Here is a 144179-nt window from a genome sequence, read left to right on the forward strand (position 1 = left end):
TAAAAGCTTTTATTTTCCTTTTACGCCCTGAAGAAGATATCACAGGTTCATCAAGTTCGCCGAAATTATCCATCCTCGATCACTTTTAGTCAGCTTTGACGAAACTCCTCTCAGCTAGCGCGTCTTTTCAAAGTGAAAGTAGCCTTGTCACCTGACCTGAATACAGCGCGCTGATTCGCTAAAATGGATTTATCGACTTCTGTTAAAAAAAAACAAGGGCGCTTGTCGGCTTTTGCAGTAAAACGTGAACTCGCGATGCCTTGAAAGTTTTTATTTGTATTTTTTATAATTGTTTTTTTTAAAGTGCCGTTTATCGGTTTTTGCAAATGAACTCTTCGTATATACTGTTTTTTGTTGTTGTTTCCCCAAAACACCTAAAAGCCATTTCACACTTGCCATACTCCAGCAGGGTGAACGCACTGACCAAGCAAAACAACATTTGTGGCAGTGTGAAATGACCATAATGCTGTATGTTGCTTCATTAAACTTGGTTTGCTATAATACATCTATTCAGAAGTGCATCAGTGTGAATCATAATCCCCCCCCCCCCCCTATGCTATATATCCATAAAGTGATGTTGTCATAGTATTCTTTCAGTGGTTAACTAACTCATTAAGGAGTCTCTTGCTCCCACCTACAGGCATAACAATGTAACCTGCAACATTTTTTTGTTTTGTTTTTTTGAAAAAAGAAAAAAAAATTGCATATGATTTCCAATTAATTATTGGAAGTGGGTTGGTTAAGGACCTGATTAGCTGATGCATTACAATGCTTGATTCGGGTTCAATAGAGGAGCATGTGATTAGTTGAGAAATTGTGCATAGTTAATGATAGCTCTTAAATATTTAAATACAGTGTGTTGAATGCCTACTAAGACTTGCATAATGTTTTGACCCTGGATGCTTACAGAAGGATAATCTTTCATTTATGTGCCAGAAATATCATAAGCATTCAGAATTTTGTTGGTTCATGCTGAACTGGTGTTGATAAATGTACTCTTTATATTAATAAGTCAATTTATATCGTCACTGTTTTTAAGTTACATTGTCTGGAGAGTTTTCCAGTTTTTCACTGTCCAAATGTTGTTTGTATTCTATTTATTATGAAGGGGCAAATTATAATCTCGATAATGAAAACATTTACATGTGTGGAAATTTAATTTATTTACATAAAGTTTGAGTAAACTGGAATATATTCTATGAAACATGTTTAAGTTTATTTAATTGAATATTTTAATGTTTTCAAATATATTTGCATTTATAGAAATCTAATATATGGACATATATTGCAAATTAATACATTTACATAGTATGATATCTAAATGTATTTACATATAAAGGAAATACATATATGTAAATATTTACGATACAAATATATTTAATATGTGAAAAATATTTAAAAAAAACGTCCAAAATCAAATATTTAAATATATATTTCAAAATATATTTACATATACTGTACAGTGTTTCCCCTACCATTATTTTAAGTTAATTTTATTTAATTTAATTTTCTCTATAGCGCCAGACCACAAAAGAAGTCATTCAAAGTTACTTTCCCTATAGAACAGGTTCTTTTATTAAACAAACTAAATAGCCTTGTGTTATTTATCTTATTTACACGACGGCGTGTCATTTCTGTCTCGTTACATGGTAGCGCTCTCTGTATCGCGCGCACAGCGGAGTTCTGCCCCGGTTCACACACACACACACACACACACACACAAACGTAAGCGCACACACCAGTGAGCACACTCCCACTCGTATTTGTAGATATTAAGCCGCAAAACGTCTATTTAAATATGACTTCTGCGTGTCTCTGTGTTAATGTATGGCGCAGACGCGCGGGTTTGTTTACTCATACAGAAGCGCGCAAGGCTTGCGGTGATATTAACGTCTGTCGTCTCACTAAATGAGGACATAAATACATGAACAACATCTCCAGAACTGCTCTGACAGTCACTTCATGAGAATTCGAGCGTTTCATTTGAGAAAAACTATCCTCATTATATCACATAAACAGAAATGCAAAGGTATTCACGGCAACCCGTCAAAATAAAAGTTCGGTTTCACTTGAAGACATTGGGCACAACGTAATAAGCTACTACTACTAAAACTATTAAAACCTTATCTTTAAGGAATAATCATACAATGTGTTCAATGTTATTATCAATATTAAATCCCCTTTATTTTTATGTGGGGAAAAAAACGGAACACAAAACCACGTGATCTGTGACGTCCAAAGCTTCGTTTTCGCACACAACCACGTGACTGCTTCGTATTCTGTTTCAAATAACGCGAACCACTTGCGCAGTTTGAAGTGTCACTCACTTCTTTGATAAGAATGAATCAATATACGAATAAATATATGCATGTGTAGTTTTGTGCATGTTCATTTTGTATTAATTCCCGCTTCACAATCACTTCAGCTGACCATTCTGATAATCTTCTTTTATTTTGATCATTTATGCATATCATATATTCTTGCCTATTTTTTCCACAAATTTATTCACTCATTTATTCATATATTGTGTAAAACAATGACTGACATGTAAAAGATTAATTTATATAGCGTTAATACTTTCTTTGTTTTATTTTCATAGCACAAACTGATTTATTATCTGAAACAATCCAAAAATGGCTGGGTCGTCTGGGACACAAAGGCAGCTATTTCCACCTTTTGACCACAAGATGTCGTTAGTGTGCATCGTTTTGAAAAGCTTCGAGTAATGAACCTTTTTACGATACAGTTGAGGGGAAGCCTTGGTGCTTCGCAAAGCTTAATTTTTACATCACTACAAAACGGGCAAAACATCCCTCGGCCGCAGTCCATGTTCGGTCACCATAAACTTTATTTACGGCATTTACTCCACAACCACAAGACGAATTTACCGCGCTCACCAACAACACCACCTTTCACCGCGTCACTTCCGGTGTGTGGTACATTCCCTTTCCGTGAAGAATCTGTCATTGTAAATTTGTTTCGGGACTGGTAAAAGTGTTTTGCGTCTTGTTAATTTGTTTTCTAAAATGTAAATTTGTTTCGTCCTTGGTAAAAGTGTTTTTTCCATGTAATTGTGTTTTATGATAGGTAAAAATGTTTTCCAAAATGTAAATTTGTCTCGAGCTTCATAAAAGTGTTTCACACTTTGTAATGTTGTTTTGCACTTCCCGGCCACCGTACTATTGATTCCACAGATCCGTTTAGTTTTGTACAGGTATGTAAGCATTAGCATATAGCTAAATTCATTGTTAGCTTTAACTCTGCCCTTATGAAACCATTAACCATGTTTTTACAAAAAAAAAAAAAAAAAAAAAGCTATAGTTAAACCATCATAACCACAAATTAACCATGGTTTTAGTACACTAACAATGGTAGTAAAACTGCAGTTATACAAATGGTAATCAATACGCCAGAAAAAAACATGGTTACACTTTTACTATAGTAAAACCATGGTTAATTTTCATAAAGGTGTGTCCGAATATGCAAAATTCCCTACTACAGTTGATGAAAAACTGTACATATTTCTACAACTGCCACAAAGTCCACCCTTTCCATAGCAAGGGATTATGGGTAAAATAATGTTGGTTGAATCTCAAGCAATTTTCTCTTTGGAATGTCAAGCTGTGCTGAATCATACACAATAAGACCAGGTAAAGTGTTTATGAAAGTAAACAGAGTTTTTCAAATTTGATTTCCTGTTGATTTTAAATACATTTTACCTTGCTGAAGGGCATTCTGGGATAGGTCTCCCTCAACAATACACTTAGGTATGTCCTGGTAAGGTAAATACCAAGAAAGAATATGTTCTCGCTCCGCTGCTAAACCACTATCAGACGTTTGCAATTTTCCCACCAGGGTTTTGGCTCCCTGAGGGTACCTGCGAAACTGACTGAAAGGGGAAGATAGGACCTTAGATGGACTAGAGCTGTCAATCATCCAGCCCAACCAATCAGTTCTCACTGATTAAATTCTGATCACCACCCAGTCACTTCCTGTGACTACACATTCCCACTCCGAGTTTCTGTTTAGCTCCAACCATCTCTCAAAAATTCAATGCTGAGAGCTATTTGTGAGTGTGAATCATGTTAATTCTCCCTGAATTAAAATTTTTAACACCAATTAGCATAGCAGAACTAGCCTCTAGCAGTCTGTTTATGTCCGTATCCTACACCGCTAATTAACATAGCTGACAGGTTTTTTTTTTTTATTATTAACCAAGCTGTCAGAGGCAACTCCATCAAAGCACGAGTCAATAAAACTGTTATCCAAATTATGTAAAGATATTCTTGTTCTACAAGATTTTAGTGATGTTCCTCTTCCACTTGATCCATTGCGGACGAAATAAGCTGCTACATTATCGTAACTCAATTTTGACTTATTTGCTCCTTGCTTGGAGAGCAGGTTGGCCAACTGATATTCAATCTTGCTAATCAAATTGGCACAATCAAATCTTTCCCTTTTATGGCCATCTAGAACAACCTCAGGCTTGTTGTTTTTGTATGATAAGAAATAAAATGAACAAGAAGAAACTGCTCTGGAGGCGACAAAATATGATGGAAATTGGGTAATTTTGTCTTGTGAACAAAAAAAATTAACTTGCCTTGTTGACTCATTTACTGTTGGCTCCATCAATCATATTTCACTGTTTTTCCACGCTGAAATGTTCATTAAATAGTTCACAGAGTTCATTAAATCACTTTTATATGTTTATGCGATAAGGTTGTTCTTTATTGTGAATATGGTCACGGCTAAAGGACATTGCTAACTATGCCACTAAAAAGTTTCTGAAACCACTTTAGTTCTGACTTTAGTTTAAAAATACCCATAATAAAAATAGTAAATGCATTTTGCATTAGTCAAATTAAGTGTAATTCGCTAATTAACAGAGGCTTTGTTTCAAAATATATCTAAGGCAGCATGATTTATACATTTAATCAAAATTTATCGTCCTCCATCTTGAACGCATTTTTTCCTCAGTGTTTGTTGCAGTGCATTATGGGGCCTTCTATGCAAATAACACTTGCAATGATGCCTTAGAAGGTATCTTATACTTAATCACTTACCTCCTAAGCCAAATCACAAATTATGCCAGTACAGTATTCTGTTAGCATGTTGCTAAGCTAACATTGGGATACTCTAAACATTAAAAAAAAAAAAAAATTATATATATATATATATATATATATGTGCTTTATACAATACAGATTGTGTCAAAGCAACTTTACAATATTACGCCGGTTTCACACTGTTAACAGATTACAGCATTCACACCGCACGCAGAGGCGTAGCAGCACGTAGCAGGAGCAGAGCAGGAGCGGCAGTGAGTCTGTTTTTGCTGCGCTGCTTACACTGAATTAAAGCCATGGTGTATTGATCCTGATCAAAATTGACCTGACTAACATGAAAAATAACAAATTTCACCATAAAATCATGTAAGTGAGGTGTTTCGTGTTTCACACTCCCCATATGAAAAAATAAAATGCATGAAAACATCACTTCAACGAGTTTTCCCCAAACTTCAAAGGTCTGTTAAATTAATAAAACTAGAGGCATTTGTTAGCTTTAAGATTACTTTTTCAATTCAATTATTCAATCCAATTACACTTTATTGTTGGAATTCTTTCCAAAATTGGTCTTGCATCTTACAGCATGTACTGTCTCACCTCAATTCACATCGATCACATGGCACACAGTGTTCGAAGGAGAACATAGCTTCTGCGCTGCCTCCGCACTGCTTGCGCATCCAGTGTGAAACAGGCATTAAATAGTGAAAATAGTGTGTTCAACAACACAATTGAAACAACACAGCAAAAATAGCACAGCATAACAACGAAAACAAGTCGCAATACAACATAATTAGCACAGCACAACAATGGAAACAAGCCATATGACCCTGCAGCCCAAGACTGGTTACCCACTGAAGCTAAGCAGGGTTGAGCCTGGTCAGTACCTGGATGGGAGACCTCCTGGGAAAACTAGGTTGCTGCTGGAAGAGGTGTTAGTGAGACGAGCAGGGGGTGCTCACCCTGCAGTCTGTGTGGTTCTTAATGCCCCACTATAGTGACTATACTGTCAAAAAAATAAATAAAAAGCAACGTCTTTCGGATGAGACGTTAAACTGAGGTCCTGACTCTCTGTGGTCATTAAAAATTCCAGGATGCCCTTCGAAAAAGAGTAGGGGTATAACCCCTTGCATCCTGGCCAAATTCGCCCATCTGGCCTCTGACCATCACGGCCTCCTAATCATCCCCATACACTGATTGGCTGCATCACTGTCTCCTCTCCACCAATAAGCTGGTGTGTGGTGGGCGTTCTGGCGCAATATGGCTGCCGTCGCATCATCCTGCACATTGGTGGTGGATGAGGAGACTCCCACCTTCCATGTAAAGCACTTTGAGTACCCAGAAAAGCACTATATAAATGTAACAAATTATTATTATTATTATTATTATTATAATTAAGCCACAACACAACGGAAACAAGCCACAGCACAACGAAATTAGCACAGTACAACAATGGAACAAGCCGCAATACAACATAATTAGCATGGCACAACAATGGAAACAAGCCACAAATATAGCACAACAATACGAAATTAGTCCCATGCATTGTGTTGTGGAGATTTTTTTGTTGTGTTGTGGCACTACTGTTTCCATTGTGTTGTGGGCAACCGTACAAGAGGACAATAGTAAACACTCAATTTTGCTACAGTATTTCTGTCATTTTAGATGCTTTTTTGTGTTGTAGTGCATTGTGGGGCCTTCTTAGGAATGGATACTGCCAAAAATGGTAAACAAAGTTATATTTGCCTTTTGTAATAGTCAGGCCACTTTTTTAGTAAACTAAGGTTAATAGTTGGCCACAACTGAAGGTCTTTAGCAATCCAGAAAAGGTGAACTATAAACTTCTCATGACTCAAACTAATTACCTGAAGTTTGAAATGGTTTCAGCTGTTTAACAATCTCCAGTCAAGAGCATTAGTGATCTAGAGTGGACTTCTAGGATGGAGTGGATCTGAGGGCCGATCTTGACTACACCCTTCAGAAGGACCTGCGGTTCCCCAGGGTCTCTGGTGGCAGCTGGTAATTGCATCGGCCAAGCTGTCTCCTGCTTGACCCGTCTTTCCTCTTCTCTCATTTTTCCCTCCTCCGTCTCTCCCTCAGCCCGACATGTTGATTTGTTTGCTCGTTATTTTTAGGCAACGTATCTGATGGCAGCGACTGCGCCATTCATCAGTGTCTCTGAACTCCATCGTTTTATCATCTGTACCCAGCATCCTTCTCTCCGAGGTTCATCCCTTTCTACTTCCATCATGCCGATTCTTGTGTTGTTTTTCCTCGCAGTTGGGCAAGAGGTTTAGATCATTTCATAAAGAACTTTTCCGGTGGGAAATGCAAGGAGTTATTCGTTTTCAGATTGCTTATACCAATACAGGCAAGGACCGCAGACTCTCGCTGTCTGTCTCTCTTCCCTGATGCATATGAAAGGTTAAAACCTGTTAATGACTGCATGGTGCCAATGGGAGAGTGCAGGATTGTGGGTAAAGGTCAGGACTGCATACAAGCTGAGCATAAGAAATGCAGGCTCTCTAGAGGTAAATGTTACTTTCTGTACTGCACACACAAGTAAACGCCTTCACAAATACTTGATACATATTCTAGCCGTCTCGGTTTCTGCTTTGGAAGTCTTGTACTTAATTGTTAGGAAATGAATAAATAAGTGGCTGTCTGGTAATGTGCTGATGTCGACACAACTGAATTTCTATAGTCGGGTGGGGCTTCAACTACACTAGCATTGTCCAATTTCTAAATGATTCATTATTTTGAGTTAAAAAAAGACTCAACTGGTAGAAGCAAATGAATGAATTGATAGGACTGGTTCACCAAACCAGCGTGAACAATTCATTTACAAATCTGACTGAATGAATTTGCATTACCTTGTCAAACCAACAATTGTTTCTTCCAGTCAAGTCCAAAAAAGATGGCTTTTCTAAAAATGGCAGACAAAGAGTAAAGCTTATCGCAGTAGATTTTCCGATTCCCTTTCATGCCGTTCAGCGTATATTTAGCCAACAAAATCGCTTTACATCAAAATCCTGCACAGTGTGGGGCCGTAGCATTTGACTACAGTTGAAACACTGCGGAAGAAAAACATGATGAGAAAAAAGCACCTGCCAGGTTTCACAGCTGGAGTGGTGCATGCTGGGATTGCTAAACTTGGAAACGAAGAGGCCATGCAGTTTATCTGATATATGAATCATTAACTAATTACTGAATTATTCAAAAATGAACCACACTACCTCTACCACACAACGCCTTGGACATGACATGAAGCTCGTTAAAAAAAACAATTAGCTTCTTTTAAGTAGAGATAACATTTTTGATTTGGTGTGACAGCTACTGTGAAAGCGTGGTAATCGTATGCTAACCGGAGCAAATGCTAAACCGCATTATTTACAGCATGACGTGATGGACAGATGGGCGCCTCGGTGGGTTCCACCTTTGTGTCACTGCGGCTGATAGCGAATCAGAGCATTTCAGAGAGCGTTTGATGATGTGGAGCTCGGCTGGAATTAGTCATATAAGGCTGAGGGATCAATGCGTCTCTTTGAATCAGGTTGATGGACTACAAAGAAAGAAGGGGAAAAGCCAGCGAAACTCTTAAAGTTAGAAGGTTGTTACTCTCGAGTCACCATTTAGAGAAAACTTTGAAGAGCAAAGTAAAAAGCCATCAAGGTCAAGACTGATGTGAAGCTAATGTTACCATCACAGTTTTTCTAGCACTATGGGAATATGAGGTATTTACCAAAAGGAGAGAAAAAACACAATCTGTAATATCTCAGTTGTTTCTCCTAGACTGATGTATCTTGAGATGGAGAGCAAATTGAGACTTTTGAGAATCTTGTGTTTCTCATATTTTTCTTCTAAGAAAAAAAGTCTCAATCTCAATGCCTTCAATCAAAAGTAAGAGATCTCAGTATAAACTCAAACTCACAAATGTTTCAAACAAAATGAACATGAAACATAACTGAGAACAAGGAGACAATATATATACAGTGCTGTGAAAATGTTTTTGCCCCCTTCCTGTTTTTTTTTGCATATTTGTCACACTTAAAAGATTCAGATCATCAAACAAATTTTAATATCACACAAAGATAATGCAAGTAAATACAAAATGCAGTTTTTAAATGCAGTTCAGACCTACCTGGCCCTATGCAAAAAAATTAATTTCCCCCTCCTGTTAAATCATGAAAGAACTGTGATTAACCACATTATTTTAGAAAGCTGAGTTAAATTTCACTAGCCAAACCCAGGCCTGATTACTGCCAGACCTGTTGAATCAAGAAATCACTTAAATAGAACCTGTCTGACAAAGTGAAGCATGCTTAAAGAGCAACACATCATGCCGCGATCTTAAGAAATTCATAAACAGATGAGAAACAAAATAGTTGACATGTATCAGTCTGGAAAGGGTTATAAAGCCATTTCTATGGCTTTGGGATTCCAGCGAGCCACGGTCAGAGCCATTATCCACAAATGGAGAAAACATAGAACAGTGGTGAACCTTCTCCCCTTACGGAACAAAAATATATGGGAATATACTGCAAAATATAATGCAATATATTACATAATACATTTCCATATATTGGAAACTAGAGTTTATATTTTCAATATACAACAATAAATGCATTGACAATATATGACTACCTTATTGATATATACAAATATATTTAGAAATGAAGACAAAGATAAATATAATATTCATAATGTTTGATCCTTTATTGAATATATACTGTGCATACATGTTCCCATATAAATGTGAATGTATGTACACACATATATACACATTCACGGAGTTAAAGCAGATTTCTAGTTTCCAGCATGCTTTGCTTCTCACTGTTAAAGGAGAGCAAACATTTTTAAATTAATTTTATGTTGTGTGTTTTTGCTCAATATTAATATAGGGGGAGATCTGTTAGTGTTTAATGTTGTATTATTCTCAAATTTAAAAGGGTTTCTGGTAGGTGTAAGTTTGTGGGGTCACCATTGTGCAAAAGAGTAGAGCCTGTGGTCAGGATGACGATTGGCCAAACACCATTCAATTATATTAAACCCTCCAGTGTGGCTGAATTAAAACAATTCTGCAAAGAAGAGTAGGCCAAAATTCCTCCACAGCGATGTGAAAGACTCATTTTCAGTTATCGCAAATGCTTGATTGCAGTTGTTGCTGCCAAGGGTGGCACAACCAGTTATTAGATTTAGGGGGCAATTACTTTTTCACGCAGGTTTGAACAGCTTTTTTTCCCTTAATAAATCAAATCATCATTTCAAAACTGCATTTTGTATTTACTCGGGTTATCTTTGTATAATATTAAAATTTGTTTGATTATCTGAATCTTTAAGTGTGACAAATATGTAAAAAAACACCACTGTATACATATGTATATCTCGTCATATCGTCCACCCCAAAAACTTATATAGTTTTTGTCAGTATTTATTTAAAAACATCATGTTATGCAGAATATAAGATGTTAAATATTTAATTGATGAGTTGTCAATACTATATATAACAAAACAACATCGATTTTACCGCAAAATTCAACATATTAACAAATATGTGTTTCGCTGCCTGGAATCCGTTTGTTTCTTTGAATTGCAGCAATCCATTAGCTTCTCTTTTCTGTAGCTTTCAAAGCCTGTAAATATATACCTCATATTTCTTGTCAAATCTATTAGTGCAGTCAATTGCAAAGCTCTTTCTCGTTTTAGATGTGTTTTCTGTCACAACATTCACGCTGAAAACCAATGCTGCCATTCAGTCTTTTTGCCACTCAGTGGGCGGAACCGCAGCCACTCCAGCTGATGGTGACGTCACATGCATACCCTCTATAGTTTCTCCAAGACATGAATGAGATGAAATTGAGACCAAATTGAGGCATGTCTTATCAGATTTGTCTGTCCCAGTTATCAAAAGTGAACTGCAAATGTGTTTATTTTTTAAGATCAAATGCTTATTTCCAAAGATCTATTTAAGACTTAAGTGAAATGTAATGGAGAACTCAATTAAGACTCCTGAGCTGTGAACAAAATGTTCCTCTGACAACACCTATGGGGTGGAATCAGATGAAATCTCAACTGTTTCTTCAAGAAAACCATGAGATTATCCCCTGGTTTCCCCTGGTTTTTTTTTTTTTTTTTTTTTACAGTGTAGTCCCAGACTAAAATGTAAGTCTGAGCTGTTTCAACTGAAATAAATTTGCTCTGACTGATCTTAAAATATATCAGTGCCTTTATTTTGTCTCAAAATGCACACCTGTTTATCAGATATTCTTGCCAAGCAAAAGATCTCAAACTTAGATGCCAAAGTCAAAATGTTTATTTTCCAAAAACCAATGAATACTTACATGAAACATAACTGAGAACTCAATTAAAACTCCTGAGCTATGAAAGAACAACCTTTGAGAAATAAAAATATCCTCTAGGTAAATGCCTACTGGAAAGCAAAATCAGAAATGCAATCTCAGTTGTTTCTCCAAGCCAGCAAAGATATTACCAAATTGAGACATTTGCTTAAGCTACCCGCTTATCAGAAGAGCAGAAGAGATCTGAATATTTCAAAACAAGATGCCAAAGTGTACAACCAAACATCATACAGTAGATCTCTGTGTGAACTCAAACATCTCTCATCAAATTCTGCAAAGAATTTATTATCTTGGCTATGCTATTCACATTCATTTTATAACTCAGTAGTCCAATTTTGACGTCTTCAAGCAAATCTGAGAAACATCTGAGATTAGGTTGATAATTAATTAACACTGAAAGAGCAACTTTTGAGCAACATAGTAAAATACCCCTTTGAAATGACTTTGAATAATGGGCCTTTACTTTACTACAGAGCTTATCAACATTCAGACAATCACATTAGAGCTGAGGTGATTCCACAGACACAGCGCTAGCTGAATAAGTACATCTCGCAGCCCAAATTCTGGCCTGAAATATGATGACCTGGAAGCATTAGATTTCATAGGGATTTGTATCGCTATGAGCTTGCATTAAAGATACCCTTCATACAGCTGTTCCCGGGAAAAGAAGCTGTCATGCAGATTTTTCTGCAAGCGGCTTTGAGTGGACAAACAGAAGATGCTGCCTGCTCTGTGGAAAGTCTCTGTAGGGGGGAAAAAAAAGGTGCAAACCTGCAAGTGTGGAAGAACAAAACATGTTATTTTAATGAGTCCAACAGAACTGTTCCCAATTGTAGATGTATGGCTGGCATTGAGGAAAGATTGTTTATAGTTTGAGACCTATAGTACACTCAGAAATGCCTTTGAGATCTCATTGGGTTTTATTACCGTAGGGGCAAAGACCTGACTGCATAACCAAGAACTGTGATGTACGGGAGGTTGAAAAGATTGAGCACTACATTTTTTTCTGAGGCTCAAGGATTATTCAAAGTCAACGTGCCATTACAAGGGTATCTGTCCTTGACTGTTAGAGACTTCGGGTAAAGGAAATACTCTGTCAGAGCCCCTAATGCTAAGCTATGAAACTTCTTACTCTACAACAAACCATTAAAACAGCATAAACTTAATTTCCATAATGTAAGCTAGGGATCTGAGGCTCCAGCAACCACCCAAAATCCCCTCAAAACTAGATAATAACAAGCTAAAAATACATTAGCATCATCACTGCATGCTTTTGAAAATACAGTATTATTTATTAACAAACATCAGAAAAAAAAGTCAGGTGGAGAGTGTTCCTACGCATTGATGAAAGCGTATGAAAATAAATAATTTATATAGTCTAATGCGCTGATTCAGATGAATCATTCAAAGCAAAAACAGAGACATTGTCTTTAAAGTAACTGAAAATGTATACACACACAAATACACAAATGGTCACATATATATATATATATATATATATATATATATATATATATATGGTCAAACTACAAGCATGTAATTGTTAAAAATTGCACATATATGTGACCCTGGACGACAAAACCAGTCTTAAGTGTCAATTTTTCGAAATTGAGATTAATACATCATCTGAAAGCTGAATAAATAAGCTTTCTGTTGATGTATGGTTTGTTTGTTGACAATATTTGTTTTGATACATTTACAGTAAGAAATTTACTAAATATCTTCATGGAACATGATCTTTACTTAATATCCTAATGATTTTTGGCATAAAAGAAAAATTGATAATTTTGACCCATTCAATGTATTTTTGGCTATTGCTACAAATATACCCCAGCGACTTAAGACTGGTTTTGTGGTCCAGGGTCACATATAATATTTTTATTAATATATCATATTAAATGTATTATATACATTATTATGCATTATTGTCATTATTAATTTAATTATATACATTTTTATATAATTTTAAGTATGTTGTTGGCTAGATAACGACGTAAAATTTAGACAAAGTACACATATTTTAACTTAAGGAATGTTTATCAATCCACGTATTCAAAAGAGCTATTTCTATACAACAAGATGCTTTGGTCATCCCTTCAAAGTTGACGTGTTTTTTTTAGCCATTTTGTGGCTGGTCATGCACAAATGAAAGCAGCGTATTCATCTGTAGCACAAGAAAATACAAAGCCTGTCAATCGAGCTAAATCGACAGAGCACGGTGGATTCTGCAAGATGACTGAATCGAATTTGTGTGACTGCATGAGCTGCTGAAGCTTTTCAAAGTCACATGTAGGAAAAAGGAAGGAATGGTGGTCATTTGAAAGACCCTGTAAGAGAACATGCAGTTATGTCCTTGTCTATAATAAAAACCTTCTTTGTAACATTGCCGGAAAAAAAGGAACGTGCAAAAGTCAGAGAAACAAAGTTTAGTGACAGAAATGTAAATAAGTGTGAGTACAGTATGTCAAATTCTTAGATTCCAACTTTTTCACTGAACTTCTCAAAAGCGCAGAGTGAAGATCAATATTAAACATTCTCGAATGCGTTTCAAAGACACGCTTCCATTCTTATCAAAATAAATGTTATCTTTTAACTATAAATAAACTCACTGCAGGGCATTTCTAGACAATCTTTGGCTTTCACACGTCAGTCTTGCGAGAACAGCACAAAGTGCAATATAGGTTGCGTTTAAATAAATCAAAGCATGCTTCTATACTTTTCGTCTGGGATGTGGCATCCAAAAAATAAACCTGAAACAATGCAGACAGAGTGAGAAACTTGGCAAAAGAAGAAAAGAATATAATAGACAGATTATATGCACACCACTCACCTCATCCCATGGGTGCGACTGAATGATCTCGTTTTCGGGAGTTTAAACATTTCAAATGAAAGAAAACATGCCTCACTTTCGGTGTTTTTATTCCTGAGAGTAAAAGCAAAAGATTTCTCGCCTTGCTTTAAAAAAGTAAATGGTTTTTCTGTGAAGATATTGAGCAATTTCGAGTTGATAAAGTAGGTATGAGTCATTCATTGAAAACACAAGCCTGGTTGGTGTTGGATTAAGATTAAGAGATTACAGATATAGCAACAAATAAACAAAAACAGAGGTCATACTCAAAACATACTTAAAAGCGATGGAACTCAACCATCATTTAAAGTTCTGCTTTTTTTTTCTTTCTTTTTTTGTACTAACAAACTGCATGGAAACATATCTGGTTGGAACGAAGAACTAGTGTTTCTTCATCAGAAGTGAATTTGAGGAATTTAGCATTACATCACTTGCTCACCAATGGATCCTCTGCAGTAAACTGGATCCATCAGAACGAAAGTCCAAACAGCTGATAAAAACATCACAATAATCTACAAGTAATCCACACGACTCCAATCCATCAATTAACATCTTGTGAAGTGAAAAGATACGTGTTCGTAAGGAACATTTTGTCTGAATCTGGAGAGAAATTCATCTGTTCTGATGAAGAATCAAACTCATCTACATCTTGGATGGCCTGACGAAGAGTAAATTTTCATTTTTTTGGTGAACTATTCCTTTAAATTGGGCTGGATGGTCTAAAATGGCCCATTGGAATTCCACTATAAAACTTCACCTTTATACTGTATATGAAAAGTAGAGAAAATGAACACTCATACCAGCACACAATCAATTTTTCCAATTTTCTATGATGGTAATGGAAAAAGCGTTCTGGGACCAATTTATCATAGGGGGCAGCAGAGAACAGAAGGCATCATTTTCTCCTTAATTTCCTTACTGAACACACATAAACCATAAACAAAAGTGATTTCTTGGGGAACAGACCCTTCAACTCTCTTAAATATTTGATGAGCCCAGTAAGAACAGAAAAAAAGGGAAAACTTTGCCACTTGTTATCTAGAAATCAATTTATTCACAGCAGAAATATTATAGATTTTCTGCATTATATTTTCTAAAAGAACAAAGCTAGGACACAATTTTCTCATGAGAAAATCTGCAAGCATTACAGGTTCAATACTGAACAGATACCGCTATATTCTTTAACAACATACACAAATACGTTGCTGTTAGCTCTCAGATTTGACTATAGTGGTAACTTGTTTCCTCAGAGTGACAAGCAAAAACAGAGAAAAAGTTGAGAGATAAAGTTTCAAATAACTAAATTCACAGTGTGAGATATAAAGTCATTATATAAACTCCCAGACAGATTGGGACATAAAGTCAGAATTGTGAGACATTGACAAAATTGTTAGATATGAAGCCACAAATATGAGGGAAAAAGTTGCTATTATGAGAAAATGTACAATTTGGCACAAGAGCTTGATGAATGTCATGCAAAACAGATTTTACAATCTTGGCTTTAATGACCCTAACTGCAGGGGAAATGTGGTTTGCTCATTTTCATAAGGTTGTCTAATGCTGCTGGTCTGCAATTTGAAATTCCCTATTGGGCCGTGTTATTGCTTTTAATTGGCTAATTCATTTACACTAATTCACTTACACTAGCGTGGTGTTCTGTAAAGTCTGCACACATTTATATGACCGCACACACATTCAGAGTTGAGTGAAGCCCTACGTCGAGACTCCACAGCGACTCTCCTGAGGGCATTTTTACCCAAGAGTTAATTATACGTACACTCGTGGGCTGAATGTTAAACAGCGCTGAATGAATTCTTTCTTGGCTGGAGTGTTTGGTTTGTATTGGCAATCCATCTAAAATGGTGCATGTTTAAAATCAATAAGTCCCAGTAAACCCATACACGACTGCCCCATCATGTTAAAACGGACGTCCAGTGGATTACTATGGAGAGTCAGCCATGTGTCAAACTTGTCAGCTTAGCTTAGCATTTTGCTGTGAAGAATCAATAAAGCAAACCACAAAGGAAGGGTGTTTTAACAATGTACTTTGTTAACTCGTACTGTACAAGCAAAAATTTGCATGCTATTTTTTTTTTCAAAAACACAAGCGCCTCAGTTTCAATATAGCATCATTGTCATAATTTCCATTTTATGACTCATTACAGAATCGTCCGCGACAGTCTTGTGTTTGCGAGATGCTTTTTTTGCTCGTAAATCCTCAACTGGTCTGTTCGGGGAGGGCAGTTTAATATCATCCTATTGTTGGAAGGTTTTAAAGAGCTCTATGTGTGGTAGCCTTTCAGCTAAGCAGATTACACTAATTGGTTCTGGTAGCATTGATGCTTAAACTTAATGAATGTCAAAACTTAGCCTGATTCATTTCAACTTAAACCCCTGAGGATTGGCGCCCATAATTCAGGATGTTGTTGCAATGCTATGAATTAGGGTTTAAGCTTACTTAACTCTTCATTAGCTTAGATGTTTAATCTGAAAAATAAGAAAAAAAGAAATCTGTATCTCCTGCTAGAAAATGCTGGTGCAGTTGTGTTTTGGAACATTTTGGCTGGTTTCTAATAGGTCTAAACTTGTCATTAGCAGGTTTTTGGAACATTATATCTGTTAGCAAGCTAGTTAACATTTAAGCTAGCTAAAAATCATGATTCAAATTACAGCTACTAGCTTAAAATGGATTTTCCATCAGGGTATTACCCAACGCTACCATATGCTAAGCTGCTGCACTGAACATGATGCTAGTAACTCCAAAGTTATCATGGGCTTGATTCCCAGGGAATACACATATGGATAAAATATACACTATGAATGCATTTTAGGTCACAACTGTTGGATAAAACCAGCTACCAAACGAATGAATCTAATTGTTCATTTCCTGCAGTACTAAGAGATTATAATTTCATTTTATACTAAATTAAAAATGGGTCTGCAGATCCAAATTTCCTTCTGTGACAACACAACCCTTGTGACAAAGTACAAGTACTTATGGAAAATTTCAGTGTGAACATAATCTAATGTACTTGTAGATGTAATGTACTTTGAAAGAAAAACTTTTAGATTGACATTGAAATAGTAAATTTTATTTATTTTAATTTCATTAATATATCTGCAAGTACAATTTTTAAAATACTTTTTAAAATACTCCAAGTGCACATTCAACACAATTAGGCTCACATCTTTTTCAAAAGGGTGCCTATACAGTATGTTTATTATGTTACAGATCACATCTCAGATACCTGTTTCTAGGTTTTTCCCCTGGTGAAAAATGGTTTGTCTAGCCTAGTACCATCTGTCTGCTATTAGACCAATGCTGGGGGTATCACTGCTGACGAAAGCTGTATAAGTTGACAGCCATACAAACTGTTTGGGGCTCTCTAAGGTGAAGAGAATTATGGGATATACTAACACATCTAGCATGGCATTTCAACAAGACACACGTTAAAGGAACATGGATCAAAGACAGTCCATGACAAATACACAAGATATACTTGACTGCTCCCTGAGGTAAATAAAATTTTACGGTGTAAATGTTAAATAACATTTAACATTCAAGACTTCTTGATCGGCTGCGGTGACATGCAGCTAATCAGAAATGTTACAATTTTTTATATCTTGCACTGCTGTAATCTGTTATTATAGCGCCATTGCTGACAGTTACCACCTCGCCTCATTAAATTAGACGTCATTCAGTTCTAACCCTCAACACATCTAATTTAACCAAAGCTGCCTCAGTTTTTCGTCAACGCTCTTTGCCTTGAGTGTGAAGATTAGCTTAGCTGACAGTCAGTGACAGCTTTTGTCAGTTTTTTTAAATTCTTAAGCTGCTTGACAGGTACTATTCCTGCAGTGTCCTTGGTTGAGTTCCTGTGCTAATCATAAAACCAGCCTTCTCATTATTCTCTGCCTTTCAACACATGTATATAAGTGTGATGGAAGACGCTTGCTCATGCTCATCTATAATGCTGCCACAGTACATATGGAAACGGCAATATTTTGATCACTTTTGTGCTGTTTGAAAAGCGCATGGCTCACCTCAGATACTCTGGAGTTGGTTCCAGCAGCAATAGTCCAGGTGCAGCTTAATGGCGAAGGGAGGGGGCATCTGAAGCTGTAGATGGTTTGTTTTCCTCTCCACCCACTTGAATGGATGCAATAGCCTGGAAGATAATGGTCACACGATGGTGGACATTGTACAAATTGTCTGGAAATGGATTTGTCAAGCTTCAACAGAACAGTACGCATCTTAAATAAACACAAGATTAATCCAAGTTTCAAATGTGGTCAAAACCAAAGCTTGAGGCAATTATCATCTACTACTTACCAAGCTACAAACAAAAAACTAAACTTCAATACAAATATTAAGGTCAAAACCAAAGCTCGATACAACTCTTATCGACTTCTTAAAGGAGTACTACTCTCTGAGGTCCACTTATAATATTATCAAGAACTTTACATCAAAAAACATAAATTTAGGATTAATAGGCTATATTCTGTCCTGTTTTGACCCCCATCATCAGAACGCTGTGTTTGAATAGACGTGGCGGATTGTAGACTAGGAAGTAAACGCCCTCTGCTTTGACTGGCTTTTGTTATTTGCCGCTCCTGTCATTTACCTACTACGTGCATGAATCTATAGGCGGGGCTAAACAGACAGCAACGTAGAAGCAGGAGTTGATCTTTTATGAGGAGATGGTGTTTAGCCACACTATTACGTCATAAAGTGGCACATTCCACAACCTGTCGTTTTGGCAGACTGGCTTCAGTATAAGCTGCTTTTAGACTAATGAGAAAGTTTTGAGTTCTGAAACTTATAGAATTGTTTTTATAGCACAATGGCCTCTTATATATCAAAAGATAAAGGGAAGTTCGATAGTTTGAACCGCGATACCATTCGGTACTGAAATTTAAAAAAAAAAACTAAAAAGTTAGTTTCCCACACTGTGATTAGTTACAATGATCATTGCTTCACGCTCTTCACCGAGCACTCACACAGAAACACACAGAAGCATTTGAAAGCCGCGTCTTTCAGCGGATCAGTCTATGTGCAATATATTAGGGATCCGCTGACAGTGACGGATCAGCTGATAGATGCGGCTTGCAAACGCACTTGTGTGTTTCTGTGTGAGCGCTCAGTGAAGAGCATGATAATCACAGTCATATCTGTTGAGTGTGTGGACACAATAACCAATCAGCACTGTTTACGAATCTGCTCAACAGCGCTCAAATATTAGCGGTAAACGGATGTTTTTTAAAACTTCAGTACTGAATGGTATCGCGGTCGGTACTTTTGACAACACTACTCAGTTCATGACCCCTTTAACTCAAAACTACAAACAAAAACAACCTGAAGAAAGTTTGCCAATTGTATTCCCATATATCTTAATGGCTGCTGCCCAGCTACATCATTTTTTTCCCCAGAGGTATGTGGTTTGAAACCTTCCATTTATATGTAGTGCATTATTTATTTATTTGTTATTTCCAAATTGGCATGCATTCTGCCCCCACAATGCTGTAGTTACACCATCCACCTGCAGGGGCAAACAAACCCATGCTAACCAGGGAAATCTCTGTTACGCAAGTTAAAGCAGCGAAGAGATTCTGTGAACACTTGGGAATCCATCAAGTCCTGATTTATTTCTTCATCCCTTTATTCCTGAAGAAGAATCATGACTTAAAAGCTGTTTTTATTAGCATAAAAAGGTTTGCTATTGTAAGAGAGCCATTGTAGTAAAATTGGATGTCACCTACTAACAATAACTGCTATTATCCCCAAAGCGCTGTCTGGGTATTTTGGCTCCTCATTCTGACATTTTTCTCCTGACTAATGCTTTGCCTTTTAAACAAGGAAATGATGGTATGCCTTGAGCCCTTTATTTATTAAGCTCTCAAACCTTAAATGCACTTCTTTCTTGTCGTATCAAACTGTCTCTGACCGAGACTAAGTCAAATCTAAATGAGAGGGTTGACACGGTCTATTGAACACTGCAATTTAGCCTTAACAAAAGCCGTCTTAGCAAAAGTGAATCATTCGTGATAACAACTACGATTGGAAATCTTGTTAAAGTCCTCTTCTTGATACCAAACACCAGCCAATGGTCACAGTCCTGTCTTGGTGATCAAGTGTGACTCTTAAACTTGCATTCGAATCCTCTGACTGTGGTTGTAAACGTGTGATAAATTTTCTCCATGTTATCTTTTAGCCACACAAAGGTGCATCCAGTCCAGAGATGGCTTCATTTGCGTCTGGGCAAAATAAGCATATCTCTATTATGCAGGAGAAGGTCTCCAGCATAATGTTGGAACCAGAAAAATCTTGTTCCCAGAATATACCACTGTAATTTGGAAAGTCTGGACAAAGGCATAACCCCATTTCTTAGAGGAAAATAGCCTTAAACGCAAGCAAGGGTGCTATGTTCTCTCTTTGTCATAGTCATTCTGTTACAGAAAGCTGTCTTTAACCTGTTTGCTCAGGGCAGAGGGAGAGCTGAGATAGGAGGTGGGAAAGAGGATAATTAAACTGTGAAGGGTTAGAAACCAGAGATAGAGTTAGAGTCATCAATGAAAAGACCTTATTACACCTTTTGGGTTATTATTAAAGTAGAGGAATACAGGCTGTGATGGTGGTGACCAACCTTGAGCTACTCAGCAAGACTGCATTTTTGGAAACCATGCATGACTTATCAGTAAGCTCATATTATGCAGGCCCTAAAGCCCTTCCATCTTGAAGAAACATAAATGTTTTCCGAAACTCATTTTACTTCCATAATCTGTTGTGTTCCCGAGGGAAACAATGTTCAATGAGGAAAAATAAATAAATAAATACTGTAGGTCAGAACTTGATTTTATCTTTTTAGGTTATATTCCATCTAGGTTAAGGTATCTGGTCTTGCAGGGTTGTGCTGTTTGCAAAAAGTTAAGTTTGCAAGTTATAGCAAATTATTATCTTATAGTGAAACAAAGACATTTGCAATAACATTAACTTGAGAATACAATCACAGGATGTGTACTGCAAGAAGAGTGCACATCTCACATACAGAAAACAAATAAAAAGAGTTGACCTTTCAAATGTGGTCAAAACCAAAAGGTCAGGAAAATTGTGAACTATAAGAAACAGGAAGGTCTATAACACAGTAGACAAAATACAAAGATGATGGCGATCATTACTATGGTTATTTCTGTCATTCATTGTCTCTCAAGAATCCACTACAACCTGATTTTACATGGTCATAGGGTTAATGAGAACCATCAGGCCAATTGAAGTTGACCTAATTTCTTTGTTCACCGTTCTTGTCCTTCTTTTTCAGTGTATCGCTAAGCTCCTTCTAGGTCAGAAAGCTAGTGTGCTCAAGTACAGTAATCCTACTAAATGGTTTATTATGGTTCTCACTAGCAGTCCATTAAAGAGCGATTACAAAAGGACAGGAAAATGTGAATGCCAACGAGCCAGAATCAATCAAGACCCAGCGTACAACTCCAATAATAAAGCCTCAAATCCTCATGAAAATTCATAGCTTTGGGTAAGACGTAGCAAGAGTATTGTTAACTAATGCGCTAGCCATCCCAGCGCTGTTTGCTCACATATCCCATTGCGTCTAACGAGAAGCAAAAAAGCATGATTGAATTAATTTCTGCAATCTTTTCTCTCTTCGAGGCCATGGTCCATATGTTTAGCCATTTATGGTTGGGGCTAGGAACAGTGAAGTGGGGCTCTTGAGTTGCAAAGCACCATTCGGCCCTCCTACACAGCTGTCAGGGTTGCCAGTGCCGGTTTTGACGCAGGTCATCCGTTCCTCTCAGCATGCTTGGCCTGCTGCCAGAGTATATCGGCTGTCCTCACTATCGAAGTGCACAATCTCACTAGCATTCATCTGCCACCATCACTTTGGCTGCCTGGAGGTCAAACCGAGTGCAATGCAAGCTGTATGGAAAAGAAACAATGTCCAAATGTCACTATGGTAACCTTGTTTCATTAGTGCCTTTAGAAAGTTGCCTGATGTCTATTAATTGCATGTTGTCACACCTGAGGCAGGTCTTGGTATTTGAACATTATACATTCATGTGAATACACCCATAATGCACTACTCATTAAATACATTTTAAACAGCACCCTGTGGTGGCATTTCTTTTAGTCAAGTAATGCACTTCTGTCCATCTATCTACAGTATCTATCTATCTATCTGTGAGTCTATTTGTCTGACTATCCCCATCCATCTGTCCATCCATCCATCCATCCATCTGTTGGTATGACAATCCATTAATCTATCCATTCATTCATCTGTCTGTTTGTCTATTTATTTATCCATCCATCCATCCATGCTAAAAAGTTTCCATATTGAAGAATATGGATTCCAGTTTGCCCTTTTGTTCACAGAGAATGTGAAACATTTCAAAAGCAGACATGGTAATAATGTCATGCTATGTACTCCAGCATTGGCTTTCAATATCTGAAAGGGAGAGAGAGAGAGAGAGAGAGAGATTTTAAAGCTTTGTTGTGTAAAAAAAAAAAAAAAAAGTCAGCTCTGTCTGTACTAGCATGTCAGTATTATGCACTCTTGGGGTTTGAATCTATTAAAATGGATTTGGGAATCATGATCCAATCAAACGAGGCAAAGCTCATGAATGAACACTGGTTTCAGGATTTTATAATGGCACACACTATAGCCCTAATTAGCACACAGGTTGACAATCTATTTGAATGGCACATTGATCCCCATTAAGGGATATGGAAATTCCCAACATTACTTTCCATTCCAACTAGCCTCTAGATACTCATATATATACCATAAAAATGTGTGCTTTATAAGGCCCAATTTGTGACATAATAAGAATAGCAGAAAACATCATTATCCGACACTCTACCAGATGGAAATGTCTCTGGAACCATGGTTCACAAACATGCTTGCACATATTGCATGGAAAAAATAATTAAAATCAATTAATTAAATTAAAATCACTCACCATTCGCTTGTCTTTTTGAGAAAAGTAAGAACAATAATTAGCGTTAAAGACTACTCTGCTTTGTAGACAGCAGGTGGGAATTAAATTAGAATCGTGTAGCTGTGGAGATCTAAAAATTGATCGGCGCCCACCGCCAACTGTGAGACATAAATACAAGCTTAGCAGAAAAAATACACAGCCATCAGGCCCAAAAGAGGAATATAGACTGTAATCTGGAACTTGCAACTGTGGCGTTTCTAGTCCCTGAGGTGGCACATTTTCCCTGAGTAGCTCATCCTCGGCAAACAGGAAAGACACACTCAGCTGACCCCAATATCTGAGAACCGCTGCCCGTCCAGCAGGTCAGCCACACAGACGGCGAGTAGGAGGGGGCAAAGGTCACAGAGGAGATACAGTGCACGGAATTCAGTGCACCATCTAACCTCAGTTAAAAAATATATCAGGCTTCATCATATCTTTGTCTTCAAACCAGCAGAAACTACTGAAAATAAATGCGGGTGGGATTTTATTCATTGAGAATGGATTGGATAGTGAAAAGTGAGCGTGTTACATAACAGATAGAGTTTTAGCGACCCAGTCTCAACTATTTCATGAGGTGCCAATTTAGTATTTTCGATTTCATACAAATTAGCCACCAGTTTGCTAAAACGTAAAATAGTTACAGATTGCCATGAGGTTGTGTTGGTTGTAGAAAAGGAATTTCATGCAAATTCACTTAGTTTGAATTTCATTCGTATGAATTTAATTTTGTATGAAAATTGTATTAAATTAATTCATTTAGTATGAATTTGTACAAAGTGAATTGAAAGCATGAAAGTCCACCCTTAACTCCACCTCTAAACAAAAATATGACTAGGGCATGAACAGATTGTATAAACATGGACAAATGTGATTGTACGAATGAGATTGTACGACTTGGTACAAATTCATACGAAGTGAAATTTATAAAAACATGATTTTTAGAAAAACGCAAAGGTCCACCTCTAACATAAACGCGACTACGGCATAAGCAGATTGTAAAAAAAAAAAATAGTTATTGTCATGAGAATTTGTTTGTGGTAGGGAAGGGAGTTCATGCATTGTTTAAATTTTACAAAGTGAATCGTATGGAAACATATGATTTTTAGAAAAAAGTAAGCTTTAATGTCCCCCTCTAAACACAAACATGAGCAGATAATATGAAAACGTACAAATGAGATTTGTACAAATTAGCCACCATCTAAATGTAAAAGTTATGAACTGCCATGTGATTGTGTTGACTGTATGTGATTAGTGAGTCAAAATTGAGAGTAAATAATTAAAATGTTATCACTCAAATTTTCAAAACCGTAATCACTCTTAATTTTTTATAAATAAAGTGTTTACAAATACAAACTTTTTTTTAAAAGTTAAAATAGCGTGCACTAACAGATCTGTTGTTGTAAACCGACTGAGCGATTTTCTTATCCAGGAAAGCAAAGACCATTCAATGCAATGAGACATTTGTATTTATTTATATTTACGTGTTTGTCCATTCAACCTTGTTAGTTGGGTTAGAAGGTGAATAGAATGATTTCCTCAGAGATATGACAAATTGCAGTTGACATTTCATATCACAGCCTCTCATGAAACACAAGCCAAATCTTTTTAAATTAGTCTGGTCCACACCGAAAGAATTCTCAAGTAAACAGATTATTGTCCGACTGCGGCATGCTAACAGAAGTAATGCCACCCGTGTGATTAAATCTGACATTTTCTCTGACATTTAAACAAAGAAACAATGAATTATTTCTATTACTGTTATTACAGTATGTTTGAGATTCAATACTTTTGTTTGTATTTTACCTGGTTTCTCACTAAAAGTGTTGTGGAGACCCCCTGTGAGGTGGTAGGAAGTCTCATGTTTGTGTTCTGGAGGTGTTAGATTCATGAACAGCACCTGACAATTATATTTTATAGCAAGGTATTTACTAATATTAGCCTCAGTGAGAAAATAATCTGGCTGGTAACTTTACGAAGAGCTGCAATTTATACAATAAGCAAAAAAAAAAAAAAAAAAAAAAAGTTTCCATCTGACTGGCATCTAAAACCAATAATAATAATAATAATAAGAACAACAACAACAACAATAATAATATAAAATAAATACAATATTATACAAATAAAATAGATTTAATAATACAAGTATTTGATTTATTTATTTACTTGCAATAGTAATAACAGTAATAATATTTTAAATAAAGTAAAATGTAATAAAACAAAGCAGAATATACAGTTCTGTATTTCGATATGTAGTTAATGTGAGATAAATACCTAAATTATATTTTTAATAAAATTATTTAAAAATAATAATTATATATATATATATATATAATAACATTGTTTTTACAGCAACAACAACAATAATAATAATAATAAACTATATAATAATAATATTTTAAAACAATTATTTTATATAACATTTAAAAACAAAAATTAAGACAATATATTTATGCATTAATAATAATAATTAGTTATTTTAAAGTAACTTGTAAACTGTAATAAAAAGAGAAAAAGCATACCTATCTGTCTATCTAGACTGTGATAGTCCTCTTCAGTTTTGTGAGCTATATACATCAGACAGTCAAGTGAATGACTGTGGACAGTTTGTGGGTGTATTGTCTGAGAACTGCAATTAATTTGGCCCAGAGAAAGTGATTACACCAAGAAGAAAGAAACTATTCAGATATACAGAAACATATCCTTTTCTTATCGGAATAGCATTTCGATACTGCTAAAGTAACCTGTGTCTGAGAAAAGTTACATTCATACAGAACATCCAAACCTCGAGTTGCATCCCTCAAATCGAAGCAGGCTGTTAAAAATGTCATTTTCCTCATCTCCCTTTTCTCCACCTTGCTGATTGCCAGATCAAAGTCACTCAGCCTACGATGCAGGCCCGGGCCTAAAAGACGGAGACACTTTAGCATATAAAGACTCGCCTGCAGTCATGATCATTACCCCACATAATGTACAATCACACCCAACCTGGGAGTGCGCAGATAAAGGTGCCTGGTAATTTGGTGTCTTCCCTTTCACTTCTATTTCTCCGCTTGTCAGCGCAAGCTAGCGGAGGAAAGATTGTTCCATTAGTGTCCAGTCCCTCGAGCAGTCAATCAGGAATTTTAGCTGTTCCACTTTTCTTTTTAACTCTCAACTGCAAGTAATTGGGGTTAGCGTTGCTAACAGTCACTGGCATCAGCTGACTAGCGGTGTTTTCCGTCTCAATTTTCTAGGCAAGTTTGCAGAGCAAACACTGCCTTAGGAAAGAGGTTTTGAAAAGAGGTGACAACTGAATAATGAATCTGTCAGGAGTTGTTTATTTTAAGGTGTCATTTTGCTAACTCATAAACTTCAAGAGGAATCATTACCGGTTAAAATGGCTAAACAAACTGCTAGCACTGTTTGTGAATATTTGCTTGTAATTTCAAATACACTTAACTTGTGGACTTGAACAAACTATTAACCGTACGTAGAAAACCTAGCAACATGCTAGTACTCACAACACACCATACATACATTTTTGCTAACTAATAAACTTCAAGAGGAATCTTATAGCTAAAATGGCTAAATAGACTGCTAGCACTATTTTTGTGCATAATTGCTCAAATACAGATTTAGGGACTACTAACTTTAAGTAGAACCTAGCAATATGTTAGCAGCTAGAAAAATGTCCTAAAACTCTCAGGCAACTCAAAACACACTAGCATCAAACAGCAGGTATTTTACATAAGCAAACAATCAATTTAGTTATTTCTTATTACTTTCTGCAGCAAGTTAAATGTCACATGGTAGGACATTTTAAAGAAATCATGACTTACACTGTTTATTAGCTAGCTGCAGCATGTGGCTTCAGCTAACTAATGGTGTTTTCCATCTCAATTCTCCAGGCTAGTTTGCCAAGCAAATGCGTAGGAAAGAGGTTTTGAAAAGAGGTGACAAGTGAATAATGAATCTGTCTTGTGTTGTTTATTTTAGGATGCCATTTCGCTAGCTCAACCTTCAGGAATCATTATCAGCTAAAACAGCTAAATATACTACGAGCACTACTTATAAAGTAAATATTTGCTCATAATTATAAAATAGACCTACCGTAAGTGGAAAACCTAGCAACATGCTAGCAGCTAAATACTTTGGCAACTACTTACAACACACCAGTATTATTTTGCTAGCTCATAAACTTCAAGAAGAATGTAGCTAAAATGGCTAAAAAGACTGTTATCACTAATTATAATGTAAATATTTGCTTATAATTTAAAATACAGACTTGAACAAAATACTAACAGTAAGCAGAACCTAGTAACATGCTGGAAACTAAAAAAAAGATAAAACACTCAGGTAACTACTCACGAACCACTAGCATTACATATCTCTTTTTTTTTTTTTTTTTAAACAAGCAAACAATAAGCAATTTAGTCCCTTACAAAAAATTACTGCAGTTTTTAAAAAAAAAGTAATACTGCAGTTTTAGTTACATGTAGAAAAAGGCAGTTTTTTGGACACGAAAAAACTGCATTATTGCCGTTTTACTGCAATACATCTGAAGTACTATTGAAATACAACTGCAGTAGAGCTGTAGTATTACTAACAAACAACTGCAATAGAACTGCAGTAGTACTGTAATAATACAACTGAAGTACAATTCAGTACTACCAAAGTGCAATACTAATAAAATGCTGCACAGTAACACTGAAATGCAACCAGAATATTTAGAATAACAACTTTTATTTGCACACAACTGCAATATAATAAATTAAGGTACAAAACAACAGTGAATGTCTCAAACAGCAATGCAACAATAAATTATTTTACTTAAAATAACAGGCTGAGAGTTACACTAAATGTATTTAGTGTTTATTTACAAATCACACAATCATGCACGTTTCTTCCCTCATTATTCTGACAGGTTTCATTTTTTGAAGAGCTTATCCTCATCATTCCACTTGGTTCTTCTGTCATCAATAACTCACCCTCATATCATTCCAAACCCGTGAGTCTTTCGTTCATCTTCAGAACACAAATGAAGATCTTTATAATGAAATCTCAGAGCTTTCTGTCCCTCCACTGACAGTCCATGCAACTACACAATAACATGCATTTCTGGGAAAAAGCATAGACACAATCATGTTTAAATACTGTACAGAGTCCTCCAAAATTATTTGCCCTCTTTATCAATTTGGTTTTTCATTCAAAATTCTAACCTTAAATAAAACATACAAATAAAAAATAATAATAATAATAGAAAAAAACATAATTTACAAATATACAAGTATATAATTTAAATATGCTATTAGAATACAGTATATAGAATATATATGTTCCACAGTTATTGTGCCCCCTTCATTTAATACTGTGTGTAACCTATAACCCTCTACACGCATAAGTGCTAATCCATGGCTAGGTGTGCATTACATGATTTTAATGCATGAGGTGAAGGCAAAGAACCACCCGACATGAAACAGGTTGCCTCCACTGAAGTTGATTAAAATTGTGTAATACACACCTGTTACAGCTAGTTTAGTTAAAGCTGCCTTTAAAGAGATAGCTAAACCAAAAATTAAAATTCTGTCATTAATTAGTCACCCTTGTGTGGTTTCACACCCGTAAGACCTTCTTTCCTCTTTGGAACACAAACAAAGATATTTTTAAAGAAATCAGAGAGCTTTCTGACCCTGCATAGACAGCAATGCAACTTACACATTCAAGTTCCAGAATGGTAGGAAAGACATTGTTAAAGTAATTCATCAACTTCAGTTGTTTTAACTCAATTTTATGAAGCGACGCGAGTGTTTGCGTCCAAAAAAAAAAAAACTACTTGCCTACTAAATACCACTTATTTACAAAAATATTGATCTGTAATGTGCATTCATGAGAGCATCACAACGCATGAGAGTTGTGTTCATGCGACAGAAGACAAAACTGAGGTTAAACCACTGGAGTCACATGGATTACTTTCACAATGTCTTTCCTATTGTTCTGGAACTTAAATGTGTTATAAGTTGCGTTGCTGCCTATAGAGAGGGTTCAGAAAGTTCTCAGATTTTATCAAAAATATCTTAATTTGTGTTTTGAAGATGAACAAAGGTATTACGGGTTTGGAACGACATGAGGGTGAGTAATTAATGACAGAATTTTCATTTTTGGGTGAACTAACCCTTTAATGTTTGTGGAGTACAATTTGACTGGAAGCGTAAAACCAAGTTAATTTTCATTAGTTTGTTTGGTTACAGGTCATTAGATCTAGTGTTCTGACTGTATGTGTGTGCTACAGTACAAGCAGCGCATTGATTTAAAATAGTGATGGAACTGATTGTAATTATCTGCATTCATTGTTTTAATGCACACCTTCCAGTCAATCAGAGAGAATCAAAGAGTCCACAAAAAAAAAATGTTGAGAGCTTATGTTAAGCATTGAGAATAATTGCTGTTATAACTAGGTTTCATTACCTTTCCACTGCCTCAGCTCTCTCTCTGTTTTCATACTGAAATGGCACTAATATTGTAAATCTTCTTTTAGCTCTTTGATTTCATTTAACTCCTCGATCTCTTCATGTCTGAAGATCTCTTCCATGGCTGAGACGACAGAGGACTTATACACTTGATTTCTCCAGCACTCCCACTGGTCTTAGTTTCTGAAATACAATAGCAGTTATTATGTATTATAAACTATAAAGATAATAGTTAATAAAAGATCAATTAAATAAAGTAGATTACTGCTCACCATTATTTGAGTGCTTGTTTCACCACAGCCATCATCCTCTGTTGAATTATATTTTTTGGTCGTCTTTTTTTAGTTGTTACCAGTGCATTTTCCTGAAAATAGCAATCACACACTGATAAAATGTCCATTTCCACACATTAATGTCACACTACTGCACATAAATGCTGGTGTACAGTGCTGTGAAAAAATAAATCCTAATTTATTCTATTTTTGAGTATATCCAGCACTAAATATTGTCAGATATTCCTAAGAAAATTAACATAAAACAAAGGCAAATACAGTTACCATTAATAAACTGTATTTTGTGTTTATTCAGGTTGCCTGTTTCATGCACTTTTTTTTGAAGATTTGAACCAATTTAAGTCAAGTCACCATTATTTATATAGTGCTTTATACAATACAGATTGTTTCAAAGCTGCTTTACAGTGATAAAAAGAAAAATAATGATGCAAACAGAATTCACATCTGCTGTGAAGCAGCTCTAAACAGTAAAACGTGTCATTGTTCAGTTTAAATCAGTGTTGACTCAGTTAATTTCGATTAACTGTATAAAAATCATCAAATATAAAATAATTTCAATGCATCTAGATAGCAGTGGTGTCCTCATCCAATAGTGTCTGTGGAGTCAGATCAACAATATTTCTGAATATTATTAGTCCCCAAATAAGCACAACAAAAGTCGACAGCGGCAAGGAACCCAAACTCCATCAGGTCACAGAATGGAGAAAAAAAACATTGGGAGAAAGCATGTTTAGTTTAGGGATCAGTTCTCCTCTGGCCAACGAATGAACATGATTATGATTCAGGCTGCATCACAATTTAATGTGAAATATACAGGACTGTAGGCCTATAAGTAGCTGGAGTTATTAATCTCATTTAAATACTATCTAAAATCAGGTTTACATTTGTGGCTAACTAGAATGTGAGTGACCTTTAATGCATTTCCAGAAATAAAGTCTCACCAACATCTGTTGAGTGCCTTTTCACTTTCTCTCTTCTCCTCTTTCCTAATGCTTCTTCTGTTGCAAAGAGAGGTACACTGTACACTGAACACCTTTCAATGATTTTTTCCTCATGTCAATTAGGGGTTGATGCTCTCCTAGAAACAAACAAATACACAGTATATTCAGTGCAGTTTTGTTCATTCATTATTATAAATGATGTACTGATGCTATTGAGAACTGAACTGAGCTGGACAATGACATGACTAATTTCTACATAAATGCTTATAACAAATTGCTGAGCCATAGCAAAATTAAATACATACACAGGGTTGTCACTGGTTGGATTGAGATGTTGGTGTTTATTACCATAAAATTGTAGTAAAAACAGCATTAAACCAGTTGTTTGTCTTTCTGTCATAAGACCCGCGAGCGCTACAGATCAGCACAGAAGCGCGTTTCCTCTCATCTTCTTCTCATCTCAGCGGGTTGAATAAGATATCCGTCAAGTCATTTTACATCTCTCTAAAATTATAACTAAAGATATATGAGGACATTAGACATTATACTCACCGCTAAACTGGATGAGTCGACTAGTCTCCACCTCGCCTGATAAACTTCTTCCGGAAAGCGTTTCTAATCTTTTGTAGCACTTGTGAAAGGTCTCGGAGTGTAATGTTATATCGTTGTGCTTTGATTGTGATAGTTCACATATGAACGATGTTGTCAAACCAAAACGTGTTTTATACTTTTATATCCATCCTGCAGTAGACACTACGGAAAAGATGCTGATTTACTGTCGGTTACAAGTAATCCGCTGCTCTCGAGACTCGTTGTCAGGACAACGACCTTTGGCGCGAAGGAAGATCTCACGTGCGGGTTATTAATCTATGCGGGTGAAATATTCCATAGGCAAATATTTTTTGTACAAAAATATTTTTGTACGAATATTTTATAGGAAGTCTACGTTACAAAAAATAAATAAATAAATAAATTTGCCAAGTCTGTAACCACAGGACTTACTACATGTTGCACAATACAGCATAACTGCAATGCAGGGCCTATACAAGACGACTTTATTGGCAATGAAAAGAACCTCATTGCCATTAAAGTGAAATTACTGAACCTAAACATAGGAGCTTTATTATTTTTTTTAAATGCTCATAAAAAATAAATACAATTAAATAAATTTAATCAGACAGACTTAGACGTTTTTGCATCTGAAATCTTCACCTGCATTTCAGCGTATCACTGAACTGCAGTTATATTGTATCTGTACTTCATTATACAGCAAATCTACAGTTGCACTTCATTGCACTTCAGTTTTACTGCTCTTGAACTTTAATGAACTGCAGTTATATACTTCATTATACTGCAATTGTCCAGTTGTACTTCATTGTACTGCATTTATACTACTTTGTACTGCAGTTTCACTGCAGTTGTACTTCAATGTACTGCAGTTATTTTTTGTAAGGGGTTATTTCTTAGCTCTTTCTGCAGCCAGTTAAATGTCAAATGGTAAGACATTTTAAATAAGTCATGACTTACGCTGTTTATTAGCTATCTGCAGCATGTGGACTATTTTCTGTTATCTCTCTGCACTTTAATCTATACTATATATGTATTTTTTAACTCTCAGCTGTAAGTAATTGGCGTTAGCTGCAGACTAGGTGTGTTTTCCGTCTCAATTCTCCAGGCCAGTTTGCAGAGCCTTGGGAAAAATGTTTTGAAAAGAGGTGACAACTGAATAATGAATCTGTCAGGTGTTGTTTATTTTAGGATGTCAGTTTGCTAACTCAAACTTCAAGAGGAATCATTAGCAGCTAAAATGGCTAAATAGACTGCGAGCACTGTTCGTGAAGTAGTAAATATTTGCTTGTTCTTTCAAATACAGTCTTGTGGACTTGAACAACCTATTAACTGAGGGTAGAAAACCTAGCAACATGCTAGAAGCTACATAGAAAACATTACTCACAACACACTAGCATCATAGCGACTATTTTTACACAGATAAACACTAGTTATATCTTGATACTTTCTGCAGCAAGTCTAATGCCAAATGCAAAGATGACCCATGTAGTTTATTAGCTAGCTGCAGCATGTGGACTATTTTCTAAGTTATCTCTCTGCACTTTAATCAATGCTATCTATATGTACTCTTTTCTTTTTCAGCCCCTTTGTTGCCAAGTTGCAGGTTGTCTCCGCTGACGCTTTTAATTGATTTTACTGCCGGCAGAAAAGAGCACAATAGGCCGACTAGCACTCTAGAGAAATCGAACGTAATATAGTGCAAATGTCCCTTCAAGACCAATCAGAGATGCCTCTCTTGTAGACGAACTGTACACGATCAATACCGATCCTTCCTCAAAAGGGTCTCCGTTTCCCTCACAAATACACAAAACACAATCACAGACACATGCTGACATGTGAAACTATTTCCTAAGGGCAAAATTAGCACAGCTTGTCACAAGTAATGTATGTGTAAGTTGTTGTCAGCTCATATCCTGTCCAAGTAAATGACAAATTCTTAAAAGCAAATTCATAAAAAAGGGTTTATGTTTCATATAAGGATAATCTTCAAATAAATAAGGAGCCTCAAAGAGGCGCAGGAAATATTGTTTTCATTATTTGTTATTGCATTGGAGCTAATGCCATTTGGGCAAGAATGCGGGCAGTTTAGCTGGCGGACAAATATTGCACATATTGCGTTTACGATTACTTATTGGGGGGTACAAAAAACAGCTTTTAAATCTCGTATTCATTTAGTGAACCTTTCAAACTGATGCGGCTGATTATAAAAATAGAGAGTTGACTGTTAGATTGTTTTTGTCCTGAAAGAAAAATCGATTTTCCATTCATTTTCAGTTAATTTATTTACTTTTCAAAGCAAGCTAATGAACTCCCCTGGCATCTATACTAACTGACTTTTTTCTTCATTATCAGAGCTGGAAGAAGGAAAAGTGCATATAGGCCTAAATTTATGTGGAAATATAAACGCACATACATACATATGATATTATTTACGGTATATGTTATTATTATTATTTATATATATTGTATATCATACTGACTGATGTACAGATTGTATGCATCTTGCAGATTGTGTGCAGCACAGATTTTGTGGAGGTTTTCTCTTTCTCTCTCTCTCTTTTGCATAGTATTTATACACATTTTATATTTTTTTTTATTTTGTAGTAAATCAGCCACTAAAAAAAAAAAACATATCACATTCAAATAAATGCTGTTTTGCCTGCAAATTTAAATAAAGGATTGAAAATTACAGTTTTGTGATTGTACAGAACAGTACTCGCTCTCAAAAGTGCAATGACTGACACCACTGTAGCAATGTCTTGTGATTTGGTTTTAGGTATGTTTTGCTGCATTCAGGCCACATTGTAATTACTGTTACATTCTACTTGGAGCTGTTCACACCTTTGAACTCGGACCCGGAAATAGCCGAAAGTCGTAGCTCTCAGAGAATTCCCAGTTCACAAGATTGTAATTGATCCTTCGCAAAAACCCGCCCTCCTTAGTTACTGTTGCTATGTCCGACAAACAATGCAACTCTCACACTACACATCATGTTCTCACGCAGTGAAAAACACATCGTGGAGCAAAGAGGACACTGACAACATGCCGACAGACAAGAAAGAGCAGGTTACTTTATGTATGAAATATGGTCTCAGCCTTCAAATTTTGTAATTTTTTTTAGAAATTCAAACAATAAATACCATTTTGTGGTTCTTTAATGTGTCACACATGAACTGATCGTCATTTCATATTTACTTAAAACACGAAATGCACATGAATAAACATCAGAACATATTTTATTTCAACCGCGGTAAGACATCAATACACATTGTTTTTCAAGTTTAAGACCACCGAAGATAATCTACTCTCCTGTCTGATTTTTTGCCGGACAAGATTCGGCATTATGATTGGTCAGGTCAATTACGAGTTCTTCGAGGACCTGAACGCTTTTTACAAGTTGATATCTTGTAATAACTGTAATTACAATATGGGGTGAATGCATCTTTTGACCACAGTAATATTAGCGAACAAATTATGTTTGGTGATTTTAATTAAATCACTGTTGACAGAGCTATTGTGTTTTGTTTTTGTTTGGAAGCTTTACTTTGCAGAGGGCACTCTAGAAGGGTTGCCATGTTTGTTTATTATAAGCAATGCTTATTAAAAGCATCTTTGGGCTCAGCTCATAAAGTGATCCAGTTGAAGTAGGCAGGTAAACAACAATATTTTGATATGTGAGTTATTTCCAAGACAATGTGTTTGGATTTAAGCATATTGTGCTCTTGTTTTCATAGCAAGATCTGGCAACAGTAATGAGTCAAATCATACTTGGTTCACTGCAATTTCTTGAAATATGCATAGCCTACAGAAGACAATTCTGATATGACTTTAAAGGGTTACTCCACCCCAAAATGAAAATTTTGTCATTAATTTTCATTTTGTCACCCATAAAAGCTTTGTTCGTCTTCGGAACACAATTTAAGATATTCTGGATGAAAACCGGCAGGCTGACTGTCCCATTGACTGCCAAGTAAATAACACTGTCAAGTAGGGCTGAACGATTAATTGCATTTCCATTCGACTTGAGGATTGATCGGTGTATGACATAAGGAGATGTCCGCTCTCTTATAGCTCTCGCAGTACTTTGATGACAAACACCGATTGGTCCATCAGTGCTGCTTCAAGTCGAGCACATCTAAGCAGTCTTCAGAGGAAGCATAAGTTGGCACGCTTACAGTGTTGCCAAGCCCGCGGTTTACCTCCAAAACCGTGATATTTAGCCCCTGAAATGCGAATCTTACCAGGGGAACTCCTCCAAAAAACGTGTATTTTACCCCCTGGAATGTAATTTTTACCAGTGGACCCCCTTTGAAACGCGATTGGGCTAGTTTTGAGTAGCAATTGGGCGGGTTTTGTTGTGAAAACCTTGCAACTGTGGCAAGCTACATGCAGAAATGTTTGAAAGCGTACATGAACGTACTTCAAAACGGCACATTTATATTTTATAAATGTCGATAAACGGCGTTTCCATTAACCAGTGTTATGTGACTAAAACATAACCTTTTGCCTCTCGCAATTAGTCATGGCAACGGATTTTGGCTATATTTATTCAAAGGAGGCGTATGCGTGTATTTGTACAGATGCATCCGTGTGGTGTGGCTGACACAGAACAGCATATGCAGTTTGCGTCCAGCGGATATTTTCCAAAGTGGCGCTACGGTGACGCGGAGTCATCAAATTGTTGAATCAAGTCGTAATTTTTATTTTCTTTGCGTACAAAAAGTATTCTCGATGCTTCATAACTTTCAGATTGAACCACTGATGGCAGAAGGATTATTTTGACGATGTTTTTCATACTTTTCTGTGCCTTGACAGTGTTATTTACTCAGCAGTCAACTGGACAGTCACAAGCCTCCCGGTTTTCATCCAAAATATCTTAAATTGTGTTCTGAAGACGAACAAAGCTTTAAGGGTTTGGAACGACATGGGGGTAAGTGACTAGTGACAAAATGTTCATTTTGGGAGGAGTAACCCTTTAAATTGATCATTAGCAACTAGTAATTCATTGCAAATATGATTGTCACTACATGCATTTTTCGGGAGTCAGTTAATTTGGTTGTAGAATGTAATGGACATAGATGAACTGTGTGTACAGAACAGAATTAAGCACCGAAAGGTGAATTGACAACCAAATTTAGTTGAAGTGTGTACATGGCCTATATGATATAACAGCATTTTCCCAATCTAACAAAAATATACTGACTAACCAACTAACTAACGATTAACTAACAATGTTTAAATGAAACACTATTTAGCCAATTAAAAAGTGTTTTGTTACAAACACGCTAGTCGTCTTTCCAGTGTTGGAAAACAATATCAGACATACAGTTATATTTGCCCGAACACATCCTCAGGGACACACATAATATTTCACATGGAAATAAGTGTGAATAGTAGGTTAGAGAGAGAGACAGAGAGAGAGAGAGAATGAGACGGTGCGTGGCTGGCAGTGAGCAGACCAGCCCTGAAGGCTGTTGATTTCTCTCAGGTGCTTCACCGAAGCATTTTTAAGGAGCCAAATGCAGAAATCTCACGGGGTTGCTGGGCAACCAGCAGGGCGAGGTTGGGAAGACTTCGAAAACACTTTCAGTCACAAAAACGCCGAACACTGATGTAGGCTATCGACTCGACAAGAAAAACTGAGAGGTCTGTCCTTGCACTCTTTATTATAAATGTCACGTTGACTTTTAAACTGCGCATAATCAACATTGTCTTCAGGTTATAAAGCGGTCCTTTTAAAGTATCGACCCAAATAATGTGAGAAAGCCCTCTTTTAGCGAACAAACTCGTGTGATTTGGACTGCCGCAATTCGGGTTTCCTGAAGTGATGAGGGAAATGGCATGGAAGAGATCAGAGGAATGAGCAGCTGGTCTTTTCCACACTCTGTTTAAACGTGTTAATTTATTCGTGTTGAGCTCAGTGAATACTACAACAATTTCTAGAGGCTGTGCGTCGTGAATGAGCTATTTTCATTTTTCGCGACTCGTTGACACCTTTGTGCAAGAGTGCTTGTGATTTGCTAACAAGCCCGGACTTGTAGTGTTTTTAGTCTACCGTGATTTACTAAAGTTTTCCCTGTGTGAAATTACATCATTTATATATTTCCCTTAGCTTTTACATGAAAGTATTAGGAAACCTGTATTAGGTTTCTTTCTTCTGCTGAACTTCGAAGATATTTTGAACAATGTGTGTAGCCAGTTGACAGTAGCCATTGACTTCCATAGTATTTTTTTTTCTTCTTTTTCTTTTTTTCTATACTATGGAAGTAACAGCAAACATCAACTGTAAACTTCTGTGCTCAACATAAATATACTCATACAGATGTGGAATGCCACAAGGGTGAGTAAATGATGAAATCATTTTCATTTTTGGGTGAACTATCCCTTTAAAGGGGTGGTTTACTACGATTTCACTTTTTTCATTTTAAATAGTGTGTAATGTTGCTGTTGGCGCATGAACAGTATCTGCAAAGTTGAGGCGCTGAAAGTTCAACGTAAGCGGAGATATCGTCTTTTAAAAATCAGGAAGTTTAATGCCTACAAAAACGACTCATATGGGACTACAACGAGATACTTCCCGGGTTGCATACGTAAAAAACCCATCAAACCCCTCCCTCCGGAACATGCCAAAGAGGGGGCAAGGCCATGTTCTGCGGCTTTGTCGAAGAGGAAGAATAATAGTGGAGAGTTGTAGCCATGCCGTCGAAACGGTGTTATTTTCACCCAGCTGTCAGGTCTTCTGTGTTCGGGCTTCCTACGGACGCTGTAGTTCGTCAGCAATGGTTAAAATTTATATTTGATTATGTTCCTGACAATTACAATCCTAATTTAGCTCTCTGTGCTGCGCATTTTACGGAAGACAGCTTCCAGAATCTACACAAGTTCAATGCCGGATTCACACAGAAACTATTACTAAAACATGGAGCAGTTACAACTTTAAAACCAGAGGCAGCAGTTGTTGGGCCACAACCTGTAAGTAAGATTTCATAATTTTAAATGTATTTGCATGTATAATTTCAGACGTAATGTTTTAGTTTTATCAAGGACGTAAACAAACGCCAACGCTGGCTTTAGTAGCCAGTTATTTAGATGCTATTTCGTGTGTCTATGACAAACGCGTACAAACATTTTGGACCCGAATTTGTAATTATGTACTAATTTTGTAAATGTATTTTCCATGTACACTTTATGACGTAATTTTTCGATTTGATCAAGAAACACAAGCCAACGCTGTTTGGTTATAGTAGCCAGTTAGTTCGATGCTATTTTGTGTGTATAAGACAAACGTGTACAAACTTCAAAAAATGATATGTAATCACAACAGCAAACTTCCATTCAGAAACGTTTGTAAGAGCCGTGCTTGCGGAAGTTCTGCTTGACTCTCTTCATTACCGCTTTCTGGGTCTGATTCTGGCTCAAACTGATACGGAAATATTGACACCATTGTTTACATTTGACCGGAGCACATGCGACTGTCGCCCGTGAAGGTAATGGGCGTGACATTTCCGGACAATGTGCAGTACGCAGTTTAGCCAATCACAACACACCGGCCCAACTAACCAATCTGAGCCCATTGCCTGTTTCTGAGGGAGTGGTTTCAGAGAATCAGGAAGTCAACCGGTCATTCAAATGACAGAGGAGAAAGCGGCTTACAATAAAGGTGAAATATATGAAAAATAAGGCGTTTTTTAATAAACGAAACACGAAGACATGTTATATTGCACCCCATAAACACAATCAAGCAAAGAAAAAAAGCAGTAAACCACCCCTTTAATACCACAGTGACTCATTTCATTTTAAACTGATATTTCAATTTCATATCATCTTTGCATTCAGACATATTACATAAAGATAATTATCTCTCATTTCAATGCACAGTAAGGTCATTGCCTACTCCCATGCACTGTAATCACACTTTGTGCTGTTTTAGAAAGTTGACCAAGGGCAAGTTACTGAGAAACATCCAAATGTACAGAGTGATTCATTAGTGGTGCTAATTGCAATTACGCATCCTTAGGTTTCAAAGTTTAATGAGTAATTCATCCCACATTATTGTGCTACAGGCATGAATGATACCTCAAATTGTGTAGTCTGTTTGCCATTGCTTTTCTAAGTAATCAAAATAGACTTGCATTGAAAGAGAGACTGAGTAAACAATAAAAAAGATTTTTGTTAAGTAAAATAAATAAATGAAGTTAATACATGAATAGATGAAGTCATATTATAAGCTATAAAGTAAAACTGTGAGAAAGTCACAAATATAAGATATAAAGTAATAATAGAGAGATAAACTTAGTTTACTCAAATTATGATATATTAATATCTCAGTCAATATTAATATATGTATTGTCACGAGACAAAATCATGTTATGAAATATAGCCATAATTGAGAGATAAAATGTATATATAAAATAAGATTATGCTATATAATCAATATTGAGATATGTAATGTCATATTATGATTGTGAGAAAAAAAGTTCAAACTGTGAGATAAAAAGTTGTATTGTAAGATATATTGTAAATAATTACTGAGGTATACAATGCCATATTATGAAATATAAAGTCACATTGATAGTTACAATAGTGCGATATAAAGCCTTATTTGTGAGACAAAGTCATATTATGTTGGTCAATATTGAGATACATAAAGTCCAAACTGTGAGATATGAAATCATATTGTGAAATATAAAGTCATATTAAGAGAAATAAAGTCACAACTGAGAGATATAGAGGCATGTTAGGAAACATAAAATCATATTATGAGATATAAAGCTCCATCTGTGAGATATAAATTCATATTGTGATCTATAAAGCCCAATTATGAGTCATATGAAGTCATAATTGTGAGATATAAAGTCACAATTGCCTATTATTATTTTTTACTCTGAGTTAGAAATGGCTTCCGCATGGATCTGAGTCATATCTAGAGACTAGAATATCATAGATACTTGGTGGTGAGATATTTAGACTTAGGGCATTAAGCGGCTACGTGGAACATCCTTGCAGGCACCTAGCAACCACCTAAAACCCATTAGCAACAATATAGCAACACCCTTACAACCATCTACAACATTGTGGAAATGAGTCTTCAGAAAATGTAAAAACTTTTAATACAGTGCATTTTTACCAAATGAATTGCTTTCAGAGGTATAGTGACACACTGCATCACCCCCACATTGTTTCGTTTTTCAAAGATTTTACCTTTTCTCCTTCTCCTCTTTCGTACTTGTCTCTTTTTAAATGTATATCGTTCCGGGAGGAACCTGACAGGTTTGTTTTCGGGTGTGTTTATAAAGTAGTTTAGTGCGCCCTATCGCTGCTCTGTATTATGTGTGTGTGAGGCAGAGATGGCGAGGCGTTTTAGAGCTGAGATAGCACTGTGACAGATGTTTGTCTCTTTTTTTCAATGACACATTGGGTGATGTTCTACCCCTCTTCCACCTGCTCTGCTGAAACGTCTCTCGGTTTGAACGAGTCAGCATATGTCGGGGCACAGAACCTACAGAATGTGTTTTAAAGGGTAAAAGTCCATCAAAACACCCTTGTTGATAAGAACAACTCCCTGATAAACTGCATTTTCGCATTTTATGATAAATGTCTTGGTTTTTTTTTTGCCACAAAAGTTAACTATGAAACAACTTCTAAGCCCAGAAAGCTTGTTAAAGAGCATTACGATTATTACCATCTCAACTTTGCCTCAGATATTGCTCCTAAAGTGCCTTATTAGAAAGAAATAAGACAACTTTTGACATGTAATAAAAATATAGAAATATAAAATAAATATAGATAGCAACTCTTTGAGAAATGTCTGAGTTCATACTGAGATTTGACATCTAATTGCAGACTTCTGTCTCTTGGCAAATCTGAGCACATTTTGAGACAATATTGTGATTTCTTCTAAAGAGAGATTTGAGATTATTACGTTTTTGTTTCTGTTTTTTTTTTTTCTTTTTCTTTGGTCTCTTGTCAAATCTGAGAGCATTTTGAGACACTGTCTCTGCTGGAGCTTCACTGGAAATCACAACAAATTTGAGATTATTGGAGGCTTTTTTTCTTTGGCCTCTTGACAAATCTGAGTGCATTTGATATTTCTTCTGAAGCTCTAGAAGATAAAGTTGAGATGAATGTTTTTGTCTAAAAATGTGCTCAGATTTTGTCAAGATCCCAAAGAAAACACTGCCCCAATAATCTCAAATTTGCCTCTTCTAGAGCTTCAGAAGAAATCTCCACTTTGTCTCAAAATGAGCTCAGATCTGCCAAGAGACCAATGTTGAGATTTCTTTTGAAGCTTTAGAGGAAGCAATTTTGAAATTATTGGGACCTTTGTGTTATTTATCTCTTGACAAATTTGAGTACATTTTGAGATTTCTTCCAAAACTATATATATAGACAGTTGAGATTATTGGGACATCTTTGGTTTATTTGCAAATCTGAGCACATTTTGAGACACTGTTGAGATTTCTTTGGAAGATCTAGTATTGGGACCTTTTGGATTTTGGTCTGCTGGCAAATCCAAGTACATTTTGAGACACTCTTGAAATTTCTACTGAAGCTCTTGAGGAGACAATTTTGAGATCGTTGGGGCATGTTTCTTTGGTCTTTTGACAGATCTGAGCACATTTTGAGACAATGTTGAGATTTCTTCTGAAGCTCTAGAGGACCTGTTGGGACCTTTTTTGTGCATTTTGAGACATCATTGATATATTCTTCTAAAATTGTGGAGAAGATAAATGTGAGATTATTGGGGCTTTTCTCTCTTTGGTCTCTGGACATATTTGAGAGCATTTTGAGACTACTTCTGTAGACAAAATCATGAGAAGCTGAAAAAAAAGAAGAAAAAATAGCTCTCCATCTATGTTGGCAAGACTGAATAATAACTAAAACAAATAAGGAAAATGTACAACTTTTTTTTTTGAGATGTAATACCAACAGGAGGAATGGCAATTTTCATTTTGGTTGAACTATTCCTTTAAAAAATGCATTTAGATACGGACATCATACATTTACCCATAATCCTCCACGTCCATCACATATTTTGGCATCGTATGATTCAGTCTTGTCAACATTTACTCAGCTAATTCTGAACACTTGTGCAATTTAGCACTAAATCAAGCCTTCCTGATCCACGTCTGTCACCGACGGGTGATACTGTGATTCATGAATGATATGCCCTTCACCTTAAAAGGAGGAAGGGAGCACAGAAGGAAAAAAAAAGGTGGGAAAGAGTGCCAGAGGTGTGCATTTATAAATGATGGCGGTGTGAAGCCATTAGTTGGATTTGATCTGAACTGAGAAGCAGAGGTTTTAGGCAGGAGACAGAAAACCAGAGAGATGATCGATCTGACGAGAGTGGTCGTACATCAAGGAGGAGAGAGTGTTTCTGCAGGTTTGAGTGATGACGCGAGATAGTTACGGCTGAGTTCAACTCCGCTCTTGGACTCGTTTTAATGAAATTACTGGTTGAAGGCCCAGCTTTAAATTAAAAGCTGATGTGTGGCCACAACGGCTGCCATCACTTCTGCTTTGGTTAAATCCCATCTATATGCGGTGAGTGGGAGTTTGATGCTTCGTAACATTTCACCTCCGCCCTCTCAGATGGCTATTTTTTATCCCCATCCATTTTTCAAACTCTATTACACAGCAGGAGTCGCTACTTTTTAATTTCAGCAAGCGTTTGATGCAATTCTTTATCTGACAAATAAATGGATTATCATGGGTTTTTGTGAATGGAACTGCGGCTAGTTGCACATGGTTTATTGCTACGTGACCCTGCTAGCAGTGATTCTAGCTATGCTAGCATATACTAATACATTTACACTGTTTCCTAAGCAAGCTGATTAGTTTTTACACAGTATTTGCATTAAAAACAGAGTAGGGTACATAAATTTGACATTTCTAGCATCAAACTAACAGCCATTTTTCAAGCTCTGTTAAACAGCGGGAGTCACTAGTTTTTAATTTTAAGAAAGCGTTTGATGCAATTTGTAATGCAAATTCAGTTCTTTATCTGACAAATAAATGTATTTTCATGAGATTTTATGACTGAAACTGCAGCTAGTTGCACAGTTTATTGCTATTATCCTGCTAACACTGACTAGCTATGCTAGCATATACTATATGTTTACACTGTTTCCTAAGAAGACTGACTTGTTTTTACACAGGATTTGCTTTAAAAACAAAGAAGGTTACATAATTTTACATTGTTAGCATCATGCTAACAGCATGGCATGACTCCGGCTGTGTACAAAGTAGAAAATGGGTGTTGTATTAAAATACAGCTATTTGAAGCGAGTTTTTGGAGCAATGAGATTTCACTGTGGGCTAACCAGCACAATGTGACAAATACAAACTAGTGGCCCTGTCTTGTTGCTTTAATGTTCTAGGCTAGAACATGGTGTTTTATGTAATGAAGCTTGAAAACGACAAGTAAAAATCATGCTTTGGAAGCTAGCCGAAATTACTGCTAGTTTTGCATATGAACACATTCCAAAGTAACACATTAGCATACATGCAATGCTAAACTGTCATATAATCCAGCAGTCCCTTACTGCAAACAGCACTATTTTTCACTTATTTCAAAAACATTATGATAAGTAAGATGAGCCAAATGGCACTTTTAATACAGTATAAACAGAAAACCCTTAGCTTGTAGTGGGAAGTTGTTATTAGCAGCAGCATGGCATTAGCGATAAAATAAACACCTTCTAGCAAATGTGTCAAGCTCTCATGTGGTTCTGCATAAACTATGTAATTGGGAATCATTTTCATATTTCAGGAGTGGAGAACATTATAAACAGCTTATGTTTTCAGGTAAAAGTTTCGATCAGAAGAAAAATCCATTTTACATAAGGAGCTTAGCGCAATGTTTGCCACACTGGATCTTAAAATTAATACTTCATATTATACAAATCCATAAATCATAATGTTTAATCAATATTATTTCGTCCAGTATTATTTTATATTTATCAATAATATAACTGCATTGAATGAAAATCCATAGCAGTCAGAAAAACTGGATAAATTCAGAATCTGTTAACTGAAACTCTTTTGGAGGATAATTGTTGGCTTCCCTGATATTGTATCAATAACCTGTGAATAAATTTTTAAAACAAGAGCATCAGAACTCTAAAGACAGACATATAATTCAAGAGAACTTCAGTTGAAACAATAATCAGCAAGATTGTATTTGAAAAAATAAAAAAAATCTTGTATACAATCTGCGTATGAAGTCAAAATCGACACTATATAAATTCCTAATTAATATTTCTGGTCATATACTATAGACGTTTTCTTATCTTAGTAATTTTTCATCAAAATATAAAAACTTACTCTGCCCCCAAATAACTTTTAGTTCTGATGACATCATCAAGGCCTCTTATTTTTCGACCCCTCCCCTCAATCTGACTCTCATATAGAGACACTTCACTATCCAGTAATATTTTTAACCGTTTTTTCCACCTGAATATACAATTAAATAAAAAAAAAAAATAAAACTTCGCTTTATGGAAGTAACATGCGTTGCGAACACTGTTTCACACACACATTGCGGTTTCGTAGTAAAACTAAATACAGAAACAAGTAAAACAGTCAAGCTGATTCCATATGTTCCAGAGTCATTACCTAACTACACTAATGACATTGATAATGCAAATATAGAAATGTTAATAGCAAAATACTAAAAAGTAAACATGACCTGCGGGACTTGAAGATGAGGGGGTGGAATCAAATTCTGGTTTGAACAGTTGAACCCTGGCACTGGAGACCACCTGCAAACAGCAAACTGTGGGAGTCTATATGTTCCCCGTCTACTTGTCTACTCATTACAGACTTGAATTATAAAAGTACAGTTCCCACTTCAACAGCCGTACGCCCACTAAAAGAGCCATGCTGACGGATGAAAGAGAGAGACGACGACATGAGCAAGACAAAACGTATGAAAATATTAATTTTGGCTATTGGAAAGAGATAGGAATTTGAAATGACTCAATAAAAATGGTGACATGAATCCCGCCTTATCTGCCTCCACAACAGGGCGAAAAGGGAAATAAAAAGAGGCCTCAATTTTTCTCCTCGTTAGTTGATACACTCAACCTTTTGTCCTACAACTTGTTAGATGGTTGCTGTTGACACAGTATCCCTTCCTGTCTGTCTTTCTGCATTAGGGACTCAGAATTACCTCGCTACATTCACCTGGACTTTATTTTCCCTGACACTCGGATACCTGATACAGTCCCTAAAGTGCTGCCTGCATCGGATGCGGAATTCTCCTCCAAAAGCTTTTAACTGGTCTTGATTTATTTATTTTTTTCTTTCAACATCAGCGTCTGAAGCTTTGTTGCATCAGTATGAAGAAACTCGAATACGACTGTCGTCCCAGGTTCAACTGCAAGAGATCATATTCAATGGGATAGTAATAGATTCTAGATCAGCTCTTCCATTTTGAGAAAACTGATACATGAAGCCTTCTCTTAAAACAAGAATCGACTTTAACAGTGAATCCTGTCATGGGACTACATTTTAGCAGTCTTTAAGCAAACTCTTTAACTAAGCTTTGTTTGAACTAGTTGTGCAAGTCAATGGCGTTATACATTTAGACATTTTGACAGTTTCTATTTTGGTTGTACAAGGTAGCCCTGCACACAATGACATCTCATTGGCCTAAAATCATGCTGCATAGCTTTCAGCAACAATAACAAAAACATAGTCAAAATTTGCTGTGTTGTGATTCATTAAGACAATGAGTATTTCTCTTTCTGTAGCTCGAAAACATAATTGTTTTATGAAATATTGTGGCAGAAAAACACTATCATAAACAGGTATGATGTGATAAAATGTCGACTGCTAACCTCTGGTCTTTACTTTTGTTATGTAATGCATGAAAATATATAACATGTCATTGGCCCAAAATCCCACAGCATGTAGCTGTATTTTCGTTCTGACTGGCTGTAGTTTTTTGACATTGTACAATATTTCGCTTTCATTGACAAAGAATTATACTTGAGACTTGACTACATAGGACAAGGTGTATCTCTCTTTAAATCTTTAATTTGATTTTATGCAGCTCAAAATGGATTCTTTTAAGAAATGTTGAGGAAGAAAAACATGGTATTGTAACCACGTACGAGATGGTGCTGATTATTTATTTATTGTATAGTACACTCTTAAAAATAAAGGTGCTTCACGATGCCATAGAAGAACATTTTTGTCTAAATGTGACCCTGGACCACAAAACCAGTCTTAAGTTTATGGTTTGTTAGAATCAGACAATATTTAGCCGAGATACAACTATTTGAAAATCTGGAATCTGAGGGTGCAAAAAACTCTAAATATTGAGAAAATAGCCTTTAAAGTTGCCGAAATGAAGTTCTTAGCAATGCATATTACTAATCAAAAATTAAGTTTTTATATATTTACGGTAAGAAATTTACAAAATATCTTCATGGAACATGATCTTTACTTAATACCCTAATGATTTTTGGCATAAAATAAAAATGGATAATTTTGACTCATACAATGTATTTTTGGCTATTGCTACAAATATAACTCAGCGACTTAAGACTGGTTTTGTGGTCCAGGGTCACAAATGGTCCCATAAAGAACCTTTAACATCAGATTATAAAAAGGTAAGAAAGAGATGGTTCTTTAAAGAACTTTTGACTGAATGGTTCTTTGTGGAACCAAAAATGGTTTGTCTTTGGCATCGCTGTGAAGAACCTTTTAAGCACCTTTATTTTTAAGAGTGTACATGGTAATCTGATTTTTTGCCCAGTCAAAATTCCAACTCTAGTTCTAGTCGATTGGTCTCAGTTTCTGCCATGTAGCCTCACCCACAGTGAAATCTCATTGGTGCAAACGCCCTACACAATATAGATATTTTAAACATCAAATATGTTATAATTGGCTTTGATTTTTATCATTAGCATTTCATGTTTACCAAGGACAGAACAATTACCAGGAATAGTTCACCCAAAAATGAAAATTGTGTGTAGGTACTCACACGTTCCAAACTTGCAAGACGTACTTTCATCCATGGAACAAAAAGGAAGACATTTTCAAGAATATTCACACTGCAAACAGTTGCCCAGTAGCTGTTGAGCTACAAAAAAAAAAAAGCGGGATAAAAGTTAGGACAAAATATAACTCTCTCAGTGCAAAAATAAACCCAGTGTTTCCCATGTTTGTCTTTATACAGTTCGAAAGCAGACATTTCTAACACTTGACACTTGCTTAATGAACGCAAACCCACAAGAACAAAACTCATTGTTTGTACTTGTCAAAACCAAGACAGATTCTCAATGCATGTCAAGATCTTTTCTAACATAACTATTACTAATAAGTGGCTAGAAGAAAAGACGACACAGAAATGTAGCACATAAAGCTACCAAAAAAGTCTCTGTTTTTATTATTAAATATACATTTATTTACAATACACCTGTATAATTCTAACCATATAAAACAAGCTCAAAATAAATCAGTCATTAGTGTATATTATAGTCCATAACATTGTCAGTGATTTGTCGTGTTAATTAAAGATTTTAAATGCACTTCAAAAATGTGTTTAGGCAATGGACACCACAGTTTTTTTTTTTTGTTTTTGTTTTTTTCCCCCCGCAAATATAAGAATCCAAGCAGACCCATGGCATTCAGCCGAAGCAATGCAACCAAGACTGTTCGGATAACAAGATTTTAGCTCTGTGAAAGGTGGGTTATTTGTTAGTGCTTTCTGGGGTGGCGGATGTTCTGGCTTGTTATGGAGGAAGCGAGATGTGTGTCTTACGTGACAGCAGCTTGGCGAATTCTGCGAATTTCAGCTAAAACCAAACATCTACAAAACAGCATAACACAACTCCCACAGCTACAAACACGATACTCCGGTCCTTCAAATACAGCACCTACTACTTCATATTCCAGCTTTCGGAGAAAATTCACAATACTAACAGCTCACAACTGGAAAGAATTGATAAGCCTTATTAACCTGACTCATTAATATTAATGTTCATCCAACAATACTAAATGATTTTTTTATTCAAAAGCAGGTAAATGGGCTAGCTAGACTGGTATTAGTGCTTGTGTGCAATGATCAATTGATTGATTCATACATAAATGTCCTTTTAATTTAGTCAAAATTAGTGAAATAAAAAGAAAACTGAAAATAAGTTAATTCCATATATTAATAGAATTAATATATATATATATATATATATATATATATATATATATATAGAATAGAATAGTAATTAAAATATAATCTTTTCCTATTAATTATTTCATAATTATTATAGTTATTTCCCCGACATTTGTTATGGTGGCTACACACCTGCACTGTAAAAGATGATTTTTCGAAGTCATAAAACAAAAATGATTGAAGAAAAGATCATGTTTAATTCAATGTGTTACTTGCCATTTGTAATTACTTCTAAATCTTACTAGCAGTTTCTGAGCGAAAATTGTTTCTTCACTACATTTACTTTTTTTTTCTGTGTGGATGTAATGCCACCATTAAAAAAGCTCCCATTTTTGTTTTTCTCGTGATGTGTGGCTTAATTAAAAACAAACAAAAAAACACATCACTTCTTAAACTTCCTGTGAGCTGCTAAAATTGCTCAGTAAGCCATCCCGCTTCATTTCAGTTTCGCTAGCATGAATATCTGAGATTGAGGATTCATTACCTCGGTGAGACGCACTGAAATCTAATGAGAGGAATGAGCCAATCGTGGTACAACATTCCGGCTGGTGTTTATCCATGCTGAGATGGATTTAGCTGTAAATCGGACTCAGTTCTGAGCCCAGGGCTGTTTGAGAGAGGATCCATCATCTCTGTTCCATCGCGGGAGTGACATTTACATAGATCACGGCTAGATAAATATCTAGCATTACTGATTCTTTGTCCTGACGCCACTGAAAATGACAAATGAGGGGGTTGGGTGGGGCGATGATTAGATACCGCCTCAAAGCTTCGCTCTGGTGCATTGTGGGTATTATCGGAGGAATCTGCACATCTTGACCCTTTCCTATGCTATTCTGTTCAGAACATTTTTTTTTTTTATCATGTTGAATCCGGGAACCAATTATATTTAGATTATATCTCATAGCGGTGAGGAAGCAATCATAATATGATCTAAGACATATTTGAGGCTTATACGGGAAAGACCTGGCAACCTTTAAAAGGCTGTGAATGATATTTTGACTCCATTACTTGGTTCCTCTGGAATATAATGCAATATAATCAGGTCCCACCAGTACAGAATGAATTCTCATATTCCCAGTCTAAGAGTTTATTGTGGACTGGTTTGATGCACTCCAATGCGAAACCTTCCCTTCATTGCAACTATGAATCACAGGGAACTTTGTGTTCCCGGAAAACACATCATGGCCATTTCTGATCAGCATATGAGACTTTACACCAGTAAACATAAAATTAAATGTATCTTCTTACTTGTTTGGGGAACATTGGGGCCTTATTTCAGGCTCTGGGAGTTTGAAATGCAATATTATATATATATATATATATGAAAAATCTGTATTTTCAGTATTTTTCTTTTTTCGTCCAGTAAAAATAAGCAAAAATATTTAAGGTATTTAGGATAATATTGAGAATATATCCATTTATTTTGTTATTTGTTTGTTTATTTATTTAGCATAAAAAATAGATTCATCATTAACTCAAGAAACATCAACAACATAACTGTCAATAGGGTAATAAAACTAAACTTAATTCATATATTCTCTATATTCTATACTTTTTAATCTTGATTTAAAAATGTTTTGAGTTTTTTCTGGAAAACAAGAAAAAAAAAAAAGGTTTTAGAGCTTATTTTTGTCAGCAGATAATACCATGTGCACTTTTGTTTTTAAGACCCACTTAACGTGATATATGCAAGTAGAGCATCCTGTCAACATTCTTTTTTTTGGTTCTGGAACAACATTTCTTTGACCCAATCACTGACTTCAGATTTTAGGAGTCACATTAAGACCTGGAAAATCTTTATACTGTAGGGTGCATCAGATGTACACTTCCGACAGTAAATCTGTAAGAGCATGTGGTAGAGTGATAGCACCAGAAACAGATGCACTGAACGAGTGAGTCTTAGATTTTAAAGACAACATAAAATCAAAATTGACCGTGTAATTTTACTTAAAGACCCTATGAAATCAAAATTGGAGTTCCGTGGCTTGTAAGATCACTTCTATTAGCTTTGAGGCCATTTATATGGTAGCACGCCTTTAAAACTCGACTAAATAAACATTAAGCACTCTATGCATTTCAAATTTACATTCTTGGTTCACAATCAATTCTAGCAAAACAGATCAACAAGACTGAGGACTCGTCTTGAGAACTACACAGATTTGTGTCCAAATCCACTAGAATGAGAATTTCCCTTCCCCAGATACCAACTACAACTGATTAGCAACATCATTTAACCTGCAAAGTATGCTGTAAAGTAAAGGCTTTCTGCTATTTAAAATAAAGCAATACATTTCCTGTCCCAGGAATTTTTTTAAAATAAATTTCCTGTCCCAGAAGCTGCGTCAAATCATTTTATGGGGCTTTTACAAACAAATCGAAATGAAAATTGACACTACGTAGGTCTAATTTCTTAATAAATGATCCAGGTTTTATTGTGCATGAATCAATGTTTTTCATAAAACTTATTCCACAACTTTTCTACTGATGTAACCAAGTTGGCAGGAAAAATAATATTGACCAATATCACTCCTAATTTTAACGATCCAATCAAATCTCGCTAAATAAAATCTCACGTTACGTTTTTTCAGTTTCACTTTGCAATATATGACATAACCATAATTAAATGGTCTTATTCTGAATGATTCTTCAGTGGAAATTACTCCAAATAATAATAAGATAAGTCTTTTGGAACTTTTATCTAAATGAAATAACTTGCTCCGCCTCCTTTTCAAGTGCTATCATCAACCCCTCCCCTCCAATCGCTCGCCTCCGTTCTGAAACATAACACCTGCTTTTCACAACCCAATCATGGATACGATCAAGTCATATTTCCAGGTCTTTCTCTCTGCGAATTGTCACATGACTGTTAAGCTAAATGCATTACGAATGCTGTTTCAAGTAGTCCTTAGGAAAGGAAACAAGGAGTGAATGTATGAAGGAGAAACAGAGCAAAGGAAGGAGGAAGTGAAAGAGCCCCACTGGTAACATCACCCACTTTATTTGCATCACTACATTGTGCTCGCCTGTGGCTGAACAAGACCATTCGTGCTGGATTAGTACCGCACCAGAGCCGTTTGATTGGTCACGGTCCATAGACTGGAGACCGTCGAGTGTTTGTTTGTCTGCCAGAGTGATTCGCATGTGTGCGCACACAAACGATTCTGTAATCTCTTTGTTGTCTGGTTAAATAATTAGCCCTGAAAGCAAAAGAGTCGCTTCAAACGTTTGATTCTCCATCCTCTACGAAGGGCTGAAGGCCATGTTTGGGTACGGCTTCTGAGCTTTGAAGCCACCTGATCTTCTAACTCTCGGGAACATTTTGTCTAAAACCGCAGCAAAGAACCACCGATATAAACCCGGTCTGTTAAAATCCGCCACGCTGCCTGCGTCCCGCTATAATTCAACGTATCTGTGTTGTGTACTTTCCATTCCCTGAATCCTGGATGCTAAGGGACAGTGGTTGGGAGGGTGAAGGGCACTGGCTGTGTCCACAAGGCTCAGCTGACTTCCTGTCCCCAATCCCTGTCCACTGAGTTGGCGCCGAACGTAGGGTCGCAGCGACTCAGTGGGGGTCACGAGGTTCGTACACCACAGGTCAGATGAAGTACTCTTTCCTGCTGTCTCTCATGGCACTGTGTAGGTCCAACTCGGCCCGGTATCTGAGTTCTGGCCTGGGCTGGTGATCTTTCTCCTTGACGGAGGCCATCTGGCGGTTACGCTCGTGTCGATGGCGGTACAGGAAGCGGGTCATCACGGCCACGGCGCAGAGGGTAATGAGCACTACTGCTGCTATCAAACCTACGAGAGACAGAATAAGTAAGTGGCACTTGTGCTGATGCACAAAGGCAAAAGATTTCCTCATTCACATTTCGCAACTGGTTCAAGTTGGTCACATAGATTTGCTGCACTGACCAACAGAAAACTGCTTAGTTTGAACGCAACTTCTACAATGGTCACAGGTGCAGTCACATTTAACACTGTTAAAATGCAGTTATTTCAGTAGGAATCCACACAATTAGGAATTTTGCATGAAGGTGAAAGATTTTCCCACACAGATTGGACTCGAGTATTTGCCATGTTGACCAACAAAAAGCTGCTTGGTTTGAAAGTAACTCGTGAGTTACGCTTTATAAATAGCTACACTATTGACGATGGATGATGGACCTTTTTTGCCCCTGAAATTTTCCAAAGTGACCACACCTTTAATGTCATCTTTTGCACCTTCAAGACCCCTTACCCCTTTATATTCATAAAAGGTTTGATTTTACAGCACGTTTGCCTTGAGCAAGAACACAGCACCTACCTCCAATTACACACATACACTCTCGACTCAGAGGTAAGATTGCAATTTCTCACGAGTTATGCTTTATAAATAGCTACACTATTAACGATGGACCTTTTTTGCCCCTGAATGTTTTTGCTAATGCGACCACACCTTTAATGTCATCTTTTGCACCTTCAAGACCCTTTACCAAAAATATTCATAAAAAAGGTTTGATTTTACAGCACGTTTGCCTTAAAAAATGGAGCAGGAACACAGCACCTACCTCCAATTACACACATACACTCGTGACTCAGAGGTAAGATCACCATTTCTCACGAGTTATGCTTTATAAATAGCTACACTATTAACGATGGACATGTTTTGCTTATGTGACCACACCTTTAATGTCATCTTTTGCACCTTCAAGATACCTTACCGAAAGTTGACAAGATATATTTGTGAGAATATTTGTAAGAGGTTTGATTTAATTAACAGTATTTTTTTATTTATTTATTTTTTATTAAAAAAATGGAGCAGCACCTACCTCCAATTACAGCGGAGTCACTTTGGGCAGCATTCGTAAGTTTTTTCCCTCTACTTCCTGTGTCTACATGATCTGTGAATAAAGTTTATTGTTTGTACACTGATTCCATTCATTTTGCCATTTCTTGAAACCATAAGATGGTATATTAACCAACCTGACAAAGATCTGGATGAAGACTTGTCAGCCAGCTCTCCGCAATTTGACTCTACCAGGTTACCAAGAACATTGACCAACGAGCTGCCTCGATTCAATATGGCCGCCTTGAGAGGAGCCAAATGGTTGAACTGAACTGAAGACAGACAGCCAATGAAACCTCTCGATCCGGCCTGAAGAACCTCCTCATCTACACCAGCTCGACCTGACAGAGGCAAGAAGACCAAACCTCAGGAAGTTCTTATTTGCTGAACAAATAGTGCTAAACTAAAGCAAACTAGTGTATTTAGTACTAAATGAAGGCTTTTTGGCCATCAAACTATCTCAAGGTGGCTCTGTGTGGTGAATTAGTCAGTTAAGCACAAGCTCGCACACCCACAGGTTTAATCTTGGAGTTTAATTAAACCGCCTACCTGTGACTTTCCCCAATGTCAAAGACCTTATCGTGATCAACTCTTTGTCCGTGGACAGGCTGTATTTCAGATTGGTATCTTTATCAATCTAAGAAGGAGAAGGATACAGAGAGAAAGAGAGAGAGATGTGGCGTGACATTCGCAAGATTCTACAAATATTTTATTGGTGTGAGACAAAAGCCGCCACATGTAATCTGCAACACTGTGTGAAGAATACTGATGACATCCTTGAGTTTAAGCACTGCTCATAAAGTCTGTGTTACCGGGGTACAAAACTTCAATGTATCATCAGCCATGCACATCAGGGTACTTTATTTAACTCGGACTGAAAACAAATCTGATCTAAATCAATTGAGAGGAATGCGATTAATGACGCTACAACTTTCCCTCAGCAACAACAGAACTGAATTATGAAACACGAGTGGAACAGCATTTCTTTGTAAATCGTTTGTAAAACCATTCTTATTCAAATTGATGCATTCATTAAATTTCATTAAATGTCATTTATTTTGTAAAACCATTCTTATGTAAACTGTCTCAAGAATATAATGTTTTAGAACCATTCTTATGTAAAGCGTAACACATTTATTTTGAAGTTATGCAGATTATACATAAAACCAATTTTACATAATTTGTCACAGAAATGTGGCCTATGCATTCAAATGTGTGCAAAATGTAAAAATGTGTCACAAAATACAATCTTTAATTTAATTTCTGTGCAATTTATTCGCAAAACTGCTCGTACATAAATTGTTTCATAAATGTGATTCACACCTTTGACTGAACTTCTATGTAATTTATTTGTAAAACTATTCGTATGTAAATTGTTGCATGAATGCGACCCACATCTTTAATTTAACATCTGTGTAATTTGTTCGTAAAACTATTTGTGTGTAAATTGTTGCAACAAACATCTTCAATCGAATTTCAGTGTCATTTTATATTTATTTTTTTCACAAAACTATTTGTACATAAATTGTTGCATGAAAGATGAATTTCTGGGCAATTTGTTGGAAAACCATACTTGCGTAAATTGTTGCATGCCATACATCTTCAAAATTGTTCATAAAACATTTTTATGTACGTTGCCTTGGTTAGGTTCAGTAAACGATTAAGAAATTTGTTCTACTCATGTTTCGTGAATAAATAATATAATAATGTTGTTGACACATAACTGTGCAAATATTCATTGAAAAGGTTAGTAACTGCCAAAGAACTGACCAAAATTTGTTTTGCATTGAAATATATGCAAAACTTACCTGGACATACATGTCCCTTCCTTCTCTATGGATCTGGATTCTGTGGAGCGCTCCGTTCGCCAAATTAACGGACGTTGGTGTAAAGATGTCAGGCTCTTTCTCTCTGTTCAGCCGATACCAAATCTGCAAACTCCCTGCGGGATGCCAATGAGACGCAAGAAATGCAGGCAATTTGAGACACAAGTAAGACAGAATCAAGTCAGCACAGCACATTGGATGTCTCATTTCCTTCCCCACTGATGAGGGTAATTGCTAGCTTGACCGCTGTTTTGAAATATGAGGAACATAGAAAAGGATGCTGCTCTCCAATCATCACCATCACCATCATTGTTGTAATCATCTACTGACAGTTTGAAGGTAATCAAAAAACAGCTTTGATTGGCCAATACAGCACTGTGACTTGGAACATGCCGTAACAGGACAAAATCTTCAATAAAAATGAAATATACAATTTTCCTGCTGCATTCAGTATTGCCATTGTTATTATCCTCTGATAATATTCATTTCTAGACTTTATTTGAACTAAATTTAGCCAATACCTATTAAACCTAAAAATTTTTGCGTTCTCATTACCATAATATTCCTCTAAATCTCAAGGTGGTTTTAATTTTCAGATATATTATACGTTTACATTTTAATTAGCATAAATTTAAGGCAGTCCAAAAAAAAAAGACACTACTCTGCTAATACACAAACTATAACAATTAACATTATACTATACAATATACATGAAAGTAATGAGTTTTTTGCATTAATAATGATACTTTCCCCCACAATAATGAGTAGTGAATAATGTATTCTTCTTTAGGATATTAATATTAAAAATATTACATATTTACACTTTGATTAGCATAAAAGTCCATACAGCAAAAATAAGAATGAGCTTTTTGAATTAATACTAATTAATATGATTAATTAATATACTATACAAAATACATAAATGTGATTTTTGCATTAATAATTATACTTTTTGCATCAGTGAAAAATGTGCTTATTTTTTTCATTTTTCATTAAGAATGTGGGTTTTCTGCATTAATAATGATTTTATTTTTTTTAATTTATGCATAATAAAGAGTAGTGAAATATTTATTTTAAAAAATAAAAATATAATGTATTCTTTTTATTATTTTGGGATGATATACAGTATGACCAAAACATGTTCTAAAAATGTTTTGAGAGAATCACCCATATTGCAGTTTAAAAAAAAAAGCAAAAGCAAAAAAACAGTACTATTATGCTAGTACCATTGTGAGCCAAAATAATGGCCATGTACTGTTGATGATAGGTGTTGACTGTCAGAAGCATGGCAGGCGCTTGAGTTGTGAGGAATCTGAAGGCAATGCTCTCTCGTGAATTGCTGCTTTGGGCGAAGATAGCTGAGGACTGACGGCTGTGGTTGCGTATCACGGAAAACGGTTCCTGGAAGGTGTAGGTCACCGAGGACCCGCTTTCAAAGGACATGGAAACTTCTGGAAAGGAAGAAAGCACAAAAGCATGAAAATGTTGGTGCAAACGCTTGTGGGCAGATCATAGACGGTGATTGGCCGTGTTTTTGTTTCCCTATCAGCATATTAATGTGCTGTCGAACACCAAGGACACGGTGCTGAATGGACAGAGTGGAAAAATGCAGAGGAAATGAATCATTTAAACTTTAAATGAATGCAAAATTATGCTTGGACTGAAACCGACCCCTGGGCATCTCATGGTGTTCATTTACTCATAATATTATCAGAATAGAAACACCATCCCTCTAGAGTCCAATAAAGAAAATGCAAAGCCAAGAACGCCGTCTCATTCACAGAGCGTTGAATGGCTCGGCTGTCTGGCATATCAGAGGATCAAATGTGATAAAGGCTTATTGACAGCAGAGAGGTTTAGCATTGAGCGTGATGAGCAGGGAGGGTCCACTGGGATTGGTCAGGTTGCAACCCTTTGAGTGAAATTCATCCAAACAACTGTGGTTCACGGTCATGGACGCGAGCCATGCCGAGACAGCGAGACAGACAGAGAATAGCAGAACTGCACCGAATATCTCATGTTTTATCCAGCTCAGCTTTGATCAGGTGCAATCTGCGGGCACAACACAGTCTTCAGAAATCAAGGTTGCCGAGCTCTTAAACGTCCTCCTTCTGGAACGCTCTTTGATATGCAGTAGAGGAGTTAGGAGGATAACAAAGTTGAAACAAACTGTTTTTGATGGGGAACTGTTCCCTTGAACTGCAAGAAAATCTAAAACCTTCCGTGTCAGCCACAGACTGTTGGTCAGTTATCGGCCAGTTAGCATCTTATTTTATTTATGAATATTTCAACTTTTTAAGACATTTTATTGTGTAGATATTGGTATGATGTTAAACACTAAGCAACCTGCTTTTAAGATATTATAACTGGCAGTTGAAAAACAAGCACAAAAAAAAGGCTAATACAACCAAAGTAAGCTTTCTCTGTTAGCGTAAATGCTGTATAATATAACTAAGTGCAAAAAACCAGAAAGCTTTGTTAGCAGTGAGACAACAAAATTAAGCGCAAAAAAGGAAGGAGGCACATATGTAACAAAGCTAAGTGTAAAAAAGACTTTGCTGGCATTTTGTTAACACGAGTTAAACAAGCACAAAAAGACAAAGCTTTGTTCACGCTAATACAACAAAATTAAGTGCAATTGATTTTTGCGCTATCACATAGAATGATGGGAAATTTGAAGAGAATGGTTGTGCGAAACAAGCCTAACCAGTTGAAAAAAAAAACAAACAAAAAAAAAAAACAGCATATGCTGGTTAGGTATGTTTTGAAGCATGGCTGCTGGTTTGAGCTGGTTGAAGCTGGTCCTTAGCTGGTCATGTGCTGGTCCTAAACTGGTCCAGAGCAGGAGCTAGTTGCTTAGGACCAGCACATGACCAGCTAAGGACCAGCTTCAACCAGCAGCCATGCTTCAAAACATACCTAACCAGCATATGCTGTTTTTTTTTCAACAGGGTGTGGCCTCATAAAATGGCTAAAAAACAAGCATTATTCTTCATTAGAATATGCAACATGCAATCTTAATTCTACAGTCAACAGTCACAATGAAAATTTATTATTAATTTTAGCAATTCTTTTCAAACAAGATTCTTTCATTGACACACCCTCAATTTGTAAAGTCAGCGCTTAAAGAAAATCCTTTGACAGAAGAAAATCCTTCGATATTTTATGACATTGTTGTGGTGGACCAATGAAATTTCAGAAATCAAGTGTACAGCCAATACAAACAAATTCAATATTAGTGCAAAAGATTTATCGCCAATATTAACGCACCTTTCTTGCAGTTGGGTCCTCCATAGGCCGAATGTGTGCAATCGCAAACGTAACCACTGCTCTTCTCAATACATTTCCCCCTGTTGTGGCACAAGCTGTTTTGGCTGCTGCAGTGACCTGGACACCCTGAACTGACTCCTGGGGTCATTTTAGCCCGCTCCTCAAGGTCAAGCGTCATCCCGTTGATGTTTAATGACCTGATGCACCCTAGAAATCCTCTCTGTCTCGATGCTGTGCCTCCTGCACAGACAAAAATTTAATTATTTTAAAAAGAAAGCTTTGTTAGTGCTAGTACATCAAAATTACGTGCAAAAAATGACAAGAGGCTTTGTTAGCGCTAGTACATCAAAATTAAGCACAAAAGAGACAGAAATCGTTATTAGCGCTAATCTAAAACCTAAAATTAATTATGAAAATGAATTTAATATTAAAGTAATTAGCGTGTAAACTCTATTAGCAGCATCTGTGTGGTGGTACAGGGATATTATTCTCTTACGCCCCGCTGGCACAGAGCTGTCACTCAAGGCGGTGCCTACCAATGAACAGCTGGCTGTTGAGCTGAAGGTGGGTGTGGCCTTCAGATGGGGCCTCCAGGAAACGCAAGGGCAGCTGATCCACCTGCAGCAACGCCTCCTTCACATTCCTCTCCGCTCGGACATAATGCCACTGCTTGTCGTTTAGCGGCACGTGAGACTTTACCGTCAGAACCACCGGCCCGTTACCCACATCAAACGTGAAGGTCACGATGGAGGGTGCTGCAGGATTCAGAACAAACACACAAATCACTACATATGCAACAGGAATTTGTGTATATCATTTATTAAATACCAATTGTTGTTAACATATACATTTTAAACACTTTTTTTTTTTTTTAAATATGCAAGCGCAAAGTTGTTCTTTGAACCATCTTACAACACCTCGTTGTAATGCAACTACCTTGTTTACATGGAGCCAATGTATTTTGGCAAATCTTGGTGAAAAAATTATCCTTATACATGGGGGAAAAATATATATAAAAAAAAAAAATATGAAGGCAGGCAGCATGATGAAGATGAACAGCCTCAGTGAACTGTGTACAGTAATTACACAGCTGATGGTTTCAGCGGCACAGTTCACTAAAACTGCTCTTTCCACTTAAACTGACTACGTCCTCTCCTCTTTGCTGCAAATACTAATGACACGACATAAATATGAGAGGCTTTTACCATTTTAATTCCACATTTGTGTTGACAAAGCATTAGATTGGTTGAAGCTCACAAAACCTTTGTGGGAACATGTTCAGATCATATTTAATGGAAAAAAATTTAATAAATAAAAAACAGGAAAGCAAATATATGGTCATATGTCATATTAAAAATAGTAAAAATTAATCTATTTTTAAATAATTTATTAGAAATAATTGTAATTATTTAATTTACTTAAATTAATTGATCAAATATTAAAAATATAAAACGGATTAATATACAAATATAATTTTAATATAAAAATAAAATATAATTATTACAAAAGTTTATTAAAAAAAAAAAAAAAAATCACAGAAGAAAAAATGTCCACTTAATATACACTGTCATATTTTACAAACCAACCACATAAATAAATAAATAGCATTCTTAAAGCTGTAGTCCGTAAGTTTTCCCTCTTTGTCGCCATCTCTGTTTGAAAACCTGGAATTGCAGCTGTCTGCAGAATTATCTTCCGTGCGTGGGATGTGCTCCGGCACGGCTCCAGCACGGATGAATCTAATGTTTTGAGGTGAATGTGTGGCAGTCAGTCACCGCACTGGTGTGGATGTTTAGTGTACTTCGCAATCACAGATTCTAGCCTACGTCTTGGAATATATGACCCAAATAAGAATTTTCACCGGATATTGCCACCTGAACAAGTAATTAACAAGTCTGCCACGTTTGTTCTGACCAACTGAGGAAAAAAACATTACCATAAATCGCGCTACCAATGGTAATTAAATCTAAAGATCGGTTAGCTCATATCACATCAAACCGTGCAAATTACTATTATTGTTATACTTTATTCTCAAATTATTAACATTAACAACATCAGCATTGCATGACTATGACTAGTGTGTATTAACGTGTAGATTTCAATTTCTGTACAGTTTAATCTAATTGTCATGCCATTCGAATTTCATATTAACCTTTCGAACTGGTTTTCTTTAAAATACAAATCTTGTGTAATCCCACGCTATCTGTGATCAGAAGCACATTTAAAACTGGAATATAATTTAATTTCATTCACATATGTTTCATAAACACATAATCCTTTCTGGATTACAATCTGCCATCAAAATGATACATTTAATTATTCCAGCTGCTGTGAGAAAAGGCTATAAACGATCTGCCACCTGCAAGGATCCTCACATGCGATAGCCTAGTAGCCGGGAAAACTTCTTTATGTTTACAGACATGACGTAATGACGCAGTGCCATGCTCGAATTTCCCGCAAAAACCTACCCGTGCAACTAAAATCAGAAAACATTATTATAAGCTAACCGTTGTGAATCAGGCGTAAGGCGATAGTTTTGAACACTGGTTGGTTATGTACTTGCTCAAATATTGATTTTGGATCATTTCTAACCAAAAAAAAAAGTTACGGACTGCAGCTTTAACTCTTCTTAATTTGAAAAGTTAGTTATTTCATTTTTTTGAGTCTAGTTCTCAATATAAAAGGTCTCACCACTGAGCTCCACTCTAATGAAGTCTTTTGTGCCAAGATTTTCAAGGAAGACTCCAGAGGGAGCCGTGGTTTTGAAATAGAGCGAGATGTCGATGCTGAGCTCGGCCTGAAGTGTCGGGAAGTGCAGGTAGGATGACTCCTGGTAGAAGGAAGCGGCGTTCCACAGAAACCCTGAGGAAAGAGGAGGCTGATTATGGTTTTCATTCAAATATTCTTATAATAACACTTAATTATGACCTGGAATTTAAGGAGTCTTGTCAGAAATTTAGCTAGCACTATATCACTCTTTTATAGCTAAGGTGTGAAGACACGATCTGACTGCAAGATACACACAATTTTAAGACTGTTAAATGTAACGCATTAACATATGGTATTAATAGTACTGATGTGTAAAAATGCACAATTTAACTACAAATATGCACAAAAAAAGGTTTAGCATGTTCGATTCATTTATTAAACTGACAGCAACAACTGGTGCTCAAGCAGTAGAAGGCGGCACTAACAATGAGAAGATCATGAATTTGAGTCCCAGGATAAGCCTGGATAAAATTATAGCTTGCAATGCAAGTCATTTTGGATAAAAGCATCTGTCAGAATCATAAATGTAAATGTAACAAATTCACTTAAAAAGGAACTGAATGTGTTGGCATGCTAAAAGTCAAAAATATTAAACATAATACACTGACAGAAGCAATTAAACTAAATGAATTAACACTGTAACTACAAAAAAAAAAAAGTACATATTTCTTAAAATGTCACTAAAAAGTAAAAGATAAAGGTTTCTAAATGTGCTAATTACATATGGTTTAAAAAAAGATGAATCCTTTTTTTTTTTTTTTGTAAAATCTGTAAAACTTTCAGTGTGCATTCACAACAGAAATAAACATATTTCCATCCATTGTGTTACAATTCACTTGCACATCTGCACTTCTGTGCATTTCCAAATGTGATACAATGAGATACGTATGCTTACGTACTGTCCCCATAGCAGTGCAGAGATCCCACTCTGTAAATGGCTTCTGACCCGCTTCGGTTTGTGTCTCCTACCAAGATCTCGGTCACTGGTAAGTGCTCTTTGTAGGACAGCACTCCTGTGTCATTCTCCCTGTTCACAAGCAAACAATAGCTGTGTTTACATGGCTGCTCTCACTATCTACAGCTATTGATAATGTCAACATGTGCTGAGATGATATTCAACAGATTGCAAACAAACAACACAGAATCTAATATGAAAGTGCACCAATCTAGAAACAGGCAAACAGTGACGGCTCGTACCATGAGCTGTGGTCAGCATCACAGTTGCAGAAGTGGTTCATATCGATGCAGTTCTCATCCAGACTGCAGGCGCACTGCTGCACCCCGGGGAGAAATCCACCCCAGTACGTCCTTCTCTCTCCTGCCCGGTCTAGCCACCAGGACAAGGGCGTTCCATCTGGAGCAAACACATTTCAGACAACACATTTCTTTATTTCACCAGTGACATCTAACACTGCTTGATAATAAAAAACGCCTTAGGGATGTGCCAATATAGAAGGTTAATACTGACAGTCAATGACTATTTTTGTGTTACGGCTGATAAACATTGTTTGCCCAAAGATATTGTATTAATCACTTACACTTACATGCTTTACGTTAAAGCAGACATGAAATCATTACAACATTCATAAAATAAAAAAAAAGAGAAAGAGAGAGAGAGAAAGAAAAGGTGACTAACAGATTAACAATTTGAAAAATATTAATAAAATATTGTATAATATTCAAAAATCAAAATCGACTCTAGACAAACAAGGACAAAAAATAATATCAAATAAAAAAGTAATTTTGACTTTATATTTGACAAATGCAACTTTATTGCTTTGTTACAACTTTCTAATCTTAGTTCTAGTTTTAAAACTACTACTACTACTACTACTACTACTAATATGGCACACATAATGTTCATATTTTATGCTATTATATCCTATAAAATATTCAATAATATTCAATTAATAACCTTTAAATTTAAAAGTTTATTTTTATATCAATTTAATACTGTCAATCTAAAAATATCTCAATTTAATTTATTTTACATTAATAATTACATTTCACAATGATTTAAAATGAATAATAAGGCATTTATATTTAATGCTATTATATCCTATAAAATATCCAATAATTTAATAAATAACCTTTGTAATTTAAAAGTTTATATTTTATATCAGTTTAATACTGTCAATTTGAAAATATTGTAATTTAAATAAAAATTTATTCATTTTACATTAATATTATAGTAATTAATATTATATTATATGTACATTTTAAAATAATATATATATATATATATATATATATATATATATATATATATATATATATATATTAAAAAGGGTTATACAGTAATTTGCCAATAATAATAATAATAATAATGATAACAACAACAACAACAATTTTCTAATTTGAAAAAATGCCAAAAATACAATAATGATAATCTCAAAAACACAACTGACAACTGCTCATAAGTAAGAGCTGGAGGTTTTTGTCACTGTCATTAGATTCATCTGATCCTCTGAGGTTAACTAATCTGAAAAGGGTCAAGTCAATGGAGATATGCCCACAAGATCAAGCCACCATTATTCCACACGTTTAGCCTTTCTACTCAATATCCCCCCAGGAAAAATCAGGCCAATCGTTGTTCCTTTGCTCTACAGCCACCAGAGTGCAAGAACGGGACTCAACTTCAGATCTCATTATGCAAATATCTCTGTGCCTGGCACAAACTGATGAACAATTTCAAGGACTGGCTAGTTTATAAATGTCGCCATTTCCCATCAATTAATATTGTAATTAGATTGGGGTCAAGTCAGATTATAGATCTGAACAAATTCCACTTTAGGTAAATTATCCAATGAGCTGAGACTTTTTAATCAAGAATAAGGACTTGGAACGTATGCAGAGGAACTGTTCGGATAGTGAACAATGATCAGTGACTGAGTTTAAAAGGAACAAATTATCAACAAATATCAAGTAACATTATTTTCAACGTTGCATTAATAAGTCATTAAACATTATGACATGAAGCAATGATCAGTAATATATTTAATATATTACTTTCATTGTTAACTAAAACTATTAAAAATATTTGTTAACTGGAATAAAGCTGAAATACAATAATATATAAATATTGGATTAAAAACTTTAAATTGAAATTAGAAGTGTTGCTTTGGCAACTACTATAACATAAGTTGAAGCACAAAAATTATTAACTGAATAGAAAACTAAATTGAACTGAAAATTAATAGAAAAAATAAAAATATATATAAATAATAATAAAATAACACTTTATTTTACATAATAGTGTAAAATAATAAAACATTGTGAAACGCTATATACTGACTTAAATGGAGAGAGCAAAACCTCAATACTACTACTACTACTACTAATAAATAGTAGATATAAAATATGTTTTGGATAAAAGCATCTGATACGTTAATTAAAATGTAAATTACAATTATATATACATATATAAAACAATTACATCAAAATTTACATAATTAATACATGTAGATGAATATATCATTTATATATTAATATATAATATTACATAAAGCAAAAACCAACAGTGCTGAAGTTGTTCAATACCCACCCCATGTGTTGAAGAGGCGGGACTTCCTGCAGAGATATACAACTTCCTGCTGGCACTGTTCAGACCTGCCCACAAGCGTCCGCAGTTGTTCCAGAGACGCGCTGTAGTTGAACTTCATCACGTGGGGCTTCTGAAGCGATGACCCTTGAACCCTCACCATCTCTGTGCTGTTGTGATTCACTACAGTCCAAACCTTATCTTCTGGAAAATACGAAAGACCTGTTTAAAAATCTGAAATCTGTATACTGTACCACAACACATGTAGAAAGCAGCACATCGCCCATCTTTTCTGCATTATCAAAGCCAATCCCATACTAAACTGAATTCATAGCACTTCATACCTCCTCGGTTCATTCAATCACAAAAGCGAACAGTAATCCAGATAATAACGTACACAAACCTTAATGAGAAAAGAGCGCAACTTCAATTAGCTTTGAAAATAAAGCCGCACAGCAAGTCTCCTCCAACCCAGACTTAAGGCCAATCTTTGCTACACCTTTGACGTCAGCTTTCATTTATCCGGCAAACACCTCAGCAGGGGGGTTGTGTTTACTCAGCCGGCAGGCACTTAAGTCTGTGTATGCCAAGCGTACAGTAATTTACATTTCATGCGGCATTTCTAATTGAGGTTGGCCAAAGTCAATGGCACTTTATTCTAGTGGATCCCACGCCAGTGGATGTGTGTGTGTAAGAGAGCAACGCTTTATCACAATTCTGCAGGAGATAAGCAATATTTCACAGAATACAGCAGCATGTATAACGGTCTAGCAAAACGGGCCCGACCGCGGTTTTCCCCCGGACAGACCCGTCGTTCTACACCCTGGGACCCAGACAGCCCTGGCAGACAGCGCAACATCCATCAGCGATTGGACAAGTTCAAGCTCTGATTAATGACTTCGCATTGGTGTGGATTCAAAGACATTTCTCCTGGCCGAAAACTGCCTTCATAACCCGACAGCTCTGTATCTTTAAAAAACCCTGAAAAAAGTTAATAATCTGACAAAATACTTCCGACAAGCACTTTTAAGGAAGCTTTTTGACCAGGACGTGGATGTTGAAAGTCAAATCACCCTTGAGGCAGCGGCTATTTGCATTAAGTGTAAAGGTCCTTGCACACTGAGTCCGGAATTTTCATATGCGTTTTTTTCATATTCATCATCCTTTCCAATCAAAATGCTTGCTGCGGATGCGAAAACGCAGAAAATCGAACCTGATCCGAAGTTTCTGAGGCAGTGTGTATTTATTTTTTAACGTGCGAAAAAACGACTTCTGATTTTTTAAAGTCGACTTTTATGTGATGAAAGTCGAGTCGAAGTCGATTAGTCACTGATGACATCATTAATGAACAAATAAGTCTGGAGCTGTGACAAACACCTTATTCACAGCTATGGCATATGACACAGCACTGCCCACATGGCTATTACTCCTATGACAGCTTATTTTTATCAGTTCTTTCGTCTTTTGGTCACTATATTTCTCACAGATTTCTGCTCGTTCTAAATCAGATACAGATAAAGTAGCGAATTAAAGTAAAGATTACATTCATATGAATGAATGCATTAGTGATAGCGATTGCGTGTTTGAATTAATTCTACCTGGCAGCGACTCTCTACTAGTAGTGAAGCTGTGGGATTTAGTTATTAAGAAATATATGCTTGAGCTTTTCAGTTTCTAAGCTATTTTATTGAGAAATTACAGAACAGTGTTGACAATACATTTCCGCGCTGAATGATTCTGTGCACGCGCTATCTGCGCGTGATGTATGCGGTACTGCCTGTAGCCTATGTGTGTGCGTTACAGAGCAGCAGCGCATTAGATTAGAACATGATTAACTTACCCGTACACTAAGCTGTTTAAAACGTGCATTGTCCCATTCAATTTTGAGCATCCAGTAATATAATCACACGTCTTGTGGAGCGCTTTCAGAGTATGAATTAATTTGTAATTTTAACTGTTTGGAAATGGAGCGTAAATGTGGATTTTTTATCCTGTTGCGCCCTCTATAGGACCAGCGACTAGTCGACGTCAAGCTTAAAGCGTCATGGTAGAGCACTGAAGTCGACTAGTCGACTAGTCGGTGCAAACCCTAGTGTGCAATGACCTTAAATAGCATATTTTCTTAGCAATAGATGCTAATTACACTAAGTGCAAATAGAGATAGATTTTATTTAAACTATGTAAAAATAGTCGTATTTTCTGCTATTTATACTACTTATTGCAAATAGTGGTAAATATCCTACCAGGTCTCATGCAGTGGCGCCTCCAAGGGGGGGCCAGGGGGGGCCACGGCCACCCCTAAAATGACACTGGCCACCCCATTGGCCCCCCCAAGCAGAGAGAGTTTTTTTAGAATAATATTTTTTTATATAAATTAACACGGACATTGACGAAACCCTACATTAAAAATAAATATAATAAACTTATATTATGTGTACTGTAGAATTCACTCTCAACCCCTCCCCTATCGAAGCATACTGCAGCACATGGTCTGTTCAAGTTCGAGAGAAGCAATCAACGCGGCAGAGGAAACTTACAAGTAAAACTTTTCGTATGTTATATAAAACTTAGTTTATTCTGTCAAACATAATACAATACTGTTTGGCTATAGATTAGGCATCACTAAGGCATTAATTAGGAACTAAAATAGAAATCTATTGCTGTTGCTCACATGTCAAACACTTTAAGTTTTTATTAGATTAATATTATTCAGGGCTCTACAGTGCGACTATTTCAGTTGCATTTGAGACTGAAAACTAGGCTACTGCGTACGACTATGAAAAAAATATTTAGGAGAAACGTGTGACTGACCCAATCAGCATATTTGAGTTAGTGCTGAAGAAGCTTCAAAGGTTTCTAACGTACTCACAATGTGTTTGGCTGCGTTGAGTAATGTAGCCTATCACTTACAGATGTATCCATTCATTATAACAAACAACGCGAAGACAGACTGTAAATTAGAGATTCACTGTGCAGTGTAAGGAGCTGATTATAATAGAGTTTTGTGAGATCGCAAAATAAGATGAATGACAGCTTTTAATGATTATTAAGGGAGTTTGCAAATGTGATTGATTTAATACAACAGTTCATTAAACAAGAAGTTAATAAGTGACTTATATTTTCTGACTACAACAGTATTGCCTTATTTTGCTCTATTTCGTCAACGAAAATAGTTTCCGACAAAGTAACAGCTGAGCCGCTGCGCATCTCCATTCAAACACAGCAGTGTTTTGTTTATGCATGAGCTGCGTTTTTAAACAAATCTAGTGTTAATAAAGACAGTCATGTACTTCGTTCCTGAATGAATCAGCCGTTCAAACGAATCAAATAAATGAATGATTCAGTGATAAAATCAGTGACATGCTGCCACCTGCTGGCAGTTTTAGTTTAATTTTTAAAGTGTATTTCCTCTTATTTAAATCATTTAATATTTCTATATTCAAAATTTATATTTAAAACATTAACCTCAACATGAATTCATGAATTCAATTGCACTCTCAGCCTCATTAAATACTGATTTCATTTGATTGATAACTTATTCTTATTCTACTTTTTATTCTGTTGTTTTAATTAGAAATGAAAAATGCCATTACAAAGGTAAAAACAATATTCCCTGTAAATCACTTTAAGGAGTCAAATTTCACCTCGTAATGGGAAGGTTCATTTTTTATCAGAATTTTAAATTATTGATTAGAAGGTGCTCCTAAATTTTTGACCATGCTCCTAAAAAGAAAAGTAAGTGTAGAGCCCTGTTACTCCATCAGTTCGATAAATAATCGAAATGAAGAGGAAAGCAATCAACATCCACCTTCTTCAGCAAAAGGTCTGTAAATTCTGAGAACATTTAGGGCTTCATTTACTGCAACAGTCAGTGTACCAATTGTTTTGATGAAGTGATGGGTTAACATTTATGCTTCTTGTTTACTTTTACTCTCATTTGAAATGAATTTGCACTCCAAATAAATATGAGGGTACTTGCAGCTGAATTGCAGAGCGACTTTTTTTCTATTTTGCTCTATACAGAATTGTTATATTTTGCTCTGTATAGTAATAGCCTACTGAACTTTATATGCTCCCAGAATGAATGGTAACACCAAAAATTATTGTCTGCCATTAGATTTAGGCATGCAAAACTTTTTTGTATTGTGCCACCCTAACATTTTACCCAGGCCCCTTTCGGCCACCCTATAAAAAAATCCTGAAGGCGCCACTGGTCTCATGGCATAAACGTACCTGGGGGCACGTTTTAGCTAGACACGAAATACGTACCAATAAGTACATATCACTGCAGTGAAATGCAAGAAATACATTATAAAACAGTACCCATTAATAGCATATTGAGTGTAGATTATCATTGTTATTAAAATTATAGGTAACACTTTATTTTAAGGTCTCTTAACTAGTTGCTAATTAGCATGCATATTAATAGAATATTAGCCATTTATTAGTAGTAATTAAGCACATATTAATGCCTTATTCTACATGACCTTATTCTACATCCCTAATCCTACCCAATACCTAAACGTAACAACTACCTTACTAACTATTAATAAGCAGCAAATTAGTAATTTATTGAGGGAAAAGTCGTAGTTAATAGTTAATAAGTGTTCCCTATTCTAAAGTGTTACCAAATTATTAAATGGATGCTGCCTTATTGGGACAATAAAGCCCTCCCAACACCTACCCCTAACATTACCCGATACTTTATTTTCAACGTTTCGATTATTTCCTTCTTTTTTATTGAAAATAAATGCCTTTCTGATGTGATATGTGACCCTGGACCACAAAACCAGTTTTAAGTGTCAATTTTTCGAAAAAATAAAATAAAATAAAAAAGCTGATAAGCTTTCCATTGATGTATGGTTTGTTAGGATCGGACAATATTTGGCCGAGATACAACTATTTGAATATCTGGAATCTGAAGGTGCAAAAAAATCAAAATATTGAGAAAATCGCCTTTAAAGTTGTCCAAATTAAGTTCTTAGCAATGCATATTACTAATCAAAAATGAAGTTTTTATACATTTACGGTAAGAAATTTACAAAATATCTTCATGATCTCTACATAATATCCTAATGATTTTTGACATAAAAGAAAAATTGATAATTTTGACCCATACAATGTATTTTTGGCTATTGCTACAAATATACCCCAGCGACTTAAGACTGGTTTTGTGGTCCAGGGTCACATATGTGATGTGAAAAGGGATAAGAACGAGTTTGGCAAAAGGTGGATTTGAATTCGAGTTGATCGCGTCAAAAAGACTGAGCTATGCGTTTTACCATCTATGCCACTGAAGGTGTTGCTTGATAGTGGTTTTTATAATATTGTCAAGCCCAACCACACACTGGTGGATGGAGTTAGTGTAAATAGACATTCCAGAACAAAAAAAAAAAAAAAAAAAAAAAAATTCCTATGGAAGTCAATGGCTACTGTCAACTGTTTGTTTATTCACATTTTTCAAAATATCTTCTTCATATTTTCTTTTGTGCTCAGCAGAAGATTGAAATTCATTAAGGTTTGGAACGACATGACAATTTTCACTTTTGGGTGAACTATCCCTTTAGCTAACATCAGCGACTTGAACCTTATTGTAATATTCAATGAGTTCCAAACAAACCAAAAGTACAAAAAAATACTATAAACGGTTTAAAAATAAAGTGGAAAGCTCGAACTTAGCTGTGAATAGGAAATCGCATTCTCTGAAGGATGAATGTTTTCTTAACTCATAAAACTTGAAAAAACTGCATGTACAGTATGCATGCATCTCTATTTTTATCCTACACTTGCAGTATTCATGTTAACACTCGTTTTTTTATCTCACAGAGGTCTCACCGGTTATGTTGCAGTAGACGACGGTGGATTTGAGTGGTCCGCTTCCATCAGGATCGATTGAGAAAAAGCCTGAGGCACTTCCTGTGAGCCGGTGGGCCTCGCAGGAGGGTTCAAAGATGGCTGACCAGAAAACAGCAACAAAAACCTCGAGTCAGCTCATGTTGAGCATCACCAAAGAAGGAAAACTGTTTATTTGGCATTGTAGAGAATGCGTTTGGTTGCTTTGCATTTTTAAAGAGTATTAACTTCAAAAGAACTGAAGTAAGTTTAAACCTATTCTTCATCAATGCAAAACACCTGAAATAGTTGAAAGAGTTTGTAGGTACTTTCTCAAAAAAAACAAACAAACAATTTCATGTTTTTGCAATCGTTGTAGTCGACTCACAGTTATGACAGGTGGCTCCCGTGTATCCTGTTCCCGAACAATCACAGAAGAACGTGTTCCAGGACTGATAACATTCTCCATCATGCTCGCAGTAGTTAGGAAGACATCTGCAGGAAAAATAAGATTTCTGATCAAACTTTGGCGGTACTTACAGCAGGGTGGAAAATACATTATCAAATTACACAAATCACACAAACGACACACTGCGACATACGGTACAATACCGAACGGTAATGCATTTTGTGCTCGGAGGGATTTAAGGACGTGGCATCAATCAATAACCACAAGTGACTATTAGGAAATAGATGAGCGAGGCTGAAAGCTCACGAAGGAGGTATCAATTTTGCGACAGACTGAACACGCACTCAAGGATGAGGACGGTGGACAAGTGATGAAAGATTGTGAATGTGATTAAGTTAAATCTGAAGCCAAGAACTGAACTTTCTCTTGCTGTCTCTGCTGGGATGCGTCAAAAGGGTTCAAGCAATATATCAACTATTAGCGACTTTTGATCAACAAGTTCTTAACGTACATGCGGCATCCTGCATTTTAATTGTATATGAGATGAAGTGTATCTACTGTTTGATCCCTCTCTTATCAGAAGGTAAACAATCTTTATCCATATGATGTATTACTCATAAAAATAACTTACTGGATCCTAATTGACAAACGAATAATTTCAGAAAGGAAACTTTGCTGAAATTAAATTGCGAAAGACAATAATACACAAGTGATTTAATGCAAAGCATATGCTAAATACCTGCATGTAAAAATGCTAATTAAAACTGTAACACGACTGAACTCCCTTGTTGAAATATAATTCAACAAAACCATCTGGGTATGTACTTAGCTCTAAAATTACGATCTCTTCTGAAGCGCATCTTTGTCGGCAAAGCAAAGACTGTTGAATCTGAAAGGTGTTAATGTTGTAATAGTTTCTGTCACTAGAAGAAAATTGAATAATTGAATCCACTAATCAAATGCTGTACAAAATATTAATACCTGCAGAGGTGTGGAAAAAAGAACTTTAAAGAATCTTACGATGCTTGATTGCTACTTTGATTAATTTAGAGTAGAGAGAAGGAACAAAAGACCAGGATAATGAGAAGAAGAAGAAAACACAGCTGTCAGACTCCATTGTGGCAGAAATAACTCATATCCATGTAGCGTGTGATGAGGGAAGGGAGGAGAGAAATGACAACCGTCTCGCCTCATAGGCCACGGGATTGCGGCCGTGTCTGAAACTCAGCAGAGGTCGATTCTAAACCAGCGTGAGCTGATCTCAGCACTAACGGATGAACAGTGGAGGATGAAACCGGACTGAAGTTGAACCCCAAAATACGTTAGCATATTTTAAATTAAATTCTATCTTTTGGGAGTTTGTGTTGTGGAAGTTATAAGTCACCCTTGAGAACATCTTGACGTATCCCAATGGTAACGCTTATTTTTCAACTCAAAATTAAAGTAACCTTATTAACATCGACTTCCATTATATTACTGCATTATCTATTGACAGGATTTTAGAAACGCTGTATTACTTACAACAGTAGTCCAAAACAATGACATCTTCGAGCTGTTTTAGAGGCATAACATTACGACATTAAATCATTTTAAATAAACCAATGGTTCGTGCACAATAAGTGTGATGAGGGAAGGGAGGACAGGAATAACAGCCGTCTCGCCGCACTGGCTGCAAGATTTACGGATGTCTCTGAAACTCAGCAGAGGTCGATCTACACCGGTGTCAGCTGATCTCAGCGCTAACTGACAAACAATGCAGGATGAAACCTGACTGTTAAACCCTGAAATGCATTTGAATACATCTTAATTGTGTCTTTTCTGCACGGTTAAGCACAAGAGTACAAAGGCCATTCTTTGGGCGGGGGTTCTTGGATACAGAAAGGTTAAAAGGAGCAAAATTTAAGAAGCCATGGATGGTGACTTAAAGGATATCTAAAGTGCTGTGGTGCGAATCTTCATTCAGCCAGAGCGAGTGTAATTAAAGATTACCATCACTCTCTCATTCTCGTTTCATTCTCTGCTTACTTCTGCTATGCATCTCATGAAGAGCAGGGCAACGTGGGTAGAATCACCCCTCTCGACCAACAAGGATGGTTCATATATTCACCCATGAACCAGTTCCTCCCCACTGGCGCTATTCAGGGCAATGGGAGGGGGGGTTGTTGGCAGGAGCTGAGGTGTCTTGGCCCAGTGGCCGCTGTCCATATCTCTATTGATCTGTCTTGACGTATCAAACTGCAGTCAGCTGGCGAGGACAGGGATTTCTGGCCTAGCCATAGGTTAGACAGGGTGATAAAGAGACAACGTAAGTGGTGGAAATAAACAGGAGATGGCTAGATATAGCTAGAGACAGGGAGAAAGTGTCTGAAGCACGCTAGTCTAGGTCTACACAAATGATTTAGGATGGTGATCAAAGGCCATCAGAGAGGAGTGTACCTTTCCGAGACTTTCTAACTTATTCTAGAGGACAGCCAAAACCAACAACTGGCCTCGCTTATCTTCATTTACTCCGGCTGATAGGCTTTACTGAAGCGAAAACAGGCACATCTTCTACAGCCTTGGTACTCAACAAGCTTCATGTGGCTCTTAATGATGTTGCATCTCGAAGGCTCATTTGTCCCTCAAATGATTCTTTATGTTTTTGTCCTTGGCTTGGCTAGACAGTCATAAGTCAACAGCGTTCAGGATCGTTGCAAGATGACGTGCCCCTTCTCTCGGTGCTGCTTACCAACCAATCAAAATTAACCAACCTATGACAATAATACTTTGGGTCTAACCTTTAAGAATTAGCAACATCCATCACTAAGACGTAAGAATAGATGGCAACCTATGTCACTGGAAAAAGCATAACAATCAATAAGAGTCAATATGGATAACTTGCGCATATTAAATCAGTCTTAGGGAGTGATCATATTTAGCGCTGTTCGGCAAATTTTAGAGGGAAAAATCCAGTCTTTTCAATAGAAATTAGGAATTTTCTGTGAGGACAAAACATTTCCCCAACATTTCCTCATGTTTAAGTTCCACGTAAATTCCAGTTTAAGTTGACCACGTGATGACAAACAGAAAGCTACTTGGTTTAAAAGTGACTTCTGTGTGAGCTGTGCTTTATACTTTGCTACACTACTGACAATAGAGAATGGACCTTTCTTGCCAACAAATTTTTGGCAAAAGTTCGATATTGTGACCACAGTGTTTGTGGAGAAATCAGTGGGAAGTGGCAAGTATCCTACCTGTCACAATATTCCCATGACTTCTCTCACAGAACAACCCATTTTCCGTAGCAAATTCCAAATATAACTTTCACCAAAATGATTATGTCAGGGCAAATGCGTTGAAGACGCTGTCAAGGCAGTCAATTTACAAAGTGATGAGCTGTTTCAACATTGAAGCAGTTCAGCGTATTGAGGAATCTTCTCCAATGACATTCATTCAAACTGAACTACCCTGTCTGCCTGTCGAGATTACACCCCTGTTACACCTTTTTGAGTTAACATTTGAAAGCTTCCCCTGCGGGAAAGGCTCAGAAGACGTGCCCCTACTCTGGATGCAGTTGATTGACCAATCAGAAATCACCATCACTACAGTATGCACCTATTCTGGATGCTGCCCACCCAACCATCAGAATTACAGGATTTGTTCACTTCCAGAATAGAAATGTCTTGGTAATTTACTCACCACCATGTCATTGAAGATGTTCATGTCTTTCTTTCTTCAGTCGAAAAGAAATTAAGGTTTTTGAGGAAAACATTGCAGGATTTTTCTCCATATAGTGGACTTCAACAGGGACCAACAGGTCCAAATTGCAGTTTCAATGCAGCTTCAAAGGGCTCCACACGATCCCAGCCGAGGAAAAGGGTCTTATCTAGTGAAAGGATCGGTCATTGTCTAAAAAAACAAAAACACTTTTTAACTACAAATGTTCGTCTTGCACTAGCTCTGCGATGTGCATCCACAACTTCACACATTACTTAATCAGGTTGGAAAGTTCATGCGTGACACAGACGGAAGTACTGACCCAATGTTTACAAGGCAAACGTGCAAAGACTAAATCAAACACCCTTTACAAAAAAAAAAACGGTAAAACAACGATGTCGGACGATTTTGAAGTTGGAGGAGAAAATCAGATGGAGTTCGGCACTACTTCTGTCTACGTCACGCATGACCTTTCCTACGTGATTACGCAATGCATGAAGTCGTAGACGCACATCAAAAAGCTAGTGCAAGACAAGCATTTGTGGTTAAAAAATAAAGAACTTGTGTAGAGCCCTTTGAAGTTGCATTGAAACAGCAATTTGGACCTTCAACCAGTTGGTCCCTGTTGAAGTCCATTAGATAAAGAAAAATCCTGGAATGTTTTTCTCAAAAACCTTAATTTCTTTACGACTGAAGAAAGCAAGTTGTGAACATCTTGGATGACATGGGGATGAGTAAATTACCAGGAAATTTTTATTCTAGAAGTGAACTAATCCTTTAACTACCACCCTCACATGCTCCTACTCTGGATGCTCTACAACTGCTTAGAAATAACCATTACTACATCTTTCCCCTACTCTGGATGCTGCTCACTTTCACATCAGAATTTATTCAGCATACTGAGGCAACTCTTTCAATGAATTTCATTCAGTCAAGAACTACCTATTGTCTGCCTGTCAGGATCCTACACCATTTTGAGCTAACCTTCAAGGCTTCCCCCGTGGGAAGGTCTCTGGTGACGTGGCCCAACTCTGGATTCTGTTTACTGATTGATCAGAAATTGCAAGAACTATGACAAGCACCTATTCTGGATGCTGTTCACCTACCCATCAGAATTAACTACCACTCTGATATTCCTACGGATCTTCAGCAACCGTTTAAAAGTAACCATCACTAAGATGAACCCCTATCTCTGGATGCTGCTCATCAACCCATCAAACTTACTTTCATTTTGACATGCCCTTACTTTGGTTGCTGCTTACCAATCCGTCAGAACTTTCCATTACTCTGAAATCCCTCTAATTTGGATGCTGCAGATTACTCAATCAGAAATGACCATTATTACAACATGCCTCTTACTCAATGAGCTGATGACCAATCAATTACAAATGATCATGCAAACAGCCTGGATGTCACTCACCAACCCATCAGAAACAACCCTCTTTCTGACATGCCCCTACTTTGGATGCTGGTCATCAACCCATCACAACTAACCATCACCCTGATGTGCCCCTATTCTGGGTACTTCTCAACAACCCATCACAATCGTTTTGGGTATTTCACTCATAGGTGTCAAAAAGTTGTCAGTAACAACTAGTATTAGCTAGCTAGTCTGTGTTGTATTCTGAACACTCAACAAACTTTTTTGTCAGTCGGTATAAGAGAGTATGTACTCTCACAATCTAAAAGGTCAGAATTTGGTCTTGAATCCAGGTCCCAAAGTAGCTAAGACTGAGTAAGAAAATTAAGCCAGAGGGAAGAAACCTTAAATGTAAATGTTTCGCAACATATGCTGTAATTCAACAGCTGCTACCATGAAGGCCAAGTTGGTTTCTTGTGAACAATTAAACTTGTCACAACATAATTTTGGCCTGTTTTAATTCTGAGGTGATGGATGGCCAAAAGAGCATTTCAAATTTAGTTTGACAAGGGCACATCAGTCTGAGTGGGTCATGGATGCATGCCTGGAACTGCCTTTCCCCCCTGGAACGTTCACAGCATGTTGGCAGAGCTAAAATCACAATTCATCCCCACGCCGGCCCTGCCAACAGTCATTTGCCCAGGTGCCAGGTCTGAGCATTTGCTCTGTGAAGAATGTGGAGTACGTTGCCAGAAAGACCTGCAGAGACGAGATTGACAGTAAAGAATTTACGATCTCATCCCCTCTCTCCTTTTCCCTGGCTAGCGTTCCCTTTCAGTAATGCTCTTTTCCAAACCTGGCTCTTTCTCTTTTGTCCCCTAACTATCTTTCTCTTTGTCTAATGCAATAGCCTAACCTGACTAGCTAGATGACTTTCTTTTTTTGACTTTCACTGTGTCTAATGCTCTTATCCTAATTTAACTAGCTATTTTTTTTACTCTTTCATTCCTTCTTCCATGCATCCACCTATCAGTCTTTTTTGCATACTTTCATTTATCCTTTCTTCCATCATTTTTTAACCCCTTAAAAATCCATCCATCCATCCTTCAGCCATTTATCTGTTTCTTTATTCTTTCCCTCTTCTCAATCAGTTAATCAATTTTTTTGCTTATCCTTTTTCATTAATCGAGCATCTATTCTTTCCATTTCTTCATTCATCTCTCTTTTTTCTTTTTCATCGCTCCGCCCATCCATCAATCCTTCTTTCTTCCAGCCCTCCATATTTTTCGTTCTTTGAAATGAGCCATTCTTCTTTCCTTACCTATTTCTTTCATCCCTCATTTTTCCAGTCCCATTAGTTTTCCTTTTTCTATTACTTACTTGTTTGCTTTCATTCTCTTTTTAACCCCTTCATCCATCCATCCATCCATCCATCCTTCATTCATTTATCCTATTTCTTTCTTTCTTTCCATCCTTCAGTAAATGATTCTCTCTTTTTAATATTTTTTTCATCCCTCCATCCTTCAGTACATTAATCTCTCTTTCTCTCTTTCTTCAATCCATCCATTTATTTCTTCCTTTCTGACATTGTATGCTTTAGTATATTAGTTTTTCTTTCTTTCTTTGTTTCTTTCTTTCTCTTTCTTTCTTTCTACCCTTCAGTAAATTCTTCTCTCTTTCTTTTTCTTTATTTTCTTTCATCCTTTTTGAAATCACATTCTTTATTCTATTTGTCTTTCTTTCTTTCTTTCTTAAATCCATCCTCTTATCTTTTCATCCTTCCTTCTTTTACCAATTACCAATCCATTATCTCCTCTTTTCTTCTACCCATCTTTTTTCATCCCTCCATCCTTCAGTACATTAGTCTTTATTTCCTTCTCTTTTATCTTTCTGTCATTTTTTAACAATTTGTCAATCCATTATTGTTCTTTTATACATAATTTCGTTATTCTTTCTTTCATCAATTTATCATTGCTATTTCCTTATTTCAATCTTTTTTTTATTTTTCCATCCCTCCATCCTTTGGTACATTAGCCCTTCTTTCTGTCTTTCTTTCTCTTTGTCTAATGCTCTTACCCTAACCTGAATGGCTTCCTCACCATCCAAATGCTCTTATACTCACCTGCCTAGCATTCTCTCTCTTTCGCTGCCATTCTGCCTCATATTTATTCCTCCCTGTTTATCCCCCGCTTGTGTGTGCCATAAAGTAGACCATGGAAAACAGGCCAGGATGCTAAGGGACGGAGGATAATGGAGGAACTGTCTCATCTGCTCATTCCCTCCATTCATTTAAATCTGTCATTATTCGCTCACAATGCAAGCAACAGTATAGAGTACTTTGGTGTCATTTGCACAATGAGAACACACACACATGCAAAGCAGCGATGCATTGCCCAAAAACATCTTAAAAAATACATTTTAAAGCAGTTTTCCTTTTAAACTCTGATCTTGGGTCTCCCATCTTGCTAATTATTTCTAATTTATTTCACACTGTTAAACACCAATTAAACGTGTTACAAAGGTTGTGTCCTTGCCTGATGCTGCAGTTTTAAACTTTGCCCACGGCTTTTGCACTCACGCAGGATAAACTATCATTAAACAAACTGTATGAGGTTAGATTTTTATTCACATAAACATCGCATTAACCATCAGTCCTCATGGGTGAGGTGTGAAACGTTTTTACACATTTGAAGTTTCAGGCAAAAAAGGTGAATCCCAATTAGCTTGCAAATCACTGGCATGGATTTTACCACTGCACTACGTTGTTTTGAAACCGTGCTTGTTTCATAATGAGTGAATCGCAATAATTTATTTAAAAAGCTACTTGTGATTAGCATTTCAAACAGAATGACTAATAGATATACCTGTCCCGAATGCCACAGATGTCAAACTGGAGCTTGCTATAGTTTCCCAGCAGGCCTTGCTGCACCACGTAGAAGTTGATTGGCTGGTTGTTAATGATGACAGAGCGCATGCAGCCTTGATATGCCAGTGTTGGATTCCGACAACCCTGATTGGTTAACACTGATGGACAACCTGTTAAAAAATATTTACAACATAAATAATAGATAATGAATCTCAATAATGTGGCAGTGTAACCATGTGGTCACTGTAGTTAACTAAAACTAAAACCATAAAAAAACAATTTTTTTGTTAGCCTACTTAAAAAGTGTTTTAACTAAAATAAAATAAAATATAAAAACAAACTTAATTCAGCATCTTGCCAAGGACACATTTCACACTTTCATTAAGTTTAACTTGATGTACTAAAATAAGAAGCTAAAACTGTAATACATTTGCTAAAAGTATATAGACTTAACAGAACAAAACAAATTACCTAAATTAATAATTGCTATTAACTAAAATTTTAATGAAATCATGAAATCTAAAATAAAATATTCAAATAAAATATAATTCAAAGTATCTCACTGATACTAAAATAAGAGTGTGTAAGAAATGTAAACAGAATCATATAAATCAAACTACTCTTTTTTTTTTCACTGATTATATTTTGTCAATATAATTGGTTTATTTAACTCCTGCGTAACTATGTTTTGACTATATGAGCTCTTTCAATTTTTAATAGTTCTTTAGAAAAATTAGCTTAGAACACAGCCTAATACAAAAAAATATAAATCTCAAAAATAGAGCCACGTTTAAAAAAATAAAAATAAAATAATGTGTTTGGGGTGAAAAGTGTGTATGATCTTAATCTGCACAATTAAGCTATTAGTAATCCATGATGAAACTTGCAGGATAAAGAACCAAAAGAAGTGGATTTTGTAATTACAGCCCACACAATTGCATTGCACATAAATTATAAGTCAATGCTTTTAACTGTAAAACTAAAGGCTTAGTTTGTTTGTTTAAATGCACTAGCACTCTACCTCCAATTAGCACGCTCCTCCCAGGCTGTGCGATGTCCTTCAGCTGCATGGTGGATGGGGGCTCGTCGTCCACCGAGAGGGAAACCTGGAAACCTCCCACGCTAATGGACACCATGTGCCATTGGCCATCACTCAGAGCCTGACCTGGCAGAGGAAGACACGGAGCGATGTTACGCCTCAAATGCTGCGCATTAATCAGGGCGAATGATTGACAGATCTGGGGTTTGTGCGCTGGAGCTCAACGAGTTAATCTGCATATGTCAGCCCGGCAGAGAATCCACTATTCCCCTTGAGAGGGACGTGCAGAGATTCAGTTTGCCGTCTGCGATGGCAGCCTGCCAGGCAGCCGCATCCAAAATTCAGTCGACATACAGGTGTGCCTGCCAAAGAGTGTTTTACAACTAAAAATCCTGTTTGAATTCTCTGTAAACGTTTTTAGGGTGAACGTACGCATTCGGGATTGGATTTTGTTCACATTGTTGTATGGCGGAGATGCAAATAAGAAGACAAGCACATAACCTTGTATATTTATCCCTTGGAGGGTCTTCCCTTTCACATCTGTTGTTCTTAATTTAAGCTAATTATAATAAGACTAAAGGGGCGTTTGTATCAACAGCGGTTTGCAGTGACTAAACAACCGGTATATTTTCACTAAGAGTTGGCACAATTGAGACAAAATAACAACAACAACAACAATAATAATAATTATTATTATTACAATAATAACATGATATTAATAACAATAGAATAATATTTATTATTATTATTATTATTATTATTATTTGGATTACAACATAATTTAGTGTGTTCTTTTTTTGGATGAGGAGATAAGGATTTGGGCTGACAAGCAGAAGGTTGTAGGTTCAAACCCCACAAGATTCAAACTTCAGAAAGACACACATGTACACTAGTAGGCATCTCACCGATGACTATATCAGAGCTTTGCAGCGCTGATCTGTGGTGTGTGAGTCTAAGCTGGCCGTGAACGAGAAGCAAAAGCAGTCTCTCCGACTCTCGCCTCAGCCAGGCCGACAGTAGCATCCCTTCCCGGTTCCACGTCCGGAACTGGAACGTCACCGACAGCGTTTCAGTGGCAGCGTCCAACGGAAGCGACAGGAAACTGCTGCTGGAGCTCAAGAAGGTGGTGGACACCAGTTGAGGCTGTGAGCAGGTAAAAGTCACATTCCCCTGAAACGAAAGGTTATAGGAGGTTTAAAATAGAGTGCTAGAATAAAAAAATTAAAATCAGGATATGGGTATTTTTATATATATGGGTAAACGTATTTTTGGTGTAGTAAATATTTCAGTGCTTGCACAATAACAAACTATTTTCACTGAATCTAAACACAAATCCATGCAGAAATATGTTCTTTTCATCCTTTGACAGGTTTTGCCCACAGGCAGGCAGACTGAGCGACAGGGGAATAAACAGTAAGTCAAATGTCAGGACTTCGAAGACTGCAGGTCTCCACAGAAACAGAATAGGGGTCTGTTTTTAGACCAACAGTCCAATGGTACTGGACTATATAGTGGGCAATCCATTGATCCGTCTTTCTGTGTGGTCTCAGACAGCAAGCCACAACAGGATCGGCTCCAGACTGTCGGCCTGTCGCATGGTGAACCGCTAGAGGAAAGAGAACGTGTCTGGATTCTTTAAGTAAGGAGGTGACGGAGCGCTAGCAAAACACAATCCAATAAAACCCCAAACACCACAGAAGCACCTCCAGCCTGTGGTGACACACTTTATTTAGTCTAGAAGGAAATGCAACTGATTAAAGCCAACAGGAAAAAACATTTGCATTACCAATAAATAGTATTTATTATTGTAATAATAATAATAATGATAAAAGGCAACAACAAAAATCATAATAAATAAACACATACATACATAGTTAGTTAACAGAAAACAGCATTCATATTTCAATAATTAAATGTATCTAAGTTAAAGCTATATTCTGATAAATAAACACATAAAATAGTATTAATATTTAATAATAAGAATAATAATAAGAAGAATTAAAGCCAACAACAAAAAACATTCTGTTCATATATTTTAAAATGTATTTGTTGTTGTTGTTGTTTGTTTTCTTTTTCCTAATATTCAATCATTGACTATATGTAATGTTTACTATACTAACATTATAGTATAATTGAGAGCTATCAATTTTAACATTTATTAGACTTTAAAAAGTAACAACTTCTAATTTAAGTGAACTTAAAACAATCTTCACATAAACCTATTATAATCAATGTCATATTTAGCTACCTGTGCCCTTCAACAAGTAGGAAATACTGTATATAAAAAAACTGAATAAAGTTATCAAACATTCTAAATTAAATATAGATGAATCCTAAAAGCTACAAAACTTATTGATTTCCTCTTCTTTCTTTTGTTCTTTGATGAACAGACATCACAGCAGCTGGGTTATTTGGTTATTAGGCTGCTATTACTTTAAGAGCTGCCACTGCTGCACGTGACGCATTGTATTTTGGTAACTTCATGACTTAACTGATGACATAGCTACAGTATGACATTGCATGCACATAGTTTCATTCGCACTTTAATATGAAATGATACAGGCTTCAATGTGAGCCACCATATTTGTGCATGCAACTGAAGCACAGTATAAAATTAGTTTATACTGATATATGGCCTGACAACATCTCATCTGCCCGCAGTTCACTGTTGTTCTACAGAAGCTCCTTGTCACCTGTGTCTTTACCGCACTCGTTCGACTAGCACCTGTCGCTGAGACGAAGTGGAGTGTGCATCTGAAAAGTCAGTTTAATGTGGTCATTAAGATGTCCCGCGTCTAAATAAACAATTCTTGTCAAGACAAAAAGAGACAGAAGCAGCATTTGTGAGTGGGTTGGCCAACCCTAGCTCCGCCCCTGCATTAATTGCGTTAAATATTTTTAATGCGTTAAACTGAGTTAAAGCGATAATTTTGACAGCACCAATTCAAATGCAATATAACAGAGATAAAAAAGGTCTTAGACTTTTTGACCTTAGTAATCCCAGACACAGTGTATCCCACATACGCTCTGAAGCCCCACTATGATCACGCTAGCCGCTCAAGAGACACCATGCCTCATTGCCTGACTCTAATTGGGCTCCTAAGGCCCCTTAGTAGTCTGTATATTTGCCTCGCTGAAAACTTACTGCATAATTGAGAGAGAGAGAGGAGGTGTCCGCTGTGAAAATCTCAGAGGGTGGCACGGACTAAGTGGGACTCGGTCCTCTCCGTCATTAGTACCAGAGGCCCGCTGAACTCCCTTGCGGTCCATTAAAGGATGCAATATCCAGCATGTGGGCCAGATTAATGGTTGCAGTGATTAGCTGTGCTCTGGTGTAGTCCACTGCACTGATGTGACATGATATGACAGCCGACGACAAGCCATTACACATGATCACAGTGGGGAAACGGGCAGTAACAATACGAGACCATAAGAATGGGAACTCGCAAAAGTTGCTTGATTTAGAGGACTGTGATTCGTCGAGCCTCAGAACTGGGAAAATGTGGAACACTAAAGCAGGACTGTGGACTTATATTTGGGTACGGAATCATATAAAATTCTGTCATTATCAGGGATTTATGTCCAAATATTCCTACTAAAACAGCTGCTTAAAAAAGAGCACATCTATCTATCTATCTATCTGTCTAGTTCTATATCCATCTATTTATTTAGTTCTATTTTTCTATGTCCATCTATATCCATCTAGTTCTCTAGCCATCTTTATCTATCTAGTTCCATATGCATTTATATCTGTCTAGTTCCATATCTATTTAGTTCTATAGCATATACACCTATCTAGTTCCATATCTATCTATCTATCTATCTATCTATCTATATATATATATATATATAGAGAGAGAGAGAGAGAGAGAGAGAGAGATATATATATATATATTCAAATGTTCTATACCCATCTAGTTATATATCTATCTTTATCTATCTAGTTCCATATCTATCTATATCTATCAGGTTATATATATCCATCTATATCTATCTATATCCAGTTCCATATCCATCCACATCCATCAAGTTCTCTATCCATCTTTATCTACCCAGTTCTTTATCTACCTAGTTCTATATCCATCTATATCTATCAGGTTATATCCATCCATCCATTTATTATTATATATCCATCTAGTTCTTTATTCATCCATTCATATCCATATCTTTCAATTCATTCATATCCATCTAGGTGTCCATCCATCCATTCATATCCATCTAGTTCTCCATCCAGCCATCCATCCCTTCCCTGACTTATTGCTTTAATCTACAATTAAAAACCATATATTTATGGTTAATATTTCAATACAACCAAAACAATATGAAATAATATGGACATATGAACATCACACTTGTGGTGTAGTCAGATAAGCAGAAACATGTCATTAGACAAAGCCATCCCTCTCATTAAAACCCCTCCTTCATTTCAAAATGACAGTAATTTAGTCCCCAGACCTTTGGTGAGGTGCAGTTTTATGAGGTATTCATCAGTGGATCATTTATGAGGTGTAATCTAAGGCCATAGCAGCTCTTGGAGACTGATTGCCCACCTTTTAAAAGATATTTTAATGACACAGCTCTCAGCGCTGTGGGAATAATGTGGACAAAACCACAATTCATTCTCTTAAAAAGCTCCCTTGTGGTGCCATAGTATACTGGCGACAGCTAAAAAAAATTTCAAATAGTTCCATTTCACTCCCTGCTGACCAGTTCTACAGAAAACTAAACCAGCGGTAAAATGCATTTCTGGAAAAATGCAGGTGAAAACTAATGAGAATGAAAATTTAAATCAATTTCTTTACAAACACTGTTTGCGCTCCACTACCAAAATTCATCACAATCCACAGACTTGGCTGTAGAAAGTTCTCGCACCTTTCCGTGCTGGTGCTATTAGGGAAAATCACTAAATACTCTGGTCAAGAACCATCCATTATGGATAGGATGGGACGGGATTGCTAATTCATCAAGACCTGTGGAAATCTTTCTTATTTTATAGCTTTTTCATGACCCTGACAACAACAATAACAAATGTATGAGATGATCAATAATAAATGTACAAGATAAACATCCTCACCACACTGTAGATCTGAGGTTTGCGTCGTTTGGCTAAGTCAATGATGTTGACTCCATTGTAGTAGAGGTTCTCCATACATCCATGGAAGTTTTTCCGCAGGAACGTGCCTGGTTTTCCGGGAAGAGGGATTCCTCCAAAGCTGAGCTTTGTGAAATGAATGGGAAAACAACAGTGATTGGAGAGGTTTTACAACATAGCGGGAAATGTGTTCCAATCATTAGTCAAGTGATTTGGCGCATGAGGTGTTATGCTCTTAACTCATCAAAATTACATGATTAAGGTCATCACGTTAAACAACATAAATAGACACCGTGTATACAATTAAGTTAAAAGGAGATCAAAAAAAGAACAGAACTGACTGAATTGTTAATTGTCTAAAATGATTTCATTTTAATTAATAATGAATAAATACATGTATTCAAGATCCCATAAAGTAGTAAACATAAAGTAATTAAATATAAAGTAATAAATTAAATATATCCTATTTATTATAAATTGACTCTAGATAGGATTTCATTGGAGAAAAACATTGTCCAGGATGACTCATAAATCTGTTTTCTTGGAAAAGACAAATTTTATAATAATTTCTGATATCCTAATATATGCTAAAAGTAACGTGACCTCAAACCTAACAGCAATGAAAAAGACTAAAAGCTGCAAAACTAGTGTTAAGGATCTCTATATGGATCTGCTAATATACTGTGCAAAAAATGTAATAAATAAAACAATGTAAAGTAATCAAAATCATTCTCACCTCATAATCAACTTCCAGCGAATCATCCAGCCCACCCGTCCTCACGTGTTTGGTTAGTCTGTCAACGGTGAAGTTGATTTGTTTGTTAAATCGCTCGATCAGGACAGAGTGCCAGTGCTGGTCGTCCAGAAGATTTCCCAGAAACACAGAGACGTGGCCGCTGCTAGGGTGCGTCTTAGCATCGTCTTGAGAGAAAAAAGATTTTTTAGAAATATAAAAGTATTAAATTATATTTTAGTGTCATCGTTTAAGTTCTTTCTTAGTATATCCATTTTTTTTACATTTGAGAAATTTACTAACGACATACTGTGCAACAGTCTTATTTTAGTATTTTTATATACTATTATAGTATTTATTAGTATTTTGCATTAGCTTTTATTTTATATTTTCAGTATTCATTTTATTTTTATTTTAGGTTTTAGTACTTTCATTTAGTGCTTTTATCATTTATTAGTTTTTTATTTTTCTATTTCTATTTAGCTTTATGTTTTTGCTCATTTTAGCTCTCCAACTTTTTTTTTTTTCAGTTTTCATCAGTTTTTATTTCTATCTTTTTAGCTTTCCATATAATATTGAGATCTTATTTTTTATTTTAATTAGATACATTTTTAATAGTTTTAGATTTAATCATATGTAACAATACCAACACTTACACAGGTGCACATAAATACCATTTATATCATGCTACTAAATGAAACCAAATTAAAATGTTGTCAGAAGCAAACATTTTATCAGTTTCTAATTTTACAGCATCTTTATAATGGGCAACCTTAGAAAGAAAATTATCAAACGGTCTCTTTTTCAGCACGTTTTCAAAACGAGCCATAAATAGCTTAGGAAAGGTGTGCCTTGTGCCGTCTCCTCTGTTTGATCCTTCTGAACTTCCTGGAAAGAAACCTGCTGTATTGATGATAAAAGTACAGAAAGAACAGCCTATCTTGACAAAGTGAGAGAAGCCTGTCAGGAACACGTTCAGCTCATATTTCACCACAAAATCAAAAGAAACAAATATGAAATTATATTTTGCACAAAGAAAAGTAAGCTTATTTTTAGCACCATTAATATTCATTGAATTGTCACATTAATTGCATATCAATTAAGCACATTTTTGTTTTTAATAAAGGAGAAACGCCAAATTAATGGTGTCAGTGAATCTGAGAAAAAAAACTTAAGTAATTTAACTTTGAGAGCTTTTTGTGGCTTTCAGATACAGGATGAATGCAAATTTAAAAGGAAACATTGTCATGATAAACAGCATCAACATCATCTCAGTTCAGTATACTTAGCAATCAGAGCTCGCCACCGCTCTTAGCGTAACGTGCAACTTATTCCATCTGACTGCTGGTGCTAATTGAACACGAGGCTCAGAAAGCGCTGGGACTCTACATTAGACTGCTCTTTGTGACAGCTCGATACACTTATATGTGATTACGCTGCAGATTTGGCCTCTTAATCAAATCTTTGTTTCACAACTGCCTCTCATATGATTACGGTAAGATGCCATGATTGTGTCTGTGAACACTTCCTCTTGCTGGAGTGATAGAAGGGCTCTACAAAACCCAAAGATGCGGAATAACCTAAACACATTGCTTTGAATCTCTCCAAAATGGGTGTTTTGAGGCTTTTAGTCCACATATATTAGATCTGAGGATAATTTGAATGCTAGTGTACACTTAAATGTTATTTTGTGCAATTTGCATACTATCTTTCATGAATGAAAACACAGATACAGTGGGGGAAAAATTATTTGATTCCCTGCTGATTTTGTACGTTTGCCCACTGACAAAGAAATGATAAGTCTATAATTTTAATGGTTGGTTTATTTGAACAGTGAGAGACAGAATAACAACAAAAAAATCCAGAAAAACGCATTTCAAAAAAGTTATTTGACTCATTAAAATGCAAATCAATTTATAAGTATTTGACCCCTTCGCAAAACATGACTTAGTACTTGGTGGCAAAACCCTTGTTGGCAATCACAGAGGTCAGACGTTTCTTGTAGTTGGCCACCAGGTTTGCACGCATCTCAGGAGGGATTTTGTCCCACTCCTCTTTGCAGATCCTCTTTAAATCATTAAGGTTTCGAGGCTGACGTTTGGCAACTCAAACCTTCAGCTCCCTCCACAGATTTTCTAACGTCTGGAGGTTAGGTCTGGAGACTGACTAGACCACTACAGGACCTTAATGTGCTTCTTCTTGAGCGACTCCTTTGTTGCCTTGGCCGTGTGTTTTGGGTTATGTCATGCTGGAATACCCATCCACGACCCATTTTCAATGCCCTGGCCCTGACGGTACATGGCCCCGTCCATCGTCCCTTTGATGCAGTACAGTTGTCCTGTCCCCTTAGCAGAAAAACACCCCCAAAGCATAATGTTTCCACCTCCATGTTTGACGGTGGGGATGGTGTTCTTGGGGTCATAGGCAGCATTCCTCCTCCTCCAAACACGGCGAGTTGAGTTGATGCCAAAGAGCTTGATTTTGGTCTCATCTGACCACAGTTCTCCTCTGAATCATTCAGATGTTCATTGGCAAACTTCAGATGGGTCTGTACATGTGCTTTCTTGAGCAGAGGGACCTTGCAGGCGCTGCAGGATTTCAGTCCTTCACGGCGTAGTGTGTTACCAATTGTTTTCTTGGTGACTATGGTCCCAGCTGCCTTGAGATCATTGACAAGATCCTCCCGTGTAGTTCTGGGCTGATTCCTCTCCGTTCTCATAATCATTGAAACTCCACGAGGTGAGATCTTGCATGGAGCCCCAGTCCAAGGGAGATTGACAGTTATTTTGTGTTTCTTCCATTTGCGAATAATCACACCAACTGTTGTCATCTTCTCACCAAACTGCTTGGTGATAGTTTTGTAGCCCATTCCAGCCTTGTGTAGGTCTACAATCTTGTCCCTGACATCCTTGGACAGCTCTTTGGTCTTGGCTATGGTGGAGAGTTAGGAATCTGATTGATTGATTGCTTCTGTGGACAGGTGTCTTTTATACAGGTAACAAGCTGAGATTACTCCCTTTAAGAGAGCGCTCCTAATCTCAGCTCCTTACCTGTATAAAAGACACCTGGGAGCCAGAAATCTTGCTGATTGATAGGGGATCAAATACTTATTTGACTCATTAAAATGCAAATGAATTTATAACTTTTCTGAAATGCGTCTTTCTGGATTTTTTTGTTGTTATTCTGTCTCTCACTGTTCAAATAAACCTACCATTTTTACAAAAATCAGTTTTATTTAAAAATTATTTAACTGTCCACATATGTGGACACCATGCAACAAAGGCGTAAAATGGGACATAAAGCCACAGCTGACAACATGGAATATTGTGTTTTTTTAAATGGCATGTTATGCTATTTATATCAGCTCAGTTATTAAAAACAATAATATTACAATATAATAACAATAAAACACATATTGTAGGAACAATAACAGTAGTTACATATATGCGGAAACCTATTAGCAATATGGGCAAATCATGGAAAAAACATTCACTGCTGTCACTAGCTGGGTTTCCATCACCCTGTTTTAATGCGCATTTTGAAGTATCGCATGAGTACGAGTGAGAACGAGTGATGGAAACGCCAAATTTCGAATAAAAATCCCTTAATTCGCAAAAACGTTTTTATGCTCACTTGAGGTGGTTTTTGACGAAAAAGGGTTAATGCGAATAATGGGAGATGGAAATTAATTTTGCGAATAAATTCCTCCAAGCGCATCAAAAAAGTCATGCGACTTTGCGCTATGAGATGGAATAACTTGACTAGCAGCGGACCAATCTCATTCCACAGCATCTAAAATGTTGTTATGGTCGTTCTGAAATGCCTGAGCAGTCTGTCATCAAAGTATTTCTATATAATTGTCTTACACGACTGTGTTCCCAAACAGCAGCATCCACCTCCGAAAGCAATGACAACATTTATTGTGTTTCGTCTGCTCGCTCTGAGGCGCAATTAATTGTTTGTATATGAAAATTATTATATTCAGTAGCTTATCCTAGTTTTCTATAGGCTACTTAGTGCCAGTTTACCAGGAAGTGATGATCTTGTTCTCTTTGACTCATTGGATGGAAACGGTGCTCGTTTGCAAATGTTTTATGCGATATTCCAAATTTGCGCACAAGTTAAACTCGCAGCTTTGAATGGAAACCCGGCTACTGTCACTTCCACTGTCCTCTGGGATATTCTCTATTATTCTGTACTGACTCTGACCTATGCTGTCCCTCTTTGGAAGGCAAAATGCAAATTTGTCTCCATATGTATGAGTAAAGTTGCCATTTAATGCTGTAATATGTAATTGTAAATGGTTATTTATGGTGATATATTTATTAAATGTCTGTTTTATTACAATATAAGACAATTCATAACATCTTTGAAAAAATAGAATAGATATAATAGAAGGCTACAGAAATCAGACTTTATGCAGTCTGACTCCACTGTTGCATGACGTGGACAGTTGGTTTTTGGTCAATAAAAACTACATTTTACTCAAAATTTTGGTTTATATATATATATATATATATATTTTTTATCTCAATTGAGTTTTTCACAGATATTAGATTTAGCACATGGCTATCGCTGTCAGCCATCTTGGATTAATGATGTCATCAAGCAATGAATATTTGGAATGCAAGATAGTAGCCACTGTTACAATATTGCTGTCAATCTACTGACACTGCCCTCAAGTGGTTTGGAGAAAATTACCATGATAAATGAACCCTAACATGATATCCAGGAAATCTAGCTTTTTCAAAGCATTTGTGGCCACAAGCTTGCGTAGAGTACATTTCAGGCCTTCGTTTTGAGTTTAAAAGGCTATAGAGAGCTCTCACTCACCCAGATTGATATGCAGGGCCAGTCGGCCCTTATGCAGCTCTAGGGTGATGTAATCGCCTCTTTGTCCCTCTCCATGCACAAGGACCCCATCCGCACGCTGGCTCTTAAACCGTAGAGAGATGACATCTTTCACAGTGCTGGTGGACTTCTGATTAAATCGGTAGAGCAAAGAGCTCCTGCCGTTGAAGTCTGCAACATCCGACTCTGAGAAATGGAAGGGAAAAAAGAATGCATCATGGTCATAAATACTAAGCAAGATAAACCTAATTTAGTTTCTTAAAAAAAAAAAAAAAAAAATATTTAGTACAATTTATCAGTAAATGTTTATCTAAACAGTGTTTGCTTTCACATTGTTTTAGAAACTCAAAGCAAATAAAAATAGAAAAGCAAAAGAAAAAAGTTAAGTAAAACAAAGCACAACAAAACAAAAATAACACAATAACAAAACAAAGCAATAAAAGAAAGCAAAACAAAAACAATAGCAAAGAAATGGAAAAAAAAAAAAAAAAACAAAGCAAAGCAAAGTGAATCAAAGGAACAAAAATAAAAACAATAGCAAGCAAAACACCAAAACAACACAATGACAACGAAAAGCAAAACAAAACAATAGCAAAAGCAAACAACACAACTATAATAACAACGACAACAAAGTAAAGTTAAAATAGCTCTTGAGCTCTAGTAAAACACTATCAAAATTCAAAAGAATATAAGAAGAACCAGAATGGTACACAATAAGATCTGTCTTAAGAGTTAGGGTCAGTTTATTTTATCTTATTACCTTCTTAAAAACTTTGGCCAGAATTTAAAGAAATATGAAGCCTGTCTCGAAGCAACCCTTCAGAACAAATTCTACCCTGGCAGTAAAAGGCAGAAATGTGGATTTTGACCCAGGCTCAGAGTTCAGACATTACATTTTTGCTCTCTTTCTCCATCTCTCTCCTCGTCGGATGCCAGAGTGCGAGAGACTGAAGCTAACTAGCCGTGACAAGCAAAGCCTCGCAAAGAGCTCGGAGCCGTCTGCTGAATATAGAACTAACACAGAGGGTCCAGGAACATCAGCAAGCGCAATGAGGCTGAGTTAGATGAAGTGGGGAGATCAGATGAGAATGTGTTTGATTTTCGTTTTTTGCACAAGTTGCCGTTTTGATGGAGGCGCAATGCATGTCAAGATGGAACGATAAGAAAATATAGCTTTATCTCAAAGTCTTTCAATCAAAGAGGCACAACAATAATCACCAAATAACCATATAAGTTATATAAACTATGACCTTGAGAACTGAGAGGATAGAAAGAAGAGAAGCTGAAAATACTGCCAGGTTCAAGGGGGGGAAAAAAACTAATGCATATTGTATAATCTTTCCTGAGGGGAAAGAACAAAAACAATGAAGTTCAAACTCGCAACTGCATCTGAACTCAGCCAGACGGCTCACTAAACACAACACACAGTGGATTCACGTCATGATTGAATAATTTATTATTTAGGATTGTAGATGGCAAAATAAACTTATATTTTCTGTATATCTTACTGCCTACATGAAATCTGGGACCAAAGAGATAAGAATAAAGATTAAATTGACAGCTTACTCATTCAACGCTGATATTTCTTACTCATTTCTTACATATTTCTTACATATTTAAATTTTGTTAACTGAAATAATGCTGGAATAAAATATAAATATTTGATAATGTATAAGAAATTAGAAATGCTGCCTTGGCAACTAACTGAAAAAAGCACTAAAGTCACTAAATAATTAAAAACTAAAGCAGCAATAAAAATAAGTTGAACCTAAATACTATTTAAAAAACTAATAAAAATGACAAAATCACATAAAAAAAACAAATAAAAAAAAACTGTAAATAAATGTTCATTCAAAATATTAATAAAGACTATAATTATACATAAATAATATTAATATAACAATCGATACAATCAATCTCAGATGGATTATTTAGAAATATGAGAAAAGAAGTGTTTGGGATTGACATTCAATACTGAATTAAAATGTATTTGAAATATGCTTTGTATTTCGTTGATGTCTTTTTGCTGTTTATTTAATGTTACTAATGATGGCCTTTAAATATGTCAAAGGATTAAAATGATATACACTGCAATAATAATAATAAAAATAATAATAATAATGAAATCAGCAATGCTGATCTTGACAACCCATGGTATCAGACTGAAAATAAAATAAACACATGCCATATTTTAAATCTTTTTGTTTCCAATAATTTTCACAATCACTCAGCATGGAAAATGTGTGTGAAAAATGTGTATATTCTGTTTGGGCCTGCTTATTGCTTAAGAGACACACAAAGTTGTCCACAAACTCAGAATTAGACCTCACTTTATCTGTGGGTCTCTTGGTGGCATCAACACAGCGGTGCTCCAATGTGAATTAATGACTGTACAGGGACACTCACACACTTATGCTCTTGCTACACACTCCCCATTTTAGACATACACACACAAACAGTTTATACCACGAAGCCACGGCCTTAAATTGCAGTTAGCAGCAGAGGAGCTTGACAGATTTAAAACTAATTGACTTCAGGAGCATTTTAGCAGTGCATGAATAAGGCCAACACACCACCGAGGACGTCCGGTTTATCCCACAGAAGACAAATATGAATAGAGGGAGACCAGAGGGAACGTGTGCGTTCACTTTTTTTTTTTTTTTTTTAAAGACTCAGATATGTTTGAATTCACTTTTCCCCCCATTTGCTGCCACATTTTCTGTTTTCTCCCTTACATGTTTGTCCTCTGTATTTCTTCCCAGGAGTTAGCAGACATGTTCATATGTCCTTTGTGCTAACATTGAGCGCTGCTGTGTGAAGCCATTGTATGTTTGGCACATACTACGGCAGGGCTAATTATATTACCGAGCACTAATTCACTGCTTGATTAATTCAGGGCTCTTTTGGAATGCAAGCTGTGCTCATGCTAATGCTAACCTGCCAGTGGTCTGACTTTGAGAAAGCACTAGCGTCGCTGTTATCAAACCCTATTACTGAAATACTGTGTGGTCAGCACCCACTTATCATGTTTGATCAACACAGTAAACCAAGTCGCCCCCATCGGTGTCACATTCCGCCCTATCTCACGAAATTAACGTTTAGAGAATAAACATGGCGGTGATAGGTCAGCGAGTCAGGCTTTGAATTGACAATTGGTCTTGCTAGTGCACAGACTGCAAATACAAAGCACCTGAGGAGAGACCGAGAGTAAGGAACAAGGAGGGAGTAGGGGAAGGAAAAAAGAAAGAAAACGAGCACTAGCAAGCCTGTGTTATAAATATTTCAAGCACAAGGCGTGTGGCGCTGGCTACCCTTGAGGTAACCGATTGATTGTTACTCTGCACTTTGATACTCAGGGAAGGCAGGTCTAAACCAACTCAACCCGACTGCAGTAAAACAACATTACAGTGAACTATCCAGACTAGCTGAACTTTTGCCCTTACCAAAATTAACCATGGTTTTACCACAAATAAAACCACTTGGTTACTATAGTTAAACTGTGGTAACTACAAATTAACCATTCTTTTTCTACACTAATCATAGTTTAACCATGGTATTTGTAGAAAAACTCTGGTTATACAAATTGAAATCAATACACAAAAAAACTATGGTTACTACACTTCTACTATAGTAAAACCATGGTTAATGTCCGTAAGGGTGAAACCACAGCTTTCTTCCTTCAAGCCATGTCAGTACGATTGTATGTGTAAGACGCACTTGATTGTTTCATTTAATGCACTCCCACCTCCAAAAGATTTGAAGAAAACCTTTCAGCACTGGAAATACGTGGAAATATATTGCTGCACTGATTTAGCTGGTTGACTTGTACAATAAAACTAAAATTAAAATAAAACAAAATCTCCCTCCGTGGCACCATAAAGGCTTGTTCACACTAGCAAAACAATTCAGTCTGATTTTCACATGCGATTTACAACGAAATACAAACACATATAAAAGAAATGGCAGACGGGTTGTACGAGAATGCAAATTCACTCTCTGACAGTAGGTGGTGCTTTTAAAGCAGAAATACCCTGGTTATTCAAAGCGCTACGTAACTTTACATGTCAGATCTCACTTGTCATGAAGTCAAACAGTATTTACATGTTTTCAATCAGCAGTTCATATTTTTAAGTTAGCTATGTTCAACAACAACACTAAATACAAGAGTACAAAGAAAGACAGCTGGTTACAGATTCTTAAACTGCTTTTTATTGATGCTTAGCCAAATTTACAATTTTTTTCATTTTATTCCAAAATAGTAACTCAAGGCAATAACAATTTAAACAATATATTTTATTTAAAAATATTTTATTTTTGAACTGATCTTCAGCTGTTCTTTTTAATAATAAACGTATGATGCACCATTAACCAAATAAACTTACAGAGATGTACCATTAATTTAATTTAAAAGCTAATTGCTCACTAAAAAGCCCCAAAGATCATGTTTTAACACCATTATATTGTTTATTCAGACTGATTTGCGAACGCAGAATGTGCATGAACACACCTGGTGGGATTATCGCATGAACCAATCACATCTAAACATAACCAGTCATATCCAATCATATCCCAGTAAAGGCATTTCATTCCGAATACATAAAGTACCAATTACACACCAAATGTACATTCAGTACTCACTGTATGCACAGCCATAGACCTCTACTCTGAGCCCCATCCATCCCCCGGGACTCCAGTCCACTGGCAAGAACCGCAGAAATCGTGTTCTTATGGAGTGTGAGAGCTTGTGATGAACAGTCCCATCTGAATTTGTATTTCCAGGGAAAGTCTACAAAAAGAAATAAAAATTGTTAGTTTGCCCAGCAGTAGCTTGTCCAAGATCTGATCTTAGTAGGTGCACTTCATGTGTTAATGAATCAACATCATTTCAAACAAGGTTTTCCTGCTGGATGAAAGGCCATATTTACTGCCATTTGGCGAATTTTCATGGACAAAAAAAAAAAAAAAACATTTATTACAACAGGGAATTTATGTGATGAGGAATTTCACATGAGGTTAGTCAAGTCAATTTTTTGCTAATGTGACCACACCCTCGCTTTACCACATCTATTAACATCTTGTGAGTTAAGTTTTCGTAAACTTTGAGACATTTTCAAATTCATTTAGTGTCTAAAGTGCAATTGTTAGCTTTGTACATTGTTGGCATTCCTGTGTTTTTTTTTTTTTTTTTTAACAACTTTTTATTAAATTTTCTTCTGGGAACAGCAGTAAAAACCAAAAAGCAACTGAGCAAATTTAGAACCCACCCACAATAAAATTATTTTTACAAGGATTCTAGAAAAGATGACAGAACATCAAAAGCTGAATGCCATAAACCCACAGTTTCCACACTAGATCCATGCATATGAGAAGTTGAGAGTTCCATTGAGATAATGTCCAACAAATACACAGTCCAGGTTCGTCTGTCCATTGTGTGAGGAGGATTCCAACGGTTGACTAACATTTTTTTTTTGCTGCTGTGAGAGCAGTTAACAGTAAACATTTTTATTAGACGGACAAGGTGAAGTCCCAAAAGTCATTCATGAAAAAAATGGCGCGGAGTCAAGAGCTGAGAGCAAAAAGGTGAGGGGCACTCCCAAAAATAACAATGCAAAAACGTGCCTAAAGATTCTTGCGAACAGAGATTACACTTAGGAGAAGATGACAGATTCATATTCAGAACAAAAAAAAAAGCTTGAGAGTGTGATTCCTTTGGTCCAGATATATCTAGGATATGCGACATTATAGAATCCGTATCTGCACCCAATACAATTTCAAAATCCGAAAATTTCAAGAGATAGGTTGACAAAAACAGAGAAAAAGTAGGGTCAGGAGTACAAGGGGCATAAACTGAAAGAAATACAATATTCATATTCTTCATTGTTTTTATATGTGTTATTCTACCCTAGATAGTAATATTTAACATCTTCCGCACCAATATTAGGGCACCCTTGGTTTAGTATCCAAATATGAATGAGATACCACTTCATAAAACCTATTATTACAGCTGTGTATATCCTCCTCTTTCAAATGGGATTCTTGAACTAACACTATATCAATCTTTCTTCTTCGCAAAAAATCCAGAAAACCTGAACGTTTGTGAGGGCCATTTAGGCCATTAATATTACAACTCAGAATACTAAGGTCAGTCATAGGTATCGAACAGAATTACTGCATAATAAGACAAAATACAAGTTTGAAAATAAAACCTGTTGAGTCTACCATTAAACCGCCCCCCACCCTTCCTGTCACTATTAAAAAAACAACATAAATACATTCCCATGAACTATGGCAGATCAAACCAAGAACAAACCTTGATCTGCCAGCACCCCTTAACATGGTCCATGGCGTCAACAAAAATCTGCACATTACTGAAGCACCAACATTGGACCCATAGTCACATATTGAGTAGGTAGTATCTCTATTTAAAAAAAAAAAAGATAGAGAGAGAGAGAGAGAAGGAATACAACTAAAACATAAATAAAATAACATCATAATCAGTAAGCGATACTGTATGCACAATGAAAGCTTCTAGAAACTATGAATTAAGAAGTGAACATTAAAGTGCACATTGAAAGACAGTCACCTAACCATTTACAGCATCTCTTCTCCGATTAGACAGCAAATGTCCCGCTGAAATTCACTGAGAGTTCGTGGATGTATGGGATCTGAGAAAAACTCTTGCTTCTTCTGGGGAGTATAGAATTTTAGGATCACCTTGATTGAGAATGACCTTCAGCGTTGCAGAATAAAGAAGAAAATTCTGGATGCATTTGCGCCTTCCTAATTGGCGCAAATGCACTTCTTCTTTTTGCGGTGACCGGAGAAAAATCTGGAAAGAACGACAGCGTTGCTCCGCCGGATGTTTTCACCGGGCGTGAAGTCTGGCGGCCCGCAAAATGAGCTCCCTGTATGTGTACCGCAACAGTTTAAAGATGAAAACCCGTGGTTTAGCGCGATCTGAGGAGAGCCTTGTGTACACGCGATGCACTTGCTCCACTTCAATCTCTTTTCCCGCCAGAGACGGGAGCCACGTTGGTAGCAATCTTTTCAAAAAGCCCATAGGGTCGTCCTTTTTGGAACCTTCAGGCAATCCGACCAGAGGCAGATTGCTATGCCTATTGCGATCCTGTAAGTTCACAACCTGTTGCTCGAGCGCGGCTACTCGCCTAATGTGATCTGCGACAACTTTCTTTTGTTCTCTCATCTCCCCTGTAAGAAGATCCAATTTAGAGCATAGCGACTGAACAACTGACATGTGAGAAACTAACTCGTTCCGCATCGCCATCAACTCGGTTCTTAGAATGTCCTCAAAGTGTGTAACAGTGTTCGCCATCTTGTCCACCATATCGCTCACGGTCGGTAGCTTGGATTTCTTCTTAATCAGAGAAGCCGACGGTGACAACTCCTGCTGTTTCTGATTATATGCCATCAGGGAAAGTATTATTAATGAATTAATGAATTAAAAAAAAAAAAAAAAAAAAGGGCCAAATGTACGGAGCTCTACTCAAGTGCGACTAGGTTTATGAGCACGTCACGTGACTCTGCATTCCTGTGTTAATGTTTGGCTGGTTAGCAGGTGCTTACTCATTTTATTTCTTCATTGACTGCCCTAATATTTGCTAATGAAGTTCATTTATAGAAGTCGGAAAACAGATATTGAAGTTACTGGGAAAGTACATTAGCTTTCTGCAGGTACTTTAGCCAACTTAGACTCAATTAGCATATAGGTTTACCTCAAAGAAACTCTTCCAAAGTCAGAGAGTTGATTATCTATACATAGAGCTGAACTTTTGCCAAGCTGCATTTACCTAAGATTTAAAAAACTAACACAAAAAGTTAGCGGGGAGCCGCTGGCAGCGTTAGTTTCTTTAAGCTGCACTCAAAGCGTCGCTGCTAATCTAAACCTCCAGGTTTAGAATAGCTGGGGGTCCTACCTCCAGCTGTAGAGCCTACCAGAAAAATGGCACGACCAGGAGGCACCTACCGCTCTTTAAAAATGTTCCACGTCTTTTAATCTTCTACTCATTAAAATGCTTCACACCTTCAAAGACTTCCATTAAACTCCGTTCTCAAACTAATCAGCACCTTTTTTTCCTCCCGCTGGGTGGAAGATAAAAGAACCAAACATTAAACCATCAACGAACAAAAAATTAAATAAAAATAAAGTTGTAATGAGATGAATTAGCCGCAGAAAATGTATACACCACCTCCACCTCCTCCTACGGCTCTCAGTGTTTGTTTAGCTCCGATGATTACATTAGCAGGAATCCAAGTTTCGTAATGAGAGACGACGGAGATGGCAGGTAAGATCTCAGTAATGTTTCGCCCCAGATCTCTTCGAGCTGTGCTAAATAAGAACGCCAGGGAATGATGGAGCTTTGAAATGACTAGTATTGATTCAGAAGAGGAGGGTGAAGCCCATTTGTTTGCCTGTAAGTGTGGAGGCAATGCAACCGCTGTCTCTTGTGGTGCAAGGGCCGTGCTGATCGATTCCAAAGTTGTCAAAATAAAACTACCCAAAAAAAGAAAACGTAATTCAAATTGGGTAGACAAGGATTTCAGCTGCACTGCCAGTGACCAGTGAGGTCAGGAGACCATGAAATAAGTTTGGGAAGGAATATAAAGCCACATCACTCAAAATAGAGGGTGTATTTAATCTTAGTTTAGGCGATTAAGTGAAATTCAAGTCGGTAATTAAAATTTGAACATTTCGTGGGTGGCTGGTTTTCGATGGGAAGTGTGTGCTGACAGTGTCTGAGTGCATGGGCGGATGCATTAATTTATCCTAGTAAATTATTATGATTTCGTTAAAGACACAGATGCTTAATGATTATGGGTGTGTATGCATTTTATTCCAGTCATAAAAGCCCCCCTGATCCACATTATCTGGAAAGCTTTTACAGTTCTTATTGCACCGGCCGAAGTACTAATGTATTATAAATATAATAAAAGGATGGATTATGTAAGAGTACTTGGATAACTCACCCCTATGTTGTCCTCTTGTCTGAACTGCTTCCAAGCTCTTCCTGTGTCACTGTACAGCAACATGTAACTCGTAACCCAATCAGAGCTCCCAAAACGACCCTGGGTTGCTACAGCTGTGACCTCGACCCGTTCTCGTAAATCCACCTGTAGCCATCGTAGCCTGTCTGTTCGTTCTGGAGCCCAGCCGCCACTTCCTAACACAAGAACAGAAGGGGTGCATTGTAACTGAGTTCATATACAAGCAACAAAAAGATGCAACTTAACCTGTGTTGATTTAATTTTAAATTTATTTTTTAATTGTTTTTATTTAATTTCACTAAAACATGTGTTTCAATGAGCCGTTTTAGGAAGGCGTGGCAGAGTCTTAACTTTTATAAAAAATATCTCTTTGAGTTTGAGACTTTAATCTTTGCAACTTTACAGATCTTGTAACACTCCAAAGACAAAGGAAAATATGAAATCGTATCATATGACCCCTTTAAAACCTATTGATAACTCTTATCAACTGACAAAGATGTGTTTACAGTAGACTTTATGCATTCAGAATTACTTCAGACCACAACATGAATATGGGCATGAGCAAATTATTTCGTGATTCTCAATATTTTAATTAAATTATTATTTATTTATTTATTTATTTTAGATTCTGAATTCCCAAAACTTCTTGACAAAAAAGAAACCTCGGATGTTTTAACTTTATGCCAGCTCACTTGTGCAAAGCACATTGTTAAAAACAACAAAAGATTGTGCTGTCAAGCTAGAATGCTATTTATAAGAGAAGCTAGCAAGCTAATGATAAAACAACTCTTTTGAAAATGGATACTGCCATGCTAGTGAAAATGCTAAATTGGTAGCATTGCTACTTTTGGCTAGCTTCTGCTCAACAATGTAGTTAATTAAGAAACATTCCTTCATTAACAAAAGCTAAACTTTTAATTAAAGGCAGAAAAGGTATTTGAAGCATTTAGCAGCCAGCCAAGCCTCAACTTCAGACAAGCTTGCCAAGTGAGCTTCTTTTAAGCCTGTCTGTTCACACTAATTAGCTCAGTAAATCTAACTTACACTGGCACTGTATCTATTAAAAGGCTGAGCAAATAGACAGCAAACCCAGCGCTAGTCATAGCACAAGGAGCTGCTCCACTTACACAACCATACTGACTGAGCCAAGGAGGTGGGTTTCACATGGGTGTCCCTGTCGCTGTCAGGCGGTAATTCACTATTTGGTCTGCTTTTGACCTGTAGGTCAACTAAATTTCAATCAAATCCACTCTAAAAGGCTGCGTAATGATGGCTAATACTCTATTGCAAGTCGTACTGGGTATTTATCCCTGCTGTGCCATATCAAATGACAGAAATCCATTTTTGAATGCACTGGAACGGACGCCAGCATGAGCTATTCCAATGCTGTAAAATGTATTTTATGGTCTTACCGTGTTTTCGGACATGCAAATAGAAATACCTTAAGGAGCTATGCAAATACCATAGTACATAAATAAAATAATCATTCAGTGCCATAATTTATATCAAAATTACTATGGTATTAGCATCACTGTACAATTCTGCCAATTAAATTCATTTTAAATCTCATAGAATTACTTGGGTACTTTTCAATATTTTCACATTATGCTTGGAGTACTCACCATCTCTTCTGTTGAGCTTGGCAAAATATGGCAACTGACTTTCGGAGGAAGATGAGCTCTGGAATGACGTGGGAGGAAGAGCAGAAACCAGTGGCCCATTGCAGTGATCTAGAACAGCAGGAAATAGATTAACCAATCAGAGTTGAAATTCAAGGTTTGTGAATGACTGGTTTATTCTGGTTCATTCTGGTTTAGAATGCCCACTTTTCATAAACCAATCAGCTCCCAATGGATAACGGATCAAGTCCTCTCCTTTGCATTTTCCCAATTTCCCCTTCACCCCTACTGGCATAAAATGGCTTGTGAATGTTTCAAATCTAGTAATGGTAATTGTTAACACCCTCAACCTTGGCTGAAGATACCAGTTAATGGACCAGAAGAAAGCAGTATGTGGTACACATGGGGTAAACTTCATTCATCCAGCAAAAACAGGGGGACTTTCAGTATCCACTCCTCAGGTTAACGTGCAGAGCAAGATAATGACGAGAAAGAAAGAGCAGAAAGGAGAGAGAGTGAGAAATCTGACAACAGCTCTCATTTCAATGTTTGAGAAAGCCGCACCGATTTCTCAGCTAATTAACCTTTCAAATGCTTTCTGAATGAGCCTGACATCAAATAGCTACACTCACAGAATTGCAAATGTATTCCAGACCAGGCAAAAGGTGAGACGGTGAGATGAGCGGGAGAAAGGCAGAGATGGAAAAACATGAAATAGTGAGTATACGGGTAAGGTCATTGGAAGGATAGAGACCGGTAGCTAGCCCCATCTCCTCTCCAACAACGGCTTTGAGAGACAGAGATACCTGAGCCAAAATGAAACATCCTCTGCTGGCTCAAAGGTATATTTAGTTTGGGAAAAATCCCTAATAAACAGGCAACCTCCAAAGCAGGTTTCCTCCAGACGAAGCCATTTAAAAACCCGCCCCATGATGCATTTTTCAACAGGGAGTCTCTCTCTGACTATCTCTCTATCTTTTCCTCTGCAAGCGTGTAAAGTGGGCAAATTGAGCAAGTGATGTTTCTGAAACTCATAAATATGAATGATGGGAATGACTGACAGGGGCTTCCGCTTCTGCTTGCGGTGACGGTCGTGTGGAGGAGATCAGCAGCATTGCGTCCACCAGCGGAAAGAGACCAGATTAGATTTTTCCTTGAGCGGAAGGGAAGTGAAAATGACCTAGTGGCTGCCAAGCACCTGGTGCTCTGATGGTACAAGAGATGGGAATCGATACAGCACGACCATAAACCAGCAGCTTAATTTCTTGAAATGTTTGTGGGCGCTTGCACATGAGGCAAAGCTCTGATGGAGCGTTTGATGGACAGGAATGTGTACAACTCTTTTGAGGGGGAGGAAAGAGCCGTGTCTATTTGAAATCACGCAGGTGAAAACACTACTGGATCCTACTCTGGTCAATGTTGCAGCAAAGTTTAAAATGTTCTCAACTTTCGGTCGGATGCCAGATTGTTATTTTCCAAAATTTTTCCTTCTACAACCATGCAATATGCTACCCCATTTGAAACAACTGATTCACCCAACATGATCTCACAGAATTCCGTGTAATGTTCACGGACTTAATTAACTTCCGAATCTGTGGTGGCATCACGGAATTGCCAAAAATTCCATGATGGGCTCACAGAAAAAATTCCGTGATGGGCTCACAGAAGTGATACCAATGTAAGTCAGTGACAGGCATCAGCCGTGATCCACGCACGGAAACCCTTAGCATCAATATGCCGACACGATACTGGGAAATTTATCGTCATCATTATTGTTCAGAACTGGGTAGGTTTAGGGTAGGGGTGGGGTCAGGTACTCCAGTGAAAGTATAACTGCATCGGAGTCACTCTTTTTACGTGGTCCGATGCAGCTCTGGTGTTGAACCAGTGAATCCGTGCATGGACCACGGCTGATGCCTTCTGTGAGCCCATCACGGAATTTTCGGCGATTCCGTGATGCCACCACAGATTGGGGGTTAATTAAGTCTGTGAACATTACACGGAATTCTGTGAGATCAGGTACTGGTGTAACTTGTGGTTGTATGACTGAGTGCCACTTTTGCTGATCCTTGCTTCTTCTACATCTTTGCAATGCACAGTGCCATTTGAAGCCAATCGATCCACAGCATTCACTTATGCAAACTCAAAAGTGCCCTAACTCTGTGGGTTATCCATAAATGTTATTCGGCGACTGGAATGTTTTGACCTTTAGGTCTTTATTTGGCTGAAGAGGTCGAGGTTAAAAAACACTGCAGTTGATAAATGAAATTTATGGATACCTGGAGAGGTTTTCAGAGTATGATGTGGATCCATTAGTTCCAAAGGGCACTGTGCATTGAAAGTAAGTAGGAGGAAGAAGGTTCTATGAAAGTGATGCTCCATCAGGCAACAAAAGTTGCTGCAACATACTCAGCATTGAGTGTCCTTTACCTATCCTAAGTTGGATTCGTACAATTGTTCTACAATACATCCATGACCATGTAAGACTCTACATGGGAAAGATTGGGATCAACATCCAAGGTCATAGTCTCAACACCAAATAAGTTCTTGCAGAATACTCAAAGTCCAAATGACGAGTTGTTTTGTATCGCCTACTTTTTTAGTCTTCATAAATAAAGTTCCCCAGAGGGGGCTATGTGGGAATATTGCTCAGACCTTGCTCTTTCTTAGCTCAGAAGACATAAAGAAAGGAGTTTTCAGTCATGCATCAACGTTTCTCCTAGAAGACAAAAAGTGATCACAGGAACCTTCATCAACCTTTCAAGATGAGAAATGCTTGAGTTGAGATCTGACTTTTGGTTCTTGGGTTTGACAAATCTGATCATAGTTTGAGACATTGTTGAGATCTTTTTCTTGGCAGCACAATCTGGGGGGCAAGAGACTTAAAACAGTCTTTTGTTCTCCATTTAATCTAGTTTCTGTTTAGGAGAAACAATTGAGAAGTTAACAAAGAGTGATTTTACCTTTTCTATTGGTCTACAAACAGTTATTCAAGGAATCAAAATCTACCAGATTGACTGCCTATTTCACCTCTGTAATGTTTGAACTTCTGCCTATCATCAGAATAATAATTTATTCTAATCAAATACAATGACCTGATTGCTGCATACATAATTGGTTAATCATGCTAATATTAATCTCAGCTTAGCTTATTAATTAGTGGAAATGAAGTGTACTCATGTATGCATGTAATTAATAAAATTGTTTAACGAATCAAGAACAGTGCTCACTTTTTTATTTTTTATAACAATTCATGACAAGAGCGAAAGCCAAAGGATGTTAGCGCACACACAGGGCTGCGTGTTGAACTGTAAAAAAAAACAAACATTGTTTTTCCACCATTTGACAAACACACTATGCGTAATTGTTTCTACTGGGATCAGACGAATGCTCAGCATGAATACGAAGACGGGTTGGAAGGGTGGGGGAGATTAAATTTTTATGTTTACCTTGGAAATTCTCCTAGTCAGCACTGCCAGATCTACTGACATATGCATGCTGCGAAATTAATGTTTATGGGAGGAAAACAACTCAGCAGCATTGGTATTAGCTTGAGGATAGGTCGCCTAATTCTCCGTTTTGCTTGCTAGACAGTCAGATGGCGTAAAATGTTAGCATTGTAACAAAGAGTTGGTTGTTATTCAGAAACATTTACAAAAGCAAGCTCTCAGAATCATATAAAACATCCATTTGACATTACTAACTCAATTCTCCACTGTTCACTACTCCTTGGAGTGTTTAAGACTCAAAGCTTTTAAGCAAATGCGGTTTGGAAAAACACGTATGAGGCTATTAGCGGATGCAAGAATCCAAGAAATAGCATTTCTGAGCCGGGGTTTTTTTCCTCCTCCTGCGCAGTATTCTTACGCTTTATTAGACGTAAAAGCAGCCCGGTGCAAACCCAGCACGACAGTCCATTTTTCCTGACCCCAGCTGTGCTTTTAAGAGTCTGCACCTTTAATGGAATCCCTGGATGTCCCAGTGCATCTGCACTGTGACAGAACATGTGATTTCTAATGCAGTTTTAAAGAAGCTTTTCCCACATTGAATTGAGTCCGGTGCCTCCAACAAACTTTTCCAATGGAGGCATAAAGAGGGAAAGGGGGATGGTGTGGTTAGATGGAAGCTGAAAATGCCAAATGCCTAGACATCTGTGAATGGACACCTACATCCTGTAGAAAGTGTGAAACACTCATTTAAATCCTGTTGGAGAGTTTGCACGGTCCCGAAGTGTCCCAGATCTCTTTGTACACAGAACACAATCCATTCTCTGTGGATTAAAGCTTCCTTTTCTGAATACCAAAACTTGTATTCAGACACTAGTTAGTAAGCCAAAGTCTTCAACATTTAAAAGTAGTGAAATACGTAACGTTATGAGAATTTTTGTTTACAAAATATGCCATTTGACTTGAAAATGAAGGCCCTAGTTAGAAAAAAAGCCAGAAATGTTAGACAGTAAATGAATTAAATTCTACAACAATTTAAAAAGTGTATGTATACAGAGAAATCAACTGTGAAACAATTATATGGTGCTATCAAATTACTTCTGTTAATTCAAAGCCAGTACATTTGATAACTGTAATGCAGAAATTACGCACTTCAGAAAAAAAAAAAAAAAAAAGATACTGATCTGAAGAACCTAGCTACTAGACTTTTTCAATCTCCAAAGCACCATATAGCCAACTTAAAACCTCTATCCACTGAAAAAATTGTCTCTAAGCGATTATTCTAATACACCTCTTTGTGCTATGTGATAATGAATTATCATTCTCAACACGTTTAAGTAGTTTAAGAATTGTGGATCAGTCCTGAGCCTCGTGAGAGGGGTTTAATCTTGCATGTGAAGATAAAACTAAGACCAACATCTGTGTAGATTAAACAGCGAGATAATTCTGCCTTCTTTTGTACCAATTTTAACCGGTGTAATGTGGATTGTTGTTAATAATAATAATAATAATAATAATAATAAGTATTATTGTAAAACATGTCTAAATAATTTAGTGTTATGACTAGTATTATAATAATAATCATCATAGTAGTAATAATAATATTAATAATAATTTAGTTCTTCTTATTTCTTATTAGTAGCATTGTAATGAATTAGAATAGTTCTATAACAACAATAATAATAATAAATCAATATTTTTATATTTAAATTATAGTTATTTAAAAATACTAAATTATACATTTGATCAATATTATATATTTATAATTAAATAATATAATATTTATAATTATTATGTATTATTGTTTTATCATTATGTGTGAAAACTTCAAAATACTAATAATAATAAAATAAAATGATTAAAAAAACAATTCAGAAAACCTCTTTTTTTCCACAACAGTGCTTCACATTTAGACATGTCCCATTTACAGTAGCACCTCAGACCCCTGAACCCTATCTCACAGCATTTTGGGTAATTAAAATGACTCGGGCCACGTTTTTGCCCCCCTCTTCAAGCTTGGCATTTAGCGCTGACCTGATTTTACTAGTGGTTGCCCATGGCAGCGAGGGCTGATGTAATAGAGGAAAATGAAAGAGAGGCTATTATTTAAACCTGACAGCGACACAGAGAGACTCTTCACTTCCATTGTGACACTCTACGCTCTCCTCAGCAGGTAGAACACAACGAGAAGAGCCTAACAAAGCCCGGTAATTTACGGTCACCTATTTACCTGAGGATACCAAGATGAGGCTATTACATCATGGAACATGAATGGAATATTGGGAGATGTAAACATACAAGTCAATTCAGCCACACTGATTGACATTTTTGTTTGGTTTAAAGGAACAAAACCAAATTTTGTCATTATTTAGGTACCCTGACGTTGTTCCAAACTTCTGAATCTATATGCCGTTTCAGAGTAAATAATGACAGAATTGCACCGTTTACGGCAATTTTCTTATCGTAATACAACCCTAAAGCACAAAGAACTCCTTCATTCATCATGCATACACAGTTTCTAAGAGTTTATGCGGAGAAACTCAATCAGATCTTGATTGATTTGGAGTCAGTTCAAAGATGTTTGAATGCAGTTCATGCTGAGAGCATGTACATCGACTGACACTTCTGGCATTCAGTGAAGAAAAAGAAACAATTTCTTTGAATAACAATTTACATTCGGTGTTTTATCTCATACAAACCTATTCTACAACCTCAGAAAATGTGTGTATGTGTCATTCAGGGCACTTTTATGCTTTGCAATCATTTTTGGTGGCAGAGCAGCCTGAACATTCGGCTAAATAGCTATGGTAACACTTTATTTTAAGGGTCTCTTAACTAGTTGCTTATTAGCATGCATATTACTAGAATATTAGCCATTAATTAGTACTAATTAAGCACATATTAATGCCTTATTCTACATGACCTTTTTCTACATCCCTAACCATACCCAATACCTAAACTTAACAACTACATTACTAACTATTAATAAGCAGCAAATTAGTAATTTATTGAGGGAAAAGTCATAGTTAATAGTGAATTAGTGTTCCCTATTATAAAGTGTTACTATAGCTATATTTGTGTTTCACTGGAAAACAACCTTAAACGTGTGTTTTAAACTGATTTGAACTATTCTTCTTTACATAAAGCTCAATAACAATGATTTGGAGTCACAACTGCAACAGCACCATGTTCCCTGTGGCGGCCCCATGGTAGTAACTAGTAAAACACAGATATAAAGATATAATCTACTCTCTCTGTCCTCCATTACACCGCCCTGCAGTGTGTCAGATAGGTAGATGATCTGCACTGTGGGAATGATCCAAATTGCTTCCACACTCATTTTAAATTCTTGAAAAATACCACACTCAGTTAAAACAGCAATAACAAGACATCTTAGAATTTTGGAATATGACTCACTGAATTTGAATATTTGACACTGAGATGAGTTATAGTAAAAAACAAAAAGTATTGTTATCGTATTTGATCATATCATATTTAATCAAGAAAATGTGTTATATGAGAGATAAAAAATAAATACTACTACTACTACTACTACATATATAATTATTTTGCTTTTCTTTTCTATTCTATTCTTTTTCTATTCTGTCTATTTATTTTATTTATTATATAATTAAAAAAATAAAATTGCTATGTGTACTGTGTTAGGCTAACTGAGACTTGTTAAAACACTTGCATATTGCTCTTTTGTTGATTTGTTTCCATTTTCCTCATTTGTAAGTCGCTTTTTGGATAAAAGCATCTGCTAAATGACTAAATGTAATGTACATGTTTGTGTGTGTGTGTATCTATCTATCTATCTATCTATATATATAATATATATATATAAACTAAATATATGTTAAACAAATGAAATGGAATAAAATAAATTATAATGTTTTATTTTATATAAAAATCTATATGCACATGATTAATACAATACACAATCAATAGTATTGATAATAATAAGTTACAACAAAAATCAAATTCAATCGCATTCAAAATAAAAGTTTATGTTTAATGTTAAATATTTTATATATAAATCTAACATATTTTTCATTAGTATATACATGTATGTGTGTGTGTATATATATATATATATATATATATATATATATGCACATTTTATGTTAAAATGTGTATATATTGTTTAACCTTTTATTATTTTTTATTTTATTTTAAAACTAGGATAATTTGAAGCAACTCAACTTCAATGCCCTTGACATTAGAGGAATTCCATTGACTAGTGTACACAAGAATCTGGAAGTTTGACAAGGTTTAGGCATTAATAATGTAACAGCTGAAGCTGCTTAGTACATATGTGGCCAGATATAGCTCAGTGTTTTACACTGTTGCTGTTTTTCCCCGTTGGTTAACACAGCAGTCTTGGAAAAACAAACTTATGAGGCCTCCGAACGGTCATTGACTTAAATAAACAGCACAACACAACCGGGACACCATCAAAGCTATGGAGATGTGTTTACTCAACCTTTCTTTCCACTGATCAGAGCGGGGAACATCTCCGGCGCTGTTTCACGATGAATGTGGGATGCCGGCAGAACTTTCTGGGACATTCGTGAAACGCCATTAGCGGCTTATTAAGAGTTTCTTGTGCTTTGGATGGTATTTACGAAGTTGTGGAGCATATGTTTGGCAGACTAAACGCCCACTAACACAGACTGAACAGCATCTCATTAAGGGAAGATACATTAAAGGAGTCTGTTTTCAAGTTACTGTCGGGAGTGAACATCAGCTGGGTTCACGTTTATCATCACTGGCTTTTACTTTGATGGATCACATCCGTCAATCATCTTCATACTGTTCACTGTGGGGTGATGGCTGGAGGGTCCTGGTTGTGGTGTGCATTTCGCATGAATATGTTAAATATCTTTCATAAACTTGGGAGATTTTCTTTGCATATGAGTTTTCGAAGTTTGTATACTGTATGTCTGTCTACTCATTCAAAAGGTTTTTGAGTTCATGCATATTCCGAGAGGCAACAATGAGAACTTTTCACTAGTGGCATAAAGTTTAGTCCTCCCTGCAGCTTATTATGTTTAAGAGCCGCCTACTTGACATGCAAAGTGACTGATCACAGTTCATTTCGTTTTTATGCACCCTCAAGATTATTTGAAATAGATTTTCCAAAAAAAAAGTGGTGTGGGATTTACTTTGAAATTTTTTAACTCAGAAATTGCTAGCAAATTTCACAAATAATTACAAAGAAATGGCAAGTAACATGTTGAATTAAACATGAAAATTAAGTAGAGAGAAAAAGTAATAAATTATGGATAATAATATAAAATATAATGGATATAATAAAAAAATGATTAAAAAAATAATGGATCATATTTTACAAGAAAAGAACATTTTTTGCGCAATAGTCTTTACAAACGATTATAAAGAAAACACAACAATCAAAAAGAGAAAGAAAAACTTAATTAACTAAAAATTCATTAACTAATAATTGTTATATTAACTCAAATTTATTTGCGCAGAAAACGTTCTCATGCAAAAACTCCACCAGTTTTATTTTTTTCTTCACTTTTTTTTTTTTAAATATTTGTTTGCCACTTTAAAAGTACTCAAAATTTTTAATCAATTTAAGTACAAAGTCTTTGATAAATCACAAATTCTGCAAAACAACATTCACGATTGGATTCGTTTGCTACTTTAAAGTACTCTAAATTTTAAGTCAATTTAAGTGCAAACTGTAATAAATCTCAACTCCTGCAAAACAACATTCACAATTGGATGATTAGCAAATGAAACTCAATGTGATCAACATTGTGCACTTCCGGAAGTCATGCCATGCTAACCAATCAGATTGCGAATTAAGAGTGCGAAACTGAAACTATGAAAACAGTATTTTCAGGCACAATTTGTGTTTTTGAATGGTTTCTGGGAAGGATGTTACTCCACAAACAAATATGTATTTCTACTTTAAAATTCCAGGTTTAATTTAATGCGTTACTTGTAATTACTTCATTACGATCATTTGCGAAACATACTAGCAATTTCTCAGTGAAAATATTTTCAAATAAAATTGCTAAACCGATTTTTTTTTCAGCCCGTCAGTCTGGTTAATACGTAAACCATTTTCACAACTTTAAATACAGCAGCTTACATTTCTAATCAGCTGCTTGTCAATATGATGTTCTTACCACACAGAATCTGAACAGAACTTGTTTATATAGCGTACATCTTGTTATTTCACTAGTACCAGCAGCAACAAACCAACAGGGGCCCCTGAAGAGGAATTCAGACTTGATTACTTATCTTTTGATTACTGGTTCAGAATTTCCTATGGACTTTGACACTTATTAAAAATCAAGATGTTCCTCGGATCTCTCAGAAAGACTAAGAATATTTGCCTTTTTTCTTCATCTTCCTCTCATTTTCTTTTTTTTTTTTTCTTCTTTTTTTCAACCCACGCATCTTTCAGAATAGATTTTCTGGCATTTATAAAACGTCTTAAAATACCCATTGGCGCTGTCGTGATAAACACTCATCGGCAGTGAAAATCAGACGGAGGTACGTGGACTAAAGGCCATTTACGAGCAGGACGGGAGTTTGTAGGTGGGTGAAGGGGGGGTAGTTTGTCTTTAACTTCTAAGGTCAGGCTTTTACAGCGACTATGGATCCGCTTCTTGTTTGGGGCCGAAATTACAGCTGACACATGTGCTGACAAGATAGAGGCAATTATTGAGTTAGACAATGATCTACTATACAGTGCAAGCGCTGCGCTTTTGTTTCCTAGACAAGGAGAGAGAGACGTTTGAGAGTTACAAGGCCAGAAGAGACACCCTAACTGTCCGTGAACCAGCTAGTTTTTGTTCACTCTCATACTTTGAACCATCTAAACAGAATAGACGGCATAACTGAATTTTTCCATCCATCAAAACAGTTCTCAACTGGAGGGTTGCTAACCAAAAAATGTGTTACATTGTAAAGAATAAAACACAACAATTATGCATAATTAACACAACACAAGCTTATTTTCATTTAAAAATAATTAAACGTGTACTATGTTGTCATCGACATCAATTATTGCGGATCAAAACTCAATATGATTCTTTGCAAACATTCATCAAGAACTGACTGGGTTCGAAGGGTTAAACAAGAGTAAAAATAGTGTATGCACAAAGTTTTTCGATCCAGAACGTCAGTATTTGATTTCAGTCACCTCTTCTTGATGAATGTAATGTTTGGTTCAGAGAAATTAACTGTTTTGGCTGAGCGCTGTCAAATATCGCAAATCAAAGACTCGATATGATCTTTGCGCAAATTCCTACAGGACTGATTGGGTTCAAAGGGTTAAACAAATGTAAAAATAGTTTATACGCAACATTTTTTCATCCAAAACAAATATTTGATTTTAGTCACCACTTCTTGACAAACGTAGCATTTGTGTCTTTAAGCACCAACAATGGCTCTACGACCTTTGAACTTTGTATGATCTACAATCTTTATTTTAACAATTAAAAAACAGAATAAGGTCCAAGCATTTTTTTTTTAGAGTCTGAACCTTAGAGATAAGGTAATTTTTAATTACTGAATGCTTTCAAGTATTGTGAATCAAAAACTCAATATAATTTTTGCACAAATTCATCAAGGGTAGACTGAGTTTGCAGGGTTAAAAAAAGTTGTGGATAAACCATTTTTAGTCAAAGCATGAATATTTGATTTCAGTCACCACTTGTTTTAATGATTTAAGTGCAGAATAAGGTCCCAGATGATTATTTATTTTTTATTTTATTAATTTATTTTTTTTGAAGTCTAGACCTTCCAGATCAGGTAATTAAAAGGAGTAATTTACATTTTTGGCTGAGCACTGTGAAATGTTGCAAATTCAAAACTTGATATGATTTTTGCGCAATTTTTATTTATTTTTTATTTTTTGGAAATTTGCGATTGAAGGGTTAAACAAGAATGAAAATGGTTTATGCACAATGTTATTTCATCCAAAATGTCAATATTTGATTTCAGTTGCCACTTGTTGGCGAACATACCATTTGGGTCTGGAAGCACCAACCGCGGCTCTGCAAACGCTTTATTTTCAAGATTTAAGAGCAGAATATGGTCCCCGCTGATTTTTCAGAGTCTGGACCTTTCCAGATCAGGTAATTAAAAGCAGTAATTGACTTTTTCGGCTGAACGCTGTCAGGCATGTTCGATCAAAGCAGAGGGGAAATCTAGGCCACCAACTACAGACTCTCTCAAAGACACTTTCCCCTCATTATATTTAATAGACTGCAATGTTTTCACCTCACAAGAATACATATCTCCAAATCATTCACAAACAACACTAAATAAAGTATATGGAGGCGTTGTTATTTTCAGCGCCAGTTTCTAGGCCTCGCTCCAGTTCTGCATTTCATTACGAGACTCACTTCTATCTATCTGCAATCTGTTGTATGAAGAGTTTGTTAATTATAATTTGTGCAACCTAATGGGTTATGAGAACGGCGCGGTTAGTGCTGTTATTAATATCAGCAAACTGCTCGCGCTTAACCACAGATGGTTTCGTGCCTTCAACGTCCTGCAGCCTTCTGTTATATCTCTAATCTATAATTATTATCTAACACTAATATTTATTTGGCCAGAAAGGCACTACTAATTATGCCGCAAACATGAAGCCATTTCCAGTCAAGGCTGAGGTGCTTTTGAGGTTACAACGGATCAGACAGAACGTGACGGGCCAATGAAAAAATAAATAGCCATTTGATTGGCCAATTCAAGCTTTGTATTGTGAAATGCAATTCTCAAATCACATTCAGATTAAATGATTTTGCACAAGCTTATGGAGTTGAAAGCTGGAGTTGAAACACACATTACATACAATATGTGTATAACCACACACATATAAATAACATGTATGTAATCAACTCAAATTAAATTAAAAAAGCAAACAATCGCTCTCACGTTGTATATAATTTGTTTTAGCAAACTGAATAATTAAATATATATATTAGAAAAATAATTAAAAATAATGGTTATCTATGAAATATTGTATCATATCAAAAATGATTATTTATCTTTTTATAGAAATTATGCAACTAAGAAATAAAAGTTCAATTGAGTGATATCTATCTAGCTATAAAACAATTTATCAGATTAAATATCTATTTTTTTTAATCAAATATTTATTTTTAAATAATATCACAATGGATACTGGTGAATTTCTAACATTAAATTAAGACACCAGTCACTCTCCACAAACATGGCCTGAATTCCAACCTGCCAAGTTTTTTTATGGATGTTATGTTTAGACACATATGCAAATGAACCATAAGGGATTTGCATATTCATGTTGGACAACCCTGAGTGCCTAACCAGAGTCTGAGGCAACACATCTTCCTCAGAAAGTAATGTAAATCTCAATTCAACAGATATATGACTCATATTTACAAGTGTGGAAATAAGATTTGCCAAGTGTCCCCTGCCTGCTCTATTTTTATTTCTTTGCATGGTTGGTTGCCAGATTTTCTCAAATCAAGCCATTTAAAATCAATCCACAAAGTATGAATCAACCAAAAAGAGAACGTGGATCTTTAATAACCTGTGTTGTACTACAAATGTGCAAATTTGTGAAATTATAGGCTTTTGAATTGCGATTATGATTATTCTCAAGCCATTTAGTTCTACTGCTAAACTTTTCTTTTAAGTAATGTCCTCCTACGAATTACATAAATCTTTATAAGTGCCACTGATGGTATGTGTAAGGCCCTTGAATACAGCGCTGACTCATTTAGATGTCAGTGGCATTACAATTCGATCTAGGCTATACGAGGAAATAGCGCCTCCTAGCGGTCAGAAATCTCTCTAACCTTGACTACAAAAGTCTCTCTTTAGATTGTACTGATCAATACAGAAATCGATCTATTGAATAACTTATTTATAGCTCCTAAGTTTTTAATTATCGGAATCATGTGTCATGCATTTGCTTCCTGGACTTTAGGAAGTAAAAACAAAAAAACAAAGCCTTGTTTTGACTTGCTGTTTTTCCACTCATCAATTCCGTGGCAGCATCTTAAATATACATTTAATAAACGCATTTCCTACAGAGATGCATGGATAACAAATTCATAGTGTACAAACGCATTAAAAATAATGTGTGTACTATCATCATTCTGACAGCTGTACAAAGCGTTTTGTGCCTGCAACTTGAAATTTAAGTATAATCCTGAAAAAAGAAAAGAAAAGGAAAATCTGCTCACAAAAACTCACTATTACAATTAGTATTTCTACTACTACGCTCTAAAGTATAATTGCTGCGATTGCTACGAGTAATATTGCAACTTCACGCACAGATCCTGAAAATAACAGATATATGTGCACAGACAATATTTAGCAGGTATTCATATATATATATATATATATATATATATATATATGCATATTTTCTTTTTAAACATATATAGTTGACATTTTATAATACTTAAAATTTGAAAATTTAAATACAACATTAATATAAAATTTTAAATATAATAATAAATTATTGTAGCCTCGATTTATTTTATATAGCCTAATATTTAAAATGTAAACTAGAGTTATATTTTATTTAATTTTACCTTTTAAAATATATTCGTTTAGTTCTGTTTTTTTTTTTTTTTTTTTTTTACTAAGATACTGTATGTACTCACAGTTGTTTGCTGCCAGTGTGGTGCGTAGCGCGCACAGGAGCGCGAACGTTTGGAAACTCAGCGCGTCCATCAGCACCACCTTCATCACCTCTCCAAACGCACAACAACGCTTATCCAAGTTGCACTATATTCCCACCCCGCGTAAAATAGCTCCAAAAAGCCAGTTCGGGATCGGCTCCAGCGGCTCTTCGGCTAGACTGTCCAGTGATGAATCGAATGAGACACTCCCCCCATAGTTCCTCTTAAAGACATACGTTAGGCTCTTCCCACGAGACTCTACGCACACTAAGTTTTTGGCGGGGTTTGCCTGGATGTCTTCAGATCTGCTTCATATTCCGAACTGTACAGGTCCAGCTTGAAGTCGAGAAGATACTGATGTCAGAATGAGACGTGGTGCGTTTTGATGCGCGAAAGCCAACAGACACAGCGTGGAGAGGTTGTGCGCTGTGAGCCGAATGATACGATCTGTGAAAAGCAGTTCAGTTTTGAGAGAGAGAGAGAGAGAGAGAGAGACGATTTCAGCAGCACATGTGGACAGCGCTCACTGACGCGCTCTAGTTTTACACAGGACGCGTTGGAACACATTCCAGGTTTAGACATCTATAACACCTATTTTTAGCGGTGTGTTTCTCAAATCTTAATATAATACTCTAATATTTCTCTGATACACAGTGTTTGAACATTTACATCTAATACTGTGTAAATTGATAGCAAGTACATGGTGGCTCTGATTTCTCCTAAAAATCACTTAAATATGCGCGACTTCCGATTCATTAGCTTCTACGGGTAAGAAAAACAAAGTGCAACTAAAACTATTTGCTCTACAAACCAGTGTGTTTATGATTATAAGTTAAAATAAAATGAGAGTAAATACCAGTTTGCAGTATCAAGCACATAATGGATTATTGTTTACAGGTAAAATAACTTGAAAGGAATGACACCGGAAGCCTCGCACAATTCAAGCTACGCCCGCTCTTACAGTAAAAACAAAGTGGTAGGCCTATAGAGCTGCGGCCAAAAATATCGGCACCCTTGGTAAATATGATCAAAGAAGGCTGTGAAAATTAATCTGCATTGTTAATCCTTTTGATCTTTTATTTAAAAAAATAAATAAATCACAAAAATCTAACCTTTCATTGGATAATAAGAATTTAAAATGGGGGGAAATATCATTATGAAATAAATGTTTTTTCTCAAATACACATTGGACACAATTATTGGTACCCCTGGAAATTCTTATGAGTAAAATATCTCTGAAGTATATTCTCATTCACATTCACAATTTTGAGCACTCCGGGTGATTATGAACATGAACTTATCCAGCCATGGCTTCCTGTTTCACAGAAATATAAATAGGTGGGAAAACAAAGCCCAAATTCCCTTAATCATCCATCTCTATGAGAAAAACCAAAGAATAAATTTCTGATGTGCAGCAAAATATAATTGAGCTTCACAAATTAGTGAAGTGGCTTTAAGAAAAGAGCTAGAGCAGTGAAAATTCCCATTTCCACCATCAGGGCAATAATTAAGAATTTCCAATCAACATAAAATGTTACCAAACTGCCTGGAAGAGGACGTGTGTCTATATCGTCCTAATGCACGGTGAGAAAGAGAGTTTGAGTGGCTAAAGACTCTTCAAGGAGCACAGCTGGACAATTGCAGATGAGTCTCGGGGTCAGAAAACCTTAAAAAAAAAAAAAAAAAAATGTCAAACAGCACCTACATCATCACATGTTGTTTGGGAGGGTTTCAAGAAAAATTCTCCTCGCTCATCCAAAAACAAACTCCAGCGTGTTCAGTTACACGACTGGAACTTCAAATGAGACTGGCTTCTATGATCAGATGAAACTAAAAAATGAGTTTTTTTGCAGCAAACACTCAAGATGGGTTTGGTGAACACAGGGTTAAAAAGTACCCCATGTGTACAATGTATACTGCTGTATTTTTGAAGTTGTGGGCCTATATTTCTGCTGGAGGTTCTGGACATCTTGTTTAGACACATGGCACCATGGATTCAATTAAATACCAACAGATAAAAATCAATAAGTGACTGACTCTGTTAGAAATCTTATAATGGGCCATGTTTGGATCTTCCAACCGTACAATAATCCAAACACAAACCTCAAAAACAACACAAAAATGGGTCACTGAGCACAAAACCAAACTTTTGCTGGCCATTCCAGTCCTCTGACCTGAACCCTATAGAAAATGAGTGGTGAACTGAAGAGAAGAAGCACCAACATGGAGCTGTGAATCTAAAGGGTCTGGAGTGATTCTGGATGAAGGAATGGTCTCTGATCTCTTGTCGGGTGTTCTCTAACCTCATCAGGCATTATAGGAGAACATTTAGAGCTGTTAAACTGGCAAATGGAGGTTTCAAAAGGTATTAAATAAAAGCGTGCTGTTAATTTATGGCCAATGTGTATTAGAGAAAAAAAAAAACATTCATTTCATAATGATATTTCCCCCCATTTTAAATTCTTATTATCCAATGAAAGGTTAGATTTTTGTGAATTTTTTAAATAAAAGATCAAAAGGATTAACAATACAGATTAATTTTCACAGGCTTCTTTGATCATATTTACCAAGGGTGCCAATATTTTTGGCCATAACTGTAGGCTGTACAACATTAAAAATATAAAATAACGTGGATAAAATAGTGCGAAATCTGTCCTTCAATTGGAATAACTTGAGTTCAAATTGAGACTTTTGGAGACATAAAAACATAACATTTCACATTTTAACGTCTGTTTTTTTTCTCAAGATATGATTTCAAATCCTCATATTCTTGTATCTGTCTGCTACATCTAATCCTTAAACTGTGCAAATATCAAGTACAAATAGTGCTGAGTAACCTACTGATCTGATGTTTCTCCTAAAATTCATTAGGAGACATTAAAACAAGCACAGAGAGGCCTACCTCAATAGTTAGTGTAGTGCGTCATTTAGGATGCTGTTTGTGTCTTGTTTTTCCGTTCCAACATTTCGTGTTTTTGACCATATAAAGCGTTCTATGTGAATATAAGAATTCAGATAGAACAATGCATACTGTATATTTTGGTCTTTCATGAGAATAACTTCAGATTGAGACTTTCATATTTGGCTTTGGTATCTTGGTTTAAGACAGTGTTGTGACAATGTTTTCTGTGAGTTTAGAGGTTGTTTCCAATCTGAGACTTAAGTAAAGGTTTTCATTTGCTCTCCTTTCTACTTGTCCATTCAAGGACAAGTTTCCAGTAACCAAACAGACTGCTGACTGAAAACCATTTGAAACTCTAAAACTCAAGTGAAAACGGTTTATCTACTAATTTAAAAGTATTAACAAACCCAAGGCTTTCTACCTGAAAAATGTTAGCTGCAAACTCTCAGAGATTAGCATCGCTATACCATCCGTTTTCTCCAGAATGCTAATGTGATGCATTTCCTTTGAGAACGAAGAATTAAAGTTGGATAAGTGAGGTAATTATTCTCTGTATCATCTAAAACACAAAGACGAGTGCTCGGTGATCCATCATGATATACTATGCAGAAAAACCAAGTTGCAGACATCATAATGTGACTGTTTTATGAACTTCACATAACCGAGAAAGCTCAAGATACATACTCTAAATATATATATACACATTAGTGTTGATGAATTTTACAGATGCCGTGGTAATCTGTCGGCAGGTCATAGGGCACAATGGCATGTGTTTGAGACCGGATTATAGGAATCCAGAGTACAGGGATTAGTGCATTAATCCCAGAGGTCATTTGGACAGAGAATGACACCGTCCTCTGTTCAAAGAGCAAAGACCGACTTTGATACAGTCTGCACACCGATACAGTGGTCAGCCATGGGTGCAGTGTTTATCTGCATCTTTCTGCTGCATCTTTGAGAAGATAAATATGTGTTTGTTCATACTTCAAGTTCGAACATTGTTCTACAGAAAATGTGAATGTTGCCACAATGAAATTGCAGTAATTTTGTAATTACAGTGCAGTTATTTATTTGCAAGTGTTAAAGAAAAAATAAGAACATTCGTGAATATATAATGCTACTGATGATTAATTAATATTTCATAAACTCTGCCACATTAATACTTCTCTGCATTAATGCTATATCTGTCTATCTATCTATCTATCTATCTATCTATCTATCTATCTATCTATCTATCTATCTATCTATCTATCTATCTAACACACACAAGCATGCACGCACACTTACATATGTGACCCTGGACCACAAAACCTGTCTTAAGTGTCAATTTTTTGAAACTGAGATTTATACTGAATAAATAAGCTTTCCATTGATGTATGGTTTGTTAGGATCGGACAATATTTGGCCGAGATACAACTATTTGAAAATCTGGAATCTGAGGGTGCAAAAAAATCTAAATATTGAAAAATCGCCTTTAAAGTTGTCCAAATTAAGTTATTAGCAATGCATATTACTAATCAAAAATGAAGTTTTGATACATTTACGGTAAGACATTTACAAAATGTCTTCATGGAACATGATCTTTGCTTAATATCCTAATGATTTTTGGCATAAAAGAAAAATCGATAATTTTGACCCAATGTATTTTTGGCTATTGCTACAAATATACCCCAGCGACTTAAGACTGGTTTTGTGGTCCAGGGTAACATATTTCATGTTTAATTTCAATGTTCACATTTTAAATATTCTAAAATATATAAAATGTAAAAATACATCCCCGATTTATTTTTTAGATATATTTATTATTATATTTTATGCAAACAATAATTCATGTTCCATGAGTTCAGAAACATTAACACTATTCTCTGCATCAGTGCCAAGAACAGCATGGTATGAATCATCATATGCTTTGTGAGCAATATTTGAAGCAAAAGGTTAATGATTAACTCCGAGTTTTTAACTCAAAGTTTTAAATATATAAATATATAAATTCATACAATAAATGTACATTTATTTTACAAGGAAAAGAGATGTATTTAATTATTTGTTTTGCCATTAATAACTTCCCCACTATTTTACGTCAAATAGAAAACAACATTTGATCAATTAATATAATGCATAGAGTTATAACATAAGTTATTTAGATTTAAGACAGTTTTCTATGTCACATGACATAATTCCAAAGTGCAGTTTTACAACCCACCTTCGGGAATTCTCCTTCTCAGTCTCCTCATTGGGAATTCATCCTGGTCTTTTCTCGCCGGAGATCCATTTCCTGCCCCATCGTTTTTTAAAGTCCCAGCATGCTGTGTTCTGATCATGCTGTTAGACTTACAGATTAGCGGCTTTTAATTTACTCTCCCTTCCCGCTGGCTGCTCATGTCTCACGTATTCCGTCCGCAGTCAAGGTTCTCGCCTTCCACCTGCAGTCGAGAGCGTTTGAATTTCATTTGGTTAACCTCACTTTAATAAACTGTGTAATGATAGACTGGATGGGTGTCATCCAGTTGCATGAAGGTGAGATGAGAATGGTGTTGGGAAAGCCATTTCGAAGATGTAGCTTGCTCTGATATGAGCTATTCACGATCAAGTAGATAATCTAATGTCAAAAATGCACAAAAACAGCTTGGGAAAAAAAATATAGTGTCAAAACATACAAAAACGTAACTAACTTGAATTAAGAAAATGGTCTTGGAATCATTGAAGAAATTTTACTGAATGAATTTAAATTTGAAATTTTGGGTAATTTAGGACAAATAAAGATTGAAGCAGAGAATGAAGTGTTTAGGATGAACTGATTCCCTAAAATGAGTCAAACATTTGAACAGACATGAATACTAGGATTGTTTAAGACAAACTATTTCACTAAAGTAAAGCAATTGAAGCAGAGAATTAAACATTTAGGATGAAGTGATTCACTAAAATGAATCAGACATTTGAACAGACAAGAGAACTGTTTAATACGAACCAATTCACTAAAATAAAGCAAACGAAGATTGAAGCATTTAAAGATGAAGTGATTCACTAAAAAGAATATGAACAAGAAGATTAAAATGAACCAATTTGCTAGAATAAATCAAACAAAGCAGAGAATGAAGCATTTAGGATGAAGTGATTCACTAAAATGAATCAGACAATTAAACAGACACGAACAAGAGGATTGTTTGAGACAAGCAAATTCACTAGAAAGCTATACGTTTACTAGAACAATGCAATTGAAGCAGATAATAAAGCTTTTGGGATGAAGTGATTTGTTAAAATGAATCAAACAATCCTCTTGTTCACAAGATGAACAATGTTTAAGATGAACCAATTCACTAGAATAAAGCAAATGAAGCAGAGAATGGAGCGTTTGCACTAAAGTGATTCATTAAAATGAATCAGATATTTTAACAAACACATGAACGAGATGGTTGTTTTGAACTAACTAATTCACTAGAATAAAGCAAATGAAGCAGGGAATGAAGTGTTTAGGATGCAGTGATACACTTAAATGAATCAAATGTTTAAATGGTACGAAGGATCAGCTAATTGGATACCTGGACAATTCTCAATCTGGTTTCCGAGCACATCATAGCACAGAGGCCGTGCTTATTAAGATAATAAATGATATCCGCTTCAATTCTGATTCTGGCAAAACATCAGTGCTGGTACTACTAGATCTTAGTGCTGCGTTGACACTGTTGATCATAACATACTTCTAGAGAGACTGGAAAACTGGGTTGGGCTTTCTGGGATGGTACTCAAATGGTTCAGCTCATACTTAGAAGGGAGAGGTTATTATGTGAGTATAGGAGAGCATAAGTCTAAGTGGACGTCCATGACATGCGGAGTCCCACAAGGCTCAATTCTTGCACCACTCTTGTTTAGCCTGTATATGCTCCCACTAAGTCAAATAATGAGAAAGAACCAAATTTCCTATCACAGCTATGCTGATGATACCCAGATTTACCTAGCCTTATCTCCAAATGACTACAGCCCCATTGACTCCCTCTGCCAATGTATTGATGAAATAAACCGTTGGATGTGCCAGAACTTTCTTCAGTTAGACAAGGAGAAAACTGAAGTCATTGCATTTGGAAACAAAGATGAAGTTCTCAAGGTGAATGCATACCTTGACTCTAGGGCTCAATCAACTAAAAACCAAGTGAAAAATCTTGGGGTGTTTCTGGAGACAGACCTTAGTTTTAGTAGTCATGTCAAAGCAGTAACTAAATCAGCATACTATCATCTCAAAAACATTGCAAGAATTAGATGTTTTGTTTCCAGTCAAGACTTGGAGAAACTTGTTCATGCCTTTATCACCAGCAGGGTGGATTATTGTAATGGTCTCCTCACTGGCCTTCCAAAGAAGACCATTAGACAGCTGCAGCTCATCCAGAACGCTGCTGCCAGGATTGTGACTAGAACCAGAAAATCTGAGCATATCACACCAGTCCTCAGGTCCTTACACTGGCTTCCAGTTACATTTAGGATTGATTTTAAAGTACTTTTACTCATTTATAAATCTCTCAATGGCCTAGGACCTAAATACATTGGAGATATGCTCACTGAATATAAACCTAACAGACCACTCAGATGATTAGGATCGAGTCAGTTAGAAATACCAAGGGTTCACACAAAACAAGGGGAGTCCGCTTTTAGCTATTATGCCGCCCGCAGTTGGAACCAGCTTCCAGAAGAGATCAGATATGCTAAAACATTAGCCACATTTAAAACCAGACTCAAAACTCATCTGTTTAGCTGTGCATTTGTTAAATGAGCACTGTGCTACGTCCGAACTGATTGCACCATGTATAATAATTTTCTATTCTTAAATGTTTAAAATTCTTTTTAAATCAATTTTTAAATCACTTTGTTTTTATTGTTGTGATTATTATTATTTTTAATTATTATTATTTTTAATGACTATTTCCTTTTATGTAAAGCACTTTGAATTACCACTGTGTATGAAATGTGCTATATAAATAAACTTGCCTTGCCTAGCTAAGGAATCAGATTTTCCAAAGCTACAAATAAAACTGAGAATCGAGATCGACAAATTCACTAGAATATCCCAGACTTTCCAATGATATAAACAACCTGGTCTCATAAAAATACGTACCTCTGCAAACTTTTTGTGCGACACCGTTTTACGTAACTTGCTGCACGTTTCGCCGCAGTTTCAAATAGAAATGTCCACTTGGTGCTAAAACACAGGTTCAATATGTGAACCCTGGCACGTTTTTATTACGTAGATATTGGTACGTATTGCTGTTTTTTCATTACGTTGCTTCAGATACGTATTGCGGCGGTTCAGAATTCAAATATCCGGAGACTATCGCTAAAGGTTAATACTCTATCGTGTTGGAAATATGCCCTACACCAAATCCAACCCTAAACCTACCCGACAGTGTTAACAAATGCAAAACTGATATAAAAACGTATTAGCTGATGCAACTGTGCCATTTGAACTTCCTTTTACGCAGATTACAACTGCTTTGTCGAACCGTAGTTACACGGGATTGGAATCGGTGCTTCTCGTCTCCTAAGTCTGTCTCCGTACTCCGTGAGCTACCGAACAAACTTATCATCTATGAAAACCCATAGATACGAAACTGGATGTGTGCGATGTTAACGTTCAAAACCATCAGTTTTCAAATCTCCCAGCATATTAATATTGTTTTGAAGTCATAGCATGATATTCTTCAAGTAATTGTGCGAAGATTACGCTTTATTTATCGCAACTCTGTAAATTTGTGTGAAAGTGTTCATTTATTTTGGAAACTGCAGTGATATGTACTTATTGGTACGTATTTCATGTCACGCTAAAAAGTGCACCCAGGTATGTAAATGCCATGAGACTAGGTAGGATATAAAAGAAAGTGAACCAACTCACTAAATAAGTTACTGAATCAACACTTATTAGCGCTACCATAATTTAACATGCCATAAATTACATTGAGCTGTACTCAGTGTCAGTATGACACTGAAAAAAACATTTGGTTGTGCTTCTTGTAAAATTCAGCTTATTCCTTGAAAAAAATACCTTGAAACCAACTGATCTATTGTTGTGCTACTGAAAAATGTGCTTCTAACTCCTCAACACTGCATGAGAAACATGCTAAGAAGGATAGAAAGTTAGCCTTTCTGCGAAAAGGACACCAAGTCCATCTCCAGGAACAAAGATTTGGGAAGAAAGGGTGAGCGAGAAAAAAGAGATAAAAGACAGGAAGAGAAAGAAATGAGAGAAACAGGGTAAAAAAGCACCTTCAGTTCCAGCAAAGGTAAAGCCACACACAGACAAAAGAGTAGAGCAGGAACAACCATTAATAAATAATGACATTATTTATTAATTACATATTATGGATGATGTTTCCTCTTTTTATGTTCTTCATTTTTTACCTCTCTTTCAGTCTTTTTTCCTTTTTGTGTGTGGTTTTGAACTCTGTGTTCTTGGTTTTCCTTCGTCATTAAAAATTAAGAGGTTCAATACGCATGTCCAGGTTTTCATTATCGTTGAACTTGATGAAGGTTTGCGCATCGATTTTAATGCACTGGCCTGTTTGGCTCCTGTATATCTTGTATCTAAAAGTGACTTACAACAATGAAAACAAATAGTCAGTGCAAGTCATCAGAGACTCAGAAACACTTATTTTATAACTGATAAAGGTCTTGTCTTCCTGACTCATTCTTATCTCCGACATGCCCAAAATGAACCTCGGCTGCTCTGTGGTATCTTTAAAAGCTACTACTCTCTGAAAGTCCAAAAAATATACAATATTTATATTGTAAAAAATATGTTCCTAGGCTTATAATGCAAATGTCGAAAGTTTTGTGGAAATCAGGATTAGTCATCAAATGAATTGTTATTAACACATGTGAAAATCAGATGAGAATTGAACATAGTTGAAACCTGGATCAAAGGAAGATGGACGTTTTGTCGTTGTGGTTTTTCTGGTGATAGTTGAAAGAACAATAATCCACATGCCTCAATTCTATCTCTTAAGTGTAAAAATCTTCAAACTTCCTGCTAAAATACAGGTCCTCTATCCATAATGTCAATGAAAATGTCATCTCGTCTAAATCAGGATAATAGATTTGAAAAAGAAGCATTAATTTTGGAATATGTCACGGTGCTCTCAAGGGTGACCTTGATCGTCAGGCTTAAGATCTTGGTTGAAAAGCCTCCACATTCAGCTCTATTCCTGTTCTGGTTTGAAACTTCTGCTTTTCACTAATGAAGTCTTGAGGAGAAAAATCCTGTTCTACATTTTCTCTTGTTGGATATTCGGTTTTACTCAGAAATGTTGCACATTAATGAACTAAACATGGTTCTGAAAACAGATGCATGTTCATTTTGAACATAAAGGTGTTTTAAATGTTCTTTGCAGGTTGAGAATCTTTATCATCAAAGCTATATAGCGTTCTTCAGTTAGATCAAAAAGTCCTTCGGTATAAATGTTCTTCAGATCAGCATATTGGGTTTTAACTATTTTAAAAGCAGAACATATGAAATAAGGTTAAAAAATAAGGTTCTTTATTGGCATCAATGGTTCCATGGAACCTTTCCATTCCACAAAAGGTTGGAAAAAGGTTCTTTATATTTTACAATGTTCTTCTAAGAAAAAAAAAATGAAATGTTATTTTAGGAACTGTTCAATGAAAGTTTCTTTGGGAGCCAATAATTCTTATTTTGTGGCACAACTGTAAACCCCCCATTTAGGAACCTTTATTTGTTTTCAAAAGAACTGAAACATGTTTTAGTACATTGCACTTACTCTACAAATTATGCATGTTCTTTACATTAACATCTACTGTTTTCGTCACAAGGTACAAAATCACTTTCCAGAACCTTTTCTGTTCCTCTATGGTGGAACAACCTTCTAGAACCAGCTGAAGACACATCTGTTAACTGAACCACAACCATGGGTGCTTCCTTCTTTATATTAACAACCTTTCTGTATTTCACTACTTTAGATTGAGTACTACTCTAGCTAACACCTGATACTCGGGACATTGTTGACTCCTATGATAAATTGATTGCGCTGTTAAGAACATCTGCTAAATTTAACGTAGGCATTATTTAAATGTTAGTTTATGCATTCCTCTAATCGACATAATCGTAGACGCAACATAACCCCTGTCAACCAAATTCACCTCACTTTTAAGTAAGAGCTGGAACTGTTCTTCAACTCTGAAACCTGATAGACTCTCTTCATTCATCTGTATAGTCCAGCAGCAGATGGGTATTGACAGCTGGCTGACATCCAGTCAGAGAGCAGTGTGTGTTCACTCTCCTGGAGATTTCTGTCTGTCTCTGGCTGTGTGGCTTCTTTACATCCGCGAGGAAGAGTATTGGACATTAATTACCGCTTCTGTTTGTTTTGGATTAGCGGTACAATCTCAGTTGAGAGAGCTACTGCGCGACAACAAAAACAACAACTCAAACTCTTTAAACTAGATATTTACATGTTGTGAAGAAACTGTGAGTGGCATTTCCCAGTGCAAAAGTATATTTGAGTATATTTTCATAGTATAGCATTATATATATATGTTTTACTATACACTAGGGATGCAACGATTATAGATTTTGTTGGTACGATTATAGTCTGAGGAATAATCACGGTTACATGATTATTACGATTATTATGCATGTATTCATTTCACAACATAAAATCAGAAACACTCTTTAGATATTAAAGTGTTATTGATTGCTACCTTTTGAAACAGAAATAACACCGTAACCAATAATACAGCACAAAAAAAGTACATCTCTCCTATTGGAATTAAAAAACGTGACCTCTGCTCTGTAAACATCCATGTCAGTATTTCCCTTTTGAAAATAACGAATGGAAATAGATCACAAATGTATTTGGTGTTTTCATTTTGTATATTCTTTCTACATTTCGGTACAGAACTTGGAAAGAATAAATTGACTTATGAATAATACTATAACAGGGATGATAAATCTAAATATAAAATGATGATAAAATATAAGACTAATATTAACTTTATCCCACAGAGGGCACTGCTACTAATGAGGGGAATAAACTAAACTATTATTGTAATCAACTGTGATCCATACTTATTCATTTTAATAACCTTTATTCATCTGATTTTACATATGGCCTGAGAAAATATCTATTATTTTGGTTTGTGAGATCGAGATCGAGATCGAGCTGCCCACACAAACATTTAGGAGGACACTATCGACTTCAGTCATTTCTCTGGTGGAAATAAAGGATCCTGGTAGCCCTTCGGCAGGTACTCTTCAGATTTTGGTAGCCGAAAATTAATTTAACTAGCCCAAATTAAAAATTACTATTTTATTTTATTATTATTATTATTTTTTAATATAGAAAATCAGATAGGAGTTTAAATGTCAATCAAAAATATTTTCAAATATGAAGGAAGGAATTTTATTTCACTATTTACAGGGTATCTGCAGAATTTTTAAAAATATATTTAAGGCAATTTATGACCCATTTTAAGAGCTGCACAAGTAAAATGAACACAGAATGAGCGGGGTTGGACAATGTCTATGGTAACACAGTTTTGAGCCATAAAATTACATGATTTACAGTTCAGATACAGGTTTTCACAAAACAAAAATCTTATACAACAGCGTTGTATTCATTCTCTGCCACGAGGTGGCGCTTTAGGAGCGCTGAAATATTGCGGTTTCCCTTGGAAACGCTGTACACAAAGCAGCTCCGCGCTCATAAATGCTGCTTTATCAGGAATTATAGGTAAAATGAAATTAAAATGCCAATGACACGTTTCTGAGGACAGTCGGTTCCCTTCAGATACATTCACATAAAGACATCCGCGCCATGTTTTGACTTGAAACGTGCAGCGCTCATATTTATTCAATGACATCATTGCCTTTTGAAGTTTAATCCTGCCGTATCGCGACTCATGTCTTTCAGTCCCCAACTCTTAAAATTATAATTAGGACATTTCTTACACCATTTAACGCATTTAAAACTTTTTATGGCCTTAATTTTGATACAACTCACTTTCAGAGTTTTTAAGGACCCGCGGGAGATCTGTATTTAAGGAGCCCGTCGGGCAGGCAGTGATACATTTTGGTAGCCCGACTGGAAAACACAATAGCCCCGGGACGTCGGACTAGCGATTTTGCGAGCCCTGGTTAATCTAGTAGCCTCCATGTCTCTGATAAGCACGGCATTTTAAGATGGTGCACCGCTAGTGTAACTTTGTTTTCGTTTTGCGCAAGTTTCAACAGTTCCATTCCGTGCAACAGAAACACTCGGTGTAGCAGAGCCTTTACGATTAATTAACCGTGACGTTTTAAAGCGCGGTTAATCGTAAAACCGTTTAATCGCTGCATCCCTACTATACACTATACTTACGTTAAATTTACACCTAAAGCAAAATACAATCTTCTGACATTTCAACCCGTACAGTTCTAGTCCAACGAGACCCAAAGTCCCGAGTTTACTGTAGGGAAATCAGGGCTGTGCTGAAAATGGCAAGGAACCAAGGCAGAGGAACCGTCCTATCCGTCATGGATCATTGGCTTCCACGGAGAGCTCCGTGTGGGGGCTTGAAATCATCAGTACACTAATAGAGTGAACCTACCCAATGGGCCTTATGGCAGCCCATCACATCGACTCTTATAAGGCGTGTATGAAAACGTGCAGATGCTCAGATTCATTCACCACAGCATCGCCGTCGCTTGCCTCTGTTGGCGTGCGAGTGTTTTGAAAGGGCACTTCTGGTCATGTGGAAGAATCGCTCCTGCGTGCCCGTGCTGGAAAATAACTGGCTAGGTGAGGGAACATCTGTTTTCAATGGATTCAGTCCCACCTCACTGGGAAGCCAGATGGAAAGAAAGGGAGATAAAAAGGGAAGGAGAGGATGTGCCGAAAACGCTGTCTACAGAGAGAAAAAGCATTCAGAGAGGTGACTAATTACGCTTCTGATGTCTGAATTCAGACTGAGAAAGTGAATTACACATCTAACAGGCTGTGACTCTAGAGAACCTGTGTTTGGCTCCTTTGATTGCTCAAGGTATTACAAATATTTCACAGATTTTATTTCCCCAGAAAGAAGAGCTGGACGTGCTTCCCATAGATCTAAATTCACTTAATCTCGTTAAGCAAGATGCAATACAGTTCGGCTGACAAAGCACTTCAGCCTTAATGGAGATTCTCCTCAGCTTGAAGACCTCTGGCTTGTGTTTCCGAGAAATCAGCACTCATTATCTGGATCTGGTTATGGTGCGACAGCCTGATGTTCCAGTATCGCGGCTTTGTGGGGTAAATTTACGGAACGCTCCTCCCGTTCCCGAAGAAACGCCATTAACCTCATACATTAGCTAACCCTGAGCATATGCTGAAATTTATTAACTTTTACGACCGACGATTACGACGATAATTTCCATTATAAAGCCATTATGAAACGCTTCAGTAAATGCCTGAGATTTGTGACATAATGGAGGAATTACCCAATGGTTCATTCATATCGAGTAGCTGTGGGCCTTTGTATGGTTAGCTTCATTTTGAAGTGTCTGCAGAAGGTGAGCAGGCCAGAAACGAGCCTCTTCATTATATATGAATTATTTGCATTCAGTGAAATCGAATGGTCCGTTTCTCTGTTTAATTACAGGATGTTCCCTAAAAACAAACAAAAAAAAACCACATAAGATCTCTTTAATATCTCATTTTTATTTGCCTAGACCATCAAATGGAAACTTTCTGGCTACTTTGATTGCTCACCTGAACAGATTCTCAAATGTACCTCCTCAGGATTTTCAGAAGAGATAATGTCTTAATGTCTTATAATGTCATAAACTGTGCTCAGGATATTTCAGTATGAATATATGCAACCACAGAAAAGCAAAACATAAGAGGATTACTATCTCAGATGTTTCTCCTTGAAAGCAATGGGACTAAAAAGAGACTTATGCTTTTGAGATTCCCACATGATTTCTCTAGACTTTCAGAGATGATCTCAGCAACTGTGCCAGATTTGCCAAAATATCAAAGTTTTCAATCAAAAGTCAGGTCTCAATTTGAACTCAAACATTTCTCATCAAATGTTTTCATGACCAAATGATCTGTGCTATGCTGTCCACAACAATTGTTTAATTTGTTGTTTCTCCTATAGGGAGTTTTAGGAGAAACAGTTGACACTCGAAAGAAACTTATCTGAGAATATTATGCGTTGCACATTATAAAAGAACAAACTCTGGATAATTTTCCTGTTGGATGAACTGCCCATTGTCCACACCAACACAAAAAGGAAATCTCTTTAATGTCTCAATTGTTTCTCCTTCACAGGAATGACATAAAATGGAGGTCATTTGCATAATTCAGTTTTCTCCAAGAATAAAAAGCCCCAGTAATCTTATACAGTTTTTGAAGAGATCTTAACATCAAAAGGCAGAAACAAATGAATCGTAAGTGAGAATAGTATGCACCTTTTCAGTAATCTTCCCAATTTGGCGTTGTCCACACCAAAACAAACCAAGTCTCAATTGTTAGCAATGAGATATAATGGAGATACAACTATTACATTTGCATAATTCATTATTTTCTCCAAATAACAAAACCCCAATAATCTCATGTAGTTTTTGAAGAGATCTCAATATGCCTCATGCATCTCAAACTGTGCCATTTTTGAGCAAGAATTTCAATATGAATGTCATATTTTCAGCATGCTATTCATGTCATGCTATTCTTTGCAATGCCCGCTGGTCCATATTACCATTCCACACAAGACTACAGGTGTCAGAGTTACTTTCCTCTGGCGATGTAGCGGTCTGTCAAAATGGGGCGGGGAAGATACGGTTGTTTATACCAGCTTCCTCTAATACGTTCACACTCTACTTCTTTTTAATTTCCTCTCTTGTTAAATTGAAAGAGTTTTTTTTTCCCCCGTCTCTGCAGCTGTCACCATGGCATTTATGTCTATGTTGGACTTCAATAGGTCGAAGCACTGTTTATCAGACACTTCTTTTCCTAAAAGAGTTTCAGACTCACCACCACTCATGTGTCGTCCGCCCAGGGGAAGCTCAGGCAGTTTGTCAATAGGCCCATTATGCGACCTGTCAAGGAATATGACAAGGGTCCATGGCTCTCTCAGTTACTGTCTGGGTATTGAGAAGCTCACAAGAAAATGCCACACGTCCCTACAAGAATTAAACCTTGTAGCGGTGTGATATTTTTCTTATTATGATAGCAAAAAGAGAGCTATCTCTCCAGAAAAGCCTCACTGGAGGTATCGCGACTTGCTAACAAGGTGAACTGCTAACAAGATTTTTCTGGGCACTGCTATAACAACTCTAAAAATATGGCAGTTTTTAAGCTTGTAAATTTCTAAAAGCTTTGGATGTCTTTGACAACTGTAGCATTTTACAACTCTGTTCACGTTTATGATGTTAGCTTCATTACAGCAAATGTTTCTTATTTTGAATGTTCAAAGGTTACATTTGAGAAAAAGCAGCAATCAAATAAAAGTATTAATTGTGTTGAAAAAAAAATCTGTTTATATCGTTCTGGTTTCTTCAAAAGTGTCATAAGAACTAAAAATTGGCTTTTAATGTCACTGCCAATTTATCAGCTTGTTAGCAATTATGCTAATGCCTTTTGGCACACTGTATTGTAACTATTAGCTTGCTTACTGCTAATGTTGCTTTACGCATATTAGCGTGCTAAATTCAAATGTGTCAAATAAACAAATTAATGTACATGCAAAACCTTGTGGAAAAAGTACTGTGCTAAAAATAAAAGTAATCAATCAATTCAGAGATATGTTTTACAAAATCCTTTTAAATTTATGTGACGATTTTTGTTAGCTAATCAGAAACCTTGGAGATGGCTTTGACAACTACACTAGTTTGAACCAGTACTGTCTGTTTACCAAACAACGGAAGACCATTTCAGTTTATCACCACTAGTGCCACAGGAATCGCTTCCAACAGCTTTAAAAACATCATTTACACAGCAAAACAAAATATTTTATGATATACCATGACCCTACAAACAGTTCCACTTTCACAGTCCGGTATTGAAGACAAATCTTTCTTTTCTTCGGCCTCCTTGGCTTCACAGAGTTAGTACAGTTGTGCTGGGAAGATGGTGTCTTTCATTAGCTAAACAGGGTCAACGCTGTGTCTATCTCTCCCACATGCAGAATACACCAAATCAGCTATACTGCCGGTTCCCCCTCGCAGCGGCCCACACAGCAGGTGTTTATGGGTAATTGCTGTGTTTGGCGCTTTAGATTGTTTGTGCTGATGGTGGCGGTTCCTTCCCAGGCATGACTATAATTTTAGGATAAACACTTTGCTACTACGCATACATTTTAAACAGCAAAACAGCGCTAGTGGGTGTATATGCCGTCTAAGTCAATGGTTTCAAAGCACTGTTGAGGTGTAATTCATAATTTGAGGGAAAGAACGTTACATTAAATGCTTTTCCTATTAAAAATACAGATTCAAATGTCAAAGAAAGCTCATAATGCATCATGTATGGCCACTACAGTTTCTGGGCCCCCTGGACAGCATATTCACTCGGTCCCTTTTTGATCGCTATCTTTGGGGGGTGGGGCCCTCCTCCGTACAGATCACGTTCCGTGTTCCCCTCGGTAAATCACGTTCTGGGGGATCCCCCTTGGTAGAAGTCTTGATCGCGTTCCCCTCTGTACAAATCGCGTTTCCCCCTCGATCATTGGGCCCTTAGAATTGTCCTAACCTTCCCCCTCTTATGGCGCCCCTGTGTATGGCATTTCATCTCACATATTGGGTTTATTTGAACCCAATCAGTTAAAAATAGCTTGAAAATAAATAGTTTTAGTTAGAATAGTGCATCCTTCAAGATATTATCTGATACGTATTCAAAAGAATTGGAGATTCAAAACCATCCTACTTAAATCTACTTGTTTCGTGAACTTGCTTTGGAACTTTACTCAGAAAACACACAAACCCTTGAGCTTTTGTTTCTCCACTCTTCTGGAGTTTTTGGAGGGCTTCATCTCATCTGATGACCTACATCCAAGCGAATTCTACATCTCTTGGACACGATATGCCAAAATACTGAGGGTTCGAGTTGCATTAGACCGTCTCTCCAGACAATACTGAACAAATAAAGCATGGATATGAGAGATCTCAAAACCTCCCATCCAGCTGTACTTGAATTAGTCTTCCAGCTGGGCCAATCTGGCAAACTTGAGAGAGATACGAACACCTGAACTTATTAGAGGAGTTGTAAAGACACCTGGAACAAAACAAAAATAACTGTTCTACTTTCACACTGGTATTTTTCATGTATTTTCACTGAATCCACAGGTGGGAACTGTTGCACATGACAAGTGTGGTATTTTAAATTCTTCTCAGTGCTGCCGTTCCTGTTGCTGCAGCCATGTAGCAGCTTTAAATAAATGAGCACAACTGAAGAAGGCTGCACGAAAAGAACAAAGTAGAAGTTTAAACATCTCACCTTAATAGGTTGTGTACACTCTTGATTGTAATGAGGTTTTAAGAAAGGTTATGTTACATTATAAATTATTTAGATTATTGGACTGGTTGTGAAAGAAAGCATGAAAAAGAAAGAAAGGGATATGATTTAGGTAACAGCATTATTATTATTATTATATTAATATGAAATGTTTTAATGGACTGTTAATATAAGTTAATATAAGTTGTATTTAATAAATAAATGTAATAAATTAGTAAATAATAATTACATTTAATATTTATTTCTAAAATAGTATACAATTTATTTTCTAACCATGAGGCAGTTATATTTATATTGTTTAAGTTTTACTATACACTGAAAAAAATGGTACAACATTTTTTTTTTTAAGGCAAGTGGTTGCAAACAATTTATTTTAGCTAAATTTAAATAAACAAATTTAGTTGAAAGTTAGTCAACTAAATTTGTTTATTTAAATGTAGCTAAATAAATTGCAAGCACTTACCTTAAAAAATTAGTAAAGTCAATGAATATTTTTTTTTTCAGTGCGTTGTACTGCACAGTTATGTGTACTGTCTTATTTACAGGGTTCAGTTACGATCTTCAGAATTGTACTGTAGGTCAAAACAAATAATTTTTTTTATTAATTATATATCTATTTTTAATTATTTAATGTTAATTTAATATAGTAAAATGCATTTTACCACAGGGTAGTTACTTTTTGCAAAACATATGTTATAATATTATTATTTACTTCACAATATTGTACTGTAAAATTACGTATACTGTATGCTTAAATATATTTTTTTTTTATGTCTTATACCTGGATGCTTAATTAAATTGTGCAAGCTAATCTACTTCGGCTACAAGATTGAACCTTTAACTTACTCTTTTACAGTTATTACATTTTCAGTAATATTTTACAGTATAATGCTTTGTTATTTAAGAATGCATTTTTTTCTTTCCTTTTTTTGATGTTTACAGAACTTTTAACATCTGCAACACAGATTCAAACATTTCCGAACACAGATTTCCTTTAGTGAGTCTACATGATTAAAGAGTTCTAATTTAATTAACACCAGTGTCACAAAATATTATTTATTAAATTTAAATGTGATTTACCATTCAGTCTGAAATAAAAGGCACCTTCCCACCCTGCTCCATTTTTATCTGTGACTCAAACCAGACCATCCATAAACACCCCACCTGTGAAGGAAGTTTCATTAGATTATTTATTTGTTTGTCTGTTAGAGGAAATGAGAAGAAATGGAACTGACCTTGCCAGCCAAAATGTTTCTCTTTATAGATAAGGCCGGCTGGATATGCTGTCCCTGGGCTATTGTGTTTAATGAAAATGAAGACCCTCAGTACCCCGCAGAGGACTCTGCAGGTGCCAAGCTCTGATCTATTATTCTCAGACAGAAAGCGAGAAAGAAAATGGTACAGAGAATGAGGCAGACCACCGTTTTTCAGGTGTCGTATGATGAATTTTTCTGCTCTCTTGTTGAATTCTGTTTCCTGACGTACAATCATACTCGCATCGCTCTGAATGAAGCGTTCCGGCATTGGCCACTTACATTAATCTTCGTCTTGGATTGAATTTCACCAGGACTGATTCATTATCGAAGGTCCCGGTCAGGCCAGAGCCACGGCTGACGTGCCTGGATGAAACCGTCCCATAATGCTTAGGTTGCAACTGCATCGATCTGAAACAGGCACGGAAAGATCCTCACATACTGGGCCAGTGATGGTGGTTGATAATCAGCCCACAATAGTGCCACCCCCTGAAACTGAGAAACTGCAAGACAACAGTGGAGCACAGAACCACATGGTTGTGTGCGACACGAGTTCAAGAAGGGAGACAAGCTACATTTCAAACTGAACTGTAAGTGCGCAAATACATGTGCAAATATGCAAATTCTTCGCTGATGCATTGAAAGTGTGTAATTATACATGCTTAACATGCATTATTAGTTATATACTTGTCAACAGTTGAACTAAAGTAGCTATAAGCATTTCTGTTTACACGTAAAATTTCTGTTTGTGTAAAGTTTGTTTTGAGCATAAAAATTAAACATGCTTTTTTTTTTTCCTTTTCTTGTTTTGCATTTCAAGTAAAATACAAAACAATCTTTAAACCTGTAAAATACATTTTAGTAAAAGTGCAAGGCGTTCATTGTCCTGATGTATGAGATCAAGCTTAGAGTATGTAGCTAAAAGCATTTGTGCATACAAACTTGCGTAAAGTTTGTTTCAGGCGTAAAAATTAAACATTCTGTATTTTTTTTAGTTGAAAAATTACATTTTATTAAAATAACAAGTAACCTATTTAACATGCACTATTAATAAACATGTCAACAGTTTAATGAACGTAGCTAAAAGCATTTGTAATTACAATTGCGTAAAATTTGTTTCGGAGCGTGAAAATTATTTAAAAAAAAATTTTCTTTCTTCTTGTCTTGTTGAAAATAACAGTTTTTCCATAACAAAAAAGCAATAAATAAATAAATAAAATAAGACAATAAAAAAAAGCAAAAACAGCTTATTTAATTTTAAGCCTGAAACAAACTTTGCACATTTTTTTTTTCTTAAACATTTGTGTAAAGTTTGTTACGTCCGTAAAATCTAAACAAGCTGTTTTTATTGTTTTATTACAAATATAATTTTAATAACAAAAGGTTTTGAAAAGTTTAAAAAAGTTAACAAGAAAAAGGCAAAAACAACAGTGTGGAAGTTACGATTTTGTAGCTAGCATTCACATTTACACTTTTCTGTAAAGTTTGTTTAAGGCTTAAAGATTACAAGCATTTTTTTTTTTTTTTTTTGTCTTGTTAAAAATAAAAGTACTATATTTTAACAAGCTTGCTTTAAGCCTGAAACAAACTTTATAAAAGTATGTATATGCACGCTTACTTATGCAATGTTATTTTGTAGTTCAAGTAAAACATTTTAAAGGTGTTTTTGCTGCTCTGTACCTTTAATGCTTAAAGTAAATGACCTCTTAGGATTGACTTATCTCAATGACATGGTTCACATTGTTGTTGTCCATTATTTTCTATTTCTCTTTTCCATGATATATAGACAAACAAACAAGTTACCAATGTAAGAAGTAAGAAATAAGTAATAGTTTCCTTTGTAATGATGTTTACAAAATTTAAAGAAAAAGAAAGGTGGGACAGCATCACCTCAATCTATGTCTGAACTCCACAGGATTTGTTTTCTGTGTGAGAGAACTGAGTAATGTAGTTATATGGCTGTTTTCAGACTCATGCAGGTTCCTTAGAGTCATTCGAAAGAGACGCAGAACGAAACGAAGAAAGAGAGTCCCATTATCACAGAAGCGAATGTAGTGTCAGGAGCACTTGTGAAATATTTGATTTTCCTCCATATATCTGTTGTTTGTCTACATTATCCCCCAACATCTTACTCGAAATCTCAGTGCAGTTTACAGAGTTTGTGCTTCATAAATGAAACCTCGGCAGCATCCTCCTCTGCGGTAGAGCCAATATTTGTTCTGAGACATTTCTGTATGTCTCTGGGCTGTGCGTGAATATATCCAGGAATAATGGCCAAGGAGCGTTTCCCATTCTCAGCACTCACCCAAATTCTATTACAAAACCGTGCTGCACAGAACCTGATGATGAATATCCAGTAGGGCAGCAATTAATCAAATAAATTAATCGATCATGACCGCCGTGAACTAATCTGAATCTTACGACCAAAAATAATGTGGAAATTGTGTGAAAATAGTTGGCACACACTGCAAAATGAGCTGTGATGCTCATATGGGAAATTTGAATTCAAACCTGGCTTTGAATGTGTTGAGTTGTTTCAATTATTATTTTTTTTGTTCTTTTTATAATACATAAGCAAAGAAATTTAACAGGAAAGGTACTGAGAAATGTTCCGAGCTGAATTTAAATTTATCATTGGACTAATGGGCATGTGCATTAACCAATATGCCACGGCTCCTATTACATACATTTGAAATGTGATTTTGACAGTGCATTTACACACCAATGAAACCTGCAACAAAGTTTTTCCTTTGCATTTTTTCTGTAAAGTTGTCATTGTCAAATCAATCACCATTCACTTGGAATGACTAAAAACGCTGTATTTTGCATGCCAGGCCAGTAGTTGGCGATGCTACTTTGTAAAGAAACACTACGCACCTGTGCACATACCTACAGTATAGACTGAACACAAAATCATGCAAAGTAATACGGTTTTCACAAATTTGTGTTTTTGTAGTTTTCAAAGCAGACATTGTAGTTGACATTTAAACACATTTGAAAATACATTTAAAACTTTAGTTGGAGCCATGGTGTAGTGGTTAGCACTTCGAGTAAATCTGAAATCTGCTTGCAATAGTTTTAAGTCTTATAGACCCTTAGAAAGAATAAAAATGTGTGGGTGTGTGTGTGTGTGTGTGTGTGTGTGTGTGTGAAGACAGAAACTGATTTTATATTGCATTAGAGCAGAACTAGCCAGATATTCCAACAGAAGAACAAACTGTATGGTTTGTTTGGGCCCTGCGCTTTTTGAGGAGGGCATAAATCTCTTTCAGAGGTTTTTTTCCAAGTAGATAATACCATAATGCAATACCCTCACACTTTCTCTCTTTCGCACACACAGACATTATTCTCATACTTTTACACGGTTTCAAGTTCCCAAGCACTAGAAATACTACAATTTGTGAGGGACTTTAATGAAGGCAGCACACTTAATCAGAATAATTATTCTCTTAATATACACACTCATAATATTGCGTGATAATCACTTTTTTGATATTTCAAGTTATCAGAGTTTGATACTTACATGTTTTGCTCATTTAGAGAAATGAACACAACTTGAACTGAATTTTGAAAGAGAAATAGAATCAGTAGAAGCTAAACATAGGCTATAAAGGAACTAAACCACAGTCGTATAAAATCCATTAAGCTTTCAACAGCTCTTTCAGCCTTACATTTTCTCTGAATATTTGAGTCAGAATAGTTTGAAAGAGTGTGATTATAAACACTACAAGGCTGTGAAAGTGGACTAGCAAGTAGATGAGTTTACCTGATTGGCGTCATGACATTTAATGTTCCCGACAGCCTCTGTAGTCTTTAGACACTTGGTAGCATCTGCCTTTTCAAGACAAGTATTCTAAAAAAAAAAGAAGGAAATAACGGAAACAAGCCACAACACACAAAAAATTTGCACAACACAATGTAAACAAGCCGCAATACAGTGAAAGTAGCACAACACACCGAAATTAGTCCTATGCATTATGTTGTGATTTCGTTGTGTTGTGCACTACTGGCCAACATACAAGCCCATTCAAAAAACTCGATTTCAGGACAGTGGAACCAACCAACCAAACAAAGTCATCCCTGCAGCACTCTATTGTTGAATTTGAATTGAGCTAGGAAAAAAAAAAAAAAAAAGAGAGAATTTGAATTTAAGTAAAATTCAAATAAATACAACTTAAAGGTGCTGTATGTAGGATTTTGACTCTCTAAAGCATACAAATACCATAATATGTTTGCAGATATTTAAGAAACATGCTAAGTTAACATACTTGTTTATCTGAAAAACAATTCTACAGTTAGTTATTCTCCTTTGAAAATGTGCATTCCGGCCCGGAATGTCTGTGTTTGTTATGGTTTGTGAAACCCGCCCACTGCCAGTTTACCCACTTGTATTTCGGCGCCAGTTGGCGGAAAACACAGCGTATTTAATTTCATTCATCGGCATGTGCGCTCGTTCCTGTTGGTGTCTTTAATCTGGCAACCTGCGTGTGCCTCAAGTCTGAGGAGGAGGGGCCGGGTGAAAAAAAACCGTCTCCAATATTTTGAATTTGGACTGCAATCCTACATACAGCACCTTTAACTGTAAAATTTAACTAAAAAGCAAAAGTTTGTCAAGACAAATTTTGAATATTGGCTTCACAAAGTGTTGAAATTCTGATTCAACTTACCGAAACTCCTGGACAATTTAATTCAGATTCCAACTCTGCACTGGTTTTCATGTGGTTGCTAGGGTGTTCTGGGTGGTTGTAATAAGATACCACCTTCAGTTCTCTGAAATTCAGGTCTCTAGATACGGATCATGTTTCTCCGTCAATGTAAGTCCATCGGATCTCTGTGCTCGTGTTGAGAGTTAGATTTTGTTTTATTACAAGAATCTTGAGACTCATATTACTTCAAAATTGCTCTACAGCCAGCTGTCAGTTGGTAGGAGGTCTGCACCATACTGGGTGATCAGACACCTTTCGCAAAAACACGCAGCTCTTGGACTGCTGTTCTCACTCAAATCTAAAGAAAAAAAAAAAAAACGGTTAGTATTTATGATCATGTCTGGGAATTTATCTTTAGCGAATACAGATCTGTGGACCAACAAGTCTTAGAGGGGTTTCAAAATGCTGAGCACACGAGAGTTTATCATCTATTGCCATGTAAGTGTGGAATAACTGCCCCAATTATCCCCATGTTATTCATTTACACTACATAAACTGCACTGCGACAGCCTCCTGGCTACGTTCTGCATGTTTAAAGGATGAATTTGAATTTTAGTCACTTTTTTCCCCTTTATTCGTTTTGCCGAGGGGTGCAGATGGCCTCCTCTATACCTCCTGCTAGGTGCATAATGTAGCTTATTTTGTGTTTCTGCACCACTGTGATGCTAAAAACAAACAATGGATGAAAAAAGTACATAATTAGTTTTATTCACACTATCTGATCGATGCACCTCGAACTCCCGACACCCATGGGGTCTTGTCAGTCTACCTCAAATTGACAAAACTGTCTTGTTAATTGATTAATTGAGATTCTTCGATTAGATGTCTAGTCTTCTTTGGGCTGAGATGCAGAACAGATTTGCAGAACAGGTTGATTTAAGCATGATGCTTTGTATGATTGTAGATGCAGATGTGGTTTTACAGATATATTTAATCAACACAAACTCAGCACACCTGAGAAATTGATAGGTGCGTAGGAAAAACACTCCAACAACGATATGGAATCCAATCAATAAAAATGATCCCGCACACGAAGGTCAGTAGACCGAAACGTTGCTGTCTTTTGTAATAAATTTCTATATTTAGCATGGACTGATAGTGTGCGGGATCAAATACATATTTAATGCAAAAATGAAAACACAGTCGTTAAGTCACCTTTGTTTCATGCCGTATGAGTTTCTTTTGTCTGTGGAACACAAAAGAAGATGGTTTGAAGAGTGTTCATGCTGCACTTTACTCTCTGTAAAGGTTTAAAAAAGACAAAAATATATACATGCATTTGAAGAATGATAACTACTTTACACCCACCCAAATGCATGATAAGGTTTTGTTTACTACAAACATACACTGGAGTTTTGTATGCTCCAGGTCCTTAAACACAGGATGGATTATGTTTGGCTGTCAATGTTTTTTATCATTTATCAGCTGATTCCAACAATATCGCTCCTTTGTCTTATTATCATTAAAAGTTTGCTATTATATAAAATTTTGAACAATCTTTTAAAAACATATTTTTATTGTTATAGTCCTTGGCGTGCTTTAGGCGTAATTCAAATCACTTGTGCATCTTCTGCAGCATCCATTGTGATAAAAATTCTGAAATTTAAGTTAAATTTTAATTGTTATTCACTGAAAATCTTGTATTTATCCAGAGATCTATTTAAATTTGCACAACATTACAAAACAATACTGTATGGAATCATTAAGTAAACACGAATGCGATTTTCTGTTAATAATACTTCAATTTAATTTGTTTGTAACAAAAATATTGTACAACTTCATAACAGTCATATTCAATACTTATATTTTTAAGCAGCTACCATAGACACACTGAGACAGATAAGTTAAATGGATACTCCACCCCAAAACGAAAATTTTGTCATTAATCAGTTACCCCCATGTCGTTCCAAACCCGTAAAAGCTTTGTTCGTCTTCGGAACACAATTTAAGATATTTTGGATGAAAACTGGGAGGTTTGTGACTGTCCCATTGACTGCTAAGTAAATAACACTGTCAAGGCCCAGAAAAGTATGACAGACATCGTCAGAATTGTTCATCTGCCATCAGTGGTTCAACCGTAACGTTATGAAGCTACGAGAATACTTTTTGTGCGCAAAGAAAACAAAAATAACAACTTTATTCAACAATTCGTCTCATCTGCATCACCGTAGCACCATTTTAGAGAGTATCAGCTGGAGTGGACGCAAACTGCGTACGCTCTTCTGTGTCAGCCGCACCACACGGATACGCTGTTTTCATTCAAATAAAAGCGTTGCAGTTGAACCAATGATGGCAGATGGACTATTTTGACGATGTCTTTCTGGGCCTTGACAGTGATAATTTCTTGGCAGTCAATAGGACAGTCACAAACCTCCAGTTTTCATCCAAAATATCTTAAATTGTGTTCTGAAGACGAACAAAGCTTTTATGGGTTTGGAACGACATGAGGGTAAGTGATTAACTACAAAATTTTAATTTTGGTGTGGAGTAACCCTTCAATTGCATTATATTTAGTGCTGTCAAACGATTAATCACGATTTGTCACATCCAAAATAAAAGTTTTTATTTACAAAATATATGTGTGTTCACTGTGTATATTTATTATGTGTATATATAAATATAAATAAGACACTCATACAGTATATATTTTTTTAAATATTTACATGTATATATTTATATAATTTATATTACACAGAAATATATTTAATACAGAAATACAATTTTTTTTCTTAAATATATACATGCATGTGTATTTAAATATACATAAATATACACAGTACGTGTCACAATTCGTTGGGAGGAACGAGAGAGAGAGAGAGACGTGGAGGAACGTTGAACAGACTTTAATACTGGAATCCCAGGAACACAGGAAACACACGACATCCAACAAGTAGACCCGACAAACACAAACTGAAAGGACTGGGGCTTTTAAGGACAAGGAAATCAGGGGAAAACAAGACACACCTGGAGCAAATTAACTAATAACCTAAACGAGGACAGGAACAGGAACAAACCAAATATGGGGACGAGAGGAGGGGAAACAAGACACAGGAAGAGAGGACTGACAGTACATATATATTATGTAAACAAAAACTTTTATTTTGGATGCAATTATTCATTTGACAGCACCAATTATATTAAAACATTTTGTAATATTGATAAACATTGTTTTACTTTACATAATGTAATGTATATTAACATTTCAAAATTGTAGGAAAAGTTAGTGTGTATTTTTAATGGCCAATTTTTATATTACTTCCATTTGGTCCTCTCCAATTTTGAACATTTAGTCACATTCTTGTTTTTAGAAATCATTTATACAGGATACACTTCAATGTCTACATTTTTAAGTGTTTTTTTTTTTTCTACATAAATGCATTCTAGAGAGATGTGTTTGATTATTACGAAGCATCTTGCTGGTCTCTCAGCGTCTCTCAATATGAAAGTGGTGTTTTTAAAAGGTGGCTAGGAAAAAGAGTTACAAAACCTACATTTTGGATTCTATTCAATACTACTACTGCACTCTGTCTGGCTTTTTGAAATGCAAGAACATGTTTTTTTTTTTTTTTTTTTTAAATAAATCAGCAATTTCTTTTTGGTCTTTTTGGAAACAAAAATCATCAATCATCAGTCTCGGCATTCAGTAAGATGTGGCATTTTCTTTTAAACAATTAGACAATGATTTGTCTTTTCCTATAATGGATCTCTTATTAATCTTCACTCCACGCAGCAGATTCTCAAGAAACTCGACTGGAGCTAAAGCATTCCAGTTTAAACTGCCTCCATTGTTACGCCTGGGAATGAAACCATTTGTAATGATGACACAAGTAATTTATGGGAAAGTAATTTTAATGCATTTATAGCTTATGAGCTCGGAGTATATAATTTTCTCCTTTTAAAAGCCCTTGCCTCTTATGAAGTCACCATTCATTCTCTAAACTGCAGTGGTGATTGCGGCAGTGGGTTCTTTGCAGGAAAAAGACGTCTTCGTTTTCACAACTTACCTGAGCGAATGGCGATTAGTGGACATGTGACATACTGCAATTTGTTGGGCATTCTAGGGGAGCAGGTCTTTATCCCTGTAGTTTCATTTTCATTCACAGAGTTGAACTAGAGTCCAGTCGCCGTTCTATATTCAAAGGAGACGTGCAAGCGTCAAGCTTTATTTTGAGGGTTATTGCGTCCCGCTTACCTGCAGTTCTCAGTGGGTCGGCCGTCTTTTTCTGATTGCTCTGCCTCTGACAATGAGAGCCCGAGTATACTCACACTGAGAAAATACATATCAGTCCAAACTATCAAACAAAACCAGACCAG

The 144179-nt window shown here is 36.3% G+C and overlaps 1 protein-coding gene and 2 long non-coding RNA genes across 5 annotated transcripts; 1 reads left to right on the forward strand and 2 right to left on the reverse strand.

The window, feature by feature from the left end:
• Nucleotides 1–28104: 28104 nt before the first annotated feature.
• Nucleotides 28105–31856, reverse strand: LOC131530843 (uncharacterized). 3 transcript variants are annotated; one of them, XR_009268521.1, is made up of 5 exons: nucleotides 31494–31856; nucleotides 30942–31078; nucleotides 29980–30071; nucleotides 29706–29890; nucleotides 28105–28358 (listed from the first exon to the last, which is right to left on the reverse strand). It is a non-coding gene; the product is annotated as an uncharacterized LOC131530843 (long non-coding RNA). The 3 variants fall into 3 exon arrangements; XR_009268520.1 differs by having other exon boundaries at nucleotides 31290–31856; XR_009268519.1 differs by having other exon boundaries at nucleotides 30942–31856.
• Nucleotides 31857–51540: 19684 nt separating this feature from the next.
• On the forward strand, nucleotides 51541–53533 carry LOC131530861 (uncharacterized). The gene is made up of 5 exons (XR_009268529.1): nucleotides 51541–51680; nucleotides 52340–52515; nucleotides 52970–53035; nucleotides 53206–53279; nucleotides 53501–53533. It is a non-coding gene; the product is annotated as an uncharacterized LOC131530861 (long non-coding RNA).
• Nucleotides 51668–115960, reverse strand: cntnap5b (contactin associated protein family member 5b). The gene is made up of 24 exons (XM_058761347.1): nucleotides 115520–115960; nucleotides 101434–101541; nucleotides 99794–99987; nucleotides 95447–95594; nucleotides 90791–90994; nucleotides 85961–86145; nucleotides 85207–85350; nucleotides 81038–81302; nucleotides 80115–80258; nucleotides 79092–79263; nucleotides 71151–71257; nucleotides 70766–70885; nucleotides 64934–65134; nucleotides 62587–62743; nucleotides 62289–62416; nucleotides 61312–61482; nucleotides 59157–59375; nucleotides 58621–58860; nucleotides 56577–56801; nucleotides 55333–55466; nucleotides 54074–54161; nucleotides 53662–53865; nucleotides 53508–53579; nucleotides 51668–52497 (listed from the first exon to the last, which is right to left on the reverse strand). The coding sequence occupies exons 1-24, from the start codon at nucleotides 115602–115604 to the stop codon at nucleotides 52295–52297; spliced, it is 3918 nt and encodes a 1305-aa protein (XP_058617330.1). The 5' UTR covers nucleotides 115605–115960; the 3' UTR covers nucleotides 51668–52294.
• Nucleotides 115961–144179: the final 28219 nt, after the last annotated feature.

Source organism: Onychostoma macrolepis, chromosome 22 (genome assembly GCF_012432095.1).
Source record: "Onychostoma macrolepis isolate SWU-2019 chromosome 22, ASM1243209v1, whole genome shotgun sequence".
Taxonomy (NCBI): domain Eukaryota; kingdom Metazoa; phylum Chordata; class Actinopteri; order Cypriniformes; family Cyprinidae; genus Onychostoma; species Onychostoma macrolepis.

Excerpts from the sequence above, each read along its gene's own strand:
- cntnap5b (XM_058761347.1), bottom strand. The coding sequence starts at position 115,604 with ATGAAGGTGGTGCTGATGGACGCGCTGAGTTTCCAAACGTTCGCGCTC. Across the intron at positions 80,259-81,037 it reads AAGCTCTGATATAGTCATCG|GTCAGGCTCTGAGTGATGGC; the intron begins GTGAGATGCCTA and ends TTCCTCTGCCAG. Across the intron at positions 61,483-62,288 it reads TCTGCACTGCTATGGGGACA|GGTTTCTGTGGAACGCCGCT; the intron begins GTACGTAAGCAT and ends CTCTTTCCTCAG.